The 144,179-nt window shown below is 35.5% G+C and overlaps 2 long non-coding RNA genes across 2 annotated transcripts; both read left to right on the forward strand.

The window, feature by feature from the left end:
- Positions 1-18,294: 18,294 nt before the first annotated feature.
- On the forward strand, positions 18,295-100,665 carry LOC141511150 (uncharacterized). Its single transcript, XR_012475268.1, has 3 exons — positions 18,295-18,508; positions 51,014-51,068; positions 100,585-100,665. It is a non-coding gene; the product is annotated as an uncharacterized LOC141511150 (long non-coding RNA).
- Positions 100,666-106,852: 6,187 nt separating this feature from the next.
- On the forward strand, positions 106,853-114,593 carry LOC141511151 (uncharacterized). The gene is made up of 3 exons (XR_012475269.1): positions 106,853-106,942; positions 114,257-114,301; positions 114,499-114,593. It is a non-coding gene; the product is annotated as an uncharacterized LOC141511151 (long non-coding RNA).
- The last annotated feature ends 29,586 nt before the right edge of the window (positions 114,594-144,179 follow it).

Raw genomic sequence — 144,179 nt, forward strand, 5'->3', positions numbered from 1 at the left:
ACTTTCCTTTATCACCCAATGACTCCATATTTTTACTATATTACACCACTATATTCCACTCCTTCCTGTGCTCTTTCTAACTGCTCTTTTAAGTGAGAAAGTTCATGTGAGTTATCAATATCTTCTTCCTGTGCAAAAATACAAACTATTATCACTACTATTATTCAATATTCCATTAGAAATGATAGCTTTACAACTTCTCTGGTGACTATGATGGGGAAAGCAACTCATCCCAGAGACAGAGTCAATGGAATCTGAACAGACTGAAGTTAGTCTTGGGTTGAGGAAATGAGTAAACAACAGGCAGGAAAAAAGAAGAATCTGGCCATAGAGAATTACTTTAGTTCCATGGAATATCAAAACACATACTCAGATGAAACTTCCATATCCAAAACCTCCAAGAGAAATAGAAAATGGGCTCAGACTATGAATGAGCTCAAACAAAAGACTTTGAAAAGCAATTAAGGGAGATGGAGGAAAAATTGGGAGGAGAAATGAGAGTGATGCAGAAAAATCATGAAAACCAAATCAACAGCTTGGCAAAAGAAACACAAAAAAAAAAATACTGAAGAAAATAAAATGTTAAAAACCAGCTTAGGCCTAATGGAAAAAGCAAAACAAAAGGCAAATGAGAAGAATTCCTTAAAAAGCAGAGTTGTTCATCTGGAAAAGGAGATAAAAAAACTCTCTGAAGAAAATAACTCCTTTGAATGCAGAATGGAACTAAAGGAAGCTGAAGACTGCAAGAAATCAAGAAGAAATAAAACTTTCCCAAAAAAGCCAAAAATTAGAAGAAGATGTGAACTATCTCATTGGAAAAAACAACCAGCTTCAAAAACAGATCCAGAAGAAATAATTTTAAAATTATTGGGCTACCTAAAATTCATAACCTGGAAAAGAGCCCAGACTTCATTTTTCAAGAAATAATAATACAGTAAAATGACCTGAGATCTTAGAAGCAGAGGGTAAAATAGAAATTGAGGGAATTCACTAGTCACCTCCAGAAAGAGATCCCAAAAGAAAAACTTCCAGGAATATTATAGCCAAATTCCAAAGTCAAAATTCCAAGTCAAAGAGAAAATTCTAAAAGCTGCCAGAAACAAACAATTCAACTACCCAGGCTCCATAGTCAGGATTACACAGGATCTGGCAGCATCTACATTAAGGACTTGTAGGGATTGCAATATGATATTCCAGAAAGCAAAAGATCTTGGTTTACAAGCAAGAATCAACTACCCACCAAAACTGAACATCTTCTTTCAGGGAAAAAGACGGATTTTCGAGGAAATAGGGGACTTTCAAATTTTCCTTTTGAAACAAAGTTTGAACCCCAAGTGCAGGACTCTGGTGAACCATAGAGGGAGTGGAAGAGAAGGGCTAACTATGAGAAACTTAATAATATTGAACTGTTTGTATTTTTGCACAGGAAGAAGATAGTGATAACTCACATGCACTTTCTCATTTATAAGAGCAGTTAGAAAGAGCATATATAGATAGGACATAGGAAGGAGTGGAATATAGTGGTGTAATATAATAAAAAGATGGGAGTCAATGGATGATAAAGGAAAGTACCGGGAGAAAGTAAATGGAGATGAAGAAGAAACTAAGAAATTTCACATAAGAGTCAAGAAAAAGCTTTTTCAAAAGAGTGGAAAGGGGGAAGGCAGGGGGGGAATGAGTCAGTTTCATTCTCATCAGAAATGGCTCAAAGAGGAAATAACATACACACTTAAAAGGGTGAGGAAATCTATCTTACCCTTGACAAAAATGAGAAGAAATGGATGGGATAAGGGGGAATGAGGGAAGGGAAGGGGGTAATAGATGATAGAAGAGAGGGAAGATTGAGGGGGAGGGTACTCACATACAACACACTTTTGGACAGGGCCAGGATGAAAGGAGAGAGAGAGAATAGAATAAATGAGATTGGGGAGGAATAGAAGTACAGCTAGTAATAGCAACTGTGGGAAAAATATTGAAGCAATTTCTCTGGTGGATTATGATAAAGAAAGCAACTCACCCAAGAGATAGAGCCATTGGAATCTGAACACAGACTGAAGTACATTCTCTCTCTCTCTCTCTCTCTCTCTCTCTCTCTCTCTCACACACACACACACACACACACACATACACACACACATTATTCTTGAGATTTCTCATGTTCTTGGGGGGTTATGTTTACTTTTATAACAAAATTATTGTAATAATAGTAATAATAAATAAAAATAAAATAAAATAATTGGGGACAACATAATATATTTGGGAGTCTATCAACCAAGAAAAACCAAGAACTATATGAGTACAATTGCAAAATACTTTTAACACAAATAAATTCAGCTCTAAACAATTGGGGAAATGTCAGTTGTTCATGTGTAGGCCAAACTGATACAATAAAAGTGACAATTCAACCTAAATTAAATTACTTATTCTGTGCTATATCAATCAATTTGCAAAAATATTACTTTTATTGAACTAGAAATAATTGTAACAATATTCATCTGGAGGAACATTTGGTCAAGAATATCAAGGGGATCAATGATAAAAATTAAAAAGAAGGTGATCTAGATCTAAATCTATATTATAAAGCAGCAGTCATAAAACCTGTCTGGTACTAGATATGAAATAGAGTGGTGAATCAGTGGAATAGATTAAATACTAAAGAAGCAGTAGCGATGACTATAGTAACCTACTGTTTGATTAACCCAAAGTCTACAACATCTGCGATAAAAACTTCAACTTGACAAAAACTGCTGGGAAAACTATAAAATAATGTGGCAGAAGCTAAACCTTGACCCATATTTGACACTTATAACAAGATAAGGTCAAAATGGGCCACAGAATTTAGACAGAAAGGGTGATACCAAGTGTCTCATAGGAGAACAAAGAATAATTTTTCTGTCAGAAGGAATGGAGGCAAGTTTATGAGTTAGAATACATTAAAGATTACAAAATGGATAATTCTGATTACATTGAATTAAAAAGGTCTTGCACAAATAAAACCAATGCAACTAAGATTAGGATCATAGAAAACTGGGAAACAATTTTTACAGATAAAGGTTTCATTTCTAAAATATATAGAGAACTGAATCAAATTTATGAGGATAAATCATTCTGCAACTGAAAAACTGACCAAAGGAAATGAGTAGGAACTTTTCAGTGAAGAAATTAAAGCTATCTATAGTCAAAAGAAATAATTGCTCTAAAGAATTTTTGATTAGTGAAATGGAAATTAAGACAACTCTGCAATACTACTTCACAGTTATCAGATTGACTAAAATGATAAAAGAGGAAAATGAGTGATGTTGCAGAGGATGAGGGAAAACTGAGATGATAATGCATTGTTGGTGGAGTTGTGAACTGATTGAAATAAAGTGATCAGCCAAACAACTTTCTTTAAAGTATGTATACTAAAGTAGTAAAGTAAAAACAAGTACAATACATTTATCCCCTCCTCCACCATTCTGTAACACTCTCATCAGTACATATGATGTCCAGGGGAAAGTTTAGGGTCAAACTAAGCAAATTCATGTAAAAGAAGAAGTACCTTACAGTTTCTGCCCACTGGAAGTCATTTTCTCCCCTCTATGTGGGTATTCATGAATTTCCACTTCATTTTAGCATGACTTTCTTCCAAGCTAATTGTCATACTTGAAGCTCCATTTCCTCAATTGACCTAGGTTACATTTAGCTTCCCATATATAGTTTTCAAGTTCATATTAGCTTTCTCTGGTTTTATTGGGGGGGGGTGCAGCAGGGGTGGGGGGGTGGGGGGAAGACAGATGTATTCTTTCCTTCCTCCTCCAACCATTTCCTCTCAGGAGTTTTGCTGAGTTGTTCTCTTTGTTGTTTAGACAATCTTAGGTTCCAAATGACTCTATTTTATAGAATACCTAGGGGGCATGATAGGTCATTCATTAGTTTAATGGCATTGATTGGCTGATTGATTGGAGATGTCTAGGCCTTGTTTACACCTTGGTTCAAATACCTGATTGATTCAACAAATACTTCTTCATCTATTAAAAGTATCAAAATGTAGAATTTTGCCAATAGGAATGGAATCTTTGATTGATTGATTGATTTAATTCACCCTCACATTTTTACAATAATGATGATATACTATACATAAATAAAGTAGATCCATAAATAAAACAACATTTTTATTTAAAACATGATAGGGATATAATTATAAAAATTGATATTTATCAGAGGAAAAGTTTATACTCATTTGGGTCCTATCTTCTAAGTAAAAATATATGGTTTCTAAATCAAAGAAAGTCAGACTAGGGGCAGCTAGGTAGAGTAGTAGATACAACACTAGCCCTGCAGTCAGGAGAACCCGAGTTCAAATGTAGCCTCAGACATTTAACAATTACCTAACTGTGTGACCTTGGGCAAACCACTTAATGCTATTTGCCTTGCAAAACACCTAAAAAAGTCAGACTAAAACAATAATATTAATTTGATGCATACTGTTATATGAAACTAAGCTATAGGATTCTACTGAAAATATATCAAATAATACTTTCATTTTGCATAATCTTCATTCAGTAGTATCAAAATGTGATTTGTACTCAACAAGTGTAAAATTCTTAATATACCAAATCAAACTAGGCACTGAGATCATATCAAACCAGTGAATAAAAGTCACATTTGAAAATATCTTGGTCTAATCATTGCATGACACATTGAACATAAAGCTATCAGGGAAAAAGCTGTAGCTGAATACATTAAGAAATTTTCTGATACTCTTAAATCTGATTCTATAAGAAGAATGCATGTTGTTGTCAGTCTTAATGTACACTTTTAGAATTGAATGATGAAATATATTTGCCAAATATCCTAATCAAACCTATACAATATCAACAAGATTCAGAGCTCATTACCCTAAGGCACCTCAAGAAAGATGAAAGAAAAAAAAATTGAGAAGAATTGATAGATATTTGCAGAGCACATGATAAGCAGTTCAAAAAACATAGAAAATATTCATGTAACACAAAGATAATATGTCTATAAGAGACAAAACTAAAAACATTGGATTAGTAGATTGTAAATAAATATATTACTTTCTATGGAGACAACAAAATGGCTAAATTCAATGGACCTTCCATGGATAACATTAGAAAGAACTCTACTGAAAATGTAATAAAAAGAAGTATCACACTGATAATTGGGTCATGAAGATCTGTTTATAAAAATGTATGGGCTTTATGATGGCAATTAAGGACCAGGTCAGCACCACCAGGAATTAAAGATGGTTTATATTAAATACTTAAAACCAAAGCATATTACATTAGAAAAGAATGGAAACTGCACAGTATATCCCCACAGATGGCAAAAATGTAATACCTTGCCCAGGATCACATAGCTAGTAAGTGTAGGAGGTTGGATTTGAACTCAGGGATTCTTTATATTAGGCACCACTTTATACATACAATGAGACCTAGCATGATCTTATAGAAGGAGCCATGAGTACAGCATCAGAACATCTCACTTCAAATTCCAAGGTATTAGAGTCAGAGAGCAGCATTCAAATCCTTTCACTGACCTACTACTTGTATAAGCTTGAAAAAAAAATTAAACTCTTTGGATCTTAGTTCCTTTACATGTCAAATAAGAGGAGTGGATTAGATGACCTGAAATCAGTTATAGCTTTGTGTTTTTATGCTCCCCAACAATGTGGCAATAAGAACCTAACACTATAGAATTTGTATTGAGGATGCTTTAAAGGATGCATGTATTAAGACTAAAGTTTATAATAATTTAAAGTTTATGATTAGATAATAATACCTGATAGATTAAACATTCTAATAGTTACATTCAACTACAAAAAAGTTACTTTATCCACCTGGGAAATTTTCTGAAAAGCATTAAAAATAAAAGAATAATATTGGGATAGAGAATTTTCCTTGAACTATTTCTGCCTGAATTCACCCAGAATTCCATCAAATAAGATGAGAAAATTGATTTTCTATAATAATAGTAATAATGATAACTGCCATTTATCAAATAGTAATAGTAATATCTGTATATTCTTTGAGGATTATAAAGCATTTTTAGAGATTCCATTTGATATCCATAGCACTTCAGAGGCAGCTTGGCAAATTGGATAGAGTAGACTACAAAGTAATAAAGACTAAAGTTCAAATTATGCTTTTTGACTGTGTGTCCCTAGGCAAGTCATTAAACTTTTAATGCCCAGGCAGTTGTCTAAGAATATAGGTTGCAAAGGAGATGCTCATTTGCATGAAAACAGTGGATTTTTCCATTACAAATCTCCCATACCAATGAAATTAATGATCAAACTTTTATTTGTTTGTTTTTTTACAGGATAGTATTTTACAACTAACAAAATGCTTTGAATTCCTCATGTCATTTAGGATTCATATAAGTTCTAAGAAATATGTCCTTTTCTGTTGTTTTGGTTCAGATCTGTGATTTCTTCAGTGCTGAAAATTGGTGGATATATTTCCTCCACAGTTGGCAGGAAACAAGTATTTTTTAAGTTCCTATAACATGCTAGGTACCATAAACATCGGGGATAAAAATATAAGCAAAAGAAGAAAAACAGCCCCTACTCTCAAGGCTTACATTTTTCTAGAAGAAAATAACACCATAAAAGGGAGCTGAAAGGGCATTGGGAAAAGGTATCTGCTCAGGGTTGTGGCAGCCATTAACAAAATGAAACATGGCTAATCTGGGTCTGTCCCCAAAATAGAGGCCCCAAAAGGAAGTCACCAATGGGGAAAGAAGGCTGACAGGACAGAGATGATTTTTCAGAGTGATAGATTCCCTGGTGCTGAGGGAAGTTCCAGGTGAAGAGCCTATAGAGACAAAATATTAGAAGCATGACTAGCTTCAGTCTATCCTCAAAAATGTTGAACCCAAAAGGAATTTACCCATTACTAAATTCACCTATACAGACAGACTAGTCCCTCTTCTGTAATTTACTGCAATAGGAAATTGCCTGGAACAGTAAAAATCAAATGGGGGAAGGAAGAAATAAACATTTATATAGTCTCTACTATTTTCTAAGCACTAATATTTGTTGTTGTTGTTGTTCTTTGAAAGGCAATGGGTTTAAGTGACTTACCCAAGGTCATACAGCTAGGTAATTATTTAAAAGTGTCTGAGGTCAAATTTGAATTCAGGTCCTCCTAACTCCAAGGCTGATATTCTATCCATTGTACTACCTAGATGCCCTCAAAGCAGTACTATTGCCTTTGAGGAAACTCAGGCAATGGTTAATTTACTAAGCATCTAAGGCTAGATTTGAACTCCAGTCTTTTTTTTTTTTTTAGGTTTTTGCAAGGCAAATGGGGTTAAGTGGCTTGCCCAAGGCCACACAGCTAGGTAATTAAGTGTCTGAGACCACTCCTGACTCCAGAGCCAGTGCTTTTATCCACTGAACCACCTAGCTGCCCTGAACTCCAGTCTTATGACTCCAGGGTCAGTACTCTATCCACTTACATCACCTAGGTTACTCCTGGTCATTCAACTACTCCACACAACACCTGAATGCAGTCTTCCTTAACTTCAAAGCCAATTTTCTATCCACTACTTTTCAGGGGTAATTCTCGTTTTTATATAATTAGAAAACTGAGACTCAGAGGTTAATTGCTTTCCCATGATCACACAGAGTATCGAAGTCAGGATTTGAACCCAGCTTTTTCAGATACTAAATCCAGCAATAAATCCAAAATAAATTGATTATCAAAGTACAGAGGGAACTGAAAGGGAGACTATGTTATCTAGTCTAATTTCTTCATTTTACAAGTGATGGAGTGAAGTTGGCACTTTCTGTCTATATATCTAGTTCCTACTGACTATATATATATATTTTTTTCAATGGTTTGAATTTTTTTACTTTATTATGATAGGTAAGGGTTTTTTTTTACTTTATTATTAAATCCATTTTTTAACTTCATTATGATATGTAAGAGGCTGAAAATGGAAGGGAAGAGAATAAAGGAGGGACAAAAAGGAAATAAAGACATGTATTCATCTGTCTAACTTCTCTAACTTCAATGTATCTGACTGAAGCCTAAGGAGCTATCATGATAGCAAACTCTAAAGTTAATCCTTTAAATTAAGTCCAAATAAAAGCTAATATTGCATTATAAATATAAATGTGAGAGGCCTCTGGTCTTTCACTTGGATTTCCAGTAAGTTAGGTACAAATGCAAAATAAGGGTACTTTCCTGAAGGACATATCTTGATATTTAGGAGTTATCAGAGCCTTCTCCCAAGGTAGCTAGACTACAGCATGAAATCAATGATTCTCAAGCATTAACAGATTTTTTTTAAGTGAATGGGGTTGTTTTAAAAAGAAAACCAGGGAACCCATGAAGAAGAGGACATATTTCTCTTCCTAGTGGCAGCAGCCTCAGGCCTTGGCAGCTGCTGCCAAAATTGAAGTTGAGGTTGATACCTTGGGCAATTCCCAGCTCACTCTCTGACTTGTTCAGGCTCCTTATAAAAGTGACAAACTGATGATTGTCACAAATCTCACTTCACTTCTAATTACAGTTTACAACTTCCCATTTTCCCCCACCAAAATAGCAGAGACACAGCCGCTGCTTGTGGTAACTGACAAATATTCACATAGAGAAAAGCCGATAAATGATTTAATATGAGAAGCTTGATGAGGGAAGAAAATATTTCCTTTTCTTTCTTGAATCAATGATTCCTATCACCTTGGCCCAAAGAAAAAAATGTCTGTCTACATAAGACAATTAGAAATTCTTAAAGTTGGAATGGATCCTAGAGTCTGTCTAGTGCAACCTCACACCCCAAAACAGTCAATGTAACAAATATAATCTCTATCTAGTCCCTGAAATAATTAAGTGATAATGGAGGAGGTTCAAATATGACTCCTTCCTAGAAAGAGCTTACAAATTTTGTTTATTGGCTGATAAGACATATGCATAGATATTTGTGGAAGGATTAGATGGATTGATGGATGGATAGATGGATGGATGGATGGATGGATGAATGGATGGATGGATGGATGGATGGATGGATGGATGGATGGATGGATGGATAGATGGATGGGTGAATGGATAGATGGATGTATGGATGGATAGTTGGATGAATAAATTAAATTAATGCTATAGTAAATGTATACAAAATGCTGTTATCTCAAAGACAACTTGTCTCATCTGAAATTCCCTGTGATTGTCCAGGGCACCACTTTCTCCCCATTCACACAGGCTCACAAATTCATTGTCTTTCTTGACTCTTCATTCTCATTCATCTCACATAGTCAATTAATTTCCAAATCTTTTGACTCCTATCTTCACAGCATCTCTTGTACATGCCCCCTCCTCTCTACTCACATAGCTAAATCCCTAGTTTAACTAGACTATTGGAATAGCCCTCTAATTGGACTGCCAACCTTAAGACTTTCCCACTTCCAATACATCCTACATATGACTGCCCAAATGACTTTTCTAAACCACAGATCTGATCTTGTCAGAAGGAACTCCAGTGATTCCCTCTGACCCTTAGGATGAAATATAAACTCTTCCATTTGACATAATCCAGACTCTGCTTATCTTTCCAGTCTATGTCAGCTCTTCATGCACTCTATGGTTTAGCAACTTTCTGTTGTTCCTTCAACACAATGTATTATGTTCTGTTTCTATGTCTTTGCCCTAGCTGTCCCCTATGCTGGAATGCTCTTGCTCCACTTAGTTTCCCTAACTTCCTTCATGACTTGATTCAAGTCCTACAGGAGAATACAAGTCCTGCAGGAGGCCCTTCTCAATGTCTCTAACTTCTCCTTTTAAAATTTTATTTATTTAAAGCAATGGGATTAAGTGACTTGCCCAAGATCACACAGCTAGGTAATTATTAAGTGTCTGAGGTTGGTTTTGAACTCAGGTCTCTTGACTCCAGGCCAGTGCTCTATCCACTGCACCACCTAGCTGCCCCTCTCCCTACCTTCTAATGTGTCTCTGATTTGCTTCCATCTACTCTGTACATATCTTGTATGTACATGCTTATTGGCATGTTATTTCCCCCTTAGGATGAAAGTTTCTTGTGTGTCAGGACAGATTTTTTTTCCTTTTTTTTTGAACTGGATCTTGAAGGAAAAATAGGATTTGGATATTTAGAGATTTAGGAGTTAGATATTAGTTATATGGGGGACTGGTTATAATAAGTCTTCCTTCTAACATTGTTTTCCAGCTTTGGGGAAGGGAGTACTTCAGACACTATAACTATTCCAATATGGATTATATTTTCTTTGCCCCACCTCAAATATATTTTAGCTGGTAGGTCCTGGAATCAATTATCCTAACAGACATTATCACTGGATGAATTTATAGCTCCTTTCTAGGGATTTACAGTCCAGAAAGATCAATGTAATCTCTTCAGATCTCTCCATTTTCTTGGATAAAATAGAAATGATACTGGCTCTTTATGATTGACTCTTGCAGAAGGAAGCCACTTGAAGATAAGCAAAACACATACATAAAGGAAAGAATACTTTGACCTCCTATAAAAGGTTTTCTGGAACCAGTTCAAATTGACTTATAATAGCTGCTTGGTAAAATGGATAGAGCCCAGACCTGGAGTCAGGAAGACCTGAGTTCAAATCTGCCTATAGACCCTTCTTAGCTATGTGATCCTGGACAAGTCATGTAACCCTGTTTACCTCTATTTCCTCATCTGTGAAATGAGCTGAAAAATAAAATGGGAGACTTGTCCAGTATCTTTGTCAAGAAAACTGAAAATGTGGTCAGGAAGAATACATCATGACTGAAAATAAATAAATAACAACAAATATTGGTAAATTTATGTCATGAGGATCCTAATTATTTCTTCAGGTTCCGAAAATTGAAGATATGATTATTCAGATACTGCCAATAAACTTTGAAAGAATAAGGAGAATGGGGAAAAATAACAGGTTGTAGAAGAGAAAATAAAGAACTATTTTTTTTACTGTGCCTATTTGTTACAAAAAGTTTGTATTGTTCTTTCTTTTTTCCATCCTGACTTTATTTTTTCAGGGATTTGAAGACATTTATGCAAAACATAGACTCACTAGTAAATGATAAAAGCAACATACTCTCATTTGTCTCATTTTTACTCACACAGGGGAAGACTTGCAGCTTAACTTGAGATACCCTAAGGGCATATAGAGGCAAGCAAAGATACAACAGGATCACAGTCAGTAGAGAGTTAGGGAGATCTGTTGAAGCTCTGTCCAGACAAGACATATCTATAACTAGGGAAGTTGAAAAGCTGATGGAGCTTGAATGAGTGATATTTTATGCTTTGGCAAGTGAAGGAAAGGATATCAATGACCACACTATAAGCACATTCCTGATCAGGTGCATAAGTTATATGTTTTCATTATTCCTCCTGGTTCTATGTGAGAAGATCTGGGCTGACTGAGAAATTCAAGCTGAGAAAGACAAGGGATAAATGCTTTATATAGAGAGAAACTGGGCCTCAACCATCCTTATTTTCCCTTTTTGCAATGTCAAAAAATGATTTAGGCAATCAACAGGAATTTATATTTATAAGTATATATATATATATACATATATATATTATATTTATATTATGCCATGCACAAATGTTAGTCTTTACATGTATCACTATTGTCTTTCAAGTTATAAGTATTCAAGTATACAGAAGTATTGTTCTTGGTCAACCAAGACTGCTTTTCAGGTTTACTTTGAATCTGATTTTCACTGATTCTGACTTCTACTACAATGTTCTTTCTATTCCAATACAACCTACCTAAGAAGATCAGTATGTAGTTCAAACAGAATAATGCATGTTTATTCTTATAAATTAGACCATAATTGTATTAGTATAAGGAATGCCCTGGGAGGAACTTCCTCTATCAATGCAGGTTGGCACTGTCTCTGCTAATGTCTTAGAGATGTCTGGGTTCACTGAGTCATTAAATGACTTACCTAGAGTCATACAGTCTGTATTACAAATAGAATTTATTCACATGCTGTGAAAATTTTGTTTGACATAAATTGTCATACAAATGTTTTCTTATCATCATCACTACTCTATTTTTGCTTTTCATTCCCTTACTATATCCTGAGTACTCTCCTTTGGATGCACTACTATTCATTATTATCCCATTTAAATTATGATGCTTAGAATTTAAAATGACAATCTAGATGTATTCTAAACATGGAATATTTTGCTTGTTTTAGATATTGCATGTCAATTGAGGTAGCCTAACAAAGTCATGTCACACTGAAAATTCATCTTAATGCTTTTAATCAACCAGATTCAGATATTTTCCATATAAACTGTTTGATACCAAATAGACTTGACCAATGTCATGTAAAACCAGGAGGGTATTAGAGTTGTGACTCCATAGCTGAAGTTCCATCAGAAGAAATATAAAATTTGACCACAGAATACTGAATATAAAAACACACATGTCCCCATAGATCAGTTGAATTTGGCAGGTTGAGATAGTCATTAGACCTGATTTGGTACCTTGCTCATTTCTCAGTACTGAACTATAGTATCATAACCCCTGGACCGCATTTCTTACTAGTTTTTTTTCACATATATCATTGTGATTCCTAATTTTGACTTTTCCTTTCTTTCAGATGTACCTGTCCCCTATTGCCCTTTCAGAATCATCTACATAATCTTGATTTTTGAAATAATAGGGAATGCCTATTTACATTGTTACATCATTTCCACTCAAATCCTATTCCCTAGTCCAATTCCCTAGTTTGGGGACAATTCAGCATCATGGACATCTCAGCTATAGTCCTGAGGAAAAAAGGACCAGAAAAAATTGTGTGTGAGGCAGGTTTTCCTATTCTGAATTTGAGTAATTGATTAATATTAAACCTAGAACAAAAATTTGTTTCTCTTTCCTGAAATATTTTTATCTTGATTTCAATTCATTATTCCAACCAGTGTAGATCTTCTTCAATCCTGATTCTATAATTCAATGGATTAAAATTCTTCAAGATAGGTACTCACATAAATTAGTAATCACATCAATGTATCTGACCCCTCTAATGAAACAGATTGCAGCTGATTCATAACAGTCTATACTCAAAGAGTCTTACCATGGTACTTCATAAGTGTGCCCCAGGAAACTCAAACATATTCTTTGTTTTCTCTTGACTTTATGAAGCTATCTATCCAACAGGGTATGTGTGTGAATAGATATGTATATGTATATATATATATATATATATATATATATATATATATATATATATATAAATATATAATTTTAAAATATTTAGTTCTTTAAATGTATAGCATATATATGTATATATTGTTATAGTTATACATACAGACAGATATAACATTCACCTTATTTATCAGAGCTGTAGGAGGAGGAAGGGCTGATGGAGAGGATGTAACAATACAGAGAGAGAGAGAGAGAGACTAGGTTAAGGGAGGCAAGAATCAGAAGCAAAACAAATTTTTGAGGAGAGGATAGGGAAAATGTTATCAGTCTTGACAGAGGATACAACCCTGTGGTATACCACTATGAACTTCCAAAAATGTGGATAACAATTTACAGAATAACCTTCTTTGGATCCAGAATTTTGGGAAATTTCAAATCCACCTAAAGCTACAAATATTCAGTCGATCTTTCTTTGTCTTCTCTACAAAAATATGAGTGATTTTGTTAAATTCTTCCATACAATCTAAGTATAACATATTCACAGAATTTCCTGAATCTGTGAGTTTAGTATCCCTTCTAATAGAGGAAATTATAGGTGTATGACTTAATTTTAGTGAATATATACTAGCTTCTAGTCATCACAATTTCCTTTTCAAATGCTCAAAAAAACCAAAACTTTTTCACCAAGCCCCAGCATAATAGCACTCTAATCAAATGTTGACCTCCTTACTGTTCAAAAACATGCCTCAGGTTAAATTATTCACTTTATATACCCCTACTCTATCTCATTAGCCTATACAAATATTGTATCACTCAAGACCCAACTCAAAATATATATCCTCTACAAAACTTTCCCCATGCTTCTCTTTACTTTCTCTGAATCTCTCTTGCAATTACCATCCTGAATTTAGCACTGAATTATCTACTGTTTGCTATGGTGTGGTATTTCCAATGTATTTACTTCTTCTCCTCTCTACTGATCATAATCCCCTTGAAGGTAGAAGCTACATCTTCCACTTTTTCCTTTGTCCCCATAGTATTGTGATTAAGTGATTCTGAGCTGGGAGAATGGTCCCTGTAAACTTTAGATCCTCAGTGAAATAACAATAACTGATAGTTTCAACATATAACATTTAGGTTATCAAGTTATCAATCAGCATCACATTGGTTTATATCTGTCCCACTCTCTCCCTGCCCCATCCACTTATGAAATCAAAAGGGCCAATATAATACAACCCTTTACAATAACAACAGGTAAATAGAGTGCCTTCTTGCTATACAAAGGATTCTTCTAGAAGGTCTTATATTTAAATCTCTCCATTTCTGAATCTGGATTCATAGATTTCAAGGGGTCTTGAATTTAAACCTTTTATTATTTTGATAACTATATTTCAATATAATTGATTTCCTTTGTAATTGGATGTATTTGATATTATACATTTAAAAACATTATTCTGAAAAAGGATCTAGAAATCCCTTAGAGGTCCATGGCACACATTTAAAAAAAAGATAAAAAAACTGCTACAAAAGAAAGATGGGAGAAGTCAAAGATAGAGAAAAGATGACTTTTTTTAAGTTTGTGTCCTTTTATATATACCTTTCTCCTTCCCCACCCTCTAGATTGCTAATAAAAGGCCATTGTATAGCCCACTGTGGAGCTGTATTTGACTTCTAACAATTACATATATTTTGTAAGTGTTAATAGTTCTGTGGTCACAAAAGGGGGAAGCAGGGAAAAAATACAAAGGAAAGCAAAAGAGAGGAGCCAGTTTGAAGGGATTTTATCTAATTTCATTTTAATTAGATCCTTTTTCTAACTGAGTTTCTAATTTTTCAATTAGCAATTAGCAGCTGCAACTCATTCTGAGCATCACGAGGTGCCAAAGACACTAATTACACCACAGGAGTAGGAGGCTGGAAATGAGAAATAAAATTATCCATGAATGTTATTAGAAGAAAGGAATGATTACTCTCTGTAATAATATACTGATGTGTGCCTAATTAGATTGAAGGATTCAGAGGGAAAAAATGAGATTTAAAAATGGATTACGTTTAGATGCCTTGAGGTCATAATTTTGCTATAAATATTGCTTTAGAGCATTTCACTTGAAAACAGAGAAGGGTGGCAAATCTGATAGTGTTTCTGTCAGCTTTCAGCAATGACCGGCATCTCTAGTGGAGAACAATCTCCAACATCAATGACTCTGGAAATGGCAATTCTATTCCTGCAAAGTGTGACTGAAATTGCAAGCCCATTTATTCAAATAAAAAAAAATCAAGGAATGCTTTGGCAGAGGGAGTACTTGAGATGAAGAGTGCAAATTAAGGCCTGGAAAGTGAGAGGTGGAGTAAGGATGATTGTGGAATTCTTGGCTATTCAAATTATAGTTTTGGATTATTGACTCAACTAGTTTCTTTCCTCTTCAGACTGAAGCAATACAACCAAGACAACTGGGTTTCAGCTATATTTTAGTGAATGTTACCAGTCAAGAATAAGGTGACTTCCTCTACTAACTTGAGAATTCCATCAACAATCAGATCATTCCTAGTACCAGAGAAGATCTAACTCTATTGCTTTGAATGTATGGAGACAAAGATGCTTTAAATGAATTCTCTATGGTCACACATATCGTAAGTTATTTAGAGAGTTCTTGTGGGTAAATAACATAGTAGATAATACTATGGGACTTAGAGTCAGAAAACAAATTCAAATCCTGCCCCAGACATTTACTGTGAACCTAGGCAAGTAAATCTTGAATATTCCTAGTCCATTTCCTCAGCTATAAAATGGTTGTAATACAGCATCTACCTTGCAATGATGTTTCCAGGATCAAATGAGCATAATAACATACATATATACATGTGTTTATATATGTATATACATATATGTATATGCACATATGCTTGTGCATATGTGTGTATACATATATACATGTAAAAAGTGTTAGATCAATGTTAGTTATTTGGATTATTACTGCTACTACTGCTGGTACTATTTACTAGCTAGTACTGTTACTGCTACTACTATTACTACTGCTATTGCTATTTCTACTACTACTACTACTACTACCACCACTATCACTACTACTGCTACCACCACTACTACTACTACCACCACTGTTTCTGCTGCTGCTTCTAATACTTCCAGAGAATTCAGAGTTACAAGAAATCTTAGAGATCATCTGTCTAGGACCACCATCTAATTTTGCATTTTACTGCCTTATCATCACACAGTTAGAATTATAGAATTATGGATTTAAAACTAGAAGGTCACCTAGACCAACCTTCTCATTTTACATAAGAAGAAATTGAGACTCAGAATTTAAGCAAATAGCATAAAGTCACACATTAAATAATTGGCAGGGTCAGGATTTGAACTCAGCTTGCCTAACTCATTCTCAACTCTTTCCTGCTATGACTTGTCACCTCAAAGTGTTCTTACTCTGATGGCACAAATATCCAATACACTTTCCTATCTCATATCTTATGTAATCATCACAGTTACACTTAAATTCATCAATCAGTTAACTAGCATGTATCAAGTGCTTATTATGTATACCACACTGTAGGCACAGAGGATGCAAAGAAGTTCAGTTTCCAAGAAGTTCAGTCTAATGTATTTTAGGATGATAATAATTCTTCCTGCATTCTGAACCCCAACCTGATACTTCACTCATTATACCCCAAACATAAATCCAAAAGGAGGTGGGATGATCCATTGAATTAAAAATGAAGCAAACTAAAGAACAAGGCAGGTAAAAGAGGAGTAGCATATTGTTTGCACCCATACACAAAAGGATCTAAATATACCTTGTAAGGTGAGGACATTATTCTCACTGTCATAAAAGGAAATCCAAGTCCTTCAGGGTTAAGCAACTGGCCCAAGGTCATATAGCCAGTTAAAATCCAGAATCCTTGACTCTGAGTCTGGTATTTACCTTACCAGATGTAGGCAGGTAATGGCTGGGATACATTTTCTTTTTCTTTCCAATCACTCTGATGGAGTCTTATAATGAATGACCACATCCCCTGACAGAACTTGAAAGAATTGATGAGTTCCCATTCCTTTGCCCGCCTATCTGTCTTTATATATCTCACTGCATTTGCCACTAATTATATTTCTCTTTATAATCTGCACTCCCCAGTTAAGTAATATAATTGATCGTTTCTGAAAAATATCATTAATTCCAAAATGGCCTAGAAGTGTTTTGTCATGCTGTTTCCTTTTTTCCCCCACCCCTGGTGTTAGAATTATTAAGATGTCTCATGCATCAGAGAAGAGCCTGTACTGGAGGCATAAGAATAAAGTGGGGAGGGAGAATGAGGAAAGGAAGCCATAATTTTTCTTTCCTTTTAAGAGAAGAAAGGAGAAGAAGAGAAAACTTCTCATTAATATGACATTTCTAGGAGCTATCGGTACCAAGAGTGAGACATAAACCATTGCTCTGCAAAGTAGTCCTCCTTAACCTGATGTCATTATGACATTATGACAACTCCCTACTGGGGGGGATGGGAGAAAAAAAGAGTGTGTTGGGCAAAGAGGGTTACTTTGGTACCTCCTAACCCCTGTTAATGGTTCAACAATATTAAATTGTCGAAATCTTCTTATTTGAACCCTAACGATATCTTAAAATGAGGGCAGCTTAAGTGCCACAATGGCTAGAGTGCTAAGCCTGAAGATCTGAGTTCAACTTTGCAGAAATTTACTAGATGTATAACCCTAGGCAAGTCACTTAATCCTGTTTTCCTCAGTTTTCTCATCTGTAAAATGACCTGGAGAAAGAAATGGCAAACTACTCTAATATCCCTGGCAAGAAAATTCCAAATCGAGTCACCAAGAGTCAGACACAACTGAACAAAAACAAAATGTCTTAGAAAGAGTTCCCAGGTAGAAGTGGGCAGATGTAATAACTCACCTTCACGTGGTTATTTTAGGAATAAAAATGTTTTCCCAAATTAGCAAATGTTATTACCTATAGTTGAAAATGTAGAGGATATATTCATGACTTCTATTTATTATATATGCAGGGTAGGAAAGTCTTACTCAAAGAGGAATTATATTACCTAGAAGGTTGTATGAGATCACAATATGTTGAGCAAGACATCCATAGACAAATAATATGTTTGCATGTGAAGGTTGTAACATGTAGGATGTTGTAAAGGAGAACTGCAGGAACCAGGAATGCTAAGGAAATGAAAGCAAGAGAACATAGAACTTCAGTCAAGAATATACCTTGTGCCCTTGGTGACATTTCAAAAGTCATAATCATATTTAAGCCATGTCTACAGAACTGAGGCAATGCCTGTTGGCCCATCTTTGACTTGCTTTGAAAGACTTCAAAATATACTCAATATATACTTCCCATTCAGCCTGTGAGTAAATAATGGCTTTACCCTTATATTATGTTGAGAAATTAAAGGAATTGAAGGAGAATTATAATTACTATAGGGAAATAAGATATTTGAATTTTTTATATGTTTTGTTATTTGATCCACTTCATTATTTAGGTTATGTTAGCATGATTTTTTTCTCTTATATTTATGTCTCTGATAAACCGAACAATAGAATGACATTAAACTGTGAATCAGGATGGGACTGAATTCCTACCCTCTTACATCATGCTATATTAAAAGAGGTGTTACACACACAGATAAGATAACCAAACCTCAGAGAAGTTAAGTAATTTATCTCTCACATAGCTGATATATATGAATAAATAAATATAATTATGTATATCATATATATATATATTCTATGTGTTTACACAGATATGCATATATATTGTAAATGAGATTTGAACTCAGGTCTCATGACTTCAAGTTAAAGATTCCTACAATTACAGCATGCTATTTCATGTGTTGTGATTGTTAACATTTGAAGATGTAATGAAATAGTGAAAAATATAATCAGCTTTTCCCAACAGTTCAACCCTAGATTCTCCCCAACTTGATTAAATCCCAAAGCAGAATGAATTTTCAGAACCTAAAAGATGCAGACCCTACTTTGCCTCAGAGCAGCCATCCTTTCCTCTTAAATTCTCAATTTTTTTCATAATCTTTTTACAATGGAGATGGTCTCCTGCCCCTTGCAGACTGGTTCCTTGATGATGCACATGAACTAGAGTGGCAAGTAAATCAGGAAGGGGAGGAAAAACCTCAGGTGAAGAGGAGGGAGTAAGAGAGGAGTGGAAAGGGAAAGTGAGAGAGCAAAAGAAAAAGGGAAAGGGAGGAGAGAAAAAGAGAGGAGAGGGAGGAGAAGAAAAGGGAAGAGAGTGAAGGAGAGGAAAAGGTCCCAAACCAAGTCCTGATCATGGGGCTGCAGAATGACAATCTCTCTATCTTTGCACAAATATGTTCTAATTTCACTTAGAGGGATTTTGAGGGGGAGAATATGGTAAGAGGGAGAGGGAGATTGGGAGAAGCTGAAAGGTGAAAAGTGTGAAAGAGTGACAAGAGACACAGACAGACAGAAAACATAGCACTGAACAGTAAAGTTAACAATAGGTGTTTTTTTGGAATGAGTATTTCTTTTGGAATTCTTTATGTTAATTCAAATTTGTGTAATGCAATTTTATATAAAGGAGTACTGTCTGTTTATTCTTCTCATATGCACAATGTTCCAGAAGAACTGGATTACCATCACATTCTCCAAAATGCACCACACTTTCACTCTTTTGTTCATGCAATTCCCTATATCTAAATTTTCCTTTCCTTATCTCTTCCTATTCAAATTCCCATTCTTAAAGACCCAACTCAAATGCTACCTGTACAAGAAACTTACCCTGATTACCCCATTAGAGGAAATTTTCTCTCCTTATGTTGAGTTTTCATTTAATCTTTGTTTATATTTTTGTGTGCTCTTACATTCCATTTTGTATTATTTGCATACATATTATATAACTTAATAGTTTGTGACTTCCTTTAGTATAGAACAATCAATTTTTTGTATCCTCAAAAAGGAATGGCCTTGAGCATAATATATCACTAACAAATAGTTATTGAATTAATGTTTTCCCTCATGAGTTCAGCATTTTCCCATAGTGCCTCTGAATATAAGGTCTCAGACTGTCGGCTTTTCTGTCTCTGATTCCTTTCATATGCTATGAGGGATGTTTCTGGTCTTTAACTGTTAGGTCATTAGGGATAATTAGTGTGACTAAATGGAAAGGGAGAGAGAAAGAGGTGTGAGGTGCTTCCTCATCTTATTGACTTCTCCAAGCCCTGGGCTGAGGCAGAAGCACAGCTCTGAAGGCTTGTGAAATTCTACAGGGACAGTCTCTCTCTCTGATGGCAGCTGTCCATGGTAGTCCAGACTTTTGAGCATCTCGCCTGAGCCTTCTCCTTCTCTGTCTCACAGCTCCCTCCCTGAAGCTACCATCCCTTTGTCTCCAGCTGGTTCTTGGCCATTACGCTGCTCTCATTTGTGATTTTATTTTTCCAGAGTGGGGGGAGTGGCACACAGCAGGGCTTCTATCCAATCCATCCGGTAAGATCTTCTTTCTCTCATTGTGAGGATTCTCACTGGATCTGTCTTTCCATCTGGCACTACACACCCGCTTTATGGGACATGCAGGGCTAGACTCTGACTTGGACAAGTGAACAGTAAGACAGCACAGTTTTAGAGTAATGAACTGGGCATCAAGGGCATTTAAGTACCCTTTGCATTATTTTGGATAGGATGAGATGATAGGGAAGCTTCTAAATGAGGAAAGGAAAAATCAAATTCCACAGTATGCAAGTGCTTTGTCCAGCCAGCACTTTCTAGAGCTATAAATCTGCTTTAAAAATTTAGAAGAAAAAAATGTGCAAATCACTTTGGTGGGAACCCATTTCTCCCACGCTTGGCCATTTCCCTGTGTCAGCTTTTCTTTCAATTCCTGGGGAGAGCTGCCAGCATATTAAGGAATCATTGCAAACAAAACATATTTGAGCACAAATACAGAGATGCATCTTGGTACAGACTCCAGTGGCTGTTTGTCCACTAGGCTGGTTGCTGCTGCCAGAAGAATGCCTGTCTGTATTTCTGTTTTTGCTGATCTGATGTTATTTCTTAGAAGGTTGTATCAAAACTTGGATCAGAGTCCCATCCCTTTCTCTCATGAAATTTGTGAGAGATGTGGAGACAGGGAAGAAGAATACTCTCTTTAGAATTCTCATTATAACATAGGTATAAACCACCTTGCCAATCCAGGGTCATGCCAAATGCATCTGACTTCTGGGGCAACTGAATAGACTACTGCAGAACTCTATCTTGCTGGTTTCAAATCTTTCCCCAAATACTAACTGTGTGATCCTGGGCAAGTCACTTACTCTCTCTCTCTCAACATTTCTACATGTGTAAAATGAGTATAAATGAATAAAAGCAAGGTTAAGAAAATCAAATGAGAAAATATAGGCAAAGACTTCTGCAAATCTTGAACATCCTCCACGAAGTTTGCTGTTATTGTTGCTGTTATATTTTTGACAACTCAATAAGGAATGCTACTTCTCATCCAGGAATAGAGATTAATAATTATCTCTACTGCTCGATCTAATATGTAACCACATGACTATATATTAGTTTACAGTATATTCTGAATAGCAAATGTTTAATAAATATTTATTGGCTAATTATTAACTCTTCATAGAACACTCCTCACTAATTACAAGAATTGAAAAGGTGCTTTTTTCCATTATCATGTGAGAAATAGAAAGGAGGAATTAAGAATATATTAAGCACCAAGTGTCAGGCATCTCACTTAATCCTAACAACAATCCTTAGAGAGAGATGTTATTATTATCCCCATTTTGTAGTTCAGGAAACTGATGCATAGAGATAAAATTATTTGTTCAGAGTTACATTGTTGGTAAGTGTCTAAGGTTGGATTTTAATTTAGTTATTCCTGACTTCAGACTCAGTGAACAAATGCCAAACTTCTGGTTGTCTGTTTAGTCTGCTAGCCTACATTCACAAAAGAGGCTCCAATATTATTTATCTCTCATCACATTCAACTAAGATCATGGAAACAATGTAAAGATTAATGGAATGCCTTCTGTGGGCAGGGTGGAGGGAAGGAAACAAGAATGGGGGGGATTTTAAAACTCAAAATAAATAAAATCTTTCTTAAAACAAGAGACTCAAAGCCTAACTACATCACTTCCTTGATCAAAAATCTCAGAATATTTCATAATGCCTGTAAGTTAAAAATACAAATTTCACAATCTGATTTTTAAAAACATATAATTTGACAGAGTTTGCAGTCTTAGTTTATGTTCCTCCCCTTTAAATTTCTACATTGTAATCCCTGTGGTTTTTCTTCATTCTTCTGATTTTTCCCTTCTCTTCACATTTATATTGGTTGCTCCCTATCACCCACTCACTCCACCTCCAGTTCTTTCAGCAGTCACTCTCCTCATTTTTGACTACTGAAAGTTTTTTAATTTATTTAGGTCCTAGATCACATGCCACATTCTCTAGAATCATTCCTTTATTTGCTCCATTAAAGTGATTTTTCTCTCAAATTTTCCTTAAAGACTGACTCAACATTTATCTTGTAATAAATTCTAGCATTTGTTACATTTAATTTTTATATTCGCTGTATTCTTTTTTTAAGGTTTTTTTTTGCAAGGCAAATGGGGTTAAGTGGCTTGCCCAAGGCCACACAGGTAATTATTAAGTGTCTGAGACCAGATTTGAACCCAGGTACTCCTGACTCCAGGCCCAGTGCTTTATCCACTCCACCACCTAGCCGCCCCTATACTTGCTGTATTCTTTACAGTTGTTTTACAGCTTTAGTTGATTGCAAATACCATGTGGAAAGATCCATGCTATATTCTTCATCCCTATCTTCAGCTATGTCTAGTACACTACTAGGCACAAAAAACAGGTTACAAAATATTTAAGTACTGGTTTTTATTAGATACATCAAACTATATCCAACTTTTGCCACAAATCAGGGATGAAACCACAAAATTAGGAAGAGATGTGGCTATGGAGACAAAGAGTTCTTATAATTACAGATGGATAAATGTCATAATAACAGTTAATGCTTTCAGAAACTTTCATTTTGCATTTGGTAAGTTTAAATCAACTTCATAAATATACTTAGGTGTACCTATTAACCCCATGTTTTCTATCTTCTGCTTTCCCTGTCCCATGAGGGAAGAAGAAGAAAGTTGATTGGCAGTAAGATTTGCACCTCCTGGGCAGGTTGATTTCCATCTCATGCTAAATTGTCCTCTAATCTCCAGTCTTCAAAGGAAAGAGGAATATAATGTAACATTTGATCAATTGGCCCTGGAACTACATCTTGTACTACAGGCTTCCACCTGACTCATCTTCAGCTTCCTCAGAGAAGAGGAGTGATATATTCCATTCAATGGTTAATAATTCTCACAACTGATCATATCTTATACATTTCAATGATTAGTAACCCATATAGGTCACCATTCAAACCTCATTCCTCATCCCCTTATTCTCATTACTTATTCTCATCTCCTTCAACTCTATCACTTTTAAGTAAACACTGGTCATTTCTTCTACTGTGCCCTTTAGAATACTTCTTTGATAAGAAACGAACTTCCTCTCTTACTTCTTCTAATTTTTTGCAATAATTGAAATCTGGCTTCCCTGTTTCATGACAGCCTCTCTGGTCACATTTTTCAGTATAGATGGAAGATGGATTGAAATAGAGAGAGAGATAAGTAGACCCATCAGGAGGCTAAATAGCAGGTGATGAGAGTCTTTAGCTGGGTATTAGCATAGGAAAGAAGGAAGTGCATTAGTAAGATGCTGAAAAGATGAAATTCATATGGTGGTTAGTAAGCAGGGGGAGAAAGTAAAAAGTTAAGCCACAGGTGCCATGTTGTTCTATCATAGATAGACACCATTTTCTTTTTTTCCAAAAGGATCATAAATATAAAACTCATCATCATCTCTGTAACTACAGACACCAGCAGTTCTAGGGTCACTAGTAAACTAAGAAATGCTAACTCAAATGTAGTAGAAGAAAGAAAGGAAGATAAACTTGCATTGCCAGTGCCCAGCATTGTGCCTAGCCCAGAGAGAAGATATTGAAGAAATGCTTATCCACTTATTGATTGAAGAAATAAAAAAGCAGAGCTGAAAAGCATGTCTCAAAAATAGTCTACAGCAGAGATGTCAGACAAGCTGCCTGGTTCCAGACTAACAATACTTTAGAAGACAGAGTCAGATTAAAATGTAATTGGAAAACATTTAACAAAATAAGCAAAAATACAAGAAAATACAAAAAAAATGTTAATATGTGGTTTTCTAAGATAATATACTGCCCACAGGGATCTTATGCATGTGTCTAATTTCTATTAGAATTTGACACTTCTCATCTATAGCTAAATGGTAATGATACAGCTCATTATTTTGAGTTAACTTTGAGGAACATAAATATGAAAGCAAATGTTGTCACCAGGGCATCATCTACTATGTTGTCTCCTGGTTCTCCTGGACCTTCACTTTTCCAAGCTAAGTAATCTTCAAAAGTCATATTCTCTTATTCAGCATTCTTTAGATATATGCCAACTTACTAATGCATGTCCTGAAATGTTGGGCCCAGAATATGACACCAGGAACCAGTACTCCAGATATGGCTTGATTCCATAAGGCAGAGTTCAGTGGAACAGTTACTTCCATTTGTCTTGACATTGCTACTCCCCCTAATCCTGCCTACTTCCTGATAAAATCTGATTTGTTTTAATAGTTCACATGTATATAATATTTTATGGCTTATAAAGTATTCTCCTTATAGTAATACTTTAAGGATGGTAGCAAAAGTAAAGGTTTTCTAATTTTATGTGATAGGAAAACAAGGGTCAGAGAGGTCACACAGTGCCACAAAGACTAAACCCAAGTACTGAAATTTGAATTTTAACAAATGTTAGTCACATTTATATCCACACTTATTTGTCTTATGTTCCCCCAAAAGATAGTAAGCTCCACAAGAGTAGACCTTCTGCCTTATATATTTTTGTATCCCTTCTGATCTCAAACTCTATACTAAGCACATGGAAGGTATGAAATAAATTTTTATACAATAAATTCAATATTTATTCAATAAATAAAAATTCCTTTTATCTAGAGATAAGTAGATAGATCCATGAGGGACTCATACATAGCTTAGAGAAGAATTTAGAAAGAAGATCAATAAAATCATCTCCATGCAAAAGCTTAAGTAACTAGATATTTATATAAAAGATATTTGCCTTAACGGCAAAATCTATTTCCACCTGCAAAAAGAAAGCCTCATTTCCATGATATTCTTTCTTTGAAAGAGGTTCAAATTAACTAGTCACTGTGGTTATAAAAATACAATACACTTCAAGGTTTGCAAAGTACTTTACAAATATTATCTCATTTGATCTTTACAATAAGCCAGTGAGGTAGGTGTTATTATTTTCCCTATTTTATAGATTCAGCCATATTATTCCCCCCCCCAAATTGAACTATCATATTGAATCTAAATAATGTCCAATAAACATTAAATGCTGACTTGCTATCCAGGAAGGAACACCTTCAGAAATTAAAATGTAGGGAATAATTTCATGAAAAAAACATAGCTGCCAAAAGTCATCTTCCAAATTACTTTCATTTTACTCTTTACCCCCAATCCCTTGTGCTAGTCCTCCACCTCTCTTCCTTCCTGAAAACCTTTTAGAAGTGTCTATATCTTCAAAAAATATTTCCCCCATCCTATTTGACAACAAGAAAGGAGGAAAAATATTGCCCATCATGATAAATATCAGTATAATATTCCAATTTTCCAGCATTTGACAGCAATCAAGGGAAGACGAATGTGTTCCCTCTGTGACTAAATCATTTAGAGACCAAGGTATTCTGTCTCATTCTCATTAGGAAAAAAAATATTCCAATAATCTCATTATCCCACTGTGAATAACAGTAAGGAAGCACCAAGACTAATGACTTCTTCATTGTTTGCATCCGTAGTTATCAGCTAGTGGGTTTATGAGATGTGCCTTGGTAATGGGATCTCCTTTACCATATAATTTGGCTACTTCCCTTGTTTCCTAAGTGCTGCCTGACTAGCACTGCAATGTCTGCAGCAAGGCTTATGTCCACTCCTCTGCTCCAAAGAACCCCCTTTTATGTACTCTTTTTTTGGTACCAACTCCAATCCAAAAAAAAAATGTGTAATGGCATGTTAAACTTTATGGAAATTCTTCTGGAGAATAACATAATTTCATGGTGCATTACTCTAAAATGGCCTGGTAGTTGAACAATTAATTTTTAAGGTGTTGCATTGACTTCTCCTTGCTGTATTTAATCCATGTCCAAAATTGTCAACAATGCCAAGAGTTGGGTTGTACATAAGGATGAAGGCATGAGTTTAAAATCTGTTTCCCATGACCTGTTGTCTCTTTGTCAACAATGTCAATGTGCCTTCTTTCATTCAAAGGGGCAGGGAGAAAGCTATCCATATCTTGTTTAGCAACAGTTCATTAGGTAACCTAGAGGTGGAAAGAACCCAAGCCAAGAGACCTGGTCTTCATTCTAAACCTCTACCAAATACTTCCTGAGTTACCTTTAAAAATAACAATATCTAATGGCCCTATAGGACTTTACAATTTACAAAATATTTTGCAATTTATCTCATTTGATCCCCTCAATAACTATAAGAAAGGTAATACAACTAATAATGGGTGTAGTGTTTTAATTTTTGTTATTTTTTTGTGTTAGCTATGTTCAATTCTTTGCGAAGCATTTGGAGTTCTCTTGACAAAGGAACAGGTATGTTTGTTATTTCCTTCTCCAGATCATTTTACAGATGAGGAAACTGAGGCAAACAGGATTAAGTGACTTGCTCAGGGTCACACAAGAATTAGTGTCTGAGGCCAGATTTGAACATGGGAAGATGAATCTTCTTCACTCCAGGCAGACTATGAAAAGCAATGATTCTGCCTTGGAACAAAGAAGACCTATGTTCAAATTTCAGCACTGATCCTTTTTGCCCTTGCTATCCTGTCTTTTTCTCCATCCAAATTCCTGTCCTCATAGTTAGAGAATTATAATATACATATTGATGCTCCCTCAAATGTCCTATCTACCCAGTTCCTTAGTCTTCTTAATTTTCATGACTTCAAGGCCAATGATACCATCAATCATTAGGGATTATGTAAAATTCTGTCGAAATTTGATTTCCCAGAGAAGTTAATTCAATATTGTACATCAGTCTCATCAGTTTGCCTGGGTTCTAGATAGTGGATGATGCTCTAGTGATTTCCAAGTCACCAATGGAGTGAAACAAAACAGTGTCCTTGCTCCTGTACTTTTTAGCATGATGTTTTAAGCCATGTCAAGGTCAGCTACCACACTGATGGTAAATTCTTCAATTTGAAAAGGCTACAAGCCAAAACCAAAGTGGAAGGAGTATTCTGTTTGCAGATGATTGTGCATTCAGTGCAGCCTGTAAAGCTGAGATGCAACAAAGCATGGATAGATTCTCCTACTTCTTGTGCTAACTTAGCCCTAATAACATAAAAAAACAGGTCCTCCATTAATCAGCACCACACCATCCACATGTGTTACCAAGCAACTAACTATATTCCATGTTCTATGCTAGGTTCCAGAGCTACTAAAAGAGGCAGAAGACAAGTCCATTCCCTCAAGGAACTTATATTCTAATGAAAAAGATAATATGCTATAGATAAATAGATAGGTAGATAGATAGATGATAGATAGATAGATAGATAGATAGATAGATAGATAGATAGATAGATTTCAATATGGAGAAGTTTTGAATAATGTGAATAAGGTCACTTACCTTGGCAGTAAACTTTTCAAGGAGGTAAACAGTGATAGTGAGCTTGACATACACATTGCCAGAGCTAGTTTAGTTTTGGGGAGACTCCAAAGGAAGTGTGGGAGACTATCAAACTGAAAGCCTACAGAATAATTGTGCTGATATCATTGTTGTATATCTGTGAAACCTGGAAGTCTAACAGTACCATGCCAGGAAACTGAATAACTTCCATTTATAGATTTTGAAGATCACCTGGTATAAGAAGATACCAGACACTGAGATCCTTTCTTGAGCTAAACTGCCAAGCATTCAAACTCTATTACAGAGAGCACAACTATGATGGACTGATCACAATGTTAGAATGCCAGACATATAAATTCCTCACTTGACAGATGATCAAAGGATATGCAAAGGCAATTTTCAGATGAGGAAATCAAAGCTATAATCATATGAAAAACTGTTCTAAACATTACTGATTAGAGAAATTCAAATTAAAGCATCTTTGAAGTACCACTTCACACTTCTCAGAATGGCCAATATGATCAGAAAGGATAATGATCAATGTGGAGGGGATGTGGGAAATCAGGGACACTGGTGCATTATTGTGATCCAGTCTTTCTGGAGAGCAGTTTGGAATTATGCCCAAAGGGCAATGAAAATGTGCTTACTCTTTGATCCAGCAATGCCACTACTGGGTCTATATCCTGAAGAGATCATGAAAAAGGGTAAAAACTCCACATGTACAAAACTATAACAATTCGGTTTGTAGTGGCAACGAATTGGAAATTGAGGGGATGACCACCAATTGAGGAATGGCTGAACAAATTGTGGTATAGGTATATGATGGAACACCATAGTTCAATTAGAAATCAGGAGGGATTGGATTTCAGAGAAGCTTGGAAAAACTTGCATGAATTGATGCTGAGTGAAATGAGTGGACAGAAGAACAATGTATACCCTAATAACAAGGAATGGTGATCAACTTTGATGGACTTGCTCACTCCATCAGCGCAATAATCAGGGACAATTTTAGGGGATTTGTGATGGAGAATACCATTTGTATACAAAGAACTATGGAGTTTAAACAAAGAACAAAGATTATTACCTTCAATTTTTTTTAAAAACTGTCATCTTATGTTTTATATAATTTTGTTATCTCTAATATTTTTTCTTCCTTAAGGATATGTTTTTTATCTCAATGCATTCAATTTTGATCTATGCATATCATGTAAAAAATGCAAAAACTATCGGATTACCTTCTGTTTGGGGGGGGCAAAGAGGAAGGGAAGGAAGAAAGGGGGAAAATTATAAAATTCAAAACCTTGCAAAGAATGCTAGGAGTAATTTTGCCAAAAAGACTATTTTATGGAGAACTCACACAGGGCAAGCACTCACAGAGGAGTCAGAAAAATCAAAATAGGGATTCCCTGAAGGTCTCTATTAAGAACCTTGGAATTGATTGTGTAGTAAAGGAGACACCGGCATGGCATACTCTCATCTGAGAGGGTGATGTGCTCTATGAGCAAGACAGAAAGAAGTAAATATGAGAAACATAAATTTAGAGTAATGACCCCACGTGATCACATAGACAAGACCTGTGGTAGAGCATTCTGGAAACAGATTAGTCTGATCAGTTACAGTCCAAACACTGTAACTCATAAACTTACTTGACTATTCCTACTAAATCTCATTTTATATCTTCTCTCCCCATCTCACATCACCTAAAATTCTTTGATAAAGACATCTTTACTAGGTGCCTCCTAGTGGTGTCATTTTGCTTTTTGACAAGGAAGGAAAAGAATCAATCAACTAACCAAACCAACCAACTATATTCCAAGTACTACTCTAAGTGCAAAAGCTACAGAAAGAGGCAAAAATGTTCATGTCCTCAAGGAACTTACAATCTAATGGAAGAGATAAGATGCCATAGATCGATTGATCGATCAATAGATAGAAAGAGTAAGAAAGAAAAGCAAAGAAAAGAAAGAAATAAAGAAAAAAGAAAGAAAGAAAGAAAGAAAGAAAGAAAGAAAGAAAGAAAGAAAGAAAGAAAGAGAAAGATAGGTATGTGTGTGCATAGACATACAAGGCTATTCTCCTGAATGAATTTTAAGATTAATAAATCTAATTATTTTTTTCATGCCATTTTTCCCCCTCAATCTTACAAGACCCTCCCCCTCAATTTTATACTTCATTCTCACATTGACCTCTAATTCTGTGAATTCCTCTACTCTTTTCTAGGCCATCATCTAGCACTGGCATCACTCTCCTCCCTCAACAAATCTGTTTATCTTTACATGGTACTTTACAGTTGAATCTCTTGTCCCATGCTCTTACTATCTTCACTGCCTTGACCATCCTCAAACTTGAATTATTTCTGTATTTGCCCTTTTAGATCTAATTCTTGTACTAGAGAAAATAGAGGTGCTAACTGGGTCCATAGCAAATTTATGTTACTTAATCCCAGCTGGGCTTTCATTGAGGTAAGGCAATCCTTTTACATCTCCTTAATTGGTTCACTATCTCACTCATGACAGAGTCTTTTCCAAACTTTTTCATATTTCCTCTAACTTCCTACTCTTTTTACCCTCTCAGTTGATGACCTTACTTTATACTTCACTGAAAAAATTGAGAAATTCACTGAAAACTTTTTTCTGTTCTTTTATATCTCCAATCAATTCACTAACTCCGCCCCCCATCCTTCCTCACATGAAGAACTGCCTGTTCATTTTGCAAGGCCAAACCTTCTATATGCATCTTTGATCCCCTCCCCTCCCATCTTGTCTCACAGAGTGACTCTTATATTATTTTCATTTTTTTTATTAATCTTCAGTCTCTCCATATCTACTAATTCCATCTGTACTTTCTACAAACAAATCTGTGTCTCCTCAAACCTAAAAAAATAAATAAATACCTCAGCTGACTATCCCTACTAGCTCTCATTCTATATCTTCTCTCCCCACCTCACCTAAAATTCTTTGCTAAATACATCTTTACTAGGTGCCTCCATTTTTCTGCTTCCTAAACATTTCACAGTCTGGTTTCAACTAAATCAGTATTTTAATTAAAAATGCTCTCTCTAAAGTTATTAATAATATTTTCATTGCTAAATCTATTAGATTTTTCTCATTTTATAATTTTGACCTCTCTTCTATCTTTTCAATTGCTGATCTCCAGTCTAGATATTCATTCTGGAGATTCTCTCCTGTTTAGATTTTTATGAAATTATTGTCTCTTGTTTCTCCTATCTGACCACTCTAAGTCTCTTTTGCTTAATTTTCATCCAGGTGATAACCACTAACCACCATTATACCCAAGGCCCTTTTCTAGGCTTTTTTTCTTCTTCCCTTACTATCTCAATTGGTAAAGTCATTAGTCTCATAGGTTCAACTATAACCTTTATGCAGATGATTACTATAACTGTAAATCTAGCCTAATATCTTTCCTGAGCTTTAGTCCCCACCACCAATATCCTTTCACATATCTCGAATTAGATATCTCAGACATATCAAACTCAACATATCCAAAACAGGTTGCATCTTGAGGACTTCTCATCACCCTATCTTATGATATTAGTCAGTCTTATTTTCTCTCTTGTTCTCACTCCACATATATAATCTGTTGCCAAGTATTGTTTCTACATATATCTCTCACATATATCATTTTCTTTACACTCATACAAACACCAATCTAGTATAAATGCATCTGGATTATTATAATAACCTTTTGGTAAATCTCTCCATGTGTCCTTCCATATTTAAAGCTATCTACCACTCAATTGTCAAAGTTCTTTTTCTTTAACATATTTGACCATATTTCCTACCTCTAACTCACTAAATTCCAGTGTTTCCCTTTTCCTGACAGGATTAAATAAAGGAACTATTAAAGACAATTAAATTCCTTTATAAATTAGCCCTTTTATACCTTCCCAGTCACTGTAGAACTTACTTCTTTTTATCACATTTTATGATTTTTTTATTTTGCTGGTATACTTGTTTTTCACACATAATACTTTATTTCTTGTCTCTTTGTCTTTACACTGACTGTCTTTCATGCCTAGAATACTTTACTACTTTAATCTTAATCTTTAATTTTTCATTCCTAGACTACTCTAATATTTTAACCTTAATCTTTAACTTTGCTTATACCTATATCGCTTTGATCAACTGAAATCTCCATTTCTTTAGTCAACTTTTCCATATTCTAAAGGCAGTTCCTTCCTTCTAAATTTGCTTTCCAATTATGTTTGCTTTACATAAACATAGTTATTGGGATATTGTTTTCCCATATTAGAATGAGTTCATGGAAATCAGGGATCATGTTTTGGCCTTTCTTCCCTGGTGAATAACACATGACTGTTGACTGACTGTTCAACTGCCTTACCTTTTCCATTGGCTACTTTCTAAGACTATAAATTTGTAGAAGAGTAGGCACTTCCATTATCTAGGATTCTCTTTACCAGTGAAAGCATAGGCCTACTCCCTATCCTAACAACAGGCTTGACCCAGACCATTTCTATCTATATCTCCAATGAAATACATGAGACATTAGCAGCAGTAGTATCATAATCATTGATCATCAATCTTACCATTCATTATCATCACATATACTTACATAGATTTTTTAAGATTTGAAAAGCACTTTACATATATTGTTTCATATAATCCATGTAATAATCCTATGAGATTTTAGAAGGATTATTATCCTTGTTTTGCAGATTAGGAAACTAAAATCAGAGAGGTTATGGCATTCTCAAAATAAAGGTTTGACTATGCCATTCCCCTATTCAAGAAACTTCAATGACTTCCTAAAATTTCTTTGACATTTAACATCCTTCACAAACTTGTTCCAATCTACCTTTCCAGAATTATCATAAATTATTGTTCTGTCCAGCCAAACTGGTCTCATTTGCTGTTACATTCTATGTGCTATCTCTATGCCTTTAGATAGACTTCACCCATCCTTAGAATGAAATCCCACTTCACATTTTTGGAAATCTCTAGGTTCTCAGAACTCAAATACAACTTTCTGCATGAATCACTTTTTTGAACCTTCCCAGCTATTGTTCCTTTCCTTCCAAAACTATTTTGTGCTTATTTTATAATAAATATATGTATACTTATACACATGCAAACATAATCTTTTATTTAGATAGAGTAAGCTCCTTGAGTATAGGGATAGTTACATTTTTGTCTTTATCTCTATAGTGTTTAACGTAGCAGTAGACACTTACACATAGTAGATACTAAGCAAATGCTTGTTGATTGATTTGTTCATGGACACCCAGCTAAGTACCCTAAGTTGCTTTTCTAAATAAATTACTTCCTCTATGTAAGACTGAGAACAAAAAAGTGCCTTTCATCTATTTCCTGAGAATTCAGTGATTGTAGGTGAAAAGAATTATTTACAAGATACCCTTGGAAAGTTTTAAAGGAAAGTTATGGGAAGCCCTCAGCCTCCTATTTTGTGGCCCATTCTCCCACTCATTTATTCTCTCAAACCCAGAAAATTCTCAGGTATTTCAGTGAAAGAATGTACTATTTGCTCAACTTTCTAGTATTAATTATTTTCCATTCTTGATGAGTAAGCAAAAGATTCTTTATAAGACCAGCATGAAACAAATTCAAGATACTATCATTATTCTTTTCTATTTGTTATATGTTCAGACCTCCAAAAAGAAAATTTAGAACTCCCTATGAGTTCAAAATGGAGACAGTGAATGTTGTACTGAAAACAGCCCTAACTTATAAGATAGGAGATATAGGATCTACTCTTGGTTCTTCCACTCATTATTCATCTAACCTTCATTTTTTGTCTCCCTACAGTTCTGTTATAATAGACAAAATGAGAAGCTTGGTCTATCTCTAAGGTCCCTTCCATAAAATAAATGAAAATTAGAAAAAAGATTGTATAAGTCTATTGCAACCTCAAAATTCAAAGGTTAGTGCATAGTTCAGAGTGGCAAGCTTAACCTTTCTAAATGACATTTGACTTTCTTTGGGTAAGAGACAGTGGATGTTTTACTCCAATACTACAATGAATTATTATGACAGTGTGGTTCTGATGGAAATGGAGAATTAGCTATTTCTCAAGTCCAAATATTATTCACTTCAGGGAGAGGTCAAAACCTTTATTATCACAAGGCTAAATATCTAAATGGATCACTGTCAGTTAAAGAAGAATTAATGGGAATTATGAGCAAGGGGAAGGGGAGATTTTGTTTACCAGATAGGAAGGAGATCTATAGTTATATTTATGAATTATTGTGATTTCATATTCCCAACCTACCTTTCTAGGATTATTATACATTATTTTCCTTTTCATGTTTCCTATAGTCCAGCATCTTCTTGTTCACACAATATATTCTATCACTTAACTTAGAATCGTTACATTTTCTCTTTCTTATACCTTGAGTTCTCTCTCTCTCCTCTTAGAATTTTCATATTGGGGATTTCTCTTGGTTCTCTCAGCTATAAGTATTTCTCTACCTGCTAAAATTTCCTATGGTTCATTTTATGTATAATTTGTATATATTGTCTTCTCCCCTTGAACATAAGTTCCTTGAGGGCAAGGATGGTTTCATTTTTTGTCTTATTTTTCCTATGGCTCCCATAATGTTGTCTGATCACACATGTTCTCTATATGTATGACTTCCCCCACTGATATAGTAAGCTGTCAGTGAATGCACCCTTTATGTGAATATGGAATGTTTTTTTTAATTATCACTTTACTTTTTATGTTATTTGATTAAATGTCTTTTGTTTGTAAATAATGTATCACTAGTCTGTCAAAAGTAATGTTGATACTTATTATTACAATAAAGTAATTGTTGATATTTGTGTGATCTGTCTTTAAGCGAGTGTCGACTAGTAGAATTACTTAAAATTAAAATAGGATTTCTGTAGGCATGGATGGGAGAAGTGAACCAGATACTATACCTATAAGAAAAGCTATGCAGAGCACTAATGGTGGAGTAATGTTAGCTTGAGTAGAAGGAATAGGTATTCCAATGAATGAAGAACTAAAATTAGTTTAATTGGCAAGAATAGTTTACTGTGGGGCAGCTAGGTGGCACAGTGGATAGAGCACTGGTCCTGGAGTCAGGAGTACCTGAGTTCAAATCTGAACTCAGACACTTAATAATTACCTAGCTGTGTGGCCTTGGGCAAGCCACTTAAACCCATTGCCTTGCAAAAACCTAAAAAAAAAATAGTTTACTGATTCATGGGTAAGGAGATGGATTGGATGTGTGGTTGGTTTTCTGGAATGCTTTTATCCATGGAACCTTTATCTGATGCTATCCTAGCTTCCCATAGTAACAACAGAGTCCCCATTACTATCTTACTTGCTTTTACAAAGATCAAGTGGAACTAATCACTACTTTCCGTTCTTTCAGGCATCTGTTTCCCTGGATCTGGAGTTTATGAGCTATAACCTGGGCTCCCTGCAGGTATAAGTGGAGGTATCTCTATGTAAAGACCATCAAGAAATATGCCCTGAACTCTGGAAAATTTTCTAGGATTGATTTAAATTCTAAAATTAATCTAGTGAAAAGAATTCATTGACCTTAAGATCCTGGTTTTACTGCTCTGAATGTACAATGTTAGGGTATTCCCCACTAAAGCTGGCTGATACATCTGTTCTAGTTCTCCAGTGAATTTTGTGAATCTACAAATATCTGCAAACTCTTGGCTGGTATTTAATGCAATCCATAAACTGGAATCTTCCTAAAATTCCAGACTACTTATACTTTTCTTCTCCTTGTGTACTCTTTAACACAGCTAGACTAGCCTGCTTGCTATTTCTTACATATAACACTCTGTCTCTTATTTCTAGGTCTTTGTACTGGTTGTTCCCCATTCTTGGAATACCTAACTTTGGAATTTTACCTTGCCTGGCCTCCTTCAAGATTTAAATCAAATTTCCCCTTTATGCATGGAGGTTTTTTTTCTGGTTTCCCCAAACTCTTAAAGACAGGGACAGGTTTGACCATTCTGTGTATCCTCAGTACAATGACTAAAACATAATAGGATCATGGTTGTTATCTCATGGACTGACTACAGGGTTGTAATTTCAGAAGCTGGCCTTCAGCACACAGAATAAAGTTCATATTATTTACTTATCATATCAAAGGAAGTCTTAATAATCTCATAAAGATGACAATCAAAGGAGAGTTAAAACTGGGGAAGAACAAGGCTCTAGAACTAAATGTATAGTTGGAAAGGATTTCCCAAGTTGTATGTTCTAATTCCTTTATTTTATAGATAAGGCTAGAGAGATAAGATGACTTGCCCATCCTTTGGGCAGCAAGTGACAGAACCAGGATTTTAACTGAGATTCTCTTACACTATAGAAATTAAATAAACTTCCACGGTTATTTCATATGACTCCAATTTGGAGAGGAACTGGAAGTCCAGAAGTCAACAAATCAAAGGTTGTCAGTGATAATAAAACTTAAAACATTTGATTTAGGACCAAGAATAACTCAAAAAAAGTTGTGCCATGGAACAGCACAGGTCTGCCAATCAAAAGATCTGGATGATCTAGAATAATGAGAGTGGGCACTAAAAATTATTTAGAGCTGCTGGATTTCTGGGTGCCACCTTTATTCTACTTTCTAATACCAATGTCCTATATCTCTGATGCTATAGGGGGGAACTCTAGCACTAGTAACCTGAGCCATCTCCCTTCTTGTCCCTTTATTCATTTACCTCTGTTTGCACCATTAGCCATATTTAGAACATGATATCTTCCTCGTCTCCCGCCCTTGATTTTAGCTCATCAAAATCTCAGACAGCTTACTGAAAGGTGGAAACTTTGCAGATCATCTCAGCAGCAAAGATTACTTTCTTTGATGAACTCCTATAAGTATTTTGTTAATTACTCTCTTAGGATGATTATCACATTCTGCCTATTATCAATTAGTGCTCCATGCATCTTATGTTCCTTCACAATATCATAAGTTTCTTGAAGGCAGAATGTGTTTTATTCATCTTTGTGTACCACACTGTACTTGCACTTAATATATAGTCAATAAATATTGCTCGAGTGAATACTGGAGGAAATGTGATCAGCAACTTAGGGCCTTATTTCTGGGAGAGAGAAAAACTCTCAAGAAGTTTGGAGACGCATTTCAAAGATTCCTTAATCATTGATGGAAATGAAAATGTTATTGAGTCAGTCAGGTGTAGGGAGAAAGAGAAATGGCCTGCTTTGAGATGTAATGCAAAATCTGCAGAATCTGTAGAAACTGCAGCATCTGGAGGCATCCATTTTCAGGATATTTTTAATTCTTTCCTATTTAAAATTCCAATCTCTCTTCTCCTTTCTTCAGTTTCTGAGCCAGATGCTGCCAGGGCACCTCTCTTTGCTGCCAAATGGAGAAGAGCATTATCTCCATAAGCTGTAGATCTTGAATAAAGTGCATTAGTCATTGTTAGGACTTACAACCTTGCAAATCAGTCTCCAAAAATATTACTAGCTGTGTGTGCTAGCATGCAACCTGAAAGGTAGGAGAGAAGAGAGTGAAAGGAAGCATTGAGAGCACTGATTGGTGATTTGGACCCAGGTCACTTCTGATGACTGTACTAACCCTGGATGGGGGTAGCTTGTGGGTAAGGTTATCAAATTTTAATACAGAAGGTTCTTCAAGATATTGAGGTACTTCATTTTGTTGCTGTAATTATAACTTCATTTGAATTGCAGTCACAGTTTTTGCTACTTTACCCATTGGGATAGCAAAGAGTAATGGAAAGATTCCTGCAGTAGGAGTCTGATAAGTGAAAAGTTCAAATTTTGGCTCAATGAACTTAATAGCTAGCATATGCATGGTCCCTTATTAATAGTAAAGCACTTTTCAAATATTTTAGTTGAACCTCATAAAAATCTTAGGATGTATGTATTATGATTATCCTAATTATACAGATGAGGAAACTGAGGTAGAAGTTAATCAACTTGCCAAGAGTCAATCAACTAAGCATCTAAGATCAGATGTGAACTCAATTCCAAACACAAAGATCCACTGCAAACAAACATTATGAAAAAATTTCCTATATAAACTATATGAACTCAAGAAAGTCACCTCTCCATTCTGAACTTCAGTTTTCTATTCTATAAAATGAGGATTAAACTTGAAATATCTACCTCTAAAGGTTTTTGTGAGGAAAGAAATTTATGACTTAAAATACTATATATGCATGAATTATAAGTAAAGGACTCAACTGTGAAGTTATCCTTGAATATATTTCTTTCCTTCAAACTTCCCCTAATGTTTTCTCTGGAATTTTTCCTTTATAATTTCCCTCTCCTTGTTTCCTGGCTCTCTATGCATGGGACTCTTTCCTGTCTATAGGGCATTAGATTCCAAATACTTTGAGCAGAGCATTTTACATCTCTTCCTATATTCCCAGTGTGTTACATGTAGTGATTTATTGGTTATATAAATGGTGATAAGTAGACCTAATATTCTGCCTGGCAAATGATGGTATTAGAATGGCTTGGAGAATGAATTGCAGAGGTCATGCCTTTACCACATACAAAAACATGCAAAATAATTTGTGGCTCTCTTACCTTCTTGTACATCAATGTCACCCTTATGGATTTATTCACATATCATACCCTCAGAAGGATGGAGATTCTTCTGTGGAGGCTGCCAGTCATGGACTATCACTGATATTGTCTTTCTGCTCAGTGGAAACTGGAAGGGAAGTTAAGACAATACTCTTCACCTGAAAAGTGGTTGTCATGTAAAACTAACCTAATGTTTATGTTATAATAACTTATTTTAAACCAACAGACTCAGCATAATTGTGATGGTATTTCTAGTTTTTTATTCAATAGACAATCCCTAAATGAGCAGAGGTGGGAATCATTTAGGGATATCTATTGAATAAAAAAGTTAGAAATACCGTCACATTCATGCTGATCACCCATTTAGGAAAATTTCTACATTTAAGCAGAGGTTTATCTTTGCCTTAGTTTTTATTTTTATTTATATCTTTGTTAATCCCATGCCATTTATATTAGAGGCAAATTTCAGGTTTTCAAAAATGTTTGAGCAAAGACACATCACAATAGATTATTTGTTAATAGAAAGGATGTGAGAGAGAGATGAAGCTGGGAGAGAACAGACTATTTTTTAGAACTTTCTCAGTTTTTGAGGTGAGAACAGTTTTTTGATGCAATGTTGCATCAGCCTGAATCTCCTGCTCCAGGGTGTCTGTGGGGCCAGAGTCCTCTTCAAACTCACTCTTTTCTTTACTATACTCAATCTTGCTTACTCTTTCTCCTTTTGATGGTCACTCCTGTCCTGTGAATTCATTCTGGTCCATTTATTGATATTCCCATTCCATTCTGTCAACTACAGGTTGCTTCAATCTTATCCTAAAATGACTTTATTTTATAGACAAGCCACAGGATGCAACCAAGTTTCATCAACCAATCCAAAGACAATTTTCTTTGCAATGTTATTCCAACTGATCAAAGACTGCTTTTACATTTAGTCCAAAGCTTATGATTGATTGACTCAAGAGAGAAATGTTTTCACTAAGTTAAAGTATTAGACCTTAGCCGCTTGATATTTGGTTTAAATGGGTAAGGATGATTTTATTGATTTATTCAGCTGCCCCCCCCTTACATTTTGATTGTCCCTGTATGTCAATCTCCATCCACTTTACCTCATCTTCCAGAATGAGGTGGTATTTTTCTAAAACAATAGACATAGTAAGAAGTCCAGGTCCATGCCAAGATAGACCTTAGATCTCAAAAATGTTAGATAAATACATATTGTCTTCCTCCCAACCAATTATTTTATGTTGAGTAAATGAGAGAGAGAGAGAGAGAGAGAGAGAGAGAGAGAGAGAGAGAGAATGAGATTGAATTATGCCTGAAAATGAATCCTTATTGTAACACATCTGTAGTAATAATTCAACATCTACATGAAAATCTCCAGTGAGAGGCAGCTCATTGTATGGAAGCTCATTACATTTTGGGATTGTTCAGTTGTTAGAAATTATTTTTCCTATCTAGTCAAAATCTGGTTTTTTTTTGCAAATTCCAACTATTACTCCTAATTATAATCAAATGAAAGAAGTCCAATTCATCTTCCACAGGACAGCCTCTTAAGCACTAAACTAAATCTATTAAGCGAACCATGGATCTTCTCTTTTCTAGGACAAATAATATTTCTTCCTTCAAACTTCTCCTTCCATGACATGTATTTGAGGATTGATTTGAGAACTTTAGAAGTTCTCCAATTTATTTGTCTTTTCCAAAATATAGTGCCCAGAACTGAGCCCAGTATTTAGGTCAAACATTAATATTGACTCAAACATTGATGTTGGGACTCTACTTTGGGGGAAATCAAACAAATGGATGGCACAATTGTTTTCAGGGACAACAGATGATGTTTGAGTTCTTCTAGTCCTTAAATTGTATTTTAGAGTTATTAAGGTTGGAGTAAGCTATGCAGCTTGAATTGGTGGAATAAACTTTTAGCATATTTTATAAGTTGCCTGTTAACAGATATATTCATTCTCTTTATATATCCCTGCCAATTAGAATTGTAAATCAAAGCCTTCAATCACTAAGCTTTACCCAAGACAAATACCAGGGTATAGGGAAGAAATAGTCAAACTCGTTTGATTATGTTGGCAGGGGATGACAAATGTCTGGTTGGTATATTGGATTAAAGCTGAAACTAAACATTTAGGATCTTAAGCCGTCCAAATCTGCCATATTGGCATATGGCATAGACTTCTCATATTAATGGCTTGACCAGGCATCACTAGGCTCTTGCCAATGCTATGAGGAAATAGCACTATAAACAGGATTGGTCACAGAGGGAGATAACAAATGTTATTTTTTTACCTTCTCATCTTTTGTCCTCCTGTTTATCCACTGCTGTCTTTGTATTGTCCTCATAACAAGGTTTTCTTTTTTTAGGGTACTTTTTAGGACACTTTCCTTATTCTTTTCCCAAGATGACACTTGTTCTATGTGTTTTTTCTTTCAGAGATTGCAGAGGCAGATTTTTTAATTTTCCATAAGCAAATTCCTAAATATTTTAGAAGACACCTTTATTTGCATACCTCCTGGGAAAGAAAGTGACAGTCTCTTAATCTTAGTAATGCTTAACATTTTACATTTGAATGATGACTCTGTGAATTCAAGGTATTAATGTGACCATATAGATAATAATTGTAACTTTATTAATACTACTAGCATAAGAGATAGGAAACCAGGTTGAAGTGGGCTATGACAGCAGCTTGAAAGACAGCAGGTTGGATGGCAGAAGATAACTGGGGTGGATGGTTGGGTAAAATTAAAAAAAATGGTCTGGTTGGTCTAGGGGCAGCTGCATATAGAAGCCAAGCGTGTTTGAACTTATTTATTCACCATGTAGAACAGCTTGACCCCAGGGTTCACATTTAAAAGTTGAATTGAAATGTCTAATGCAACAAGATAGATGGCAAGTTAGGGTTGATGTTTGAATGAAGTAAGATTTTTTTTGTATATTTCTCACATTTCTGGTGCCGTTCCTAAAACATGCATCCCCTAATTGATTGCAATACTTTGAATGAAATCTAAGGCAAAACCCAGTAGTACTACAACCATTCACCTGAACATATCTCTCAATAAAGTCCACAATCAAAATGGGCATTACCCCCAAACATATGATGCTCCTATTGAGATGGCTGTCCACTAAATCCTTATTTTTCAGATGAATTACTATTCATTTTTACCTCCCTTTAATTGCTTTTGTGAAGATGACTTTTGAACTCAATATTAACTTTCTATTTATTCCTGATAAATATTATCCTGTTTAAATGTAGATCAGTTTGATTTTAAATCATGAATATAAAATACAATGAGTCATCTAGGTCTATTTTTGTCTTTTTTTTAATCAATTTGATAAGTATTTTAACTAAATTTTTATCCATCACTGATTAAAAAAAAGAACTGAACAATGCAGTATGAAGGACAGATCCACAAGAGTCTACCTTTCATACTGACATTAATCAAATCAATGACTATTCTTTGAATTGGTATATTCAAACATTTCAAAATCCACCTTACAAAATCAAAGCAATCCATAGTCATGTGAAAAATAGTTTCAAAAAACTATTCATTAGAGAAATGCAAATTAAATCATCTCTGAGGTACCACTTCACACCTCTCAGACTGGCCAATATGACCAGAATGGACAATGATCAATGTCGGAAAGGGATGTGGAAACCTGGGATACTAATGCATTGTTGGTGGAGCTGTGAACTCATCCAACTTTTCTGGAGAGCAATTTGGAATTACGCCCAGAGGGCAACAAAAATGTGCATACCCTATGATCTAGCAAGACCACTATTGGGTCTGTACCCTGAAGAGATAATGAAAAAGGGCAAAAAAATCACTTGTACAAAAATATACATAGCAGTTCTGTTTGTGGAGGCAAAGCATTGGAAACTGAGTGAATGTCCATGAATTGGGAAATGGCTGAACAATTGTGGTATATGTATGTTAAGGAACATTATTATTCTACTAGAAACCAGGAGAGATGGGAATTCAGGGGAGCCTGGAAGGATTTGCATGAACTGATGCTGAGCGAAATGAGCAGAACCAGAAGAACATTGTACAGCCTACAAAAACATGGGAGTAATAATCAGGCTTAATGGACTTGCTCATTCCATCAGCACAACAATCAGACACAATTTTAGGTTATCTGTGATGTATAATACCATCTGTATCCAGAGAAAGAATTGTGGAGTTTAAACAAAGACCAAAGACTATTACCTCTAATTTAAAAAAAAAAAAAACTGTTATCTTACTATGCAATTTTGCTATCACTCATACTTTATTTTTTTTCCTAAAGGATACAATTTCTCTCTCCTTACATTCAACTTAAATCAGTGTATACCAATGTAAAGACTAACAGACTGCCTTGTATGGGGGATGGAAGGTGGGAAGCAAGATTAGGGGATAAATTGTAAAATTTAAAATAAATAAATTTTTTAAAAATCTGTCTTACCTGCAATTGTCTAGAGAACATTTCTCTAAATATTCCACAAAAACAAAATAAAAGATTTTGTTAAATGATTTGATGAAATCTAGGTAAAGTATATCTACAGAATTACCATGACCTATGGTGGCAAGAAAAGTAATTAGGTTAGTCTAGCAAGACTTGCTCTTGATGAAACCATGCTGACGCTTTGGGATCACTATTCCTTTTAAAGTTCACTTACCATGCATTTAATAATATGTTCTAGAATTTCACCAGGAATCAAAGTCAAATTCAGAGATCTATAGTTTTCCAGCTCCATTAAAATTAGAACACATGGCTTTTTCCACTCCTGCCACAGTTCTATTCTTCACAGTCTTAGCATATCACTTAACAAGATGACAGTTCTTTTAATACTATAGGATGTAATTCATCTGGACCCATGACTTAAAGTCAGCCAATAGCCTTGTGCTGTCATTCTCTCCACATTTATCCTGAATTTAAACTCTGTATTAGTCATTTTAGTTATTAGTCATTAGTTATTATCATATTATCATATTAGTCATTAGTTATTTTTTCTTTAGCAGAAAAAATAGAAGTAAAAGTAAAAATACATTCTTTTTCCCATAATCCACTTTCCAATCTCATCCTTAATCACCCTCTTTCCTTCAATTTAATAAAAAAAAACTTTTTTTTCAGATACAACTTTCCCAATCAGGATTGGGATGTGTGTATGAGCAGTACCATTATTATTCTTATAGCAGCATTCTATGATTTTTTATTTACTCTATTATCTATCTTAGTTTTATCTTTTAAAAAATCTTTGTTGATCACTGAATTCCCTGTACAAGCATCTTGGTCTCTTTGTCTGATCAAAGTGATTTCTTTTTATTTCACCAGCGTTTCATTCTTGAAAGACTTTCCTATCTCTTCTAGGATGAATTCTTGTTTCAGTCCATTGTAGGTATAGAAAAAGGAAACCAGTTAATAATGCTAAAAGAAATAGACCTTTATGTCTTACACAAAGAAAGGTGCTTAACTTGAGACATGAAGGCAGAGTCTAATAAAGAAACAGGGGAAGAAATATCCAAGACATAAGTATAAATAACTAAGGTAGCTAGGTGCTAGAGTTCGGATATAGTCTCAGATACTATGTGATTATGGACAACTCATTTACCCTCTCTGCCTCAATTTTCTCATCTCTAAAATTGGAACAATAATATCACTGAATGGCCAGTGTTGTTATGAGGAAGAAATGAGAATAGAGTTATAAGCACTTTGCAATCTATAAGACAATATATAAATGCTAGCTATCATCATTATAATTTAGTAGATCTTCAGAGAAGAAAAATACTTTAATATTAAAAAATTCCATCCACAAGAAAGGTAAGGATTTGGCCTTAGTAGCAGAAGAATTAATGATTTTTCTAGACACAAAGTTTCCCTACAGTCTCCCCTCCCCAGGTCAGTTACAAACAGGGTCATTCTATAATGGAATAGAAAGTTCAGAGTTTCATTTTCATAGGAAGGGACAGAGTACTCTTAAATACTAATGATTAATTTTCCCACCTCTGATGACAAAGACAAGAAGATGCTAATTACCTAGGAAGCTGAAAATTTTCAGATACAAGGGTTCAGGAATTTTAGAAAAAGTTCAAGGTTAGAGAGGGAATAACAGGAAAGGGAAAGAGATTATCAAAAGTTGTTCCTTAGTCATTTTTAGTCATGTTCAGTCCTTTGGGATCCCATTTAAGATTTTTTTTTAGCAAAGATCCTAGATCGATTTGCAATTTTCTCTTCTAACTCTTTTGATAACTGAGGAAACTGAGGCAAATAAGGTTAAGTAACTTGCCCATTAGGAAGTATTTGAAGTCAGTCTTCCTAATTCTAGGTCCAGTGTTCTACTGTGTTATCTAGACACCCCTCATATCGAAAATAGAAATGACTATAGACAGAAAAATAAGTCAAAATACCATAAAGTTTTTTTCCTGGACTACCAGTATCCTTGTAAAATATTAGGCCATGAAAGTGTCTCTATCTTATTTCTGAATCCTTTGAAATTTACTTGACCAAAATCTTGCTAACACGGATTAGAATATGAAATAATCTCATTCCCTCAAGGTACCCATTGTTTCTACTCCAGCAACCAATTTGTCCTTGTTGATAGGAATCAGCATTAAAATGTCTGCTTTCCTCACTGTTTCTCTGCTTTTGTTTGTACAGAATGTTACCTAAAATGTTTCTGCCACTGCTTCCTAGATTGTCTAACATTTATGTCAGTTCTACATAATTGAACCCCCCCCCTTTTAAATACTCTCCTTCTTTAAAATAAGAACTATGTTTCCAAGCCACATTCCAGTCATAGAGAAGGGATAAGAGAAAATAAGTATCTATATAGTATGTACCATGTGTGAAACATTAAGCAACAGTTTTATACATATTATTTCATTTGCTCCTCAAAACAATACTGAAAGGAAGGTGCCACTATTATTCCCATTTTACAAGTGAGGCAAAAAGCAGTTAGTGACTTGTGTGTGGCAAACAGCTGGCAAATGTTTGAGGCTTAATTTAAACCAAGTTTTTTCAGAATCTAATCCCAAGGATCTATCCACTGTGACACCTACCAATCTCGTGGTTTCCATTTTACCAAATTTCAGTAGGGAAACTTGAAGTCAAATTTGTCTTCTTGCATTATGATATTTAATTCATTTTGGTTGCTATGCATTATTTTTTCATTGTGAATGTACTTTTGAGGTCGAAGGTTTCATTGTAAGCTTCTTATTGTTATTGTTGTTGTTGTTAAGCTTTCTTTATTAATAACTTTGTAGGTATACATAGGTGCTCTTCTCCCTCCCACTTATTTTAAGTTTAAAATCCTTTAATTTGATTTGCAAGATTCTTCATCTGAATCAATTCATTTTAGGCATGTTCCATTCCCACTGAAGAGCTCATAATTTCTGTATTTAAGTTATATTTCATCAAACCAAACGCCTATCTTTAAATAGTATTTCCTTAACCAGCTGTTCACTTCCCAGCTTAACCTTTCTTTTTGAAAGCCTTTGTTTTCATTTCACACAACAATGAAAATTCTACCTATGACCGTATGGTCTTCAATTTCTTGATTAACACTTACAATTTATAGCAATACTTTCCTGATTTCTTCCAGCAAAATCATTTAAACACATGTAAATCACTGAAAGCATATTTGACACATCTTTGGGAGGTTCCAGTAATATATTTGGGATAGATAACCATCACCACAGCTGTTAATTTTCTATCTTCAATATTTTTTCTTTTTAAATTTTGAGGTTCAAATTCTCTCTCTCCAAACCCACTTAGAAGGCAAGCAAAAATGATATTAATTAGACATGTGAAATTGTGCAAAATATATTTTTTCATTTTAGCCCCATTACAAAATAAGGCAAAAATTATATTTACAAAGTGAGATAATCGTACTTCAATTTGCACTCAGAGTTCATCAGTTCTCTTTCTCTGGAGATAGATGGCATTTTTTTTTATCATGAGTAGTTGAACATTATTACAACATTCATTTTACTGGGCTCAATGATCTGGTTCTTCTCACTTCACTTTATTTCAGTTTATATAGATTTTCCCTTTTCCCCCCTACAAATACCCTACTAATCACTTCTTAAAGCACAATATTATTCCATCACAATTATATTCAACAACTTAGTCAATCACTCCTAAACTCAATACTCATTGATATACAATTCTTTACCACCACAAGAACTGCTATAAATATTTTTGTACATAAGGGGCCTTTTTCTTTTTCTTTGATCTCTTTGGGATATAGATCTAGTAGTGGTTTTGTTGGGTCAAAGGATATGCACAGTTTTATATTTCTTTGTGCATAGTTATAAATTATTCCCCAGAATGGTTGATCTAGTTCAGAACTCTACCAATAGTTCATTCGTATAACTATCATCCTCCAACTGCTTCAAGATTTGTTATTTCTATTAGGTGAGAGGTGGTACTCCAGAATTGACTTAATTTCTCTAATTAATAGTAATTTAGAATATATTTTCATATGACTATGGGTAACTTTGATTTCTCATTCTGAAAATTGCCTACTCATATTCTTTGACCATTTATCAATTAGGGGAATGGCTCTTATTTTATCCTTATTTATTTTATCCTTAACACTAGAGATATTAGTCTTTCCTGAATACCCATACACTTCATGCATTTCATACACTATCTATGTAGATGCCTTCAAATGGAGCTAATAATCATAAAATTATGATGATTTGCATGTGTTATCTTTCCAGATAGGAAGAATGAAAGCAGTTTAATCATAACAAGTCATTCTCTTTCATGATTAATTTGTTATACTTCTCTTGAGTCTTGTGTTTAAATGTCAGATTTTCTATTGATCTCTAGTCTTTTCATCAGGAATAGTTGAAAGTCCTATATTTCAAAAGCTATCTATTTTACTGCTGAATGATCATACTCAATTTTGCTGGATAGATTATTCTTGGTTATAATCCTTAGCCATTTGAAATATATTCTAAGTCCATCATTCCTTTAATATGAAAACTAACTTTTATGTGATACTGTCTGTAGCTCCATGATATTTGAATTATTATATATTTTTCTTTTTAAGCTTCATTCAAATATTATTTTTAAAGTTATGTTTATAACTGTTTTTGTGTTGTATTCTTCTGATTATGTTTTTGTATTTGCCTATATAATAGCATCTATTTTTGGTCACTTTTTCTGTTTACTCATATTTATGTTGGACTCTGATCACCTGAGATTGGGGAGGCATTGTCCAAAGTTTCAGACTTTTGTGTGCTGCTGCTTTTTCAGAACTAACTTGGAGGGTCATCAAGTTTTTGGTGCATTCAAGATAGTATGACATTGGTTCCATTCTACATTTGAAGAAATTATTTTCTTCAGAGAGGTTTTTTTATCTCCTTTTCCATCTGGCCAATTCTGCTTTGGAAGGCATTCTTCTCCTCATTGGCCTTTTAGATTGCTTTTTCCATTGGACTCAAACTGGTTTAGAAAAAATTTTTTTCAGCATTTTTTAAGTAATTCCTTCACCAAGCTATTGACTTGGTTTCCTTGTTTTTCCCTCATCAATCTCATTTTTCTTCCCAATTTTTCCTCTACCTCCCCCTACTTGATTTTCAAAATCTTTTTTGAGCTCTCCATAGCTTGAGACCAATTCATAATTTTCATGGATGGTATGATAACAGAAGTTTTGACTTTGTTATCTTCTGAGTGTGGATTTTGATCCCCCACAGAACCAAAGTAATTGTTTATGGTCAAAATTTTTTTCTTCTGTTGTTTACTCATTTCCCCAGTCCACAGCTTGATTTTAACTCTTTCAAAGTGATGTTCTGCATCCAAGGTGAAGGATACATTGTCCCAATATTTTGAGGGTTTTTCAGCTATTTTCAGGAACCTTCCCATACACACACACAGGGTCCTCAATTCCTCCAGGTTCTTAGGAGAGGTTCTGACTGCTCTCCTGGATTATGTTCTGGTCTGTGGATGACCACAAGCACCTCCCTCTGCCCTGGAACTGTGAGAAGGGTCCCTGATCTGCTATAGCAATAAAATTTCTTTTCCTGAGCCTGGACTCCAGACTATAACCTGGATATGAGCATGAGCAAAGTCACAGATTCCTATCCCAGGGATAGCAGAGAGACCTCTGCAATCTCCCCCAACCCGCTCACTGTCTGTGTGCTGATAATTCTGGGAGCAGCTGCTGAGTAGCTCCCTGCTGGGTGACTCCCCAGGCCTCTTTCTGGTTCTGGGGGAATCAATACCTATTCCAAGATTTGTGCTGGCCTGGGCTCCATGCTTACTCTGGTTCAGCAGAATTTTCCTCTGTTCTTTCCAATTGTATTTGGCAGTCCCTGAACAAAGATGCCCCTAGGGATCCAGACACCAAATGGGCTGTTCCTGAATGGCTGAAACCAGTTTGCTCCAGTAGGGTATAGACTTTGCTGCCATCCTTTCTAACTCCAGTGTAACAGACCTTTTCCATGGATCTTCCAAGTTGTCTTGGGTGGGAAAAGAGTTTCATTCAGTCTTTTTGTGGGTTTTGTCACTCTAGAATTTGGTTATAGTCATTTTTTAAAAGTATTTGGAGTGGTCTCGGGGAGAACTTGTAGTAATTCCTGCCTTTACTCCACCATCTTGGCTCTGATGCCTTGTAGTGTTCCTTTCTGCCTTGGTACTGTGACCAGGTCTCCTGGTCTCTTGTGCCTTACCAAAAGGCCTCCTTTCTGTTCTGACCCAGAGCTGCTTATGGGGATTTGAGTTGCTAATCAAGGTCAATTCTACTCAATATCAGCAAAAGGTCAGTGAAAAATCTCTTTCTGAATAGTTTTCTGGCCCCTTTACCATCTCTGGGCTGAAAGTTTCGGAAGCTCCTGTCCCTTCTGCCTCCAGCCCCTTAATTGGTTCTGTCTTTATGTGGGTGTTGAATAGATCTCCACTGTAGAGTTATCCACTCCAGCTGATCTCCGAATCTGGAAAATGTTTCAATCTGAACTTTTCTTGGTTCTGCACCTCAAAAACTTAATTTGAAGCATTGTTTGAAAGTTGTTTGAGGGGAATGTTGATAGAGTTCAGTTGCATTTCTGCCTATACATTTTCATCTTGGTTCTATCCCTGCTGTTAGTTTTCAACCCACATCTTTCCATCTTACCCATAAGGATAACATGAGAAAATTGCCAAATTATTTTCTGAGTATTCATTTGAAATATATGCTCTGTTCCCTTGATCTACTAGCCTAATTAACTTATCAAAAAAATGAGGTTAATCTGAATGATTTCCTCTTTATGAAAACATATTGGTTCTTAAAGACTGCTTCAATTTCTACATGTTCATGTATCATCTCATTAAAATACATTCTAGAATTTTTCCTGAAATCAAAGTCAAACTCACCAATTTATAATTTGTTAAATCCGCGCCTTTCCTATTTGAGCATTATGACATTTTTCTTCTTCCATTACTCATACCTTTCATATTTTCTTAGATATTCTCAAATTGTCTCAGAAATCTCATCTACCATTTCTTTCAAGATCTTAGAATCTGTTATAGCCCACAAATATTTAGTAAGCATCTACTGTATAGTGGTCACTATGCTAGTATATATGGTCATTTTGAATTCATTTGGGTATTATCTTACCATGTCATATATTTAGGACTTAAATTTTCTGTTAATCATTTTTTTATTTAAAAGTCTTAGATTTTTCTCCTTGGAACAAAACACCAGAATACAATTTGAGTTGAATAATGCTCTTTCACTGTAATCCATAGTCGTCTATCATCACTCCCCATCTATACTCAGCAGTGATCCTACTTCTTCTATATGATTTCCTTGCTTCCAACATAGTTTAAGCTTCCTTTTTGTTCTTAGCTCTTCTCACAACTTTATCACTTATGCTACTATTTTGTAGGACCAAGTCATGCTTCTACATTCATCCTTATTTACCTACCTTTACTTCCATCTTCTATACTTATCTTTAAAACACTAGAGTTGATCAATAAATTTCGAATGGAATCACTTCAGTCTTTGCAGACAGTTCTTTCTTTTCCAACTGATCAGAATAATTTCTGCCTATGTTGATTCATGTAGACACAACTAATTCTGGATCTTGAAAATTTTATTCATGAGGGCATTCCATCACTCTAGAACTGGCTTCTCCTATAGAATTTTAGACATATTGACCTACCTATACTATGGTGATTCCCAATCTAGAATATGCATCCAAGTATATTTAGTTCTCATTTTCTTCATTACAGTGCATAATAAAATAATGATGTCCTCAAAGATTGGTAAAAATTATGTCAAATTGCAACATCACTGTGATGGTGGCCAAAGCAACCTCACTGTTTCTACATGGATATCACATTATGAAGGGGTCAGAATAAGTTATAGTGACATTGGTTATATTAGAACATGATTATCTTTCGATCTTTAGTCTGAGTGTTGATTGGGGGAAAAAACAGGCAGCAAATCCAATTTCAGCAGGCCCCAAGAAAATGAAGAGCCACCAAGAACTTAGGGGAAATCATAGAAACTTAGAGATGAGAGGAACATTTAAAAACATCTAATACAATCTCTTTATTTTATAGATGAAGAAATGTGTGTTCAGAGAGGTGAGGAGACTTGCCTAAAGCCACTTAACCAGTAAGTATCAGAACTGTTGTTTAAACTCAAGTCTTTAGATCAACCAATTCAGAACTCTTTTTAAAAATATATTTCCCCATCTGATCCATCTGCTTATTTTCATGGAGTTACAGAAGGAAGTAAAAAAAGAACTCAAACCAGTCAGAGAAGAACATTTTTAAAAGGAAATCATGTGAATGTCTCATATCTGACAGTAACAATAAGTTTCTTTAAATTAGTCAAGAGAACAAGCTGATATTTTCCTTCCTACATTTCCTAGATATTTCGGTCTAGTAACTCCATTAACAATAAACAAACAAATGATAAAATGGGTAGTTGGATAAATAAGTATATAAATAGACAAATAGATATGAATAGATAAATAAATGGATGAATGAATGAATGAACAAGCAACTGAATCACAGAATATTAGAAGCATATAAAAGCACCAAGATAGTCTGAAAATGCTAGTGTAAAACAAAGAATATTAGCACTGACCATTATTCCTTTAAGATATATAGACATTCCTTTAAGATATATGACATAAATACACACATATGTATTATATAATACATATATAGATAGAGAGATACAAAAATATTATGATGTAATAGAATATCTGATTTGTTAAACAAGAAATCATTCTTGATTCTGTCACTGAAGATGTCACATTGTAATGAAAAGAGCATTACATTATTCTCATTTCTACCACCACTTTGAAAAAGTGGAGCTTGATGAAGGGACCACTGATCTTGAGAGTCAGAGAGTGGCATGGGAGTGGGTAGATATTCATGGACATAAAACAAAGGGGAAAGATAGAGGGGTGTGGGAGAAAACTCTTAAAGAGAAATAGGAAAGAATGTAAGAAATGGGATTGAATTCTGAAACTTGGAAGAAAGCACCTAAACCAGCTATTCAAACTTGATTCAGTCCCTGATTCCCTATACTACTGTTCCAGCTTGCCCACTCTCTTCCTGCCCTACTTTTAGCTTGCTTTTCTGTTTTCTTCTTATATGAAAATATAAGAGGGCAGAGGTCATCTGTCTTTTTTTGTATTTGTATTCATAGCACTTAGCACTTAGCACTTATAGTAAACACTTAATGAATGCTCTGTCTACCTATCCATCACCTATTTATCTCAGAGTTGTAAGAAAAGTGCTTTGTGAGGCTTAAAAATTTCTTGCTATTGTTGTTTTAATCATTTTTATTATTTTCCTTGTTGTTTGAGTCATTTGCTGCTCACAGTTTCATGATATCAAAGTGTTAAAATGGTGAGATCAACATCATCCTAACAATAAATAGCAGTTCCTGGTAGGATGCTGAGTAAAACAAATAATCCTAGAGATAATTATTGCTCCTGATCCTCTTTTCCCTTAACAATTCTATTACCAGATTAAACTCATACTGGTTTACTACTTACAAAAATAATTTTCTTTTTAAAAATACATTTCTGAGGCAAAGCCAAGAGGCAGTGTGGAGGAAGGAATTCCTGGAAACTGTTCCACAAAAAACTCCAAAAGCTGTCAAATTATGACTCTAGTCAAAATTTAGAGGGGAAGAACTCACAGAAAGACTGAGTGATAAAATTTCCAAGTCTAATAAAACTTGGAAGTTCTGCAGGAAATGTCTGTTTCACTGGGACCGGGGGTGGAAAGAGCCCCAGCCACAGTGCAACTGTAGCATAGCACAACTAGGCTAGGCAACTGGGTCCATGGCAGAGAGGCAGTTTCCAGATCTCTTGGCCCAAGAATTACTAGAGACAGCTGGAAGAGGTGTTGAGAGAACTCTACTGTACCAGAGTGGAGCACCAGCCTCAGAGCAGTACTGTGGTGAGAACCTGCAGTAGGAATCAGCAGAGACATCCAGCACTTTCATAGCTCTCAGTCCACAGATGGTAAGGGTGTCAGGGGAGACAGCAGAAGTCTCTCAGCTCTTCCTGGGGCTGCTTTATGTTGTATGCCCACACTCAGAAAAATGTTAGAGTTTGGGCTTCCGTACCACTCTAGATGAGCAGGGAGTTGCTTCACAGCTCCAGGGTAGAGGGGAGGGCCTGTGATCATCCACATCCTAGAGCACAGGCAAGAGAGGAGTCAGAGCCTCTCATAAGACCTTGGAGAAATTAAGGTCCCTGTGGATTATCCCCAAAAAAACCCAAAGCCTTGGAAGTGTGGTGAATCAGTCATAGGCTGAGTAAATGAGCAAACAACAGAAAAAGAAGAACTTAATCATAGAAAATTACTTTGGTCTTATGGAAGACCAAAATACATACTCAGAAGATGATAAAGTTGATGCTTCCATATCCAAAACCTTCAAGAGAAATAGAAAATGGGCTCAGGCCATGTATGAGCTCAAAAAAACCTTTGAAAAGCAATTAAGGGAAGTGGAGGAAAAATTAGTAGGAGAAATGAGAACAATGCAGTTAAATCATGAAAACCAAGTCAACAGCTTGGTGAAAGAAATAAAAAAATACTGAAGAAAATAATATGTTAAAAACTAGTTTGGGCCAAATAGAAAAGGCAACCCAAAAAGCAAATGAGGAAAAGCAGAATTGGCCAGCTGGAAAAGGAGATAAAAAAAGTTCTTGGAAGAAAATAACTCCTTCAAATGCAGGATGGAATTAAAGTAAGCATATGACTTTGTGAGAAATCAGGAAGAAATAAAACTATACCAAAAAAATGAAAATTAAAAGAAAATGTGAATCATTTCAATGGAAAAACAACTGACCTCAAAAACAGATCCAGGAGAGATAATTTAAAAATCTTTGGGATACCTGAAAGTCATGACCAGGAAAAGAGCCTAGACTTCAGTTTTCAAGAAATAATACAGCAAAATTCCTCTGAGATCCTAGAAGCAGAGGGTAAAATAGAACTTGAGGGAACCCACCAATTACCTCCTGAAAGAGATCTCCAAAGAAAAACTTCCAGGAATATTGTAGCCAAATTCCCAACCTCCCAAGTCAAAGAGAAAAAGCTAATAGCTGCCAGAAACAAACAATTCAACTACCATCACTCTATAGTCAGGATTACATAGGATCTGGCAGCAACTACATTAAAGATTCGTAGGACATGGAATATATTTCTGAAGGCAAAAGATCTTGGTTTACAATCAAGAATCAGCTACCCAGCAAAAGTGAACATACTCTTTCAGGGGAAAAGATGAATTTTCGATGAAACAGGGGTCCTTCAAACTTTCCTATTGAAATAACCAGAGCTGAAAAGAAAGTTTGATCTCCAAGTGAAGGACTCAGGTGAACCCTAGAGGGGGTGGATGAGAGGTACTAATTATGAGGAATGTAATGATGTTGAACCATTTGTATTCCTTCATGGGAAGAAGATACTGATAACTTATATGAACTTTCTCATTTATAAGAGCAGTTAGAAGGAGCATATATAGAAAAGATACAGGAAGGAGCTGAATATAGTTGTATAATATAGTAAAAAGATGGATAATGGGTTTTAAAGGAAAGTATTGGGAGGAAGGGAAAGGAGAGGAAGAAAGGGTTAAGAAATTTCACATAAGAGTCAAGAAAAAGCTTTTACAATGGAGTGTAAACAGGGAAGGTGAGGGGGGAATGAGTGAGCCTTCATTTTCATCAGAAATGGCTCAGAGAAGAAATAACACACCTTAATAGGGTATAGAAATCTATCTTAGCCCAGAGAAGGGGAGGGAATGTGATAGAAGGGAGGGAAGTTCATGGGAGAGGTTACTCAGATACAACACACTTCTGAACAGGGACAGGATGGAAGGAGATCAACAATGGAATAAATGAGAGTGGGGAGGCATGAGTGGAGGGAAATACAGCTAGTAATAGCAACTGTGTGGAAAATAGTGAAGCAACTTCTCTGGTGGATTTATGATAAAGAAGCCAACTCATCCCAGAGACAGAGCTGTTGGAATCTGAACACAAACTGAAGTACACATTTTTTTTCCTCTCTCACTATTCTTGAGCTTTCTCATATTTCTAGAGGAAGGGGGGTTATGTTTGCTCTCACAAGATTATTGTAATAATATAAAATAAATAAACAAAAAATATATTTCTGGGAATTCATCAAAACTGCCTTTTACTGGTTAAGAAATAGAGTAATGGATCAGTGGATTAGGATAGGTTCAAAATAAGTCACAATAAATAACTATAGCAATCTACAATTGACAAACCTAAAGACATCAGCTTCTGGGATAAGCATTCACTATTTGTCAAAAATTGTTGAGAAAATTGGAATATAGTATGGCAAAAACTAGGTATACATCTCATACCCTATACCAAAATAAAGTCAAAATGGGTACAGGATTTAGACATAGAGAGTGATAAACATAGAAAAATTAATAGACCAAGAAGTACTCTTTCAGATCTATGGGAAAAAGATAAATATATAACCCAACATGATTAAAAAACATTATAAACTGCAATAGGCATGATATTTGACTATATAATACTGAGTATAATTTGATATAGTTTATGCACTAATAAAATCAATTCTGCCAAAATTAGAAGGAAACTGGGAAACAATCTTCACACCTTGGAGTTCTAATAAAGGTCTCATTTCAATAATATATAGAGAATTGAATCAAATGTATAAGGTCACAAGTCATTCTCCAATTGATAAATGGTCAAAGGATATGACTAGACAGTTTTCAAATGAAGAAATTAAAGATATATATATATATATATATATATATATATATATATATATATATATATATATAATCATTTGAAAAATGCTCCAAATCATTATTGATTAAAGAAATACAAACTAAAACAACAATGAGGTATCATCTCATAACTATCAGATTGGCCAAGATGAAAAAAATGGGAAAATGATCAATGTTGGAGAGGTTGTGGTAGGACTGAGACATTGATGCATTGCCAGTGGAATTGTGAATGGATCCAACCTTTCTAAACTTTGACCCAGCAATTCCAATTCTAGTTCTATAGCCAGAAGAAATTATTTAAAAAAGGGAAAAGTCCTATATGTTCCAAAATATTCATGGCAACTCTTTATTGTAGTGGCAAGGAATTGGAAACTGAGAGGATGCCCATTAATTGTTAAATAGATAAACAAGATATAGTAAATGAATGCTATGGAAAGCTATTGTTCTATGAGAAACCATAAATGGTTGAACTCTAGAGAATCATGGAATTCTTATGGGATATGATGCTCAGCGAAGAGAGTAGAACCAAGAGAATGATGTACACATCAACAACAACCTTGAAGGAAGCAGTTCCTCTCAGCAATCCAGAGAGCTAGGACACCTGCATTAGATTGGCTATGGACTATATTATCCCCATCCAGAGGAAGAAAAACAAAAAAACACACAAAAAATAATCCTTCCGAATCTGAGGAACACTGTATAAAAATTTCTTATAGATCTCTTTCCCATAATCCTAATTCCCCATACTAAAAATTGCTAATCTGTAAACATGTTTACCAAAATATGTATGTACAATGCTAACCTGACTGTTTGATGCTGAGGGGAAGGGCATGGAAAGGAAGAGTGGAAGGAAATTTTGTAATTTAAAAAATATACATGTGCATGTGGATGAAAATAAATTAAAAAAATAAAAAACACATTTCTGCATTGAACTCTAATGTCTGTCTCTAGAATCATTATTTGGCTATGTCTAGCCCTATCATACCACCAGTTAGTTATTAAGTGATTCCTATATTCCATAGTCATGGTGTTGCCATAGAGATAGATTTGTACTTTACCTTCTGACTGGCTCCTCCCTTTATAAGTTCTTTGAGGAGGAAATCCTGGAAACTTGCATAGGAAAGAGGTAAAGTGGAAAGTTAAATGGAAAGATGTTGCAAGTTCTATGTCTTCCCCCAGAATACCAAAAAATCATGGAGAAGTGATAATTAAATATAATGGATATCTCCCACATGATAGAAGAAGGGATGTAATTCATATTGTCAGTGGGTTATTAGAAATGGACACTTTGCTAGTAGGGCAAGATAATTACTCATAGCTATTTGGACAAGGCCTTTGTTTGAGATTAGGACCTTGGGACATAGGTATGAGAAGAAAAAATTCCAAATAGCATACAGACATTCTCACCCCCATGAAAATTAAAAAGCTATAATGCTTTGCTTCTATGTTTGACATAGCTATCTTGTAGAGGTAAATAACACAAACTTCTATTAGAATAGCACAGTAACCACAGGCAGAAGAACATACAAAGTCTTCTAAGACAAGAGAAGAGTGTCAGTATTGAATACAGCATTTCAGAGGTTATTGAAAGTGGTGATATCTGATAGAAGTGAAGTTTTAGCAGTAATAAATGGGGAGGAATAAAATCTCAGGGACTACAAAGGTCCCTGGGGCAGAGAGCAGAAAAATTTAACAAAAAGGAAGGAAAAGTTCTCCTGATACTCTATGGGTGCAATAACGAAACATTTACTGTATAAATAAAACCTGCTCAATGTCAATACCTTGAATGTGTATATAAGGGATATAGCTACTACCATTGGATCATTGTCTAATATAGGAATTCCAAGTTCCAAGTTCCAGCTAAATGGGAGAGGGACAGAGGTATTAATGAAATAAATATACCTATCCATCATGTATATGTAGGTCCATTATGTCAGAAAGTAGCTACTGACAAACCTGTTTCACCTACTTGTACTCCTTTTTATTATGTTTAATATAGACTTCTAGATTAAAATATAAATGAACTCTATAGATTCTGGACACTGTAAGGCAGTTTTTTATCCCAATGCATTTACCTTTTTATGCATGTTCTAGGAGAATCTGTGAAATTTTGCATACATATATATATATATGTATATATATATACATATATATATATATATACTGTGATGCTAAAAGAATGAGCAATGTGATGCTCTTATCTGATCCCTACAGTCTCATGAAATGGAAAACTCAAGACTCATATTTCTCATTTTAGAGATGAGGAAATGGATACAAAGAGCTTATATTACATACCTAAGATCAATTGGATTTAAATATAGGTCTTCTGCCTAAGCCAAAAATGAAAAGATTTCTAGTAGAAAGAAATTTTAAAGGTCATAAAATTCAACCCACACTTGAGCAAGTCTTTCTTCTCCGAATGATTATTTAGGCTCTCCTTGAATATCACCAGTTAATGAAAGAATGGCAACATGTTACAAATGTAGATAGCTAATTACAATGAACTTTTTCTTTACATTGAATCTAAATTTTACTTATTACAATTTCCATCCAGTACTTTCAGTTCTGTCGTCTTGGTGTAAGCAAAACAAATACAATCTCTCTTCCATGTAAAAGCATTTCAAATATTTAAATGACCATAATATCATGGATTTAGGACTGAAAGTCACCTTGTCCAATTTCTCCTTTTTATAAATGAAGAAACCAAGATTAAAGGAGTTTAAGAAATAAGAGACTTTCTCAAGATCATACAAGTAGTAAGTGTATGAAGTGGAATTTGATCCCAGGTCAATCCATCCATCAACCATAGCATAATTATGTGTCCACAATAAGCTGGGTACTTTGAGAAAAACTCTTGTAACACAAAACACCTGCCCCTCCCCATGCCCACAAAAAGCAAGCTCTGCTCTCAAAGAGTATAGCTAATCAGAGATTCAACATGTAAACAAGCCTGTAGCACCAAAATATGTACAGGATAAATTGGAAATAATAGAGACAAGATTCTACTATCAATGGGGATCAGAAAAGAATTCTTGTAGAACATAGGATTTTAGCTGGGTTTTGAAGGAAGTCAGAAAGATCAAGAGGTTTCCACCTCTTGTTCTATGAGAAACCATAAATGGTTGAACTCTAGAGAATCATGGAATTCTTATGGGATATGATGCTCAGCGAAGGGAGTAGAACCAAGGACATGAGGAGAGAGAGAATTGTAAGCATGGAGAATATCCAGTAAAAAAGTTCAGAGTACCACACCGCCTCCTCATGGACAGGTAAATTTGTTCCTAATTAATCTTCTTCAGGTCCAAAATACTCAGTTTCCTAAATTTAAAAATCATATGGCATCTGGTTCTCTCATTGTCCTGGATGTTCCCTTATAAATCCATCAAATTTTTGATGTGCTCTTCTCAATACAGTATTCTAGATATGATTTATACATTATCTTTCAATTAATATATACTCATACCAAGTTTGCTTTGGGGGCTATAATATCATACTGCTAATTCATATCACGCTTAAAACCTACTAAAACCCTCATATCTTTTTCCATGTGAACTATTTTCTAGACATGTTCCCCCATCTTATACTTGTACAATTGAGTTTTTGTTCTCAAGATTGGACTTTAGATTTATATCTATTAAATTTCATTTTATTTGATAGGTTCATTGTTCTAGCCTGCCAAGATTATTTTGGATGCTCATTCTGTAACCCATCATGCTAGCTACTTCTCACAGTTTTGCAGCCTAGTCACCCTCGCCATATTGTCTGCAGGATCTATTCAGGGGACTAGTCAGAGACCATACCAGCATACATCTAGAATTTGGGAATGCCATTTTCCAGGACAAGAACCAAACTAATGTATTCTTCCCTTACAAATGTCCATCTACTTATAATCCTTCTTTCCTGTTTAAAACTTTGGAAAATGACAGGGGGACAGGTTGGATATTGACTTAGAAGGATGGATTAAGAGTTAAAATGATTTGGAAGGTAATAGAAAAGGAAGACTTAAAGACTGCAAAACACCTTTCATATAAAACATCAGTTCAAAAACCCTTCCTTTGGAGAATATTATGGTTACTGTTGCTTTTTATTTGAAAACTGACTAAGAAGGGACAGGGAAAGAACTACTTGAATCTCACTTTCATTCAGATTTGGTTCAAAGAGGGTAAAGCACATAATCTAAGGTTAGAAATTTATCTTAACTTTCACGTATTAGAAAGGGAAAGGAGGGAAATGGGAGGAGGGATTGATAGAAGGGAGGGAAGGAAAAAGGGGAAAAGGGAAAGGGGGGTAAAGAGTGGGTGGCTGATAGAATAGGGGACAGATTGAGGGAGTCAATATTCAGAAACAAAATACTGATGTGGAGGATTAGGGTGAAAGGAGGGGTGGAAAGTACCATCAGAGGAATGACAGTATGAAGAGTAATAAAGAGTTAGTAATTATAACTGGGCATGTGAATAGAATGAACTCTCATAAAATGGAAGTGTATAGCAAAGTGGATTAAAAAACAGAAGGCTTACAATATATTGTTTACAAGAAACACATTTGAAGCAGAGAGATACACATAGACTAAAGCTAAAAGACTAGAGCAGAAAATAATTATGCTTCATCTGAAGTGAAAAAAGTAGGGATAGCAAACCTTATCTTACACAAAGCAATTGTAAAAATAGATCTCATGAAAAAATGGATGAAGAAGGGAATGTCATCCTCCTAAAAGGTACCATTGACAACAAAGTAATTTCAATACTAAACATGTATGCAACAAGGGGCATAGCAGCCACATTCTTAAGCAGAAGCTAAATGATATACAGAAATACTTAGAGAGTAAAACTAAACTGGTGGGGACCTCAACCTCCCTCTCTCAGAATTAGATAAATCCAACCATAAATAAGAAGGAAGTTAAGGAAGTAAATACAATGTTTAAAAAGTTAGAAATAATAGAACTCCCAAGAAAATTGATTGGGGCTAGAAAGGAATGTAACATTTCATCTGCAGTTCATAGTTACTATGCAAAAATTGATCAGGTATTAGGGCATAAAAACATCATAATCAAAAAATAGAAAATAAAAAATGGAAAATAGAAAAAAAAATCAGAAAAATAGAAATAACCTTTTCAAATCATGATGTAATAAAAATCACATATAATAAAGGGCCATGGAGAGATAGAACTAAAATTAACTGGAAGCTAAATTTTAAAGAAAGAGTGGATAAAACAACAAATCATGGAAAAATTAATAATTTTATCCAAGACAATGACAATTAGGAGACCACATACCAAAACTTGTGGGATATAGCTAGCAGAAATTTTGTATCTCTGAATGCTTATATGAAGAAAAAGGGAACGAGAAGATCAATGAATTGGGCATGCAGTTAAAAAGCTTGAGAAAGAACCAATTAAAAATCCCTAAATAAATTCCAAATTAGAAATTCTAAAAACAAAGGAAAAATTAATAAAATCAAAAATGATGAAATTATTGAACTAATAAATAAAGCTGAGTTAGTTTTACGAATGAATCAATAAAATAGATAAACCCTTGCATAATTTGATTTAAAAAAAGAAAGCTAAATTACCAGAATCATAAATGAAAAATGTGAATTCATCACCAATGAGGATGAAATTAAAGAAATAATTTGGAGCTTAAATGTTGGTCTTCCTTCCAACTTTCCTGTAATAATGTTAGACTTGACCTTGATTCTTGGAATTTCTGGAATAAGAGGAAGAGAATAAATGAACAATACTATTATTATACTATATATTTATGTATAACTATAATATTATTTATACACATATAATATATAATAAATTACTATTTGTTAAAAGAATTACTAGAGTCAGGCACAAAAAGTAAACATATTCCAGACCCAGGAAGGTTCCTTTGGAAGGAAAAAGAATTGAGGATTACATAGCTATTTATCATTTGAATAATTTCTACTGAGATACTTTCTACTTTGGCTATACAAGTTTTCCTTAGGTCTTCTCATGTAGGTTAGTTACCACCCACCATCCTCCACTATTTAAAAAAAAGTATTAAACAAAGACTATTATTTCAGGGGACTAGGTCTTTAAACATTAAAGCAGTTTTATATTCACATAGAGATGAAGAAACTCTGGATGTTCCATTATCATCCAAGTTGCTATCCCATTTAACCCTATAAACCTTGCTAACCAAAGGCATTTCTATATGAAGGATGAAAGTGGTACCTTATACATTTGAACTTACATTATATCCTTGCTGTGTATCCTTTCCATCTTATTGTTCAATAAACCTTTAGGTAGGTGTGAGGTGAAATATAGTATGCCATTACTTCCTACTTCTAAACTGGAATCAGTCTTATCCCTTATAGTTACAATTGAAATAAAGAAGGGGTACTATGATCAAGTCATTTGTAGGTACAGATGTCCATAGTTATTTATAAGATGACCAGGGAGATACTAGACCAGGATTTGGTAATTTCTTTCTTATTCTGTTATTTTAAAAACAGTTTTACTTTCTGGCCAAGATGGCAGAGACAAGCCAGGTAGTGTGCTAAGGTCTCCTGGCTTTCCTCAGAACTAATATGAATCAAACCTCTTACCAGAATTTCACTTAACAAAACTCCCAAAAAAGAAGCTAGGAGAAAAAAAAAAGCTAGTATCTTCCAACAAGGTCTGTCTCAGGGGAACATGAGTGAGCTGTGAGCAGAGAGCAGACAGCCAGACTAGGAGTGGCAGAGTGAAGCCCTAGGGCCAACCAAAGAACAACCCTGGAGGCTTTGGCTGTCTGAGAAGCAGACAGGAGAGCTACAGCAGGGCTGAAGGGGGAGTTCCAGCACAGCAGGCTGGAGAGTTGCAGAGTGCTACTAGATATTGATCTGCTTGGCTCAGTTGGTGTGGAGGACCAGAACCTCAGGCCCCAAATTTCAATGGAGTTCTCTTCCCCAAACAAAGTAATAGAGCACCTCCACACACACACACACACACCCTGTTCAGGCTTGGGCAGCATATCTCTCTTAGTAGAAAAAAGGGATTAAGTATCTAGCCTGAGGGTCTAGCCCACATTGTTCAAGGATAATCAGTAAGGAGTTGTGCCCCCCAGACCTAGGGAGTGGGCCACAAATCAAAGTCACAGACTCTCCAGAGAAAGCAACCAGCACCCCCTACTGTCAGCATGCTTGGAGTTACTAAACCTGGTGAGCAAAGCCTCTAGGGATCTCAACACTAAAGGTCTGTGAACCAGCCCCTCGCCCAACACAAAATCCTAAGAAAATGAAGAAAAAACACCAGAAAGGGGATCCATGGAAAACTACCTTGAAGGCAGAGATCCCAACTCAGAGAGATCTAGAATTTCTGAGGAGAATATGAATTGGTTTCCAGTCTAGAAAGACTTCTTAGAAGAAATCAGGAAGGAATTTAAAAATCAATTGGAAAAATTGGGAAAAGAAACAAAAGCGAAAATTAACACCTTGCAACAAGCAAACAAATCCTTGGAAAATACAATTGGACAAATGCAAAAAGAAAATAATTCTCTCAAAACCTCAATTAGGCAAACGGAAAACTCCTTCAAAAATAGAATTAACTGGTGGAACCAAGATGGAAACTCCAAAAGCAGTCAAATTATGACTCTAGTCAAAATTTAGAAGGGTAGAACCCACAGAAAGACAGAGTGATACAATTTTCCAGTCCAAGACAATTTAGAATTCCACAGGAAAGGTTGATTCCATCAGGACTGGGGATTGTAAAAAGCCACAGTGCAGCACAGCTGGGTCAATGACAAAGAGGGCTATTTCCAGTCCTCTTGGCCTAAGGATCATTGGGGACAGTTGCAATGGGTGGTGAGAGAACTCTGCCACACCAGAGTGAGTGTGGAGTGGAGCTTCAACCTCAGAGCAGCCCTGCAATGAGAACCTGCAGTAGGAGTAAGCAGAGCCACCCAGAACATACTGAGATTTCAGCCTATAGACAGGAAGGCAAGCAGGGGAGACTGTAGAGTTCTCTATGCTCTTCCTGGTGCAGGACTCAGCTTTGCCCACTCTGAGATCCAGGTTGAAATCTGGGCCTCCACAACACTACCATATCCGAGCAGCAACCATCCTTGAAAATCCAGGGCAGAGAGGAGGGCCTGAACACAGGCAAGAGAGCAGTAATAGACTCTCATAAGAACTTGAAGGAATTAAGGTCCCTATGGGTTGTCCCAAACTCTCCACCCCTAAAGCCTTGGAATTGAGGTAAATCAGTCATAGACTGAGGAAATGAGAAAAAGAAGAATCAGGCCATAGAAAATTACTTTGTTCACATAGAGGAACAAAATACATACTCAGATGATGACAAAATTGAAGCAATTAAGGGAGGTAGAGGAAAAATTGGGAGGAGAAATGAGAGCCATGCAGGTAAACCATGCAAAGCAAGTCAGTATCAGTGAAAGAAATACAGAAAAAATAATGAAGAAAGTAACATATTAAAAACCAGTTTAAGACAAACGGAAAAAAATAAATAAAAAAAGACAAATGAGAAGAATGCCTTAAAAAGGAGATAAAAAACTCTCTAAAGAAAATAACTTTTTTAATTCAATATTTATTTATTCTCATTTTGTACAAATAATGTTTTTATACATTAATAAAATATTATTAAGAGTAAAAAAATAGCCCCCCAAAAAATATAGACTCACTTGAGTGATAAAGGGGAGAGAAAAAAATTAAAATTAAAATTAAAAAAAATAATAGTAATAATTGTAGGCATGTCCAGGTGGTGCAGTGGATGGAGCACCAGCCCTGGATCCAGGAGCACCCAAGCCTATATCTGGCCCCATACACGCAAAAATCACCCAGCTGTGTGACATGCAAGCCACCCCAACCCTACTGCCCTGTGAAACAAAAATGAAAGAAAAAAAAGACCCAAAATAAAATAAAATAGTAATAATAGTAGGGGCAGCTGGGTGGCAGACAGAGCACTGGCCCTTGAGCCTGGAGCATCCGGATCCAAATCCAGCCTCAGACACCCAACAATCACGCAGGCTACCCAGCCCCATTGGTCCTGAACCCCCACCAAAATAATAATAATAAAAAATGTGCATCAGTCTGAGTTCCAATACCACCAACTCTGTCATGGGTGGATCACATTCTTTATGATAAGTCCATCACAAAAGTTACTTCCATATTTTTCCACTTGCCATTGCTGATCGCAACTCCCTCCTTTGGCATTTCTCCACTACCATGTACTATATTTTCTTTCTCTTTTCACTCTGACTCAGCTGTAGGGTATCTGAGTGGCCCAGCAAACAGATCCCTGGCCCTGGGGCCAAGAGGCCCCAAGACCCCATACCACCCCTTAGGCCCAGCATCGACCTGGCTCTATGGTTCCAGACAGGCTATCCAATCCCAGTCTCTTGCAAGAAGTAAAAAAGAAAATGTGTTATATCTGACCACTCCCCCTCATGGCCCATCCTCTCCTCCATCATTCACATCCCCCCCTTCCCCCGTCCCCCCTTCCTACTCCAGATGTCTATACCCCATTGAGTAAATATACTGTTTCCTCTCCTAGCCACTTCTGATGAGAGCACAGATTCCCTCATTCCAAAGATTCCCTCATTCCCCCTTGCCTTCCCCCCTTCCATATCATTGCAATAGCTTATTGTAATAAAGAAAAATCTTATTATATGAAATATCTTGGCCTATTCCCTCTCTCCTTTTTCTTTCTCCAATTACATTTCCTTTTTTTTATATTGACTCCATTTTTACACCATATTTTAGCTTCAAATTCAGCGTTCTCCTGTGCTTCATCTATAAAAGCTCCTTCTAACTGGTTTGTTAATTGAGAAGGTTCATATGAATATTATCAGTGTCATTTTTCTAGACAGGATATATGCAGTTCATCATCATTAAATCCCTCATATTTTCCCCTTCTCCTCTAATCTATATGCTTTGCCTGAGTCCTGTATTTGAAGATCAAACCTTTGGTTCAGCTGTAGCCATTCCAACAGGAACATTTGAAATTCCCCTGGCTAATTGAAAGTCCATGGTTTTCCCTGGAAGAGGTCATTAAGTTTTGCTGGGTAGTTGATTCTCGGGTGCATTCTAAGGTCTTTTGCCTTCTGGTATATTACATTCCAGGCCCTATGAGCTTTTAATGTAGTTGCTGCTAAGTCCTGTGAGATCCTGATTGCAGCTCCACAGTATTTGAATTGTGTCTTTCTGGCTGCTTGCAATATTTTCTCTTTGACTTGGGAGTTCTGGAACTTGGCTATAATATTCCTGGGGGTTGGTTTTTGGGGATCACTTTCTCAGGGAGATCTGCGGATTCTCTCCATTTGTATTTTCCCCTCTGCTTCTAGAATATCAGGGCAATTTTCCTGTAGTAATTCTTTGAAAATGATGTCAAGGCTATTTTTCCTGATCATGACATTCAGGTATTCCAATAATTTTTAAATTGTCTTTCCTAAATCTGTTTTCCATATCAGTTGTTTGTTCAGTGACATGTTTCACATTTTTCTTATTTTTCATTCTTTTGGTTTTGAAGTATTGAGTCCTTATTTCTTGAAAATTCGGCAATCTCCCTGAGTTCTATTATTTGTCTGAAGGATTTGTTTTCCTCAGAGAGCTTTCTTATCTCTTTTTCCTTCTGGCCAATTCTGCTTTTTAAAGCATTCCTCTCCTCAATAACTTTTTGAACTGTTTTATCCATTTGACCTAAGCTGGGTTTTAACATGCTATTTTCTTCAGCATTTTTTTGGATTTCCTTGACTAAGCTGCTGACTTCCTTTTCATGTTTTTTCCTGCATCTTTCTCATTTCTTTTCACAGTTTTTCTTCTAACTACCTCATTTGATTTTCAAAGTCTTTTTTTTAGCTCTGTCATAGCCTGAGCCCAATTTCTGTTTTTCTTGGAGTCTTTAGATGATGCAGGAGTTTGTGCTTCCTCATCTTTAGACTGAGTGTTTTGATCCTTCTTGGGCTCACAGGCAAAATATTTCCCAATGGTGTTACTCTTGTTTCTCTGTTTGCTCATTTTCCCAGCCTAAGCCTGTTGTGGGGGTGCTTCCTGAGCTTTTGAGACACTCTCACAAGGGTCTCAGTATGTGAGGCTCTGTCCTCCCTCCTGGTCTGTGAATGACCATAAGCGCCCCCCTCTGCCATGGGGCTGAGGTGGGGGGGGAGGCCCTGGTGTTCTATGGGGGGGGGGGGCTAGACTATGATCAGGATCTAAATGTAGTGAGAACCCCAGGGCCCTATTCCAATGGCAGAGCTCGGTAGTCTCTCTTCACTACCCACCCTAGGTTCAGTGGGCTCATGCCCTGGGGGCTCCTGCTTGCTGGCTCTGCCTGCTTCTGTTTCCTAGATCTGGACTGCCTTGGCCATGATGCTTGCTGTGTGCCCTGAGGGCTGGGCTTCATGTGCTCCCTCTGGTAGAGGTCCCCTGCTGTTTCCCCAAATTGTGCTCAGTGCTGCCTGGGAAACAAGTCAGAAAACTCCACTGTGCTAGGAGGCATGGCTCCCAGCACCCTAGGGCTGCCTCTGGGAGGCTAAAGTTCTTTTGTTCTGGCAGTCCACCCATCTGGTGGGCCGGGTCACCCCTTCAACCCCATGGAGCAGAGCCTTTCTGCTCTTTTCCAGGTTACCTTGAGTAGGAAAGCTTCCTCATTGGGTCCCTCTGTGCATTCTGTTTCTTGAAAATTTAATTAGAGTCCTTAGTTTATAAGTTTTGAGAGCTTCTAAGAGATGTTCCTCTCTTGTCGCCATCCTGGCTCTGCCCCTCAAGAAGAAATAAAACTATACAAAAAATTAGAGGAAAATGTGAAATATCCCATTGGATAAACAACTGATCTTGAAAACACATTCAATAGAGAGAATATGAAAATTATTTGGATACCTGTAAGTCATGACCAGGAAAAAAAAAGCTTAGACTTAATTTTTCAAGAAATAATACAGCAAAATTGCCCTGAGATCCTAAAAGCTGAGGTAAAATAAAAATTGAGAGAATTCACTGATCACCTCCTCAAATAGATCCCAAAAGAAAAACTTCCAGGAATATTTAGCCAAATCCCAAAACTCCCAAGTCAAAGAGAAAACACTAAAAGCTGTCAGAAACAAACAATTCAACTCTATAGTCAGGATTACACAGGATCTGGTAGCATCTGCATTAAGGGCTCATAGGACTTGAAATACAACCAAGAATCAACTACCCAGCAAAAGTGAGCAGCCTCTTTCAGGGGCAAAGATGGACCTTTTTTTTTTTTACAGGTTTTATTATTTTTAGAAGATTTTATTTGAGTTTTGAGTTTTACAATTTTTCTCCCAATCTTGCTTCCCTCCCACTACTCCCACCCTATAGAAAGCAATCTGTCATTCTTTATTTTGTTTCCATACTGTACATTGACCCAAATTGAATGTGATGAGAGAGAAATCACATCATTAAGGAAGAAACAAATATTATAAGAAATAACAAGATCAGACAATAAGATATCTGATTTTTTTCCCAAATTAAAGGGAATAGTCCTTGAAATTTGTTCAAACTCCATGGTTTTTTATCTGGACACAGATGGTATTCTCCATTGCAGACAGCCCAAAATTGTTCCTGGTTGTTGCACTGATGGAACGAGGAAGTCCATCAAGGTTCAACATCACTCCCATGTTGATGATAGGGTGTACAGTATTTTTCTGGTTCTGCTCATCTCACTCAGCATCAGTTCATGCAAATCCCTCCAGGCTTTGCTTCCCTGAATTCCTATCCCCCTTTGTTTCTAATAGAACAATAGTGTTCCATGACATGCATATACCACAGTTTGCTACGCCATTACCCAATTGAAGGGCATTTACTTGATTTCCAATTCTTTGCCACCACAAACAGGGCTTCTATGAATATTTTAGTACAAGCGATGTTTTTACCCTTTTTCATCATCTCCTCAGGGTATATACCCAGGAGTGGTATTGCTGGATCAAAGGGTATTCTCGTTTTTGTTGCCCTTTGGGCGTAGTTCCAAATTTCTCTCCAGAAAGTTTGGATGAGTTCACAGCTCCACCAACAGTGTAATAGTGTCCTGGATTTCCCACAACCCTTCCACCAATGATCATTACCCTTTTTGGTCATATTGGCCAGTCTGAGAGGTGTGAGGTGATACCTCAGAGAAGCTGTGATTTGCATTTCTCTGATAATTAATGATTTAGAGCAATTTTTCATATGACTATGGATTGCTTTGATCTCTTCATCTGTAAATTGCCTTTGCATATCCTTTGACCATTTGTCAATTGGGGGATGGCTTTTTTTTAAAAATATGACTCAGTTCTTTGTATATTTTAGAAAAGAGTCCTTTGTCAGAATCATTAGTGGTAAAGATTGTTACCTAATTTACTACATTTCTTTTGATCTTGTTTACAGTGGTTTTATCTGTGCAAAAGCTTTTTTAATTTAATGAAATCAAAATCGTCTAGTTTGTTTTTGGTGATGTTCTCCATCTCTTCCTTAGTCATAAACTGCTCCCCTTTCCATGGATCTGACAGGTAATCTAGTCCTTGATCTTCTAATTTGCTTATAGTATTGTTTTGTTCTAAATCCTGTAACCATTTCGATCTTATCTTGGTAAAGGGTGTTAGGTGTTGGTCTAATCTAAGTTTCTCCCATACTAACTTCCAATTTTCCCAGTAGTTTTTTTATCAAAGAGAGAGTTTTTATCCCAATAGCTGGACTCTTTTGGTTTATCAAACCGCAGACTACTATAATCATTTCCTGCTATTGCACCTGGTCTGTTCTACTGGTACACTACTCTATTTCTTAGCCAATACCAGACAGCTTTGATGACTGATGCTTTATAATATAATTTTAGATCAGGTAGGACTAAGCCACCTTTGCTTGCACTTTTTTTTCATTGAATCCCTGGAAATTCTAGACTTTTTATTTTTCCATATGAATTTACTTACAACTTTTTCTAACTCATTAAAGTAATTCTTTGGAATTTTGATTGGTAGGGCACTAAACATGTAGTTTAGTTTTGGTAGAATTGTCATTTTTATTATATTAGCTCTACCTATCCATGAGCAGTTGACATTTGCCCAGTTATTTAAATCTGATTTAATTTGTGTGAGAATTGTTTTATAATTGTTTTCAAAAAGTTTCTGAGTCTTTCTTGGCAAATAGACTCCTAGGTATTGTATATTGTCTGAGGTTACTTTGAATGGGATTTTCCTTTCTCGCTCTTCCTGCTGTCTCTTGCTAGTCTTATATGGAAAAGTTGAGGATTTATGAGAGTTTACTTTATAACTTGCAGCTTTGCTACAATTGCTAATTGTTTCCAGTAGTTTTTTGGATGATTTCTTGGGCTTCTCTAGGTAGAACATCATGTCATCTGCAAAGAGTGAGAGTTTTATCTCTTCCTTCCCCATTCTAATTCCTTCAATTTTTTTTTCTTCTCTAATTGCTGAAGCTAAAATTTCTAATACAATATTGAATAGTAGTGGTGATAATAGGCATCCTTGTTTCACCCATGATCTTATTGGTAATGCCTCTAGCCTCTTCCCATTGAATATAATGCTTGTTGATGGTTTCAAATAGATGCTTGTAATTATTCTAAGGAACAGTACATTTATTTCTACATTCTCTAGTGTTTTTAGTAGAAATGGTGCTGTATTTTGTCAAAAGCATTTTCAGCATCTATTGATATGATCATATAATTTCTGCTAAGTTTGTTGTTGATATAATTGAATATATTAACAGTTTTCCTAATATTGAAGCAACCCTGCATTCCTGGGATAAATCCTACTTGATCATAATGCATTATCCCAGTGATGACTCTTATAATCGCTTTGCCAAGATTTTATTTAAGATTTTTGCATCTATATTCATTAAGGGGATAGGTCTATTATTTTCTTTCTCTGTTTTAATTCTTCCTGGCTTAGGTATTAGCACCATTTTTTTATAGAAAGAGTTAGGCAGAGATCCATATTTCCCTATTTTTCCAAAGAGTTTATATAGAATTGGAACCAATTGTTCCTTAAATGTTTGTTAGAATTCACTTGTGAATCCATCTGGCCTGGGAGATTTTTCTTGGGGAGTTCAATGATGGCTTGTTGAATTTCTTTTTCTAAGATAGGGTTCTTTAGGTATTTAATCTCTTCTTTTAACCTAAGCAACTTTAATTTTTGTAACTATTCATCCATTTCACTTAGATTATCAAATTTATTGGCACAAAGTTGGACAAAATAATTTCAAATTATTATGTTAATTTTCTCATCATTGGTGGTGAGTTCACCTTGTTCATTGGTTTTCTTCCTTCTTTTTTAATCAAACTGACCAGAGGTTTATCAGTTTTTTTTGTTTTTTCATAAAACTAACTTTAGGTTTCATTTATTAATTCAATAGCTTTTTTGCTTTCGATTTTATTAATTCCCATTTAATTTTTAGAATTTCTAATTTGGTATTTAATTGGGAATTTTTAATTTTTTTCTCTAATTTTTTAGTTGCATACTTAGTTCATTGATTTCCTCTTTCTCTAATTTTTTCATGTAAGCATTTAAAGATATAACATATCCCCTGAGAGTTCCTTTGAGTGAATCCCATAGGTTTTGGTATGTTGTTTCATTATTATCATTATCTAGGATAAAATGATTAATTCTTTCTATAATTTGTTTTTTTATCTACTCATTCTTTAAAATGAGGTTATTCAGTTTGCAATTGGTTCTGGGTCTATATCTACTTGGCACAATATTGCATATGACTTTTATTTCATTGAGATCTGAGAAAGATGTATTCACTATTTCTATCTTTCTGCAGTTGATCATTAGGTTTTAATGTCCTGATAAATGGTCAATTTTTGTATAAGTTCCATGTACTGCAGAGAAAAAGGTATATTCCTTTCTATCCCCATTCAATTTCCTCCATAAGTTTACCATATTTAGTTTTTCTAACAATCTATTTCCCTCCTTAACTTCTTTCTTTCTTGTTTATTTTATGATTTGATTTATCTAGATCTGAGAGTGGGAGGTTGAGGTCTCCCACTAGTAGAGTTTTGTTGTCCATGTCTTCCTGTAGTTCTTTCAGCTTCTCCTCTAAGAATTTGGATGCTATCCCATTGGGTGCATATATATTCAATAATGAAATAACTTTATTGTCTATGGTACCTTTTAGGAGGACAAAGTTTCCTTCCTTATCTCGTTTAACTCTATCTAATTTTGCAGCTGCTTTGTCTGAGATAAGGATTGCTACCCCTGCTTTTTTCACTTCAGTTGAAGCAAAATATATTTTGCTCCAACCTTTTACCTTTACTCTATATGTATCTTTCTACTTCAAATGAGTTTCATGTAAGCACCATATTGTAGGATTCTGGTTTTTAATCCACTCTACTATTTGCTTACATTTTAAGGGAGAGTTCATCCCATTCACATTCAAAGTTATGATTACTAATTCTTTATTGCCCTCCATGTTATCTTACCTCTGTTTGTATTCCCCCCCTTCCCCCTTATCCACATTCCCCAGTATTTTATTTCTGAATATCACCCCCCTCAGTGTGTTTGCCCTCCTATATCACCCCTCCCCTTTCTTTCCCCTTTCCCTTTTTCCCTTTTCCCTTCCCTTCCTTTTGTTAGTTCCCCGTTTCCCCCCTATCCCCCTCCCTTTCTCTGTCCTCCCTCCCCTTTTCCCCTTTTAGTACTTGAAAGGTTAAATGTTTTTTTGAGTTAACTAAATATGTGTACGTTGACTTTAAGCCAAGTCTGATGAGAAGATTTAGGTTTTTCTCATCTCCTCCCTTCTTTCCCTCTATTACCATAAGTATTTTGTACCTCTTAGTGTAATGAGGTTTATCCCATTCAATCCCCTCCCTCCTCCTGTCTCCTTCCTGTCCCCCTTTTTAAGGAGGTAGTGTTTTTTTGGATTATTCTATCTGAGTCATAGAAAATTCTGAGTATCTGTCAATTCTAGCTAAGTACATTCTATGTAATAGAGTTAAAATTCTTGAGAGTTCTTAGAGTCTTTCTCCCAAGTGGGGTTAAAGCCAGTTACATCCCATTGGATAGCAGTCTCATAGATAGGTCATGAATGTCCATCACTTCTGGCCAGGTATAGTCTCTCTGTTAGAGTTACAGTTCTCAAGATTTATGAGAATCTTTTTCCACTTGCTGGGATATAGCCAGTTTCAACTTATTGGATAGAAGTTTTTTTTCCCTTTTACCACCACTTTTTGGTCCTTTTCATGTGTCTCTTGAACCTCCTGTTTGATGTCCAAATTTTCTATTTAGCTCTGGTCTTTTCATCAGGAATTTTTTGAATTCTTCCCTTTCATTAAATGTCCATATTTTTCCCCCCTGGAAGAGAAGGCTCAGCTTTGTGGGATAGTGGATTCTTGGCTGCATTCCTTGCTCTTCAAAATATCTTGTGCCAGGCCCATTGATCCCCTAATGTTGATGTAGTGAGATCCTGAATAATCCTTACTGTGGCTCCTTGATATTTAAATTGTTTCTTTCTGGTGGCTTGAAGGATTTTCTCTTTTATCTGATAGTTCTGGAATTTTGCCGCAACATTTCTTGGTGTTGTCATTTTAGGATCTTTTTCTGGAGGGGATCAATGTATTCTTTCAAAGACTCCTTTGCCCTCTGGTTCCATGATGTCAGGGCAATTTTCCATCACTAGGTCCTGTAATATTAAGCCCACGCTTTTTTTTCTCTTCAATGTTTTCAGGAAGTCCAATAATTCTCAGGTTGCCTCTCCTCGACCTATTCTCAAGGTCTGTGGTTTTGCTGATGAGGTATTTTACATTTTCATCTTTTTTTTCTAGTTTTTGAATTTGTTTAACTGGCTCTTGCTGTCTCAGGAACCCATTAGTTTCTGTAGACTCCATTCTTTTTTTAGGAAGGAGTTTTCTTCATTAACCTTTTGAAACTCCTTTTCCAATTGGTAAATTCTACTTTTGAAACAGCTTTCCATTTGACCAATTGAGGTTTTGAGAGAATTATTTTCTTTTTTCATTTTCCCAATTGAGTATCTGAGAGAATTATTCTCATTTTGTATTTGTCCAATAAATGATCTGAGAGATTTATTCTCATTTTGTATTTGTCCAATTGAGGATCTGAGAGATTTATTCCCATTATTTATTTGCTCAATTGTATTTTCTAAGGATTTTCTTTCTTATTGCAATGTATTACTTGTCTCTCCCAAATTTTCCAGTTGATTTTTAAACTCCTTCCTTATTTCTTCAAGGAAGTCCTTCTGTGCTGATGACCAGATCATATTCTCCTCAGAGGTTCTAGGTCTCTCTGAGTTAGGTCTTTTCCTTCCAAGAATTTTTCCATGGATCCACCTTTCTGCTGACCCTTCTTCATTTTGCTAAGATCTTGAGTTGGGAAGGGGCTGATTCGCAGGGGCTTGGGATCGCTAGAGGCTTTACTCAATGAGTGCAATTTCTCTGGCTGACCAGTAGGAGGTGCTGGTTACTTTCTGTGGAGTGCCTGTGACCTTGATTAATGCCTTCTCCCTTAGCTTGAAGGGAATGTTTGAAGCTATTGAATCCTTTTGCCTTCAATCAATGGTGGGCTTTACCCTGGGGTGAGGTCATTCCTCTCCCTATTGTCAGCTGGGCTGGTTCTTCTGCTCACAGACCTGTGCCTGAGGCAGTAGTCTTCTATTGTTTATTCTGGGAAGAGACCTCAGATGCAATGGAGGCGTGGACTCAAGTGTTCCTCAGACCAGAGGAGCATAGGGATCGTGTCTGCAGTTCTCCTGCACTGGAACTCTCCCCCCCCCCGCCCTGTCGGCAAGGTTCAGATGGTCAGCTCCAACACCAGTGCCTCTACTCCCCAGTTGGACTGAAGCCCCCCCCCCCAGTGGTCTAGCCCCACCGCTGATCCAGGGGGTCCATCTCTCGGGCCCTCAGACTTCCCCACTCCAATTCACTCACTAATCTGGCTGATCAGGGGCTGATCCACCCTCTGCACTGAGATTCACCTGCCCGGATTTGCCCAAGGCTGTAGCAGAAGACAAATCCTGAGGTAGATGTTCTTTCTCCTGGCTTTTCTTTCTGGGTTTTGTGGGTCAGGTTTCTGTTTAGAGGCTTGTTTTATATGACAGTTGGGGAACGATCAGGAGACTTTAGAACTGTGCCTGTCTTCTCTCCACCATCTTGGCTGGGAGTACAAAAGATGGACTTTCAATGAAACATGGGACTTTCAAACTTTCCTATTGAAACAATCAGAGCTGAACAGAAAGTTTGTTGTCCAGGTTAAACATAGAGGGGGTAGATGAGAAGAACTAATTATGAGGCACTTACTGATCTTGAATTGCATTTTTTCCTGCATGGGAAGAAGATACTGATAACCCATATGAACTTTCTCATTTATAAGAGCAATTAGAAGGAGTATATGTAGACAAGACACAGGAAGGAGCTAAATATAATGGTATTATATATTAAAAATATGTAGTTAATGGGTGATAAAGGAAAATACTGAAAGGAAGAGAAAAGAGAGGAAGAAGGGGCTAAAATACTTCATATAAGAGTCAAGAAAAGTTTTTACAATGGAGTAGAATGGGACAAGGTGAGGGGGAATGAGTAAGTCTTCATTCTCATCAAAAATGGCTCAGAGAGGAAATAACAAATACACTTAATAGGGTATAGAAATCTATCTTATCTTAGAGAAAAATGAGAAGAAAGGGATGAGATAAGGGGGAATGGGGGAAGGAGGGGGGAAATAGGTGATAGAAGAGAGGGAATCCAATCATGGGAGATGGTACTCAGACATATCACACTTCTGGACAGGGACATGATGAAAGAGAAAGAGCGAGTGTAATAGGTGATAGTGGGGAGAAATAGAGTGGAGGGAAATACAGCTAGTGATACCAACTGTGGGGAAAATACTGAAGTAAAATCTCTGGTGGCTATGATGGGTAAGGCAACTCATCCCAGAGTCAGAGCCATTGGAATCTGAACACAGTTTGGAGTACACTTTTTTCCTTCTCTCGGTATTCTTGAGGTTAATCAAGGGGGGGGGGGGGGTGAGGGGTTATGATGACTCTCAGAACAAGATTATTATAATAAAATAAATAAACAAAAAAGGAAAAAATATAATCAAACAATTGGAAAAGGAGTTGCAAAAGGTAAATGAAGAAAATTTTTTTCTGAAAAAAAAAAAGAATGTGTGGAAACTAATGACTTTATATCACAACAAGAATCTGTTCAATAAAACCAAAAAAATTGCAAAAAAAAATTAAATGAAAATGTAAAATACAACATGGGCAAAAACCACTGACCACGAAAATAGATATAGGAGAGACAACTGAAGAATAATTGGGGTTCTTGAAAAGATTAAGGATAAAAAAGTCTGGAATCAATATTACAGGATTTAGTGATGGAAAATTGCCCTGATATCATAGAACCAGAGGGCAAAATAGTTATTGAAAGAATAAATTGGGGTGGGGGTGGCTAGGTGGCACAGTGGATAAAGCACCAGCCCCGGAGTCAGGAGTACCTGGGTTCAAATCCAGGCTCAGACACTTAATAATTACCTAGTTGTGTGGCCTTGGGCAACCCACTTAACCCCATTTGCCTTGCAAAATACTAAAAAGAAAGAAAGAAAGAAAGAAAGAAAGAAAGAAAGTAAGAAAGAAAGAATAAATTGGTACCCTCCTGAAAGGGATCCCAAAATAAAAACAGCATGGAATATTGCGGCCACATTCCAGGATGATCAGATAAAAGAGAAAATCTTGCAAGAAGCAAGAAAGAATCATTGCAGATACCAAAGATTACAGAGGACGTGGCTGCATCTGCATTAAGGGATTGAAGGGCCTGGAATGCAATAATCTGAAGAGCAAGGGAGCTTGGAATGCAGCCAAGAATTCACTATTTGGCAAAACTGAGCCTTCTCTTCCAGGGGAAAGATATTCATTTAATGAAATAGAAGATTTCCAAGTTGTCCTGATGAAAAAAACAAAGCTAAATAGAAAATTTGAACTTCAACCAGGAGCCTCAAGAGATAAATGAAAAGCTAAAAAAAGCGGGGGGGGGGGGGGGAGAAAAGAAAAAAAGTTGCTATCCAAGAAGGTGAAACTGTCTATATCCTCACCTGGGAGAAAGATTCTCAAAACTCTTGAGAACTGTAACTTTACTAGAAAGGATATACTCAGGCAGAATAATGGACACTCATGACTTATCTGTGACTCTGGTAGAATGAATTAAAAACAATATTTACTTATCTCCTTAAAAAGGGTAGACAGTAAAGAGATGGGAGGATGGAAGATATTGAATGGGGTAAATCACATTACTTGAAGAGGTACATAGGACCTATTGCAATAGAGGGGAAGAAAAAGAGGAGATGAAAACCACCTGAATCTTACTTTCATCAGATTTGGCTCAAAGTTAACATACACACACTCAGTTAAGTTAAGATACTTCTCTTTATCTTACCTTTCAAGTATTAAAAAGATAAAGGGGGAGGAGGGGAGGAAAAGAGGAAGTAACTGAAGAAAGGGAATGAAGGAGGGGCAAAGGGAAAGGGAAATGAAAGGGGAGAGGGTTTGGATATAAGGGGGCAAACAGTGAGGGAGGTGGTATTCATAAGTAAAATATTGGAGAATATGGATAAAGAGGAAAAAAGGGGAAAATAAAAACAGAGGGAAGATAGCATATAGGGCAAGGAAGAGTTATTAATTATAACTTTGAATGTGAATGGGACGAACTCTCCCATAAAACATAAGTGAAAAGCAGAGTGGATTAAAAACCAGTATCCTATAATATGCTGTTTACAAGAAACTCATTTGAAGTAGAGAGATACATATAGAGTAAAGGTAAAAGGTTGGGCAAAATATATTTTGTTTCAGTTGAAGTGAAAAAAAGGCAAGGGTAGCAATCCTTATCTCAGACAAAGCAGATGCAAAAATAGATAGCATTAAAAGAGATAAGGAAGGAAGCTATATCCTTCTAAAAGGTATCATAGACAATGAAGAAATTTCAATACTAAATATATAGGTACTGAGTGGTATAGCATCCAAATTCTTAGAGGAGAAACTGAATGTGTTACAGGAAAACATAGACAGCAAAACTCTACTGATGGGAGACCTCAACCTCCCTTTCTCAGATTTAGATAAATCTAACCATAAAATAAACAAGAAGGAAGTTAAGGACATAAATAGAATGTTAGAAAACATAAACATAAAAAAAGAAAACCTAGACATGATAGACCTTTGTGAACAAAAATAAAACTTTCAGTCTTTGCAGATGATATGATGACATAGAGAATCCTAAAAAATAATCTAAAGAATTACTATAAACAATTAGCAACTTTAGCAAAGTATCAGAATATAAGCCCCCATAAATCCTCAGGATTTCAATATATTACTAGCAAGATATGGCAATAAGAGCTAGAAAGAGAAATCCCATTTAAAGTAACTTCAGACTATATAAAATATTTGGTAGTCTATCTGACAAGGCAGACTCAGAAACTATGAAAACAATTATAAAACAATTCTCACACAAATAAAATCAGATTTAAATAACTGGGAAAATATCAACTGCTCATGGATAGGTCATGGATAGGATCAGCTAGTGCTGATTTTATTTGGATGTTATACCAGCTAATATAAGAAAAATGACAATTGTACCAAAATCAAACTATTTAGTGCCTTACCAAACTTCAAAAAAATGCTTTAATGGGCTAGAAAAAATGTAACTAAATTCATACAGAGAAACAAATAGTCAAGAATATCCAAGTATTTAATGAAAAAAAGTACAAAAGAATGAGACTTAGCCTTACCAGATCTAAAATTTTATTGTAAAATATCAGTCATTGAAAATGTCTGGTATTGGCTAAGGAACAGAGTCATGGATCAGTGGAATAGACTAGGTGCAATAGAGATAGCAGGAAATGATAAATCCAAAATGTTTAGCTTCTGGGATAAAAACTCTTTCTTCAATAAAAACTATTGAGAAAATTGGAAGTTAGTATGGCAGAAACTTGGATTAGACCAACATTTCACATCCTATGCCAAGATAAGATAAAAATGTTTAGAGGATTTATACATAAAAGACAATAGTATAAGCAAACTAGGAGATCAAGGAATAGTTTACCTGTCAGATTTATGGAAAGGGAAACAGTTTATAACCAAGAAAGAGATGGAGAATATCGTTAAAAACAAACGATAATTTCGATTACATTAAATGAAAAAGCTTTTGTACAAGCAAAACTACTATAACCAATATTAAAAGAAATGAAGTGAATTGGGAAACAATTTTTACAACTAATATTTCTGGAAAAGGACTCACTTCTAAAATATATATAGAATACTGAGTCAAATTTATAAAAAAACAATCATTCCTCAGTTGTCAAATGGTCAAAGGCAGAGGCAATTTATGGATGAGGAAATCAAAGCAATCTCATAGTCTTATGAAAAATTGCTCTAAATATTACTTATTAGAAAAATGCAAATTAAAGTATCTCTGAGGTACCACTTCACACCTCTCAGAATTGCCAATATGGCCAGAAAGGACAATGTTGAATGTTGGAAGGGATGTGGGAAATCAGGAACACCAGTACATTGTTGGTGGAGCTCTGAACCCATACAACCTTTCTGGATAGCAATTTGGAATTATCCCAAAAGACAATAAAAATGAGTTTAACCTGTGATCCAGCAATATCATTACTGGGTCTATACCCTGAAGAGATCATGAAAAAAGGTAAAAATATCACTGATGCAAAAATATTCATAGCAGCTCTGTTTCTGGTAGCAAAGAATTGGAAATTGAGTGAATGTCCATCAATTGGGGAGTAGCTGAACAAATTGTGGTGTATATGTATGTTATGTTATGTATGTTCTATTAGAAATCAGGAGGGATGGGAATTCATAGAAGCCTGGCAAGATGAGTAGAACCAAAAGAACACTGTACATCATAACAGCAGCATGGAGTTGATAATCAACCTTAATGGACTTACTCACTTCATCAGTACAATAAGCAGGGACAATTTTAAGGTATCTGTGATGGAGAATACCATTTGTATCCAAAGAAAGAATTGTGGAATTTAAACAAAGACCAAAGCCTATAACTTTTAATTTAAAAAAATTATTTTATGTATTATGTAATTTTGTTGTCTCATATTTTATTTTTTCTTAAGGATATGATTTTTCTTTCAACACTTTCAATTTTGATCAATGTATAGAATGGAAACAATGTAAAGACTATCAGACTTCCTTCTGTGGGGGTGGGGGGAGGGACGTGAAGTTGGGGAAAAAATTATAAAATTCAAAAAAAAATTTTTTTAAAAAGCAGTTTCTCACATTTGAAATTTTTAGATTGCTTCCTTAAGCACTCTCAAATAGAACTCCAGGTTTAACCCCTCTACTGACTGGTAAAAATATAAATTAACATTGACCTAGCTAGTGCTGATTTTATTTGGATGTTATACCAAGTGACTTGGTGCTATTTGACAATCCTGGAGATGGAACTGAACAAGTAATCCCAAAAGAATCTAAGGGTTTAGTAAACTGAAACTTCTCTGAGGCCCAAGGAAACCCACAAGACAATGTAATCCCAGACATAGAATAATGTATATGCTCCTACCACTCTTTTCTTTCATTCCTCAAAAAAGTCCCAAAGTATTCTGTACTAATAAGCCCACAGCTGTAGTCTTGTGTCCACTTCTAGTCAATTTGACTTAGGATAATTGAAGTATAAGCATATAGGCAGGCAAGCAGAATGATGAAAGGATTAAAATACATACTCTGCTGGATGAAGGAAATGAATGTGTTTATCTTGGAGATGAGAAAACTTAAGGGGAATATAATAGTTGACTGCAAATATTAAAGGACTTTTTTTTTTACAGAGAAGACAGATTAGACCTGCTCTTTCTGGCCTGTAAGATAGAAACAGGAACTGTGTGTAAATTGCAGAAGATCAGATTTCAATTCCATACATAAGAAAAAAATATTCTAATAATTAAAGCCACTCCAAAGTAGAATAGGTTACCTTCTGAGATTTCCCCAGCCCCTGGAGATCTTCAGTGAAGATTCTACAATGCTGAAGGGTAGAGATAAATCTTCCTCAAATACAGATTGGGTCAGATGGCTATTTAAAACATAATGTTAAGGGGTAAAGAAAAATCCTGTTCAAATACAGATTGGACCAGATGATGTTTATATCCCTGAGTTAGTGGAAGTTTTATTACCAGATGATGAATTTGCTATAACTGCATAGCTAAAATAAAAATTATAATGATGATTATGATGTTTGAAAAGTCAGATAAGGGAAATGGGCAAGTATTTATTAAATACTTTTATTAAAATACTTTATTAAATAAATAAGTGATTGAATGATGCCAATCAGTAAATTCTGCCATGTTTTCTTGATATAGATCACGATGTTCTGTTTGAGAGGGGCTGTGCCTTCCCATACTGAATGAAAAAGGCCATCATCACAGATGTTGACCATTTAATTTAAGTATGTGAACATTCCTTGGGCAGAAAGGTCCTCCGAGAAGAAGAGAGCTATAAAAATATTATTTGCAATTGTTACATAAACAAAGAAAAAGTCTTAGTGCATGAACCAGGAAAATAGTCAAGTTATTTTGTCCTGTGAAAGTATTTGTACCTTTTCTGACTGAAACAAAATCTGGGCTGGTCTTCTGGAGGTGAAGAGCAAGAATCCCAATTTCTCCACAATAATAATATTCTAATAACCATCAAGGGGAACAAATGGCAACCTCAGTCAAGAGAACAAAGTCTTCATATGGGCCACAGTTATTTCACTTCTTGCTTCCCCCCCCCCTCAGAGAAATAGTAATCCCTAGGTCAGGGATGAGGTGACTGATACCCAAAGCAGTCTGTGAATCCTGGAGCCAAATACTGTTAGACTGCATCAAGAGCTGTCCATGCCTCACAGAAAATTTTAAATGAAGCTTCCACTTATCCTCTTACTTTGGAAACTTTAGATAGAGTACTGATCTCTCAGACAGCAATTTCCTACTTATTTCTACCTTGTCAATATCTTAGGGGAGTTCCAGTTATCTCAAGGAAGTTTATTAGGGGAAGAAACCCTTAAATCAAATTCATTTTAAACCAGTTAGTCTATTTTAAAGTCATTAGTATATTTTAATAGTGGTGCAGAGGAGAGAGTATTGGACCTGAAGTGAGGAAGACCAGAGTTCAAATACAGCCTGGGAAGCTTACTGTATCCTGGACAAGTCAGTTAATCTCTGATTGTCTCAGTTTCCTTATCTGGAGAGTGGGATAATAGTGGTAATACCTCTTAGTATTGTCCTAAGGATCAAATAAGATAATGAGATAATGGTATGGAGTAAGTGCAATATAAATGTTAATTATTTTCTTTATTATTGTTACTATTATTATTTTAAGAAAGGAGAGGGAGTTTTTAAAAAGACTCAAGTGAAATATCAAATAGCTGTCCTATTAAAGGACTCCAGTCAGAGTTATTCTGGAGAAAAAAGAACCAGGTCAGAAATAGAGACTAAAGAAATCTCTTTATAAGGAACAAGAGTCCCAAAGGAGGACTGGATAAGTCACTTTGACTACTTCCAGTCAACTTTATTAAAATTAGATGATCTTCTCCTAAGTCCCTCCCTTACCATCAGTGATAATATAAGGTTTATTTGTTCTCTTTTGGACTTTATCTTCATTTTCTTTGCATGATAATATATAATCTTGATGATCTATAATTTCTCATCTCACCCAAAATGAACCCTCTAAATAGCCCAGTGTGATTACTGAGAAGAACTGGGCATTTTGTGCTTCATCCTTCTTGCTGTAACTAAAGAATTCTTTTTTATCCTTATAATAACTGAAACATTTGAACAATCATTGTCCTATAGTGGAGCTGCTCTTGGAGCAATTGTGCTTTGTACCACTCCATCCCCTCTGGGAATAGAATCATTTTTAAAATAATGACTTCTCCAGCAGTTTATTACCAGCCTGGAGTCATTTTCACACCTCAGAAGTAAGGGCTTAATGAGCAGAGAAATTAAAGAGTAAAACTCAGCTTGTGTCTTCTTAAATGGCGAGGGCATTTTGGCAGCTAGGTAGAGAATGTGCTTCCAAGGAAGAGTTTGCATCACATTCATCTTGTTCTCCAATAACCTTTATGTAATGAATCTCAAAGGTTGTTTTCTTTTTCTCCCTGATTTCCACTCTTTTTTTTTTCAGATTGTGTGAAATGTCTGTTAGGAAGACCAGGTGTTGAATAATGGGGTTGTGTGGCAAAAGTTATATACGGTGCTGAGCAGACTAGATGGCACTCAGCAAATATTTGTTGGTGATGGATTGAGTTCCTTTGAAATGGTCCCAGTTATTTGGGCTATTTGGTTGCTATGAAGAAAAAAGAGAATTTGGATCTGTAAGTCTTGATCAAATGATAGACGGTCAAGACCACAAAGTAATTAAAAGAAATAGTTATAAAGTGCTTGTGAACATATTTGACAGCAAATAGTATCTTGAGTTAAGGAGAGTAAATTCTTGGATCTGGAGACAAATGTTTAGGGTCATTATTGCCGGACTATTTTCTGACCCAAGGGTTTAGGAGATTTGTAATCTGCCAAATCTATTAACATAAGGAAACCCTGCGGGTTTATGTTTCTACTTCCAACTATCTGAATCTTTGGGGGATCCATAAATAACCAAGAAAGTTCAATGAGGAGTGAGGATAATTTCAAATTATAGTTAGGTACCCAACTCCTTTTGATAGTGCAATAAAACCGGTCTAAATTAGCAGCTGTTGAGGCAGCATCTGCCTTGTCTTGTTTTGTGTTTTGTTTGATCAGAAGAGAAAGTCCTATTGACAATTTGAATGATTCTCTTCACAGTAATTCAGCTAATAAGAGAGCTTGCATTTCCTTCTTTTCTTCAAAAAGAGAAACCATAGGGGAGTAGATGAAAGAATGAAATGGCTTAGTTTTGTATATAGCAGGGAGGGAGAGGGGGGTAGATGTGTAAACAGAGACAATGCATTAATGCAGCAATTGGATAACCATGAGACCTATAGCTAGTTGAGACATCTTCATCATCATTAAGAGTCCACTACTGATGCTAATAATAGCAATCCAAGCAAGCGATGTGTCTATACTCAGCACTGTGTATAATGTGAAACCTGATTTATTGCCATTAAAGGCTGAGAAATGCACTGCTCCCCTCTCTCTCTCCTCCCTATTCCCAATATTCAAAGTGTATCATAGAAATGAGGCTGCTTGCCTTGGAAGAGCAAATGGAATTAAATCAGTGTTTACTGCTTCATAAAAGAGGTGTGGACAAATTACCCAACTAGACCATATTGGTTAGAATTGTTAGTTAAAAGTGACAGCCTGGTTTGTAATTTACGCAGCACTTTGGAAATTTAAACTGTGAGGTTCTGAGCTCTAAATTCTGCTTTGTAAAGCCTTTTTTGTATATCTGACTTTTTGGGGGGAAGGGGAGACGGTGCTAGGAATCATTTAGTCATTGCCTTTAACTACTAATACAGTTCCATCAAATACCAAGTATAAATCAAAATTACTAGATCATTCAGAATCTGTCATAGGAGTTGTTTATATATTTTCTGCCATTATTTCTGCATACTTTCAAGGGAAACTGGTAAATTATGATATATTATAAATGTCTTGTTGTCGTCTTTCCAGAGCCTTTTGCAAATAAGATGTAATCCATGACAAATTATTTTTCTAGTTATAAAAAAACATAAATAATGATAATAAAAAGGAATCAAACTGATGAGAGATGTTGAAGGAAACAGAAAGAGGATTCAGATAGCTTTTTACTTCATTTCACTGCTCCAAAAAGATCTATAAGGCTCGGATTTTTAAAGGAATCTCCTAGCACTGCTCTGTGAAATTTTAGGGACTAAATTTGTCCTTTTCATTTTGCTACTGAGGTTCAATGGTACTGGCACTAGTATGTTGCACTAAGCACATTTGTGGTTAATTGGCAGGCATAATATCCCACATGGAGAACTGATACAGATTTTATAGAGAACTGACATGTGGAATCAGCTCACACCAAATAGTATCCATGCATCTGAAGGGTTTGGTGGGTCCAGGCCACTAGAGCTCATGAAGATAGCCATTTTATTAACTGGAATTTACACTGCATGTCAGATTCAAAGACAGAAGGGTTCACAATCCAAAGACTTATTTAATATAAGAAAACTGAGAACCAGAGAGAGATTAAATGGAACACCCACTCTACACAACTCCAAGGATGGAAGAAGTTGGAGTCAGTATGGAATAATGGATGCAGTGACAGATTTCAAGTAAAAAAAAGAACCAAGCTTGAGCCAGACCTCTGACACTTGTCATCTATAGGGGCAATCAAGTAAAGAAATTCTCTGAATTTCACCTATAAAATGGGAATGTTGTTTATACTAGCTACCTCATATGGTTATCATGTAGCTCAAGCCAGATAATGTATGTAAACCACTTTGTGAATTTTTACATGCTATAAAAATGTTAGCAATAATTATTAAGGGGAAACTAGTTGGCACAATGGATAGAGAAATGGTCCTGTAGTCAGGAAGACTTATCTTCTTGAGTTCAAATCAGGTTTCAGAAACTAAACCCAATTGAAGTTATGAAGAGTCAGACACAAATTATTCTTAATAAGAAAAAAATTTTAATTCCAGATACACAGATAAGTAGATATGTAAATAAGCAAATCCATTATCATAGTGAAAACAGTTAAACTGCATATTGATAACTAAGACTTTGGTCATCAATGACAAATTTTCCTACCTTTTCCTTCACCTGCTTGATCTCTTTAGAAATATTACTAAGGGGGGCGGCTAGGTGGCGTAGTGGATAAAGCACTGGCCTTGGAGTCAGGAGTACCTGGGTTCAAATCCGGTCTCAGACACTTAATAATTACCTAGCTGTGTGGCCTTGGGCAAGCCACTTAACCCCATTTGCCTTGCCAAAAACCTAAAAAAAAAAATATTACTAAGAATAGTATTTCTTAAACTAGGTACTATAGAATCATTTGAAGCAGTCCATAGGATTATGTTAAGGAAAAAAGTTGTCATATTAGGCAAATACCCTAAGCAAAGTTCTCTGGTGTGCCTATCAAAGAGAGTGAACAAAAATTAATCTTGATACTGAAACATTGGCTTCTTTAGGGTACAGCAAGAGTGGTCTTTGTTATATGGTTAATGATTATTGATCTGTCTCAGCAGAATGAGTGACTTTACTCAGTAGAATGTATCCTCTATTAGTTGTTCTTATCAGGTGTGTATTTATATGCATATATATATATGCATACTTAAATGCATGTATCACATTTCTGTGTTTAACAAAGCCTATCTTGATAAGTTGGCAAAATGAGTAATTTTAAAGAAATAATAAAAAAGTATAAGTAATTAAATCTAGTTATGAAACATCCATGAAGCTAATTAAAGCATAAAAGGAGAAATATGAGGAAAAAGGCAAATAAAATGAGTGTCGTCTCTTGTTGAGGTCATTTCTGATACTGATCTGTAGAATGTGTTGTTTCACCAAAATTACTTTAAAAAATTAGAGAATTACAAAACCTTAATGTTTGAAGGGACTGCAATATTTGAGTATTCCTATATCTCCCTACTGGTCAGTTAGGTGGCATGGGGATAGAGAGCCAGGCTGGCACCAGGAAGACCCATCTTGGTGAGTTTAAATATAGGCTCAGACATTTACTAACTGTGTGGCCCTAGGCAAGTCACTTAACCCTATTTGCCTCAGTTTCCTCTTCTGTTAAATGATGTGGAGGAGAAATTACTCTAATATCTTTGCCACCAAATAAGGTCACAAAAAGTCAGGCAACATTGGACTTGGAGTCATTAACATCTGAGTTCAATATGGCTTTAGACACTTACTAGCTGTGTGACCCTGGGCAAGTCATTTAATCTCTATTTGTTTTAATCTACTGGAGAAGGAAATGGCAAATCAGTTCAGCAGGATCCACAGGCTCACAAAGAGTTGGACATAAGTGAATGACTTAAAGGAAATAAATATCTACCTCTAAGATTTCTCTAGACCAAAATCCCTATTACTCTTAACTACTTCTCATATGATATAAATTTAAGAGACTTTATCATTAGGGTACTCTTTCTCTGTGTGCACTTAAGTTTATGAATACTCTTCTTTTTTATTATATAAATATTTTATTTGTTTCCCAATTATACATAATAGTAGTTTCAACCTATCATTTTTGGTAAGGTTTTGAATTTTACACATTTTTCCTTCACCGTCCCTTCCCTCCCCCCCCACAGAAAGTTATATGATAATCTTTACATCATTTCCATTCTATCAAATTAACCAAAGTTGAATGTTTTGAGAGAAAAATCCATCCTTGAGGAAAAAATTGAATATTTGAGATAGCAAAATTATGTAGTACATAAGACAACTTTAAAAAAAATTAAAGGTAATAGTCTTTGGCCTTTGTTTAAACTCCACAGATCTTTCACTGGATACGAATGCTATTTTCTGTGGTTAGATACCCTAAAATTGTCCCTGATTATTGCACTGAAGGAATGAATGAGCAAGTTCACTAAGGTTGATCATCACCCCCATGTTTTAGGGTGGACAATATTCTTCTGGCTCTGCTCATCCCACTCAGTATCAGTTCATGCAAGTCTTTCTAGGCTGAATTAACATCCCTATTGGTGTCTAATAGAACAATAGTCTTCCATAACATACATATACCACAATTTGTTTGGCCATTCCACAATTGGTGAACATTCACTTGATTTCCAATTCTTTGCTACCAGAAACAGAGCTGCTATGAATATTTTTGTACAAGTGATGTTTTTATGCTTTTTCATGATCTCTTCAGGGTATAGACCCAGTAGTGGTATTGCTGGATCACAGGGTATGCACATTTTTCTTGCCCTTTGGGTATAATTCCAAATTATCCCCCAAAAGGTTGGATCAAATTCATAGCTCCACAAACAATGATAAATACTCTTTTTAATATTTGTAACCAGAACTTAACACAGCACTCCAGAGATCAGGGGATATAATAAAACAGAACCAGCAAACTCCTTCTCATTTACCTAGAAGAGAGCATGATGCCCCTTAATTCAGTCAATGTTTTTGTCTGCCACTATATATCAGTCATGCATATTGTTTATACCAGAGGTTCTCTGAAGTCAAGTCTAAGTGACTTGAAAGAACTTATCCTAAAATTTTCAGTGCAATTTATTCTTCAGAAATTGGCAGCTACAAATTATGAATTGATTCATCATTTTGTTGGTTATCTAAAAATGTGCTGCAAAAATGTTAAAAGGCGATTTAAAATGCATGTGCAATCTTTTTATTTTCATTTTCTGAAAGCCTGGTTATTAAACATTTACCAGCATACCTCTATATTTGCTCTATGAACATTCTTTTTTAACTCAGCAGGTAGAAGATATATGGAGCCTGGAGACTGTATGACTGTAGGAAAAGGAAGGAAGGAAGGAAGGAAGGAAGGAAGGAAGGAAGGAAGGAAGGAAGGAAGGAAGGAAGGAAGGAAGGAAGGAAGGAAGGAATGGAGGAAGAGAGGAAGGGAGGAAGGGAGGAAGGGAGGGAGGGAGGAAGTTTTTTAAAGTGCTTTACATTCATTATCTTATTTGAATTGGCCTGCAACCTCCTAAAATCTTCATGTCTTTTTTAAGGTAAATCTACTCTCTAGTCATAACTTTCTCCTACCTATTGTGCTTATAAAATTGATTTAACTATTCTTAAATAGTTTTGTGGTTCCTAAAAATAATCTCAAAGGCATTTACAATAAAGCAAAGTAAATTTTAAAACAATATTCTTGTGAAAAGATTAAGTGAAAAAAATTTCAAAAACACCAAGTTAGATTGGCAAAGGGGAAGCTAAAACTGTAAAGTGTTTCATAAAGTGAGATATCATATCCAATATTGTTCACAATAATAAAACACATTAATAGCAATCAATCATATCTTTTCCACTAAAAAGATTTGTTTATAACATTGTTACACTGGTAGTTAAATTGAAAATATAAAATTATTTTAAAATTAGAAATGTGTGACTAGTCTTAATTATATACAAATATATGTATGCTTATGTATATTTGCCTATGTATATGAATATGCATGTGTCTATGTATATACACATAAAGTGTGTGTGTGTATATATATTTTGCTGCAAATAATTCACTAAAGTTTTATTGAAAGAGAAAGTTATCAATTTTAAAAAGAAAAAACTTTCACAACCACTAGCCTTGAGAATAACTAAATAAGAATTATATATAAGATGATTTACAACGAGCTTTAGGTTTGTTGTCTCCTAAATCTCTATACAACTTTGAGTGTTGATAATAATGATAATGATAATAATAATAATAATAATAATAATAATAATAATAACAATTGAATTTATGTATATCACTTTAAAGTTTACAAAGACTTTACAAATATCTCATTTTATCTTAGGAGGCAGATGTTATAGTTATCTTCATTTTATGGATGAGGAAACTGAGGCAGGTAAAAGTAATTGGTCCCACACAGCTAGTGTTTTGGGCTTTACTTGAAGTTGTCTTGCTGTTTCTAGCTCATCGTCTTTCTATACCACCACTTAACTTCATTAAGATTGGTTTTGGCTTAAAATTTTACAAGATTTCACAATGTATACGACTCTGTAAATGGAGGTAGTAGAAGTACAATAATTCCTATTTCATAGATTTAAAAAGCAGAAATTCAAAGAAACGAAGTGCTTTGCCCATTTTTTCAGCTACTAAGTAATGGATCTAAATATGTAAAATGTAATAAAAAGATTAGAAACTTAGAATGAATCTAGAGACCATTTAGTTAACCTCTTCATTTTATAGATGAAGCAACTTAAATTCAGTGATTATATGTGACCACCTAGCAATGAAAAATAAACTCAGAAGGAAATGACTGGGAAAGGCCTAGAAAAACTTCTTATAAACCATAAGATTTTCACTGAGTTTTGAAAAAAGTCAAGGAAATCAGGAGACAGGGTTGAGGAGGGTGACTATTACATGCATGGGGAATAGGTCAATGAAAAGGCATCAAGTTGAGAGATGGTGGACCCTCAACAGTAATAAGAAAGTTAGGGAAAAGGGAAAATAAGGGGGGTGGAAGTAAAGAGCTCTGTTTTTAATGTTGACTTTGAGATATCTACAAGACACTGAATTAGACATACCCAATAGGTAGTTGGTGATGTCTGACTGGAGGTCAGAAGAGAGAATAGGGCTGGCTAGATAAAACTAATAATTGTGGCATAGTAATGCTAACTGAAAATCACAAGAGCTATATAGCTGCTGAAAGCACCAAGTTATAAAAGGAAGGGAAAAGAGAAGAAAAGCTAGAACAGATCTGTGGTTAAAGTTTATGGTTGCTGGGAATGATCTGTATAAAATCCAGAAAATGAAACTGAAAAGAAATGAATAGGGAGGAGAATCAGGAGAGAGATAAACCCAAGAGAGAGAAGAAACTATCAAGGGAAAAAAGGAAGATCAGCAGTACCAGAGAAGTCAAGAATGGGAAAGATTGGGAAAAGACTGGAAGATTTGATCATTAAGAGACCTTTGGCAACTTTGGACAGACTTTGGACAGAGCAATTTCAATTTCTTGTCAAGAAGTCAAATTGATCTGGAATTCCAATCTAGGTACTCTGATTGTGAATATAGACATCTATTTAGGGAGAATATATGCATTTGATTAATATTTATTTTAAAAAATGAAAAAATCACACAACTGACTGGATTTAGAGATTTTATAAAGTTCTTTGTTAATGCTGATCATGACATGGAGGTAAAGTTGAACTCTCAAAAGCTACTTCAATGTAGTCTAAAATCTCAGTTTATACTATGCAGGAGAAAATTCACATATAGTCTCTATGATAGACTAAGTATCCAGTCAGAGGATTATATTAGTGAAATACTGAGAATATTGTCACTAATATATTGACTATTTCTTTTGCCATAATATCTCATGAAACACAGAAATACAAAGTGATTCTCAGTCCTTTAGAATCCCTGGTACCTTTTTTCTCTCTAATGATAGTATAACGGGGAGAGAGTCTAAGAGATAAGAAACATATCATTTTTTGACTTTCTATAAATGTTATTAACCTTAACCATTAGTACTCTAAATATGAGATTCTTGTTAAGTTGCCATTGAATGTAAAAACTACCAGAGGAATCAAATCATATCACCCATGAAATAAAGAGCTGCAGTTGAATGGGAGTTTGGTTTCAAACTTCTACTGGAAGAAACATATAAAGGAATTGGGACCCTGTTGTCCTGATTAGTTCTGAATCATTATTATCTTCTCACTAGCTTCCCTTCACCACATGCACATCTTTTTCTCCTCCTTCTATAATTTTGAGGCAGATTTTCACCAACTGTCTAGTACCACATATACCATATTTCCCCATGTATAAGATGCACACTTTTCCAAAAAATTTGGGGTCTAAAAACTGGGGACAATTTATACAGTAGATTTTTTTAATTTCATTTCCTGCTTTTTCATACTTATTGTCTATACTCTTTGTTTCGCATTTGTTACTGGTATGTTAGGTTACAGTTTGCTATGTTCTGCCCAGAAATGGCTCAGAAAAGATTTTTGTACAGTGCTGGGATAATACAAAGATTGAGATCATTGTTAAGTCATTTAAGAAGTATGGTATTTTAAATGTCATGGATGGAACTGAAGATGAGGCAATATATGAAGATGGTAATTCATCATCAAACACAGATGAGGACAAGCTAATGGATAGGAGTTTTGACAATGATGGGGGGTTGTAGGAATTTTATGATAAATAAAATTTAGCTCAATAACTTTATATAATACATTTTTTTTTTCAAATTTGGGTCTCCAAAATTAAGGTCCCTTTTATACATGGGGAAATACAGTATATCCTTCCCCTACTATAATCAAATCATTAGATCCTTAGTACTACAATGGATTTTATACATTAGAATGCAAGCTTCTTGAATCAGGAGGGAAAGGATTATTTCCATTTTTGTATTTGTATCTTCAGTAAGGTAAAAGTTGGGCACATAGTTAATACTCAGTAAATGATTTTTCTTCATTTCATTCATTCATCAAGAATTCATTCTTCCATCCATGCAGTTGACTTTATAGTATATTCAGAGGCAACATGAACTATCATTTCATGGAACATTTATTTTAGCAAAAATTTTTACAATGAAAATAATTTCTGATTACCAAGATATAGAATAAGATCTTCTGACTTCAAATTTAGTATGTTTTCACAATTTTTCCATAACAGACTAAGATAATATTTCTAAAGATTTAAGATGTTTTATTAATTTGCCTAATCTCCTCCTAACTTTCCCCCATTTTCTCCTGCTTTGGCTCCATAATCAGAATGTAGACTATCTGTGTCCTGGAATAAGGAATGAAATGGAAGCAGCAAAACAAAATATCCAACTTATACTACAATGTTCATTAATCACAAGCTAGTACATTGAAATAAAAGATTAATAAATGGGCATTCATCAAATGGTACCTTTGTACTGATATATATATATATATATACATATATGTGTATATATACATACATATATGTGTGTGTATATATGTATATATACAAAAAAGTCAAAACCATGGTCCCTTCCCTAAAGAAATGGTATTCTAATGCAGAAAATATATAAATAACTACATTTATATATATATATATATATGTATATATTTATATACAAGATATATACAAGGTTGATGAAAAGCACTATCAGAGAGAAAGGACTAGAAGAGACCTGGAAAAGTCTCTCACAAAAGGTAGGACTTTTGAGTCTTGAAGAAAACCAAAGAAACCAGGACAGTTTTGTGTGTGTGTGTGTGTGTGTGTGTGTGTGTGTGTGTGTGTGTGCATACACACATACACATCTGGACCATCTCCAGTCATCTTGATTCATATCTTACCTCTGGACTCAAATGACTCTAGGGGAGAGAGTGAGGCTTATGACTTTTCAAAGCCCTCCCTCACTTAAAACAAGTCATGGAATCACTTTTCTGATATAATGTATTTATGAAGGAAGGATAAACAACACCTATATCTATTTATCTATCTATCTATCTATCTATATTACATATATGTGTGTGTATTTGTGTGTGTATAAACTTGCAGCTGATAGATAACTATTATAGCCACTATTATAGCCATAATACAATTGAAATTATATAATAACAGAATATATTCTTACAAAATCCAAAGATTTGATCAAAAGCAACTCTTTTGAGAAAGGTTTCCTGAGACCATTTTGGTTCCTATAAATATAGATTATCATTAGTATGTCCATACAAATATTAACAATATGCAACTATCAGAAGATGTTAGCTCTCTAAAGCCACAGATTAAATGAGGAAACCAATTGGGAATTATAAACATTTAACACATATGCACATGCATGAATACACACTCATACAATTCTTAGCAATTAGGAATATTTTGCTCACTTATAGCATCATGGTTTCCAGGAACACAGCTTACTATAAGACATGTTTCATGAACATTTCAACAGAATATAATGATCATGGACATTTCAATGGAACAGATAGCAGAGCAATTTGCACTGGCAGATGGTTCACCCTGGGATCATTGCAATTATCTCCTTACACCATACACAGGGGTAGCCAAAGACTCTAGAGTTGATTATTCCAAATATTTTAAAAATGGCAGTGGGTATCTTGGATACAAAAGCAAATAAAGTTTGCATCTTCCCTTAAGCAAACAAAGTTTACATCTTCCTATACCTGTGAAACATTCAAAGCAAGTGAATAAAAATGCATGGCAGCTGGTTAGACTGGAATCCTTCTCCCTGAGGGAGAAAAAAGCTAAAAAAGTATATAAAATAAGAATGGCTGATAAGTTCATAAGTATAATCTTTAACTTCAGAAAAATTCTACCAAACACTACTCATTCTCACTAGACATGCACATGAGTTTATTTAGAGATACTGGAGTATGCTGACACTTTATTGGTACATTTATAAAACTCAATTCAATTCAACAAAGAGATTAAGCTTTGCATTTTGTGTCAAATATGGTGACATACCTCCCTTTGTCCATCTTATTATTAATCTACATAGCTGTAAATGACCTTGGGGTCACTCTGATTCAATCTATACTCTTGGAAGAGTTGATTTCTGTGAATCCTTTATATGTGCACTTCTATTTTCAAGAACCAGATCAGATGACAATGAAGTATAAGCACAGAAATCCTTGCATCCTCTTGTGTCTGTATATTTGTATGCGTGCATATGTGTGTATGAGAGGAGAAGAGAGGAAAGGAGAGGAGAGGACAGAAGAGGAGGGGAGGGGGGGAAGGAGGGGAGGGGAGAGGAGAGAGAGATGTGCCTTATAAGGCATTTTTTTACCCCAGATACATGCAAAAACAAATTTCACCATTTACTTCTAAAACCTTGAGTTCCAAATTCTCTCCCTTCTTCCCACCCCACTCTCTCCATTAAGATAGCAAGTTACATGATGTAAGTTAAAATCATGTAGCCATGAAACACATTACTACAAGTCATGCTGTAAAAGTAAACAAAATCCTAACCCACAAAGGAAGAGAAAACTCAAGAAAAATAAAGTGAGAGGAAAAAAACAGTATGTTTCGGTCTGTATTTAGTCACCATGAGCTCTGTCCTTGGGATATTCATGAGAGAAATTGCTTCAATAATTTTTTTCCACAGTTGCTATTGCTAGCTGTATTTCCCTCCATCCTATTCCTCCTCATCCCCATTTATTCTATTCTCTCTCTCTCCTTTCACCCTGCACCTCCTCAAAAGTGCATTGTATCTGACTACCCTCTCCCACAATCTTACCTCTCTTCTGTCACCTACATCCTGCCTTATTTCCCCCATCCCCTTTCTTCCATAGCTTTCCTATACTATTTTTCCTCTAGGGCAAGATACAGTTCTACACTCAGCTGAGTCTGTATGTTATTTCCTCTCTGAGAAGCTTCCAATGAGAGTAAAGGCTCACTTACTCACTCACTCACTCTCCTCACCTTCCCCCTTTTCCACTCCATTGAAAAAAAACTTTTTCTTGCCACTTTTATGTAAAATAACTTACCCCATTCTAACTCTCCTTTCCCTATCTACCCATATAGTTCTTTCTCTTCCATTAACTCTATTTTTAATATATTGTACTTTCAAATTCAACTTCTTCCTGTGCCTTGCTATATACATTCCTTTTAACTGCCTTCATAAATAAGAAGTTTCATATGAGTTATCAGCATCATTTTCCCATGCAGGAAAACACACATCATTAAATCCTTCATAATTTGTCCTTCCCATCTACCCTCCCTATGCTTCACCTGAGCACTACACTTGAAGATCAAAATTTCTGTTCAACTCTGGTCATTTCATCAGGAAAATTTGAAACTTCCCTTGTTCATTGAATATTCATTTTTCCTCTGAAACTTTTGCTCAGGTTTGTTTAGTTTTACTGGGTGGTGGATTGATTCTCAATTGTAATCCAAGCTCATTTGCCTTCCAGAATATCATGTTCTAAGTCTTACAAGTCCTTAATGTAGAAGCTGCTAAATCCTGTTATCCTGATTGTAGCTTTGTATCTTGTATATCCTGATTGAATTGTTTCTTTCTGGCTACTTGTGTTACTTTCTCCTTGACTTGGTAGTTCTGGAATTTGGCTATAATATTTTTAGAAGTTTTCATTTTGGGATCTATTTCAGGAGGTGATCACTGGATTTCCTCAATTTCTGTTTTACTCTGCTTCTAGGATATCAGGGCAATTTTCCTGAATCATTTCTTGAAAAATGAAGTCTATGCTCTTTTCCTGATCATGACTTTCAGGTAGTCCAATAATTTTAAAATTATCTTTCCTGAATCTGTTTTCAAGATCAGTTGTTTATCCAATGGGATAATTCACATTTTCCTCTAATTTTTTTGTATAGTTTTATTTCTTCCTGAGTTCTCACAAAGTCATCAGCTTTCTTCAGTTTTATTATGTTTTTGAAGAAGTTATTTTCTTTAGAGAGAGTTTTTTTATTTTCTTTTCCAGCTGGCCAATTCTGCTTTTTAAGGCATTCTCATTTGCCTTTTGTATTCCTTTGTCCATTTATCCACTTTATCCATTTATCCACTGGAGAAGGAAATGAAAAATTATTCCAGTGTCTTTGGTCATGGACAGATGGCCTAGCCATACTATGGTCTGAAGGGTCACAAAGATTTGGGCATGAATAGCAATAAAGGTTGAACCAGAACTGGATTTACTCAGAATGTGAGAAAGGGAGAAAGGGTAAATTTCACAATTGGGTCTGCATTTGCTCCACACATCCAATCTGTTGTCAAGTCTCATTATTCTGATCTTCACAATTACCCTCATATGCCCCCTTCTCTCCACTTAGTCTCATCACTTCACACCTGTATTTTGATTGTTTTCCCTGTCTCAAGTTTCTTTCCACTCTAGTCCATCCTCCAATAGACAGTAGAAGAGTTTTTTGTTTTTTTTTATTAAAGTTAAGGTCTGGTCATAACATTACTTTATTCAGTAATCTCCAATGACTTATTATTACTTCCTTGATCAAATACAAGATTTTATGTTTTGTACTCAAACCTTCACCTTCTGGTTTCTAAAACCTTATTCTATTCCTCTCTGGGCTTCATTTCTGACCATCCAGTCTTCTATATCCACCATGATTCATCAACCTTCTCACTCTTCATGAACATTCCATTCTTTTCTCTGATTAGTCAATTCTACTCAATTCTTTCACTTTAAGGAAAGTTCCCAGACCAACCTATGTTCTCTCTTTTAGTCCTCTCTGGTATCTGCTGCTGTTTTGATGGATTTCTTTTTCTATCATCCCCTATGCAAATAATTTCTTGTCTCCTTTCCTTATGTGCATATTCTTCCCCCATTAAAATGTAAACTTCTTAAGAGAAAGGACTTTTTTGCTTATATTGTAATTTCTGATACTTGGTACAGTTCCTGGACTTGACTTGACTTGATCTTTCTCTCTTTCACTTATACTTTACAATCTAGTTACACTGGCCTTCTTTCTATTGTTCAATCTATCATCCCAACTCTGTCCCCCATAATGGAAATGCCCTGATTTCTTACTTCTGTCTCCTTTCTTCCCCAACCTCCTTCACCACTCAGTTGTAATTCTTCTTTCTTTAAGAGGTCTTTCCAGATACTTTTGTACCTTTCTTCTGAAATCATCTTTCATTTACATAACATATATCTTGTGTGGATTTATTTGCAGTTTTTTTGAATTGTGAACTCTTTGAGTTCCCCGACTATACTTGCTTTAATTTGTTTCCCCAGCATTTAGAACACAGAAAGCTTGATAAATGTTCATTGACTGAATGAATGAAAAACAAAATGATCTCCCATTTGCCCTCTAAATCTACATCATCTGATCATAAGCATTAAGGCACTATGAGAATATAAATTATTATTTTTCTGTTCAGTGCTATACTAGACCAAACTAGGGCCTGGCTGTAGTTTCATTCTTGCCATTCTTGTTTATGAATAGTCCTTCACCTCTTTTAGCCCTAAATTTTACTTCATCATTCTCAATATATTCTCTCTTTTATAAAATTAAATTTTATTTTATTGTTTACTTCAATAAGCCTTCTCTCCCTACTATATCTCTTATCAAGCTCACCACACTCAATCATTTAGAGAGCCAGAAAATCAAAAGTCCTGAAAAACAGAAGTATTTAGTCAGGCAAAACAAAATGTCTCACTGATCACCTTGGAAAATCTCAGTCTGCACCCTGAATCTATAACCCCTTCATCAGAATATGAGCAGCATGTTTCATGATTCCTCAAAAATTGTGATTTGTTATTGTGTTGATCAGAGTTCCCCAGTTTTCTTTTTTATATATATTTTGTTTTAATAAGCAAAGATCCATCTTCTTAACCTTCCACCCTAACACCCTCCCACTGAGGACATAAGAAAAACTAAATCCATTATAAATATGTATAGTCAATTAAAGCAAATTTACACATTAACAAGATCCTAAAAAAGGTTTCTCATCTGGATTATGAGCCCTTCTCTTCTTTATCAGGGAGTGAGTGTCATGTTTCATTATTAGTATTCTGAAATCTTGGTAAGTCATTACGCAGATAGGAGTTTAGTATAACATTTACATGTCATAACTAGTTCATCCATTCCTCAATTTAAGGGTACCTTTTTCCTAAGATACTTCATCACCTCAAAAAGAATATTTTTGCATATTCATAAAGATTTGTTTATTCTAAGACCAAGACCTCCTTTAAATTAATTTCACTCTAATTCCCTTTTATCTTTTCCTAAGTTCTGCAAGTTCTTGACATGGGTTTGAGTCTGGGTCTGAGAAATAATAGACTGCTAACTGGAAAACTCTGTTGACTCAGAGGCACTGAAGTGACCTCTCCTTTTTGGTTCAGGATTCTCAATCTGGTTATTCTTAACAGAATGGGAAAACTATTGAAAATGAGAACCTGCTTTGCATCTGAGGTCTGAGTCATAGTACTGCTGCTGTTCTTTTCTCTACACACTGCCCAAAGCCTCCCAATTAAAAGCACCACTTCTTTGCAAAGACCTCCTTCTAACACTTTCCTTGACCTGTAACCTGGGACTAGGTAGTGGGCAACAAAGGTGACAGTTAGCACCTGTCCCCATCATACTAAGTTCAGTCTAAGGTTACCTCATTTTGTGTTTGAGACCTCTTCTTGCCCAAGTGCAAGGCTCTTCTGAGATACTGAAGTGTTCCTAGCATGAAATATGCTCCTGACCCAACCCCCTTCTCCAAATTACCCACACTTCCCTATCTTCTACATATGCCAAGTGGGACAGGAAAAAAGAATTCACTATCACTTCTTCTGAATTTCTGCAACAAGATTTAGGCTGGTGTACTTTCTAAATCTGTTAGGTTCAGTACTTGGAAATAAACTCACTACATTGCTTCCTAACATTCTACCATCTTGACTGTATCTCCCCTCAATTCATTTTCAAGCTATATGTTATGACTGTTACATAAATAATTTAATTATGAGTTCACAAATTATATTCAATTAAATAATTATGCATAGGGTGATGAGTTCCATTAGTTCTCCATCTATTGTCAAGTGAGTTATAATGAAATCCCCATATAACTTGTACCTTTACTTAAGTAAAATGGGAAAAATACTGCAGTGATCCAAAATATCTAAAACTTCTGGTCATCTTTGAGACAGGTCAAGCTCACTTATTTCAGGTTCTTCTGCTCAGAACACCATTTCCCATTACCACTCTGTCATTTCTCAAAACTTCTATAACCCATTGATAAAATCCCTATTTCTTTCAGTTCACTTTCTTCCTTTAGTTATAACCTAGGGCTCAAAACCTTTATATATTGGACTCACATGGCTAAGTCTATTACTATGGATTAATCCAAAATACCATTACCTCTTTAACCCATTACATCCTCTACTACATCCAAATAATTACAAAATAAAACTTATGTATAGTCTCTGTTTAAGTTCCAACAAATGAAGGAAATAGGATCCTCAACTCTGCAAAAGCACAAAAAATAACAGATCCCTATTGGATTCAGAATTTCCCTTGTTTCACCCCACAGAAAACATAGATGAGAAGGACTCATAGATTTGAAGAAGAAATGTGGAAAATATTTAAATGGACCCAAAATATCTCCTAAATAATGAATACAATTGTGCCTCCTCTGATGTAGGTGGTGCAGTGGATATAGTGCCAATCAGTAGGATCTGAGTTCAAATCTGACCTCAGAACTTGATATTTACCAAGCTATATGACCTTTGGTAAATCACAACTCTGATTGACTTGTATCCAGGGCCATCTCCAGTAGTCTTGATTCATATCTGGTCACTGGACTCAAATATCTCTGGTGGATTAAGGGAGGTTAGTGACTTAGCACAGGATTCCTTTCCTTCATTCAAATTCAATTCACTTGCATTTCATGGAATCACCTCCCTAATTTCATGATCTTCTTTGAGAATGAAAGACAAATATCATCACCATGTAATTTTCCTAATTCAATTTTAATATCATCCCATAATTGGGTCTCCACTCAGAAGGGAAACACATTTTGAGGTTGGAAAACAACCCGATATTGTCTGACTTACACTGCTTAGAATTTTCTGTCCCATGTCATTGTTTTACTTACATGCTGTCTTTAGCTGTTTAGGTCACATAGGAGATCTTACTCTTTTCATGAGACACACTGTTCATGAAGTTTCTCTTTTATAGATAGATAGATATCAAGATCCCTCAATCTTGAAATTTTTGGTTCTTCAAAAGACAGTCCCCAAGCCTGGAGTTCCATTAAAACTCTCTTTTCTTTGAATTGAAGAACAGATTAAGGATCTAATTATCCAGAAAGTCCTTCTCCACTATTTCTCTAACTAGGAAGCAAAGATTCTAGAAAGATATTGTTTTTGAATTTTTGTATCAGGTTAAGTGTAGAGATCCTAAAAAATGCTTCACAATATTCTATCACTGACATCTCTTCAATCAAGTAAGTCCACTTTCAAATCTCTGTTCTCTGAATTGTGTTCAAAAAGGGGGAAAAAGAGGAAGGCAAAATGTGGCTTGGAACTTAAGGTTTGGGTACTCCTTAAACACTCAAACAAGTGCAGATAATACATAATGAGCTTTAGCTGAAAGACTATACTATAAGCAACAACTAGGGAGGAAGAAGTCATACGTAACTCTCCATTTGTTGTAATTGGAGATTTCTCCAGAAGAATGGTAGAAAAGTGAAAGAATAATTACAGACACACACACACAGACACACACACACACACACACATACACACACACACACACAAACACAAACAAACAAAACACTTGATGAAGGTAACTTTGAAAAGAGTTTTTCCTGAGTTCATAATTTTAATATGTATTTTAATAGCTATATTTAATACAATTTGTTTCTTTTGGAATTGTATGTTTTTAATTTTATATATTTAAAATCATTATCCTGATGAAGGTTCTCTAAGTTTCCCCAAACTATCAATAGGATCTATGACATGGAAAAGGGCAAGAGCTTCTACTCCAAAAGAAGATGCAATTAGAAGTACCACATAAACTTTCATCTTCTGGTAAGCTTCTCCAACTGGTCAGAAAACTCTCTTAAGGCATACTTTACATAATATTTGGTGTTTTACTTGTGAATGAGTAATTATCCAGATGTGTCATATAAGATGAACCATCTAGAATCAAAACCTGCTGTATCTCTACAATCCCATTACCTTTGACTGCCTCAGGGTACTCCTTTAGCATAACTTGATTGCAAACCATAATACGCATCCACTGGAAAGAATGGCAAAGACTTTGATGGCAATAGGAATGGAAACTCTAAGGGTGGCCTCTCCAAAGAATTATCATTGATTTTCTTCTTCCTTTAGTGACTATTATATCTTCCCCTTTTTGCTCTTGATCTCTCATGTTCTCCTTTAAGGACTTTGAATTTCCATTTGTGTGAGTTAAAAGGTATCCTAATACAAGACCTATTTCTTTACATATGTCTGATCTGATTCTTTTATCCATCCTATTTTGTATGTGTCTGTTCTGATTCTTTTATCCTTTAACTACTATTAAAATAAATGCTATTTATTACTAGAACAGATATTAAAGTAAATTTGAGGTTTAGATAGTCAATATTTATATCAAATAATATTATTTTATTATTGTTTTGGAAAAACTTTGGTGTGTGGATGAAGCCAATGCCGGGACCAGGGCTGATGCAGAAAGTCAGTCAAAAAGCATTGGTTAGGGGCAGAGCCAAGATGGCAACAAGAAGGGATCAAGTCTTAGGAGCTCTCTGATAAAACTCATCAGCTAAGGATTCTAACTAAACTTTTGAGAGACAGAACCCACAAAGGGACCCAGTGAGGCAATTCTCCTATTCAAGGTAACCTGGAAAAGAGCAGAAAGGCTCTGCTCCCCCGGAGAGGTGGCCCGCCAGAGGGGTGGCCCGCCAGAGTGAAAGAACTTCAGCCTCCTGGAGGCAGCCCCAGGGCACTGGGAGTCACAGCTCACAGCAGCAGGGGAGTCTCCTCAGCTGCACCCCGGGGAGCACCGAGCACAAAGTGGGGAAACAGCAGGGGACCTCTGCCAGAGCAGGCACATGGAGCCCAGCCCTCAGGGCACACAGGGAGCAGCTTGGTCTTTCCCCAGCCCTGATCCAGGAAACAGAAGCAGGCGGAGCCAGTAAGCAGGAGCCCCCAGGGCATGAGCCCATTGAGCTGAGGGAGGGGAGTGAAGAGAGATTGCCTAGCTCTGTCCTCAGCCCCAGGAACAGGACTCTGGGGCTCTGACTACATTCAGATCCTGATCGCAGTCTAGGCCCCCCAATAGAAAAGCAGCCCCCCCCACCTCAGCCCCGTGGCAGAGGGGGGTGCTTATGGTCATTCACAGACCAGGAGGGAGGACAGAGCCTCACACACTGAGACCCTTGTGGGAGTGTCCCAAAAGCTCAGGAAGCACCCCAAACCAGGCCCAGGCTGGGAAAAAGAGCAAGCAGAAAAACAAAAGGAAGACTATTGAGAAATATTTTGCAAATGAGCCCAAGAAGGATCAAAATCCTCAGTCTGAAGATGAGGAAGCACAAGCTCCTGCATCTAAAGACTCCAAGAAAAAACAGAAATTGGGCTCAGGCTATGACAGAGCTCAAAAAAGACTTTGAAAATCAAATGAGGGAGTTGGAAGAAAAACTGGGAAAAGAAAGGAGAGAGATGCAGGAAAAACATGAAAATGAAGTCAGCAGCTTAGTCAAGGAAATCCAAAAAAATGCTGAAGAAAATAGCATGCTAAAAACCAGCTTAGGTCAAATGGACAAAACAGTTCAAAAAGTTATTGAGAAGAAGAATGCTTTAAAAAGCAAAATTGGCCAGATGGAAAAAGAGATAAGAAAACTCTCTGAGGAGAACAAATCCTTTAGACAAAGAATAGAATTCAGGGAGATTGATGAATTTACCAGAAATCAGGAATCAATACTTCAAAACCAAAAAAATGAAAAATTAGAAGAAAATGTGAAATATCTCATTGAAAAAACAACTGATATGGAAAACAGACTTAGGAAAGATAATTTAAAAATTATTGGAATACCTGAAAGTCAAGACCAGGAAAAGAGCCTTGACATCATTTTCAAATAATTACTACAGGAAAATTGCCCTGATATTCTAGAAGCAGAGGGAAAAAATAGAAATGGAGAGAATCCATCAATCCCCCCAAGAAAGAGATCCCAAAATACCAACCCCTAGGAATATTATAGCCAAGTTCCAGAACTCCCAAGTCAAAGAGAAAATATTACAAGCAGCCAGAAGGACACAGTTCAAATATCGTGGAGCTGCAGTCAGGATCACACAGGACTTAGCAGCAGCTACATTGGAAGCTCGTAGGGCTTGGAATACAATATACTGGAAGGCAAAAGAGCTTAGAATGCAGCCAAGAATGAACTACCCAGCAAGGATGAATGTCCTCTTCCAGGGAAAAAAGATGGACTTTCAATGAACAAGGGGAATTTCAAAGGTTCCTTTTGGAATGGCCAGAGCTGAACAGAAGGTTTGATCTTCAGATACAGGACTCAGGCGAAGCATGGAGATTGGAGGAGAGGGGGGAAATATGAGGGACTTAATGAGGATGAACTGCATGTATTCCTGCATAGAAAAATGACACTGATAATACTCATATGAACCTTCTCAGTTAATAGAGCAGGTAGAGAGAGCTTTTATAGTTGAAGCACAGGAGAAAGCTGAATTCGAAGATAAAATATTGTGTAAAAGTGGAGTCAATAGAAAAAAAGGGAAATGGAATGGGAGAAAGAAAAAGGAGAGGGGGAACAGTCCAAGATATTTCACATAAGAATTTTTTATTACAATGAGCTATTGCAATGATATGGAAGGGGAGAGGCAAGGGGGAATGAGGGAATCTTTGCTCTCATCAGAGGTGGCTAGGAGAGGAAACAGAAAATATACTCAATGGGGTATAGACATCTGGAGTAAGAAGCGGGTGAGCAGGGGGAAGGAGTGGGGATGTGAATAAAGGAGGAAAGGATGGACCATGGGGGAAGACCGGTCAGATATAATACATTTTCTTTTTTACTTCTTGCAAGGGGCTGGGATTGGATGGCCTGTCCAGGACCATGGGGCCAGGTGGATTCTGGGCCTAAGGGGTGGTATGGGGGCTCAGGGCTTCTTGGTCCCAGGACCAGTGATCTGTCTGCTGAGCCAGTAAACGACCCTACAGCAGAGTCAGAGTGAAAGGAGAGAAAAAATACAGTACATGGTAGTGGAGAAATAAGAAAGGAGGGAGTTGTGATCAGTAATGGCAACGGTGGAAAAATATGGAAGTAACTTTTGTGATGGACTTATCATAAAGAATGAGATCCACCCATGACAGAGTTGTTGGTGTTGGAACAAAGACTCAAGCACATTTTTTGTTATTATTATTTGGGGGAGGGTGCAGGGCAAGTGGGGCTGGATGGCCTGCCTGGGGCCACATAGCAGGGTGATCTTTGGGTGTCTGGGACCAGATTTGGACCCAGGTGTTCCTGGCTCAAGGGCCAATGTTCTGTCTGCCACCCAGCCACCCCTATTATTATTACTATTTTATTTTATTTTGGGTCTTTTTTTTCTTCTTTTTGGTTTTTGCAGGGCAGTGGGGATCAGGGAGCTTGCATGTCACAAATGGTTGAGTGATTGTTGGGTTTACAAGGCTGGATATGGGCTTGGGTGCTTGTGGCTCCAGGGCTGGTGCTTCGTCCATTGCATGACCTGGCCATACCTACAATTATTACTATTATTTTTTTATTTTAATTTTTTTCTCTCCCCTTTACTTTTTTTCGCCCAAGCAAGTCTATCTATATTCATGGGGGAAGAGGGGTATTTTGTTTACTTGTAAACAAGAATATTTTATTAATGTAAAAAAACATTTGTACAAAATGAGAATAAAAAATAAATTTAGGGAAAAACAGCATTAGTTAAATATCTGATATGTATTAGGGAATGTACTAAGCTCTGAGGATACAAAGAATGGCAAAAGATGCTCTCTTTTTCCAAGAATTTCCAGTCTAATGAGCAGGCACACATAGCATCAAAGATTTAGACCCTTATATATCCTCTCTCTTGCTATAGACAAGTATGGAGGAAGATAAAAACAATGGTGCTTAGAAGAGAAGTGCAGCTTGAACTAAAGATAGAAGCAAAGAAACCAATTAAAAACTGATATGCAGAAGTATTATAAAGTTCTAAACATATTAAATGAGGGAAGCTCAGTTCTGTAAATAGACTGGGCCTATAAGCTACCTCCATATAAATATTCCATACCCCAAATTTCATTGAGTTAGAGTGCTGAGAACATAGTATATGTTTAATCAATATTTTATCCATTGGTAACAGACCATAGAGCCATACATTCTTAATCTATTATGACCTTAATGATAGAAATTTTTGGTTCTTAAGTACCACTAGAGGGACATAGTTCTGCTTAAGACATTGAGGATTTCCACAAGGACCTCAAATCAGTGGAATTAACTTTATATCATGTTCTTTCTATGTGTGATTTGTAACAGAGTTCATGTCATTCTTTGATTCAGGGAATACTTTATTGCTTATGGTCTTATCAGAAGTGGTTAGAACAGAGAAACTATAGAAATCAAGAAAATTTGGAGGGAAGGGTACAAACACTTGAAAGCCTATCAATATGACAGAGGTTTATATATGTGCTTCTTAGAGTCAAAGGACAGAATTGAAACCATTGAGTAGAACTCTCAGGTGAGAGATTTCAGTTTAATAAAAATTATAAGTTCTTAACAATTAAAATGATTTAACAATGGAGTAAGCTGTTTTGTGAAGTAGTGAGCTCCTCAAAACTAAAAGTATACAGTTAGAGGTTGGATGAACACTTGATACATTTGTGGAAAGGACCAAGGAAAAACCTAGGTCCTTTAACAATTAATACTTATTACTGTCATGGAAAAAGTGTCATTGGAGGAAAATCTTCATTCAACAGTTTTTGTCTATATTATTGTATTTTGTTTGGGGGCAATGGTTTTACTTGATTTACCTGGATGACTGAAAGTGAGAAGAACTGCCCACAGTGTCCCATTCTATTAATTTATGTTAGAGATGAAATTAATTCATAGTAGGAGATTATCTAAAATATACAAGTCTGAAGTTTGCAGGCATATTTATAATATGAATTCCCTTTCTATGCATTAGTTGGGAAAATGGGTTTATTTTAACATTCTGTTTAGATGGAAATGTATGACCTTAGACCTACAGCAAAAATCTTGAATGTGGTCTAGTACATTGCCCTATTTTCTGCCTTAAAATACTATTGGTTTGAGAAATTCGCTGGTTCCACTGCAAAATTACTCAGATGGCTCTGGTACAGGATCACGTAATGTTGTGTTATTTAATGGCTTCAAAAGCATCAGGCATTCAGTTTTGTTGCCAACTAACTAACCCTCTTCCTTGTAATGATATTGATAAAAGGTATAGCAGATGCACAACAGCTGGCTTGTGAACTTCACCATCTCAGCCATTTCTTGGCACTATCATCAAAGTCTTTCCCTGAATACCAATCTTAATTGTTGAGTTTCACAATTCCAAGCTTTTAAAATGTTCAATACATTTGCCTACTTAGATAATTTCAACTTACACAATTCTACACAATGAGTAGTGGATGGTTAGATACTTATAGTTTAACATTCCTTTATTCTTTATGTGTATAAACTTACAGGCTATAGAATCCTTTCCTAATTAGTTAGCTTACAAAGAGATATTTCTTCCCAAGTTTTATCCTAGAGTATAACTTTTATGGTTGAGCTGTAAAACCTTTGAAAATAGGAGTTTATAATAGGAAGTGACAAATTCTAGCTGCAGTTCAACCATCTGCCTTTAATAAATACATGTTCTATTGCTCCCTGCAAACCCTGACATTTCTTTCCATGACCCAAGGTCACTTTTTTAAAATGTATCAAAGAACTATGGAAGGCAGCTATTAATGAAGAGAATGTAACTTGGAGTAACATTTCTAAAAGTTACTACTGACTAACAGTAGGCTTCCTTAATAATAATGCCAATTTTCTTCATTAATAAGTCTCACAAATCTGATGCATAAGTTGGTCATTCAGCACCACGGACAGTAACACACCCTGTTCTCCATCAAAAGGTTAACTTTTTCAACTACGCATAGCAAAATAGGATATTGAGAGCTTCGCATGACAATCACATACATTTATCTTAATTCTTGGGTGCCATCTGCTTTGTATGTGCCTTCAGGATTTCAAAACTCAATGAAGACTGATGATGACATTATCTAGAAGACATGAAGCCTTAAGGCAACTAGGGACAGTGACATTTTTCAGACAGGTATAACCTAGCTTTAACAATCAATCATGTTATTGGTTTCACTGACAATGATTTCTTTGAGCGCTAACTTCCATTTTTCTTTGTATTATAGAATAATGATCCAGTTATTGGGGTGTCTTGGCAGAACTATATTATGTGAGATGTTTGGCTGCTGTATGTAGAATTAGTTATCAATAAGATAGAAGTTATGGGGAGAGTCTAGAATATGTAGCCTAGAATAAGGAAGAACTAACAAGTCTCTCTTTGTATAGACAGACAAATCTTTTGAGCCTGAGAGTTCTAAGTTGCAATAAACAAAGTTAATCAGCTATCTACAATAGTTTAGCATAACATAGTGAGCTACTACTACAAATGGAGGAACCACCAGGTCCAGTTCAGTCAGAAAATGGAGCAAGTCAAAGATTGATACCAGAGTGGAACTAAATACAGAGAAACCCCTTCACTTTCAGCCTAGGGCAAATGCAGACACTCAGGAGGAGGGAGAGAGAGATTGAGAGAGAGAGAGAGAGAGAGAGAGAGAGAGAGAGAGAGAGAGACTAAAGTCAGAGAGAGAGAGAGACAGAGAGACAGGGACAGAGACAGAAAGACAACTATCATAAAATACCAAAGCACCAGGCAGGTGGATATGTCAAGATCCAAGGAAACTAGCATAAATTCAGATGTAGTAACAACAGAATGAGAAGATGATTTAACTTATCACAATGTCCAATATTGATAATGGAAGCAAAAAACCCCAAACATATGTTATTAATTCAATTCAGGGGAAAAATGAATTTTTGCTGTTGTATTCAATCATGTTCAATTCTATGTAACCCCATTTGGCATTTTCTTAGCAAATATATTAGAGTAATTTGCCATTTCCTTCTCATTTTGTAAATGAGGAAACTGAGGCAAACCATATGAATCAACCAAGGTTGAATAGTTCATAAGCGTCTGAGACCAAATTTGAACTCAGTTCTTCCTGACTCCAGGCCCAACACTCTATTCACTGCATCACCAGGCTTCCCTAAAAATGAAGTGTATGATATAAAAGAACTGAAAGAACTACTGTGCAACAAATCTTACTATATGACTATTACTTATAATTTTTCCTTTAAAAATGGTAAAGTCATTGTAGAGTTTAAATGAACATCAAATTCACCAATCCAAAACCTTAATAGAGTATTAAAATGAATAAATAATTCTGCAGAATTCCATTTGGATTAAGTAAAACTTCAAAATGCCATCAAAAAGAAAAGGAAATCAGCTGGAAATACTGTTTAAGAGGTGAGAATGCACCTTGCTTTAATTAAACTCTTTTGCCTTTTATTTCTCCCAGTAGGCCTAAGTGATCCATGAAACTGAGTAGAGTAACTGAAGACATAATCAGAGAATTGTAGAGGTGGAAAAGTACTCCAACATACTCTAGTTCAACCTGAACCTTAACATGTACTCTCTCTACAATGCCCATGACAAGTTGTCTCCTAGCTTCAACTTGAAGTAAATGGATAAGGAATTTACTTCCTCCATGTTAGAATGATGCAACTTATTTGGAAGTTGTTTCTTACATTGAATTGAAATCTGTCCCTTATATTTGATAGTGATTTTTCTTGGTTCTATTCTTTGATTCTTCCTTTCACATAGTAGCCTTTAAACCACTTGAAAGTAATTATTATGGCCTTCCTCAATATTTCTTTTTTCCAAGCTAAATATGCATAGTTTCTTCAATTGAACTTCTGGTGGCATGGTTTCTAATTTCTTCACTATTCTGATTGTTCTCTTATGAAAGCAACAAACTTCTCCTTAAAAATATATTCTTCTAAACTAGACACTGAACTTGAAAAATGCTCTTACTAGGGTACAGAACATTAGAATAATCATCTCCATGGCTCTCTATACTGTGGCTCTTAATGAAACTTAGAATAACACTAGTTTTGTTTGGGGTTTTTTTTTTTGGTCAGGTAATAAGCATCTTTCAAGAGCCTATTGTGTAAAGCACTAGGAACACCAACTGAAGGCAAAGGAGACTCTTTGCTCTCTAGGCTTACAGTCTAATGTGAGAGACAATGTGTAAAGAACTCTGTATAAAGAAGCTACATAGGGGATAACTCAGAATAATCCAGAGGAAAAGGACTGACATTAAGAGATTGGGAAAGATTTCCTATAGAGAGTGAGATTTTAGCTGGAACTAGAAGGAAGCCAGAGAAGCCAGGAAGTAGAGATGAGGAAGAAGAACATCCACAAAAAGGGGAACATTCTGTGAAAATTACCAGAGTTAAGAAATGGAGAGTTTTGGAGGAAAAATATACAAAGTAAAATACATGTTACTGTATATTCTGGAGGACCTGGCTCCAAATTCTAACTTTAAAATATATGATATAAGATATAAGAAGACTAGAACTTTATGTTTGTGTGGAGTAATTGTTAATTCATATTGAACTTAAAAAGCTCCAGAGAGAGAGAGAGAGAGAGAGAGAGAGAGAGAGTTTTAGCTGTTCTTTAACTCTTTCCAAAATTCTCCATTTTTGGTTTATTTTTTAAAATCCAAATATAGGACTTATAGAATATAGAATAACAGATTATGCTTAATAAGATTTAGTATGAGATAAATATATTTGTTTGAGATAAATATAATCTGTTATTCTAATTAGCCAAGCTCTTTTGTGATCTTGACTATCATCCATTGTGTCAATTAGCCCTCCTAGTTAGACTTTCATCTGCAAATTTAATATCCAGAATCTATTTCTTTGTCCAAGACATTGATCAAAACTATTGAACAGGGCAAGACTAAAGATAGAACTCTTAGGCAAGATACTAAAAACATTGCAATCCTCCTTGGATAGACCTCCCTGTGCTGTCATCTATTGTACACTTCTACATCTTGACCATGAAGATGTTTTGCTGAAATCCAGAGTAAATGTTTAGAATTTCCCTGATTTAACATTCTTGTAATCCTATCAGTGAAGGATATCTCAAGTTCAGCACATCTAAGATGAAGGTTCCAGAAGAGTAGGAATTGTTTTATTCTTTGTATTTGTATGACCAGTAGAAAGTACTATGTACTAGGTTAAGAAATTTAGACTTCAATCAATAGCTAATAGGCAGGGGGTGGCTAGGTGCCACAGTGGATAGAGCACTGGCCCTGGAGTCAGCAGTACCTGAGTTTAAATCTGGCCTCAGAAGCTTAATAATTACCTAGCTGTGTGGCCTTGGGCAAGCCACTTAACCCCATTGCCTTGCCAAAAAAACCCATAAAAAATAGCCACTGGATATTTAGGAACAAGGGAGTAGTAGAATCAAGGGAGTAGTATAATCAGAGTTGTGCATGAGAAAATTATTCTTGCTAAGATGCGAAGGAAGTCCTAGAGTCCTAGAGATAGGAGCATCAAATAGATGTACAAAGTAGGAGCTCATATTTAATAAATATTTGTTATTGATTGTTGAATTCAGCACTGCCTGATTCCCCTTTTCATTTTCGTCTATTTACTAATAGTGCCACTATTCTTCCATTTATTCAGGCTTAACCCACAAAAGTCATTCTTGTGATATAGCCAGATCAAGTCAATAAGCATTTGTTCATTATCTATGTTCCAGTCATTGTGCTATGCACTTGAGAAATAAGGAAAGGCAGACTGAAACATGAAGGCTTTCAATAGGGTCATGGGAGTGTCAAAGAAGAGAAGGGAGCATATATAAGATGTTTCAAAGGTAGAGTTGTCAGGAGTTGGCAACAGATTGAACATGGGAAATGAAAGTTCTGAATCAAGGATGACTCTTAGATTGAAAACCTCAAAATCAATGGCTTTGGAGGGTCTGGCTCCAAATTCTAACTTTAATATGGTCACTACCTATGTGACCTTGGACAAGTCACTTGTTGACCATCCTTTCTTGAAGCAAGACTGAAGTCTTCTTATCTGTAAACTGAAAGATGTGGATCATATGGCCTGGTATCATTTAAAGTTCTGTGGCTAAATTCTGATGATTCCAACTTCTCCCTTTCCCCAATAGAGAAAAAGTTACTAAGTCCTATCTTCATTCTCCTTACTAGTCCCCTTATTTCTACCTCCTGATTTTTATTTTGACTGTTATTTCCCTAGTTCATAACCTCATTATCTCATACCTGGGCTACATTAATAGACCTAATTGGTCTGAAAAGTAGCATGACAGAATATATAAAGAATTGACTTTGGAGTCAAGGAAGATGTGGGTTCAAATGCTATTTCTGGCACAAACCAAATCTATGTACCTGAATCAATCACTTTACCTATCAGTGACCCAGGAAATCTCTAATTTGCAAGATAAGGACTCATATGTCCCTGAAATCACAGATGTGATTTCTAACTGATCAAATTATAATTAATATTACTATCTCTAGAACTGTCTTCACATCTAAGCAAGAATAATTTTCTCTGATTTAGCACTGATTATACTACTCTCTCATTCCTAAATCTCCAGTGGCTCCCTGTTAGTCATTGAATGAGGTCTAAATTTCTTAACCTAGACTATTTTCCATCCCTGAGTACATTCTTATAATATTTGTCTTAATAACACTGGGGCTCAAAATGATACTTTGTAAATTTTCTCAGAATTAGTAGAATAAACCATCAACAAATATTATATGTAATGGGGATAAACCCAGAGCGTTTAGGTGGATCAGGGGTGAAATAAAGATGCCCATTTTCACCATTACTATTTAATATAGCTTTAGAAATAAGAAAAGAAAAAGAAATTTAAGGAAACAGAACTGGCAATGAGGAAGCAAAGTTTTCATTCTTTGCAGATAATGTTATGGTATACCTAAGTATACCAAGAACCTAAGTAAATCCTCTTAAGAACTCCTTGAAACAATTAATAAATTCAGCAAAATAGCAGGATATAAAATAAACCCACATAAATCATCAGCATTCCTATATATGAACATCAAATTCAAAAAGCAAGAGATAGAAAGAGAAATTTCATTTAAAATAACTGTAGACAACATTAAATACTTGGAAATCTACCTCCCAAGACGACCCAGAAATTGTAAACACAATCATAAAATACTTTTCACCGAAATAAAAATAGATCTAAATAATTGGGAAAATGTCAATTACTCATGGTTAGTTTGAGTTATTATAATATAAATGACAATTCTACCCAAATTAAATTACTTATTCAGTGCCATATCAATCAAAATACCAATAATTAATTTTGAAAAATAGGAATAAAATTCATCTGGAGCAACAAAAGGTCAAGAATAGCAAGGGAGGAGCAGCTAGGTGGCACAGTGGATAGAGCACCAGCCCTGCAATCAGGATTACCTGAGTTCAAATCCAGCCTCAGACATTTAATAATTACCTAGTTATGTGACTTTAGGCAAGCCACTTAACCCCATTGCCTTGCAAAAACTAAAAAAAAAAAAAATAGCAAAGGAACTGATGAAAAAATGTAAAAAAAGGTGGCCTGGCTCTACCAGATCTAAAACTATATTATAAAGCAACAGTCATCAAAACTGCCTGGTACTGATTAAGAAATAGAGTAATGGATTAGTGGGATAGAATAGGTTCAAAAAGAAATTATACTAAATGACTACAGTAATCTACTGTTTGACAAACTCAAAAATATTAACTTCTTGGATAAGAACTCACTGTTCGACAAAAACTGTTGGGGAAAATTGATAAATAGGCATAGACCCACATCTCACACCCTATACCAAAATAAGGTCAAGATGGGTACAAGATTTAGACATAAAGGGCAACACCATAGATAAACTAATAGACCAAGAAACTATCTGATCTATTGAAAGGGGACAAATTTATTACCAAACAAGAAATAGAGTATAAACTGCAAAATGAATGATTTTACCTATATTAAATTTAAAAAGTTTTGCACTAATAAAATCAATGCTGCCAAAATTAGAGGGAAAGCAGAAAACTGGGAAACAATCTTCATAACTGGGAGTTCTGATAAAGGTCTCATTTCTAAAATATATATAGAGAACTGCAACAAATTTTTAAGGTTGCAAGTCATTCCCCAATTGATAAATGGTCAAAGGATATGAATAGACCATTTTCAACTGAAGAAATTAAAGCTATATATAATCATAAGAAAAACTGCTCTAAATCATTATTGATTAGAGAAATACAAATTAAAACAACTCTGAGGTATCACTTCACACCTATCAGACTGGGTAAGATGACTAAAAGGGAAAATGACTGATGTTGCAGAGGTTGTGGGAGTATTGGGACATTAATGCATTGCTGGTCGAGTTGTAAATAGATCCAACCTTTCTGGAGAGCAATATAGAACTATGCCCAAAGAGCAATAAAATTGTTCATACCTTTGACCCAGCAATTCCAATTCTAATCTTATACCCAGAAGAAAAAATGGGGAAAGCTCTACATCTTCCAAAATATTTAAAGCAGCTCTTTTTGTAGTGGCAAAGAATTAGAAGTTGAGGGGATGCCCATTAATTGGAGAATGGTTAAATAAGTTATGATATGTGAATATTATAGAATACTATTGTTCTATTATAAACTATAAATTGTTGGACTCTAAAGAAGCATGGAAGGATCTGATGCTGAATGAAGGTAGCAGAACCAAGAGAACAATGTACACATTAGCAACAAAATTGTGAGATGATCAAACCTGATGGATGCAGCTACTCTCAGCAGTTCAGAGAGTTAGGACAACCCTATTAGACTGGCTATGGACAAAGTTATCCCCATCCAGAGAAAGAAAGACAAAAACAAAACAAAACAAAATAAAACAAAAAAAATCCTTCAGAATGTGAGGAACACTACATTCACTTTTTTTTAAATAAAAATATCTCTCATGTATTTCTTTCCCTTAATCCTAATTCTTTATACCAAAAATGGTTAACCAAAAATAGTTAAGCCACTGAGGGGAGGGGGTGGGAAGGGAGAGTGAAAGGAAATTTTGTAACTTAGAAATATGCATAGGCATATGTATGAATGTTTTAAAAAAAATCTTCCTTTATCATATATTTGGAAAAGCAAAACATCAATTAAAACATAAGAAAATAATTTTTTTAAAAAGCAAAAAAGGTATTAGCAGAACAAATCTCCAAATATTAAGAAATATGAATGAAAAAAACCCAAAACCTTTGTGTTAGGACCCCCAAGAATTTACCAGAAATGGATTCATAACAATAGTACCTTCAGTGTACTGCAAGTGACAGAAACCCAAATTATGATTTTTCAGTAAATTTTAACCAATTCTGATAATTGTATTACCTAGTATAGTTTCTCAATTCAATACTAATTTTAAATACATCAGCCTTCTCTATTATGACCCAAATAATAATCCTTTCTACCCATCCTCATTCTTTTCCAGAAGAATTCACACATCTTTTTTGGAATGGAGGGAAGGACCAAAAAGGTAACCTTAAACTGTCATCTAAAATGAGACCTTTATTTGCAAAATTATGTTCTCTTGTAGGTATTGTAGACAGATTTGTATTCTATATATTTGGAGTCTTATGTGCATTTTTTTTTACTTCTCTCTTTGATCCCTCTTTTCTTAAAATATATACACTTATTCTCTCCTTACCTTAGGATTTCAATTCTGTCTTCCAGATACTGTCCTGATAGTCTGAATCATTGGCTCTGTTCTCAATAAAGTACGGAAGATGGATAGCTTTAGCACTTTGCTTCAGCTCTTATAAATCTAATAAATGGACCCATCCATATCATCTCTCTTGGAATCCTTCAGATTGCCCTGGTTGGTTTTTGTTAAAGATAAGAAAAGGGAATGCTTTCCAGGCTTGATATTGATGAGTTTGAAACAGCTACACTAATAATTCTACATCTATACAACTTTATTCTTATTGTTCAACAAGCAATGAGTGGCAGTGCCTAAGTAAGCAACAATGTGGCTCAAGCAATAAAGAATCAGGTATTGTCAGGTCATTTGGTGTCTAAGTTATGCTGGGCATTGCAATTCCCAAGTGCTACTGAGCATTGGGAATGTCTTCCTAACAAATGCAGTGGATTACTGGTAGCCACTACTCTTCTCCCAGACAGGCTGATCTGTAGATTAGATAAACTTCCTGAACTTGTTCAATTTTGGTATTGAAAAATGGGAAACCTGCATTTTATAAGAATGAGACTTCTGTGAATAATCAAGCTTCTAAAATTGGGAGACACAATTTGCTTCACCAGAAGAAAAAAAATCATAAGAATCAGAGTAACATAATAATAATGATATAATATAATAATGATAATAATAATAATAATAACATAATCAAGAGTAACAAACTTATTTTGAGGAGCAAAAAAGAGGTATTTGTATGAAAATCTTACTTTTTGTATTTTTTAGCCTAAATCTTGAAAACCATTTTCTGTCCTTCTGCCCTCACTCAATCCCATCACCACCCTCATCAGGGGTCTATTAATGTGATCTTAGACAAGTCATATATTGATTAGTTTAGGTGTAAGACCTGATATGGAGGTTAGATGAACTTCAGGAGCATGAAGATGAAAGAAAAGTTATAAATGAACATTAGTATGAGCTATATTATTTTAATAGGAGACATGTCCAAGAGATAAAAAGGAGCAGGTAGAAGGAGGTAGAGGAGAGACCTTTTGTGGTCTTTAAATACAATAGTATGACTTAAAATTTGAGCCATTTTGAAAAATAATAGCAAAAACAGATCTTTAATTCATGAGTTCAATAGGAACCTTGTCAATACTGGTGGATAGTCCATAGTTTATTGATGTTCATTTTTAATAATGTCCCTTAAAACTTCTAAAGTTTCCAGTGAAGCCTTTGATTTTCCTTGGTTATTTTTTTGTTTAAAAACAATCACAAGTAATAAAACATGCCTCAACAAGAAAAGGAAAATCTACCTAAGGTCAATCAATGTAAATAACCAATCAATGAGTATTATGTGCTGAACACTGAACTAGGCACTGGGAATACAGAGATAGAAAAAGGAAATGATTCCCACTCTAAAGTAATAGATTCTATCCCTACTATAATGTAAACACTGAAGAAGCATACATTCTGTCAGGGGATACATGCACATAAAATTAAAGAGAGAATAATTATGTACAATACAAAATAATAAATGCAAAATAAACAGAGTAGTTAAATACAAAGGACACGGCAAACCACTCCAGTTTCTTTGCCAAAAAAAAAAAAAAAGACAGTACTGGTATGCTAAGATCCACAGAATCTCAAAGAATCAGAAATCACTGAATGATTGAACAACAACAATTTAAATATAAAACTGTTAGGGATATAGGTCACTAGCAGTCTGGCATATCAAAGATGGGCATTTTGAAGAAAGTGGTACTCCAGTTATGTCTTATAAGAAAAGAGGAATATCTATGTTTCAGAGTTGAAGAAAGAGTACATGAGAGAGGTATGAGAGACAATTGATGCAGGTGGCACAGAAATGAAAGCTATAGTCCCAAGAGTGAAGAGTGGAGAGAAGGCCAAAGATGGAATCAATGAGTCTAACCAAAATATTAAAGTAGCATAAATACAGTAAGGAGAGCCCAGTCAACTTTTTTTTTTTTGCCCCTTTGGTTATCACAGGCAGGCAACACTAGCAAGCTGTTCACTATAGAATTGCCAAAGTTGAAATTTGCTTTGAACAAAGGTGAATTTCCTAAAAGGTCATGAAAACCATATTGGTGGATAAGCTGACCCCTAAATATTCTGGGTTTTGCCCTGGGGCCAGTTCTAAAGAAAGATGGGGTCCAAAAGAAGATAATGTAAGTCTCTACTCTATCACACCCTTGACTTTTCTAGGAATAAAATGGCTCTATAAGCCAGTTCATTCCCAGTCTGCCCTCCCAGGGCCTGAACCTTTATAATGAGATAAACTAGATAGGATGGATTGCATTTTGCTCAAAATAAATTATCATCATAATAGCCATGTAGGTCTGCCATCAAGGATCCAACACTAGAAAAGGAGTTAAAGGAAAAGTGCATAAGGGGGAGGGAAGAGAAAATTTACATATAGAGATAAGCATGGACACTCATTAAGGAAACAGGCCTTCACTTCAAAAAGACACGAACTCAGCAGAGGTCTCATTCCTGTTAAATATGTAGTGTGTGCTTATTTGATGATGAAAATCAGAGGATGGCTATTTGAATGGAAATGCATTTTAATAGATATTTGAGGCAGAAGCAGGCCCTCCATTCTCATCTCTATCACACAGGCACCTTCTTGACCATCATTACCAGGAAGGAAAGAATATAGACCTTGCTAATCATCCAGTTCCTAATGCTGGAATGAATGGCTCTCCCCACCCCCTCCTCATTCTTTGTGGGTGTTCATTAACCTTGTGGACTTCTCAACCAGGAAAGTACAGCAGCTTTGGGGAAATTTCCATATCTGTTAAGAAATGCTGGCTATATATCTAGCTAGCCAGGTTCAAAAGCATATGTAAGGGTAAAGACTCTCATAGGAATGAAGGGTACAAACTGGTAAAGCTAAATAAAGAAAGAAAGAAAAAATAAAAAATAAATAGTAACTTTTAAAACTTAATTTCTAGCAACAAAAAACAACAGTAATTTTTTTAAAGCAATCCCCTTCCCCAAATTGGACATTTATCTCTTTTCTTCAACCTAGTTTTTTTTTTTTCAAATTGTTGTTACACATATTTAACCAATGTGTTTATTATTCTGAACATAAATAATAGAAGAATATGTTCTATTTATTTAAGTACCAATCTAGTTATAACAGCTGGGACAAGGTTAAAAGCTAAAATATTAACTTTCTATATTTGTTATTTCCTTGTGTCCCTTTGGCAATTGGGATAGATCTTGAGAATTCATAAAATCTTAAGTATCTTTGAAAGGATATTTAATTCATCCCTTGTTAATATAAAGGGGGGGGGGATCCTCTGACAAAGGAAAATGCCTCTTTTTAAGGAGCTCTAGAGAGATTTGCATTATCACAGATGTATCTCATCCAAGGACCCACAGGTCCTTGATTCTAACTATTCCAATCTTCATAGGTTTTAGAATTGGAAAGGAAATTTTTTACAACATAAATAGCAGCAACAACCATAATAGCTAACATTTTTCTAGCACCTTAAAATTTATAGAATCATATAGATAATCTTTTAATCTTCACAATTCTCTGTAGTAGGTTTTAAGATCTTAAACTCAAGTTCTCCTAACCCTAAATTTTGTGTTCCAGGCACTACCTGGCTGCCAATTGTAGGATTTAGAAGGCATTTTAAGGTTTCCAAACACTCAACAAACATTATCTCGTTTGATATTCACAACAATTATATGAAGGGGTGTTCTATATTTATAAACACATCTACTCCAAATCTTTTTTTTTCAGAAAGAACTAAGATCAAGAGAAGAGAAGTGACTTTGCCTAGACCAAAAAAGTTCAATAACAATACCATTAGGAAACCTAGGGATTCTGACTTCAAATCCAGTCTTCTTTCCAAAAAAGCAAACTGCTTTCTTTACTAATTCATGCTTTGCTCTTTCTGCCTTGCACAAAATCAGTTTGTAAAGACACTGACCCTAGCTCATTAACCCTGCCTCCACTGGCACTATCATCCCATTACTAACTTTTGACGTGATCCTTGTCATGGATTTTTTTCCTTTTTGATCACTTTCATCTCCAATGGGTCATTTAAGTCAGTAAGACTCCTGTGGTTCATTTTATCCTAAGCCAGATAAATTATGCATTTTTAAGTTAGGAAGAAAGCAAACAGTTCCATCTGATCTTAATGGAGTAGCCAATATCTTTAATTTCTAACCATAAATCCTGCTCCTCAGCAAGTGAAGCAGCCTCACCAAACTCCACATATACTTATTGATATTCGGGTCTTTGTATTCTGAGATGATGTTACTGGTATTTTCAACTGTCTCTGCACATGTGTGTAAGGGAAAAGGCCAGTCCAAAGGACAAATGAATCTTTTTTTATTGTTTGTGAAAATTTTTCCACTGTCTTAAAAATTAGTATCATAATCTTCAGGGCATGAGGGAATGAATAGTAACACTTATGGGTGTCAACTGCAAAAATCCCTCATCATATTTAGAATTTTGTCTTATGAGCATTATGCCTTAATCATTGAAATTTCACAGTTTATTCTCAATGATTTTATAATACTTTTGTTAAGTCGCAAAGTAACACAAAGCCTTTGGCAGAAATTCTAGTACATAATATGAATTTATTTGTGTCTTACCCATCATAGGGGTAAGGAAGAAGGCCTGCCCCTATGAACACCCTAATGATGGAACCCGGGAGCTACTAATCAAGGGTGTTAAGCTGATATTGTCACACAGGTCTATAGAGCCCAAGATGGGATATCATAATAACCATAACTATTTGGAGAAAGGACACTGTCATGGATATCAATAACCTGCAATTAACTGTCATTTATTGCACCAAGGAATCATTCTGAAAATACTATTCAGAGAAAGCAGAGGGCAACTTGTGCAATTTCTGTTACAAATAAAAATATTCCTCAAGTGTGATGATCTCCTCATATTTCTTTATCTCCCTCTCCCCATCAAACAACTTTTCCAGCTTTGGGTAGCTCTCATGGGGAGACCTGCTTCTGAAGTCCCAGACTGTATAGATTTGAATACCAAGGGTTGACTTTAAAAAGGTATAAGACATTTCCTTCCCATTATCACCTAGTTAAGCTACTCAGACTCTGACAGGCTAACAAGGTGCTAATGGCCTTGGCGTTCTAGCCCAGTTCCCAGCAGGTTGTTTCAAATGGGTCGAGGAGATTGATTTGCATGCAAAATCTCCTCTCTCCTTCATTCCAGTTCTTTGTACTCAGCCCCTTGATTTCTGCTCCCCAGATACCCTCAGAGTTTGCCCAAGAATGGAACAAAATCACATTGTCTCAGAATTTGAATTACCCCCAGTCTGGTTTTTTAAATGTGCCCCATTATTTCATCAAGCATGTGTGTTGGGGGGGGGGAAGAGAAAATAGCAAAGAGAATTGAGCAAAGAAAGGGAGAGATGATGACAGATGGATGCAAATGTTCCTTTTAAGTGGAGAAAGAGCAGCTGATGTTGGAGCATGAAATTAAATTAGTACATCTGTGGCTGGATGCGTGTCATTCAAATCTGATACTCTAAATGGGCATCTGGCTACCTACTGTTTAACTAACTTCGTTTCACACTTTCCTAGACCCACGATGGGTACCTTCATTGTAAAGTGGTGAGTAACTTTTGTAAAATCTACTTAGATAAGATTTGAATTTACACATACTCTGGGTACCCCTTAGCAATGGTTTAGGCTCAATCGGTCAATTATCTACCCTGTGGAAGGGAGGAAGGGAAAAACACTAGAAATGTAGAAGTTTTTTTTTTTTCTAGGAGAGGGAGTCTGATGTCTGAATCTGTTACTAAAAACCCTGCCCCAACACGGAGTGCTAAGAGTTACAAAATATTTGCAACCATTATCCACAAAACAACACAAACCAGTGTTTGTTAGATAAGACTACAGGATTGTGCACTATAAAAAGTTATCCTGTAGCTCCCTCCTCCCTCCTAAATCTTCAGCACTTTTCTAATTTCATATCTCCTTGCCAAGAATGGTTATGGAGTTTCTAACTCTGATTTTCTTCCCAGTCCCATTTATCTATTTCTCTCAGTTCTCATTTTCCTTTTCATGTACAACATTAAAAGAAATTGTAGATTAGTATAAACAAATATGGTTCTGTAGTCACAGGAGCAGGGTTCAAATCCTACATTTGATAAAAATTATTTGGCTTTAAACAACTAACAATTACTTTGGACCTCAGTTTGCTTTCTGTAAAATGAGGAGGCTGGACTAGGTGGCTAGTAAGGTCATTTCAGAATCTAGGTCTATTAACCAATGATCCAGATGCCAAGTACCCAGGATCTAGGTTCAAATCTTAGAATATAGAAGCAGGATGGTATAGTGAGTCAAGGAGACATGAGTTCAAATCATACTACAGAAACTAGTTAGCTGCAGAACCTTGAGCAAGTCTTTTTGTCTTTCCTCAAATGCAAAATGAGAATAATAATAGCCCCTAAAAATGGGGTTGTTGTAAGAATCAAAAGAGATAAATATGTAAAACAATTTGCAAAGCTTAAGGAGCTATATAAATGTTCACTATTTTAGTTTCACATTGATGAGGAGTAAAAAAAACAAGGCTTGAGCACCAAGGATGCTTAAGAAGGCAGCTGCTCTAAGAGTCTTCAAAAATCATTCAGCAACAACAGTTAATTTGTCGCCAGACCTGAGCTGGTAATTATAAGGCAAAAAGGGAGGGAACTGTTCCTAAAGAGCAATACTGCCACACAGGGATTGCAACTAGAGGAGAACAGATTCCAAAGGGGAATAATGGAGGGATGGGAACCCCTGTACCCCTAGCTCCAATAGGGGGCTCAAATATTCAGCAGGATATACACTGCAAGCCCAGGTTCCCTAGTCATTAATGGTACACACTTAGAGTTTTTCTACAGGGTGCCTATCTTCTTGGTGCCTATCACCCTTGATATAACATAATTCAGAGAGTCTAGAGCACTGAAATAGAGGTATCCTCTGAATTATATTTAAGAAATGAGGAACCAAGAAGCTTAACTATGTGCCACAGTTTAAAAGCAGCAGTCTAGAGTGACACCAGGTCTTCTGGGTCAGTTTAACCTAACTATATATTCATTCTGGAAATTAAAGATAGTCAAATCTGGTTTCACCAGTTCACAGTAACGGACTCACAGTGTCCACAGTCCTCAAATGCATTGTTGCTCCAAAGTAATTATGGCCTTGTGGGAGTCTTCCAAATGGTTAATAGGCAAGTCTCACAAACTTGTTATAGTAAAATAATATTCTACATTGTAGTTTTGAATTTGCGTTAGTAAGTAATAAAGATAACAAAGTTTTTTGAATATATAGTCATAATAGAAATGAGAGACAATGGTGGGATCATGGAGAGGAATGTCCTTAGTATTGATGATTATGATGATGATGATGATGCTTGTCCTTTAATCTTCAAAGAAAACAATGACATTAGGGAAATGATATCATGACAAGCAAGTGAACTGGATTTAAGGGGAGGGGGTGGGGGGGGTGCTGTGCTAAGTTACCAGGCTCACTTTCTCCTCCAAAGCCATCTGGATCCAGTGACTAGATATGAATTCAAATGACGAGATGGTCCTGAATGTGAGGCAATCATGGCTAAGTAACTTGTCCAGTTACTCTGGTAGCTAGGATCTGAGTCAAATATTGAATTCTAGTCTTCCTGACTCTAGATCCAATTTTAGGAAGGAAAAAGGAGACTACATAAAGAGCGATAAGTAAGATGGTGGTTACAGGACAATGGAGAGAATACTAGATTTATTAGCAGAGGAGCTGGATTCAAATTTCAGCTCTGCTCCTTTTACATCAAGACTCTCCAAATTTATTACCCAGTACACAACTTGGTGGTATTTATCTATTAGTCATCAAGATATTCTCTCCCCTTTCTCAGAGAAGTCAATATCTGGTTCACAGTCTCTCTGTTTTTCAGTCTGCTCCCCTTCCAGAACCTACTTCCCTACTCTTCCTTAGCGTCACAAAGATGGTAATAATCTTGAATTGGGCATACAATTCTTCACTCCCATAATCAAAACCTTTGAAAACCCTTTGTTCAATCATAGCTTTCTATCATTCTATATTTTTCTATGCCTTTTTCTTCCCATATTTATTCTTTGTCCTCATTGTGACTTGAAATTGCCCAACCCCTCAGTATTTTTGTCAGCTATCATACTCTGACTATAATCTTTTCCCTTTCTAATTTTGACATGCCTAGTGAATCATTTCAACTCTATGCTCTACTCTTGAATCCATTCCATTGCTCCCTGGTCTAATCATTGCTATTATCTTGCAACCCCCCCCCCCCAACCCTGAATTACTCCTGATTCTTAGCTCCTACTTGCATTCTGCTGAATGGTGCCAGAAGTCATGTAACTATGCTGATTAGATTCCCTTCAAATTTGTTATTTAATCTAACTTAAACCTTCACTTCAGCAGGGTAATTATTTGATTTCTTAATTGATTTTCTATCCCACTCACCTCAGAGGTCATTCCAAATTTTATCTTCTCTTCTCATGTCTCCTGTAGCACCTCTTCTCTATATTCTCTCAGCTGAGGACATCACCCAAAATTTGCTAAGAAAAAGAATGCCAAGTACTCTCTGATCTCCCCTTCTCATCTGACTATATTCTTCATCTTTTCAATCCTTTCTTATTATCACTCACCATTTCTTCCGTTACTCAAGTCTCTGATAAAGAAGCAATTATTTTCCTCACCAAGTCACACAAACTTTTGTTCTCATCTTCTCCCATCTTCCCCAGAAGATTGTCCCCATTATCAGCTCCAGGTCCTTCTTCCTATGTATTTTCTCCTTCCCAAGTGCATGCAAGTATGAACAAATTTCCCCTCTTCTAAAAGAAAAAAAAATGCCCTTACTAAATCCCATATTACTATCTTATAAGTCAATCTGATGATTGCCTAGGTTTCTTTCAAAATTCCTTTTATCTAAATATTACTTTTTAGTTCTCTTTCTGATTACAAATACATTCTTCTAGGAAAAGGACTTTTGTGGTCTGGAGACTATGTAAGGGGCATTACAGGAAACAAGATTGTGTGCTAGATATAGGTTATTAGGTATAGAAGACATAGGTACTTTACTGGGATTTGGAACCAAAATCATAGTAATAAGAATAGCTGATAAAAGTAGCTTTTAAAGGCTTACAAGGAACTCTACATAACACTATTTCATTTGCTACTCTTTATAATAATGAGAAAATTGAGGTTCAAAAATATATAAGTGACTCAACCACAATCAAATACATGTTTGTGCATATTTGTTTCCTTGTTATCTCCCCCATTAGATTGTGAGTTCCTTGAGGTCAGGGACTGTCTTTTGCCATTTTTTTGTATCCTTGACCCTTACACAGAGTCTTGCTCAGAATAACGACATGATAAATCCTTATTAACTAATTGAAAAGTCCCTCATCAAGTAAGAAATCAGGAGCAGGGCATGATTTGAACTCAATTCTCTCAGATATCTCTTCATTCAAGATAAAAGCCCAAGAATAAAGATAACTAAAGTTTGTGAGTCAGTTCAGAAAAACAAACATATCTGATTTCCAGGAAACTGGTACTCAAGGAATTTTGCTTTGGGGAAGAATTCTTTATAGTTTGGTCTTGTAAAATACTCCAAAGATGTAGTCTCAGGGTGGTCAATTTGCTCTGTGAGTAACTATATTATAAATCCAATGCTAGCTAAATGTAACTTCAGAAAAGAGAGAAGGGAAAGGGGTTGAATTAAGTTTGAAATTCCAGTGTTCTTTCCAATAGACAGATGAAGACTAAAGTGCCTATTGGAGGAAGGAAATAAAAGTAAGCTCTTAAGATGAAAGATTTCAACTAGTTCAAGACTACATAGGATGATGGGCAGAAACTCATTTTTTATCTCCCCTTCTTATCCTTCAACCATGTCTAATTCACTTCATTCTACTCCCTTAACCAGTGGACACACACACACACACACACACACACACACACAAATTCTATGGATAGTCAAGGAAATTTAGTCCCCATCATCTCTATTAAAGTCACTTGTTAAAAGAAAGAAAGGGGGAAAAAAAAGAGACAGAAAAAAACCTTTCCTGCTATTGTCTCATTAAAATGCCACTTTTGAGTCATTTAAAAAGGGTCAAGTTCGATGTTGGCTCTAAAACCTTTGACAGCTACTATAATTGCCTGAAGGTCGAATACCGGTGATGGCTCTCACAAGTTTAATTTCATAGTTTCTGCCAACCTATTAACATATACACCAGGGCACAAAAGTCACAAGAAATTAGAGATGGGGGAGAAAACTGGTTTCATTTACCTTTGGGAATCTCAACCACTTCCCTGAGTCTGGATACTTTTGTTCCCAAAAGCAAGTGGCTATTTTCTCATAAGGGGATAGCTGCTCAATTGAAGTAAAGATTTCAGTCAAGTACAAGAGAGTAGCATGGTCCAGTTTTGTGACTTCTTTGTCTGTCACTGTCACTCCAATTGGCAACTCTATCCTTAATTAGAGAATTTGATTCAATATATAGAGGTAAAAAAGGGATGAATTTGGGTGAATGCAACTATATGACTGACTTACCTCTAACAAACATTTGTCCTTGTTGGGTTTAATTCTACTTTAGTATTAGAATGGGACCCTTTTAAAATATAGCTATTGGGTATTTCAACCTGCAATTACTACCAGTGAGGCAGCATGGTGTAACTAATAATCCTCAAGTCAGAAAGAAATGAGTTCAAATTCTATTTTAGTTGCTTACTAACTCTCTGAAAGTCATATTCTCTTAAAGATTATTTCCTCATCTGTATAATCACAGAATTTGAGCAAACTGCCTCTAAGATACTTTTCAGTTTGAACTCTTATTTGGGCTATCAGAACTACTGAATCAGAAGTTATCACTTTCTGGTGTTCAGTTAAATACCTTATTGATCACTATAGCCATGGCTAATGGGCATCATTTTGCTAGCTAATCTAAAGAACTAAAAGCTTATGGAATTCATGTAATATCTTCAGCTAAAGCTGAAATCCAAGTTTTTTTTTTACATTCCTTTCAATACCAAAGGAAAAAGGTTTCTTATTCCTCTTTAACTCTTCGTTCCCTATGATCTCTTTCTGGCATTCCTCTATCCTTCCCCTAATTTACCCATAGGCCCCTTTTATACAGAAGAGGTAATTACCCTCATTACATAGTAAGTTATGGAAGAGTTAGGATTTGAACTCAGACTATCCTCTGACTCCAAACTCAATACTTTCTACTGCATTATATTATTGCAATAGCTGTTTTATGACCAGCTCTTCCTAAACTTATGCTTTTGTTTTTGATTTCCTTGAAACCAAGTTTAGGATTTTATAATTACCTCTATTAAATTTAAGACTAATTTATTTGAACCACTGCCCATTTGTTGAGAATTTTGGGGATCTTAATTCTATTATCCAGCATGTTACCTGTCCCACTCAGCTTTGTATGATCAGCAAATTCCATTTGCATGCCTTATGTCTTCATGTAGCCATTTTATCCATTGATAAAATATTGAACAATAATAAGGACAAATCCCCGAGACACTTCCTTCTAGGCTTCCATCTTAGCTGGAATGAATAAAATGAATGTACCCATCAATACTACTTGATTCTAGTTATTCAACTAAGTCTGTATTCAAAAAACAGGTAAAATCCCTGAACACCTCTTCTCAGTGGGAGTTGACACTAGTTAAGAGTTTTGTACAGGTAAGAATAGATGGTCTATCAGCTTTCTTCCATTATCTTATCATTTAGTGAATGATAAAGTCTAACCACCATTTTCATCTTAGAAATGTAGACACTATTTGAATTATGTTGGGGAAAGGGAAAAGCACATGAAGGGAGGAATATGGATCCAAATTTTCTGTAACAGAGACATAGACTTAGTCTCTGCCTTCACTATTTAGGTTTGCAAAAAGCAAAACAAAACAAACAAAAAACCTTTCACTATTTTCTTTGCTATTCAGAATCTGTATCTCATCTCTACTTAGATTCAAATGCCTGCATGTTTTTTAATTTCTCTCCTCCTCACTCAAGGCAACTTAGCAATGGTTTAGGGAATATTGTGTTTTTTTCTAAACAAGAAATCCAAATGCTGTATTGACAATCCCCACTCCCACCATCCACAAATTCACCTAAACATCCAAATATGGGCATAATGACCCTACATCCTGTCAATAAGCTACCCTAGTGCAGAGCAATATTCCTACTTGAGGCTGAAATGCTTATTCTGCAGGTTAAATTAGAGAAGTCTCTTTTTGGAGGCAGAGGAATGGATTTTTATGGCCTCTAGCTTCTCATTACCTGACCAAGCATCTTAGGATCATGAGCTAAGGAGGAATTTATAGACCATCAAGTACCCCCCCCCCCATTTTATAGATGAGAAAACTAAAGTCCAGAGAAATTAAGTGATTTCTCCAGGGTCACTCAGTCAGTAACTATCTTAAGCCAGGTCTTCCTGACACAAGGTCCACTTCTCTGGCCATTGTACTACTACTAAATTCTATGGGGTTAAAGCTAAGAGGGTCACCCTCTTTAAATGTTGTAGGCAGAGGAAGTTGGCATTTAGTCCTCATCTTTTTAAAAAATTTCTCTCTTTAGTGGCTCATTTTAAACCAGCCAGCCAGCCCTGTCACTTGACATTCAGATGGTGTGCTGTTCCCTTCATCCTGTCGGCTACAATGATCTTAGATGTTGATTTGAGGTTTTGTGTGTGGGTGCCGGATTTTTTTTTTCCTTTCCTTTCCCCTGTTGCCAGGAGGTGATTCTCCTCTTCCCCCCCACCCCCAAACTCCTGATTTGATGCTTTATGGCCGTTTCATCAGGGCCATTGTTAGAAGAAGATGGGTCTTCTTACAATGTGCCCTGACAGATGGCTTCCTCCATCTACAGACAAATCAGCCCAAGGAAAGACACTTTATTATTATGCCTGTAGCATTATATTCTAAATGTACCTGCTCAGGGCCAGGTCAATCAGTCCTAGTAGGGCAGGGAGGAGGCAGGTGAAGAAAAAGGGTGCTGATTGCATCATACACACACACACACACACACACACACACACACACACAAATTTAAATATATACTCTTTTTCTTATAATAGGATAGAGAAGACCTTAATTTGGCCTTATAAAAATCTTCCAAAGAATCAGAGGTTTATGGAATCTCTGGATATCTTGAAATTTTTCTGTGTCCTGTCTATAGTGCAACATCACTAAAATTATTCCTAGAGGGATTTTGTAAACCTCCTCAGAGAATAAATTATAAAATTTCTTGTTTTTCAGTCATTTAGTTATGTCTAATTCTTACCTTATGAACCCTGTGAACTATATTTTCTTCAGGCTTTTCTTGGTAAAGATAATGGGGTGGTTTGCCATTTCATTCTCCAGTAGATTAAGACCAACAAAGCCTAAGTGATTTGCTCACGTATTAGTGTCTAAGGTCAAATTTTAACTCAGATCTTCTTCACTTCAGGTCCAGCACTCTATCTATTGACCCATTCAGCTGCCCCAAATTAGAGAATATTCCAGGGGGGAAACTTGCTCAGTTGAAGGCACAATAAAGATAGAGTGAAAATGACACTAATCTGGGGTCAGAAAATCTAGCTTCTAAGACTGAAATAAGCATTAACCTGCTGTTCAGCCCTGAAAAAGTATCTCCCCCCTCCATCTGAACCTCAGTTTCTTCGCAGGTTAAAAACAAGAACATTAGACTAGACTATTCCTTTTGGGTCTTTTTTTTTGTATATCCAAACATCTAATATTTTACCTGGAAAATAATAGGTACTTAATAAGTAATAGGTACTTAATAAGTAATTCTTTTTTTTTTCCTTTTTTTTGCAAGGCAAATGGGATTAAGTGGCTTGCCCAAGGCCACACAGCTAGGTCATTATTAAGTGTCTGAGACCAGATTTGAACCCAGGTACTCCTGACTCCAAGGCTGGTGCTTTATCCACTATGCCACCTAGCCACCCCTAAGTAATTCTTTTAAACAAATAAATGAGATCTCCAAAAGTCTACATTAGCCCTTCACTTTACAGAAAAGAATATTGAAGACCGGAAGCCTTATGTAACTTGCCCAGCATCACAAAAAGTGTTAATGGCAGAGCAGGATAAAAACTTGTCTTTGTAGGATCAGTACAGGATATTTTTCCCCCCTTATACCAACCTTCTTAGAAATCCCCTAAATTTTTATATGATCATAGATTTGAGGTTGGAAGAAATCTTAGAGGTCATCTTGTCCTAATGGACAGAAAAGGAAATGAAGATACAGAGAGGTTAATGGATTTGCTCAAAGTAGAAAAGGAAATGACTTGCAGGGATGGAATTCATACTTAGGTCTTTGGACTCCAAAGCGAGCCCTCATTCCATTGTCTCACTTACTTTTTGGTATCTAATATGAGACACCTAGGAGGCACAGTGGACAAATTCACATGCTTGTCATGACATCACCTCCCCAATAGTGCGGTTTCTTCAAGAAAGAAGGACAACAAAACAAACAAACATGCAGTAGATGGAGTGCTATCCCTACCATCAGAAAAGTCTCTTTTCAAATCCAACCTCAGACATTAGCTGTGGATTCCTGGACAAATCACTTTATGCTTGTTTCAGTTTTCTTTCTATGAAATGGGTTTAATAATATCTACATCTTTGGATCATTGTAAGGACAAAATAATATCATATTTTTAAATTGTCTTATAAATCTTAAAGTGCTATAGATGAGTTAGTTGTTATTATATCTAGTAATATTTTTCTTTTCTCTACGCTTCTTAGCATCAAGAAATTATTCTTACTAATTTCATGCTTCTGGTTCAAGTTTCCTTTTCCTTGATCATCTCTGAAAATACATCATTTACTCAAAAACATTTATTAGAATCCTTCTATTTCCAGAACATAGTTTTAGTCCCAGGGTTGGGAACTCATCCTCCCCTCCACCCAGCTTTTCTTTCTTTTAGTCATTCTCAGATAAGCCTTCTATGATATGAAAATCCATTTAAAATGTCTCCTTGAGAGCCCTGTGAGTATTTTGCTTGACACTAGCCCCATCAGATTTATTTAATGAGTTTCAGAGACTGTTTGTCTTATGACTATAATAACAGAAGCTCTGCCAGGGAGACCATTAAACTTAGAGCTACTCAATGACCCATGTCTCTCACTGGACTCTATCACCTAGCTTCCAGACAAGACAAAACCCAAGGAGCAAGGTCTTTATTCTTTAGGTAGTTAGTTGCTTCTCTTTACTGACCTAATATAACAAAAGGAAACAAGCTATATTATCTTTTCATTCTTTTAAGTTACATTGGGATATGACTTTTCTTCAGATTGGAAAGACATTTCCATTTCACAGATAGGATAAACTGAGGACAATGATGTGTCACTCTCACTGTCTGGAAAAGTATATCTGGGTTAGAAAGAACTTTTATTCTCAGACTTACTCTTTATTTTTTTTAATGGAATCTTCCCTAACATCAGTCTCTAACTCAGGCTCTCCAACAATGACAACTTGGTTTTGAGGGAAGTGAAAGGCAATGATTTTAGCAAACACATCAAACACATCAAAAGTGCTGGTTGATTGAACCTTGATGGTAGAGATCTCATATCACACAAGCAATCAACAAGGATTTATTAAGTGCCTGGTAAGTGCTTAACAAATGTTTTATCTCTTTTCCATATACCAGACACAGTGCTATGCCCAGGAAATACAAATACAAATATAAATATGAAGAATGAAACAACTCCTCCTGACAAAATGCCTGTACTCAGATACAAGCCCTTACAACAATGATCTCTCCATCCTTACTGCAGCCTCAGGAAATTGATGCTCAACTCTCAATTATAATAACTCATTCATATAATGCGTTAAGGTTTAGAAGGCATTCCTCAAAATAACCTTGTGAGGTAGTATCCAATTTTACAAATGACAGAACTAAAGATTAGTGACATGTCTTTGGTCACTCAGCTAGCAAGTAGCAAAGCCATATTAAATCTCTTGAGTCTAAAACCAACTCTGTGTGTGTGTATTTGTGTGTTTGTGTGTGTGTGTCTGTCTCAGCCTGTCTCTCTGTCTCTCTGTCTTTCTGTCTCTCTGTCTCTCTGTCCTTCTGTCTCCCTGTCTCTCTCTCTCTGTCTCTCTGTCTCTGTCTGTGTCTCTCTCTCTGTCTGTCTGTGTCTCTCTCTCTGTCTCTCTGTCTTTCTCTCTCTCTTATCACCATTTTCCCTCTAACTTTCCTAAAAGAAGGAAACCAGGATATAGATTATCTTGAGTGGTGATGATTTTTAAAAAATTATTCATGTTTAGCATTGAAATGAATTATGGCAACACCTCATTTATCTGACACTTTGGGGGAATGAGATGTTCTGCACAAGTGAATTCCTGAATCTTATAGCTTTGAGCAACAATGTTTTATTGTCCACTTTTGCCATTTTTATAGACTTTCTTTTTCTATATGGCATTAAAGACTTCCTTCACTTCATAAGAGACCATACTGGATAGAATTCAAGCTTTTCTTAATGATACTATTATATTGTTATATGTAATATGTAACAGCTTATATATATGTATACATATATTTGTGTAAACACACAAGAGGTATTGATGTGGGGGGTGGGGGTCAGCTGAGGCCTTAAGTGCTACAGAAATAACTCAGAAAAGAACCTATTCCTTTCCTTTACTTGGTATCACACTTTTCAGTGGGGAAAATGGACTCCCACAAAGGGAAAAATAAACAAGGTAACCAACATACAAACATTATTCAGATCTGAAAAAGTAGTTTATTTCATTCCCACACAGAAAAAGGAATGCTGAAGAACAAAAAAGTCATGGAAGAATTAGAAGAAAATTCAGAATTACTGCTTCAATCAGTTAAAGGAATAATATTCAAGTCTAGTTAGGACATAAACAGTTTTTTCAAGGCTACTAATTTAGCAGTTCATATTTTACCCTAACAACACAATCTGATAGTCACAAAATGGAAGTTTCTCTAATGGGGTCTCTTCTCGTGATACCAATGCTTTCTTTATCACAAGCCTTATCCTGCTAGTCCTGATACATTTACAACTGATTCAGAGAGGCTGTCCTTGTCCCTGGCACTCAAGGCTCTTCTAAGCTCCATTGAAGTTCATAGGATTGAAGCTAGATTGAAGGAAGCAAAAAGAAGGGAAAAGTAAAGAGACCCAGGGCCTTTGGTATAAGGCTACACATTCTATCTGGGGGATCATGGTCTTACCACAGATCTGAATTAGGGAAGAACATTTCTTTTCTTCATGCATCCCCAAATTGGAGCCATTTCTTATCTTCTTCAACACGTACTCCAAATCAACTGGTTTTCTGGCTCAGCAACAAACTGGGAGGACTGAGTCCATAGATGAGTCATTTATAACCAGAAGCAGACAAAAACTTCAATATATGATCCAAGTTTATACATGGTCCCCCACAAATAGGCAAAGAAATAGATAGCTTATCATATGTCTAATATATATTCATAGATACATAAATATTATATAAATATTCGTCTTATGTATGTACCTCGGTGACTACTGAGGTAGATTAAGACTACTAGTATTTTAAAATTCTTATGTCTATTTTTGTATTATCCCTTTTGAGATTCGTTTGCCTAATACATATTAACCCTGGAAATTTGAGTCTCCATAGAGTTAGTTGCTATTACTTTGAGGATGCTAGGAATGAATCTGGATGACTTTCCTTCTCTCTAACTCATAACCATCACCAGTGTTTTTAGTTACTTCTTTAGAAAAGATATTTATTCAATTGCATATTAACAACAGCATTTATAAGGTATTTACCCCCAATCTCAGAGACACTCTCTTCTACAAATATAACCAGTCTAGAAAGAAGAAACAATGGGCAAAAAAAAATGAAAGGGGGGAAATGGCAGAAAAGAACACATGGAAGGAAGAGTGGCCAAAGCAGCTCATAACTCCAGAATCAAAGCCCTCAGTGCCCATTCTCCCTAAAAAGGGTTCCTGGACATTCATCATGGAGCACAGGGGAAGTGATGGATGTCAGTCAATCAAGTTACATTTATTGAATACCTATGATATTCCAAGAAATTAGGATAAGCATGCTACTATCTCATTGGTTTTTGTAGGGCACGATAGAAATTGAAAGAACTAAGAGACCAGAAGAGCAACTGGGCTAACTTTTCCTGCAGAGTAGTGTCTTGACTGGACTGGTCAATACACTAATAGGCTAACTCAAATAGGTCCCTTGGTGGCTGCACTGGCTTCTTACTAGTCTTGGTTATTACTAGACTGGTCAGACACATGGCACATAAAACAAAGAAGATAACATAGCTTCTGGGCAGATGCTTCCAAGCTAAACTGGTTTTGCCCCTAGACCCTTCCCATCTTGCAGGAGTCCCTGTTGTCATGCCAATTCATTGACCTTCTGTATTGGCTAACTTGTCAATAGTCAGTCATAGGTTCTTCCTCCTTCTGCCACAGACTGGGCTGAAGATAAGAAGAATTAGCTTTGCAGATCCTTTTTTTTTCCCCTTGGAAAGCTAGATGACAAAGGAGAACAGAGAACATGGATGTAATAGTCAGGAAGACCTCAGACACTTATCAGCATGACATTCCTTAACCTCTCTTTGCCTCAGTTTCCTCAATGGCAAAACAGAGATAATAACAGCTTACAATTTATAGCATTATTGTGAGAATCAAATGAGATTATATTTGTAGCACTTTACACAATACCTGATAGACACACAATAGGTGCTCTGTAAATAATTATTCACCCCCATTAGTTCCTCATCTCTAAAGTTGTTTTTCTCACACCAGTCAGAGATGTAAGAAGTCTTTTCCCTTCTGCTTGACAAATATTCCTGATTTCAAAAGTACCTAGGTAAGATAATTCTCATTTCTTCACTGGGTGATTACTTTCAATTCTGTGAGTTACACCTCCATAATCCTTAAACAAGATTATATAAATATATATAAATGGGGGTCTAGGGACAAAGTTGTCAAAGCAATCTTTCTCTGGAGGCAAGTTCACAGTCTCTGAGGAGGTCTGTTCATAAGTATTTGAAAGATCTCACCCTTTCTAAGAAAGTCTATTTTGTATCTGAAGACTTTCCAACTTCCCACAAAAGTCTTTTCTCTTTCAACCCCAATTCACACACCTGCAGCTTTTGCTTACACTCTCCCTACAGTGAGAAATTTGCAATCCCTGAAAATAAACTTGAGAGACACCAGGATATCTATGGGTGTGTCAGAATTTTGCATTTTACATAATTCACATGGTTTACACAGGTTCATTAAGGCAGGACACTGTGCTTTTAATTATGACCCAAACTGTATAGAACACATATATATCACACATATATCACATATCATATATCACACATAAGAGAGTTGTATGAACAAGTCCCATAAATATGTAGCAATAATACATTTAGGCAAGTATATATGCATACATACATATACTTAGGCATATATATGTGCATACACACATATGCATCTATATAATTCATGGTAAAATATAATATATAATAAAATATATTGCAGGAACCTATGTTCCATATAATTCATTAATGAATTTCATCTTGCTTTATGAGTATCCATCCTCCTGTTTCCCCTATTGTATTTTAATAAGCTTGTTTACCAGACAAATAGACTTGGCACTTCTACAAAGACCTCTTGAGCTTCTGGATGGTCCATGACAGCTATTACAGTTTTTTATGCACTCTACAGCTGGGTTATCATTTTGAGTCTGGGTTCCATTCTCCTTCTTTAGTTGAAAAAGCATTCTTCTTTAGTTTAGATCTACTTGGTTTAGTTATAACTCTTTAGTGCATACATACATATTTCAAATTTCATTCTCATTAGAATCACCTATTGAACTGAGATCTTACTTGCTCTATTAACAAAATAATAATAATAATAAATAACATTTAAATATGCCAGGCACATGCTAAGTGCTTTAAATTATTATTTCAACAGTTGGTTGGGCTCTTCTTAGTATCATCTTAGCTGGATACCTATTATTGTTCTATGCTGGCTCATCAGTTTCTATATACCCCCAAATAATAAAAGTTATCAGGTATTGCCTTTATAGGACCCTGTTCATTCTCTGGGGCTAATTTACAAAGATTAGCAAGTCATATTTATAAATACTGGTGCAGCATAAAAATACTCCATGCTGACTCCATTGAGATTTCTGCTCTAATTTCAAGTTCCCTTTTATATTGAGCACTGCATATTTGAAATGCTTGGGCTGTGGGTATCCCTAAGGGTAGTAAAATATGGTTCTAAATTTCTTGATTCTTGCCAAAGCTAACATTTCCATAAGCAGTTTTCTTTCAAAGTCTTTACCTTGATCAGAGTGAATCCTGGCTGGGAAGTCATATACTATGAAGTTTATTTCTCATTACATCTTAAGAACTGTAGTAGCTTTCAGGTTCCTGGTCAGGTATGATTATGCATACTAAGTGAAATGGTTATTCTCTATTAGAATATGGATAATGTTCTTATTGTCTCTATTCAGAGCCCAAAGGACAGTGCAAAAAGCTCCAATAATTAATACTTATAATCTTCAAATATACCATAGGAGTTAGTGATGCTTTCTAAAGTGAAAGAGGGGAGACAGGAAGAAAGGAAAGATGGAGGGAAAAAGGAACTTTTAAGTACCTAACATGTACTAGATATTATTCTAAGTGTTGTATAAATGGTATCTCTTTGGATGCTCACAGCATCCCTGGAAGGTAGGTGTTCTCATTATTCCCATTTTATACTTGAGGACACTGAGGTAGACACAGGTTAAATGACTTGCTCAGAGTCACACTGCTACTAAATATCTGAGGCCATTTCAACTCAGAATTTCCTGACTCCAGGCTCAGATGTCTATTTACTGTACTACTTAGGTGTCTTTGGACACATTGAATATACACAGTACACTTACTTCATTACAATCAGTAAAATCTATTTTTCAGTAGTTCAAGGGTTATCTCATCATTCATATTTTGAAGTTCATCATATAATATCCTGATCACCAACACAAAATGCATAAGGCAGAATGCTTCATCTAATTACTGGTACCAGGTCTAAGATCAGTTAGGATCTGGTGTAGTACCCCATTGTACAACTCCAGACTTCACCATTATCTTAATAGTAAGGAACAAAACACTGAGCCCCTATGAATCAACTCCTCACCTTACTTCCTGTAGTACCTCTCATATTCTTTCATCATGCAGCTCTTCTTGTCTTAGTCATCAAAAGACAACCAAAGGAAAAAAGGATTAGTTTGTCCAACAAAATTCCAAATTGGATCCTGGCAGTAAACCTTTGAATGGAAGTCCCAAGTCTTTAGTGGCATTTCCATTGGATTGCTAACTTGTTCCCAGGTATCTTGCAGCTAGCCTCTGCACCTTGCATCAAAAGTAGATCATTTCTTATTCATTTGCACTCACATTTAAACCAATTCACTTGTAAGCCATGGCTTCTGAAATCATTGGTTTTCTTCAAAAATAAATGGACTTCTCCAACTTTCCATCAAGACTTCACACTGAATACATTCTCCTCCATAATATTAGCTTTCTTTTTATGTGTATTTACCAATCTTCAATTGTGAATTCCTTATGGGTGAAACCTATTTTTCTTTTTCACCTTTATAATACCATTGCTCAGCACAGTGACTGGTAGAGTCAGTACTTAATAAATGTTTCTTGACCAAAAATTAATTATTGACATTGCAATAATTTTAGTATTATAAAGCCTCACTGCAAATCTGGTATAATTTCCTTTCCTTCCTGACATAACACTCAAAATATAAATGTGTGCACATAGACATATAATGTCTATGTGCATATATGTTGATTGTATTTTCACACATGTGTACACATATTTATGTCACTATGAAGTACAATCCTAGAACTGGAAAGGACTTCAGAAACTATTTAGTTCCATGAAGAAGCTCATCTACAATATCCAGATGGAGGATCCCCATCAGGAGATTGGTTAAATGCACTATAATGGGCTTCCTGATTTCTGGTCACCCTGTGCCAAGCACAACAGGTCTTATCAAAGTCATCAGGTTTGACAAAGATTTATATGTTCATACCTCCCAAGCTCTACATTTTATGTTTTATTATTGAAGCATCCACCATCTTCTGCCTATCAAAGCATAACACCACAGCAACAGAACCACCTTCCATAAGGATGGAATAGTTAGTTAATCCACCAGCAGGAAAACTGACAGAAAGGAAAAGTCAGTCTAAAAAAGAAAAGGTTATCCAATCAACTGTATCTAATTAAGGGGTGGTAAATTACTAATCAAATTACTCATAGCTCTTTATGTATGTTGGAAAGGGGAAAGGAACAATCAAAGGGGAAGCTGTCTCCACAGACTGACAAAGTAGGAAGGGTAAGAAAATAATATTTGCTTATTGAATTTGAAGACACTGCTTGACTGCAAATTTTCTTCAATGTTTGAATCCTGAATTTTCCCTCATATGTATAGTCAACTCTCAATATGCCCTGCTAATAAAAAAGGGTGTAGCAGTGCATATAATCCTAAAGAATAGATAATCAAAAGGTCATATGTATTTAGCTTTAGGAGTCTCCATTCATTCATTCAACAAATCCTTTGCTTAATGGTACATAGGCAAAATGCAGAAAAAACTGGCTCTACAGAAAACTTTGGTTAAATGAATCCCATTTCTTCACCTACTGCTATTATAAAATCTGAGTTGTTTCTCCAGGAGGAAAAAATAGTTCTCATTATAAGAGCAAACATAACATATTAGATAGAGATCAAGCTTCAAATTCAAGAAGACTTGAGTTTCATGTGCTTTGGTTCATTGGTTGTAACACTCTGGGCAAGTCCATTTCATCTTTTTTGGTAGTCAAGATTCTCTGACTCTAAACTGCAGATAAGTTGCTGACTTGCATGGATAAGGGAAGTTAGTTCCTTATACCAATGAATCCAGTCCTTATACTTACTTATCCAGTCCTCATAATTATCCTTCCATTTATTTTGTCCCATTTGACTTTTTTCATGGTTATATGTAAAAACAAATTTTGACATTCCTGTTTTTAAAAATTTAAGTTCCAAATTCCCTCCCTTCTTCCTCCATTGAGAAAACAAGTATTTTGATATAGGTTAAAAATGTGTAGTCATTTTTGCCCCATTTCTTACCTAACCTTAAATCATTGAATGGGTGTAACCTCAAATAAACTGAGACCTGAGAAAGACCTTAGCTTAAAAAGGTCAGTCTCCCACTGCATATGGTGCCATCTCTAGTTATTCTGATCTGTCTTGCCATTGGATTCAAATAAACTTGGAGGAGAGAATGAGGCTGATAATTTTGCACAACTCTGCCTCACTTAAATCCAATTCACTTGCAAGTCAAGTCATCACCTTTCTGAAGTCATTGGTTCTCTTAAAGAACAGAGTACAAACAACAATAACGTATTCCTTCAATTGATCATACAAATCATGTACTTATTACTACCTGGATTTTAAAGTGAGTTATATGGGACTCTCACCTTACTAGAAGAAACAGATTATTAAATGTTCTATGATTGTGTGAGGGTCAACAAGAGGTGGTGAGAGAAGAGAAAAGAAATGGTTCCTGATTTTGAGAAAGAAGATGTATCATTCCAACCTCTCTTCATGTCCCTGAAAAAAAAAAAAAGAAAAATTTCTCATTCCAGAGAAGGGCTCTGGGAGGAAGCCAAAATATAGAGAGGCTGATAATCTCTGCAATATCCCTATCATCAACTAACCTTCAAGGAATTTTCCCCTTGGGAGAGATATGAGATTCTCTTTTGGTTGAGCTGCATTATCTCACTCCCAGAGAGAGATTATTTACTCTGAATTGTATATATTTTTATATGTATAGTTTCTCTGATTTCTGTTTTGCTATCAACTTGTATAAATGAATTTATTTGCTATATGTGTTCATTGTAGAACTAATATTTGGTGCAAAGGATGTTGTCAAGACTTGGATATGTAGTTTGAGATTCTGTTTCCAATTAAGGAATAATGATCAATTATTCCAACAATTTGAAGCTAAATATTACTTACTCCAGGCAAATAATATTTAAGTGAACAAGCAGATATCATTCCAAACTAATGGTATCATATCTCCATAAAAAGACTGAAGTGGCAGATCTCTGACTTCAGTCTCCTGCTTCCCTTCCCAGTGGCCAACAGTCTACCTTAGAAAAAATAAGGAAGTGAGATGTTAGATATGTAGAAGTCTCCTTTAAGATCTTTGGAATTGATTGTGCAGCGTGGGAGATACTGGCACAGGATCACCCAGCAAGGGATGATCAAGGATACTGAGAAAGCAGAATTGAAACAACTCAAAGTAAATATGATGTCCACATGTACTATTTGTATCTGACCTATGGTAGAGCATTTTGAACTTATTTTGTTCTAATGTAATGAAAGATAAGAACCATTCTTGCATCCATACAAGTCTCAAGCTGACAACATAGGCAAAAACAATCCAACAATTTGTGCACATCTCCCCTTACGTTAGTTATACAGTGAACTTTATCACCACTAGACTGACCACTTTTCAATTACATATTTATAAAATATACATATAGGTTAATATAATAGTATATAGATTTTATTTTTAATATGGTACCACATAGGACAAAGAAAAGTACGAAATTGTAATTAGGATGGTACAGCAAATTTCTGACTCTTCAATGCCAGGGACAGAGGGTCATAAAAAGAGACAGAGTAGTAAGAATCACTTTCTATTAAGAATATAAAGAAATGTTTAATTTAAATGTTGAAGTTCAGCAGAAGTGATACAAAGGTACATCAGAGTAATATAGGATTGGGGAAAAAAAAAGATGGATTAGTAAGGTAATAAAGAACAAAGGATAATCACTGGACCACCCATATGCTGCATGTAATATCAAGAGCCTAGAGAAGAGTTCTTAACCTGAGGTCTTTGAAGATTTATACATGCACATATAAATATATACATATAGATATACATCCACATATATGCATATAGATGCACTGTGGAATCCTTATATGTACATACACGCCCATATTACATGTGTGTAAATGTATGGATTTGTGTGTACAAGTGTATATGGACATTATTAGATCAATAGCTTACATTTACATAGCATTTACTATGCATTACAAATTGTACTGTATGTCAGTTACAACTATTATTTCATTTCATCCTTAAAGTAACCCCACAACGTAAGTATTGTCATCCTGATTAACAGAGGTTATTTGTTTTGCCTAGGGTCACAGAGTGAGAAAGAGGGAAGCACTGGGAGAAAGGGAAAGGAGAACAATATAGGGAGATTTTCCTCACATAAAAGAGGCATACAAAGAAGAGCTTTTTTGGTGGAGGGGAAAATAGGGAGAGTAGTCACAGCAGTTCCTGTGCTTCCTTCTCATTGGTTCAAGGAAGGAAGAATATCTGTATCTATCTATATATCTATATCTATATCTATACATCTATATCTATATCTATATATCTATATATCTATATATCTATATATCTATATCTATATCTATATCTATATCTATATCATCTATATCTATATCTATACCATATCTATATCTATCTATCTATATCTATCTACATCCATATCCATATCCATATTTATATCGATAGATAGATACACATACATGTGTATTTGTATACATTCAAACACTCAGTTGGTTTAGAAATCTATCTTACCCAAAAGGGAAATAGTAGAAAGGGAAAAGAAATATGATCTGGGAGAAGATGTGATAAAAAAGGAAAGTGGATTAAAGGAGATACTGGTCAGAAGCAAAAAAGATTTTTGAGGAAGAGAGATAGACAGACCGAAAGGGATGGAGACAGAGAGTCAGAGACAAAGATAGAAAGAAGGATAAACAGAAGAAAATAGTATGTATGTAAATACATATTAATTATAACTGAGAATGTGAATGAAATGAACTCATCCATAAAATAGAACCAGATAACAGAATGGATTAGAAACCAGAATCCAATAATATATGTCTACAAGAGACACATTTGAAACAGAAGGACATACACATAGAATTAAAATAAAAGACTAGAACAGAATCAGGTATCCTTCAGGGGAAGAAAGGGATAAGAATCATGATCTCAAACAAAGCAAAAGCAAAGTTAGACATAATCAAAAGAAGAAAATTAGGGAAGCTGTTTTTTTCTTAAAAGTACAAACAATGAAGTAATATTTTTCAAAAAATTATAGCATTTCCCTTTATTACATGTAATTTTTATTGCATCATGGACTGAGAAGAATGCCATTATTATTTCTGCCTTTCTGCATTTTATTATAAGTATTTTTATGTCCTAGTACATGGTCAGTTTTGGAATAGGTGCCATATACTACTGAGAAAAATGTATTCTTTTCTATTTCCATTAAGTTTTATATAAAGGTCTATCCTATCTAATATTTCTAAAATTGCATTCACGTTCTTAATGTCCTTCTTTGTTTATTTTATAGTAAGATTTATCTACTTGTGAGAGAGGTAGGTTGAGTTGCCTATTATTAAAGTTTTGCTGTCTATGAATCCTTGTAATTTACTTGGTTTTTCCTGTAGAAATTCTGATGCTATAGCACTAAGTATCTACATGTTTCATAATGATATAGCTTCTTTATCTATAGTGCCTTTTAGGAATATGTAGTTTCTTTCCTTATCCCTTTTAAAGAGATCTATTTTTGTTTTTACTTTATCTGAGATCAAGATCACTACCCCTCATTTTTTTACTTCAGCTAAGCATAATATATTTTGCTCCATCTTTTTGCTTTTATCCTAGGTGTATCTCTTTGCTTCAGATGTGTTTCTTGTAAACAACATATTGTAGGATTCTAGTTTTTAATCCATTCTGTTATCTGCTTCCATTCATCCCATTCACATTTACAGTTAAGACGACTAATTTTGTATTTCCCTCCATGCTCTTTCCCCATTTATATTTTTCTCTTTCATTTCCTCATATTCCTCTTCACCAAAGGTTTGCTCCCCTTCCCCTTTAATTTTTCTTTTAAAACTTTTCAATTTATTTTCACTTATACCTTCACCTTCCCTTTTCTCAGTCTCTTCTTCCCTTATCTTTCCCTTCTTTGCCACCCAACTCCCTTCCCTGTAGAGTAGAATGGATTTTTAAACCCAAGTGGGAATATATCTTATTCCCTCTCTGGGCCAAATCTATTGAATAGAATTTACTCAGTGTTCACACCCTTCCTTTCCCTTTAAAAATATAAATCTTTGTGCCTCTTCACCTGGAGTTATTTATCTTTCAAATATTATTGAGCAGGTGTCTTCAATCACAGCTTGATTGTTTGCTTGATAAGCTCAAAATATTATCAAAGTACCATCAAAAATTGATTATTTGATTGCTTGATTGCATTGCTTCAATGTCACTAAGTGCCCTCTCTTCTTCTGTCTCATTAGGAGTATAGTTTTCAAGAGTCTTGAATTACATCAAATTACAATCATTTTTTACCTTACCCTTTTTTCAAGTAAACTCCAAGGACACAAAATTCTCATGAGCTAAATTATCATCTAAAGTCAAAGGATTTCATGAACTTTTTGTATTCCTCCCCCCCAATCATATTTGCTCCTACATTTCTCTCCCATCTCCACCATACTTAACCCCTTTTCAAGGAAAGTATGAATTAAGTCCAGCCCTGATTTATTTAACTATAAGAATCTCAAAGGACTCTAAGTACTGAGATACTCTTAATGTCTCACTTAAGAACTTGACAATTGATTACAAGTTATGGGAGACACTGACTCAGGACCTTCCAGTTTATAATGCCCTCATCAGAAAAAGTCTTAAGCTTTGTGAGTACAGCAGAATTAGAGTAGATCAAAGGAAACTGAGAAAGTTCAGTCTAGGTTAAACATGCCTGCTTTTCTTCAAGGCTGTTTGTCTCAAACATAGTGATGTCATCTTGAACCGCTTCAATGGATAGCTAAGATCCAACCGTACCCATATGCTCTAAGTCCAAAGTCTTCGATTATATTGGACTTTTTAATTATCCTAAGAGAAGTACAATTCTCAAGAGTTATGTGTTATATCTTCCCTTTTAGGGTTGTATAAAATTTGATAGTCTTGACTAACATTTGTTTTGTTTTGTCCTTCCCCTTTTCATTTACCTTTATCTGTATCTCTTGAGTAGTGGATTTTGCAATTGAATTCTCTGTTCAGTTCTGGTCTTTTTGTCAGGAAATTTTGGAAGTCCTCTATTTCACTGGGCATACATCTTTTCCTCTGACAGCATATACTGAATTTTTCATGGTGGTGAATTCTTGATTTGTAATCCCAGGTCCTTTGCCCTCTAATATTTGATATTCCAGGTCCTCCAGTCCTTCACTGTTGAGGGGCCTAGGTGAGTCTGATTATTTTTCCTTTGTGCTTATATTGTTTCCTTTTGGGTAATTGCAAAATTTTCTCCTTTATTTGAGAGTTCTGGAATTTGAATATAACAACCCTTGGACTGTAATCTTTCAATGGTTATATTGTCTTTTTGTTTTAACAGATTTGGATGGTTTTTTTTCCCCTGGTAAGTTCTTGCCTGATGCTTTCCAGATTATTTTTTTTGATCTAGGCTTTGTAGAAGCCTGATGATACATAAATTATCTCTCCTGGGTCTATTTTCCAGGTCTTTTATTTTTCCTAAAAATGCATTTTACATTTTCTTCAGTTTTTTCAGCCTTCTTTATTTTGTTTCATGGAATCTTTGTAGTCTTGTAGATTAATTAATTTGCTACTTGTTCAATTCTAATTTGTAGGGATTTATTTTCTTCAGTTAATTTTTGTGTCTCCTTTTCCAGTTGGTTATTTTTACTTTTAAAGGAGTTGATTTTCTTGGTTAATTTTTTATAATATTCCTGCATGGCTCTCATTCCTTTTTTCCATTTTTCTTCCTTCGCTCTTCTTTGGTTTTTAAATTATTTTTTAAGTTCTTTGATGAGCTGTTGCCTTTGAGTTCAATTCATATACTCTTCTGAGACTTCCTCTGTGAGTAATTTTTCACTGATTTCTTCTTCCAACATGGTATTGTTATCATCTTTATCTGCATAGTAATTTCCTATAGTAAGCACTCTTTTAGCTATTTTGCTCATCTTTGTGGTTTTAGCTCTGCTCCTAGGGTTTGGGGTGTATAGATCCAAGATTTTTCAATAATGGTGCAATGAGAAGCACCTATGTCAAATTTGGCTACTCTGATAAGTAAAAAAATGTTTTATAAAATAATTCCAAAGAATTTAAGATGAAAAAATGCCATTCATCTCTAGAGAGAGAAAACTGATGAATAATGAGTGCAAATTGAAGTATAATTTTCTCTTACTTCTTTTATTTTTTGTGATATGGCTAATTTGAAAATAGTTTACATTGTTTTGCAAGTGTAATTGATATCATTTTGCTAGATTTCAGAGTGGGTGAGAGAAAGATGGAAGGGAAAGAATTTACAACTTAAAATTTAAAAAGAAAAGTTTAAAAATAGCAAATTTCTAAAAAAACAACAATAATAGTCAATCACCCATTACACTTTTCTCAAATTAACCAAAAATATTGAATGTCCTGATAGTTGTTGGATATTTGGCACCTACCAAAATTTTATATGGAAGAAGCATACAAGAGAGTCTCTTATTTTGATGATTGTGGTATCCACAAGAAAAAGATACCAGATAAATGGCATCATTTGATCCCTAAAATCTGAAAGTTTGAAGAGGGTTGATAAAATGAATGAA

Source organism: Macrotis lagotis, chromosome 2 (assembly GCF_037893015.1).
Source record: "Macrotis lagotis isolate mMagLag1 chromosome 2, bilby.v1.9.chrom.fasta, whole genome shotgun sequence".
In the NCBI taxonomy this organism is placed as follows: Eukaryota; Metazoa; Chordata; class Mammalia; order Peramelemorphia; family Peramelidae; genus Macrotis; species Macrotis lagotis.